Genomic DNA, 144,179 nt, shown 5'->3' with positions numbered 1-144,179 from the left:
TTCAGGCAAGCTTTATCTTCTTCTTCCTCCCGACTCTGGCTTGCCGTATTAAAGCTGGCTGCTCCTTTTATGTATTTCCAGCGTCTCGAGAGTGTGGCTTCCGAGTACTACTGGGTGAGGCTGAAGCCCCAAAAAGCAGGGCCCCTGTCGAGGTCACATGATGTGAGTCAATAACATTGTGCAAACCAATGAAACCAAAATGGCAGCAAACTGGGTGGCACGGTGGCGCAGAACTTTTCCAATAATCGTGCGGGGCAGGAGACGCCACTTTTTGTAGATGCGTTCATGTCATCGTGTGCCCATGAAGGGATGACATAGAACAATTTAATTGGTTGTCACGAGGGCACCAAACACAAAAGGGAATTACGGCATCTAGAGGGGGTCTTCTGGCTAGATCTCGCTAACAGTAAGGTACAGAATGAACTCCGCTTTTACGGCTTGAGCCTTGATTACTGTAAATATTTTTTTCTTTTATATATATTGCGGGCAGCACTGTGGCCTCGCACTTAGGAGACCCGGGTTCGCTTCCCGGGTCCTCCCTGCATGGAGCTTGCATGTTGTCTCCCACAGTCCAAAGACGTGCAGGTTAAGATGCATAAATTGTCCCTCGTGTGTGCGCTGCGGTGGGCTGGCACCCTGCTTGGGGTTTGTTTCCTGCCTTGCACCCGGTGTTGGCTGGGATTGGCTCCAGCAGAACCCCGTGACCCTGTAGTTAGAACATTCTAGACAAGATCAGGCCATTCAGCCCAACAAAGCTCGCCAGTCCTCTCCACTTATTTCTTCTAAGAAAATATCGAGTCGAGTTTTGAAAGTCCCTAACGTCTTACTGTCTACCACACTACTTGGTCGCTTATTCCAAGTGTCTATCGTTCTTGGTGTAAAGAGAAACTTCCTAATGTTTGTGCGAACTTAAAAAGTTTCCAACTGTGTCCCCGTGTTCTTGATGAACTCATTTTAAAATACAAGTCTCGATCCACTGTACTAATTCCCTTCATAATTTTAAACACTTCAATCCTGTCACCTCTTAATCTTCTTTTGCTTAAACTGTAAAGGCTCAGCTCTAAAATCAGCCAAGTCACTCTTCTCTGGACCTTCTCTAGTGCTGTTATGTCTTTTTTGTAGCCTGGAGACCAAAACTGCACCCAGGACTCCAGATGAGGCCTCACCAGTGTGTTATAAAGCTTGAGCAGAACCTCCTGTGACTTGTACTCCACATGTCAAGGCGCTATACAACCTGACATTCTGTTAGCCTTCTTAATGCCTTCTGAACACTGTTGGGCAGTCGATAGCTTAGAGTCCACTACGACTCCTAAATCCTTCTCATAAGGTGTACTCTTGATTTTCCGACCCCCCATTGTGTATTCAAACCTAACATTTTTACTTTCTATGTGTAATATTTTACATTTACTGACATTAAATTTCATCTGCCATAAATCTGCCCAATTCCGTCTGCTATCCAAGTCCTTCTGTGATGATATAACAAATTCCAAATTATCTGCTAATCCACCTATCTTGGTATCATCTTCAAACTTAACCAGCTTGTTACTTATATTCCTATCTAAATCATTTATATATATTAAAAATAACAGCGGCCCCAACACTGCCCCCTGCTGGTCACCACTCTTAACATCGGCCAGTTCTGATGAGGTTCCTCGCACCATCACCCTCTTCTTTCTGTGTCTGATCCAATTCTGCACTCATCTTCACGCAGCACCCTGAACTGCCACTTCTTTTAGTTTGATGCCCACCCTCTCATGTGGCACCTTATCAAATGCTTTTTGAAAGTCCAGATAAATCATCTCATCTGCTCCACTCTGGTCGTATCCTTTTGTTGCCTCCTCATAGAATTCCAGCCCGTTAGTAAAACACGACCTCCCTCTTCTGACCCCACTAAACTGACTGTTCCTCATATCTCCTGCCCTTGCCAGGTGTTGCTCAATCTTATCCTTAATAATTCCTTCCATTAATTTTCCTGTGATGCACGTTAAGCTTACTGGCCTATAGGATCTGCCCTGTCACCCTTTTTATATAATGGGATGATATTTGCCGTTTTCCAGTCCTTCGGAATCTCTCCAGAGCAGTGTCTTCCTAAAAAAATGTGTCAAGGGTTTATATCTGTACTTGCTGGCCTCCTTAAGAACTCGAGGATAAATATTATCTGGTCCTGGTTCCTAACTTTTTCCATTAGTTAGGTTATAGCGGGTTGGATAATGAATGGATGGCAGCAAAGTTCAAACCTCTCCAAAATAAATCGAAATGAAAGCTACGCAGCAGTTTGACTTGTTATGTGCTGCGTGTTTTCGACATTACGTGACTCAGATCACCTCTTATTCAAGTAGTTCAGGTCATGAGTTTTTGCTTTTTTTACCAGCTTCTAACCAGAATGGTGCTTTAAGAAGGGGAATTCCTAGAAGTTTGGATTCACGCAGCACAAGGCGGCATGTTAGCTTCTGTTTGGGGTCTTGTGAGAAGTCACCTCTTCTGCGTTTTGGCTCTGCTTGTTTATGATGGCACCGCGGACAAACATTCACTGTGTACCAACGGCAGTTGCTCATTAAACATCTAATTCCGAGAACCTGCGTTGCATTCCTATCAGGAGTAGCTATCGGATAGTTCTCTTCACACAGAGGACCACAGACACATGGATTAAGTGACCAGGTAATGTGGTAGACAGTAGGACTTAAGGGGCCTTCAGAACTCAACTCAATGTTATTTGGATTTAAGTGGATAGGACTGTCAAGCTTTCCTGGGCTGTGTGACTTACTTGCTCTCACCTAAATCTTTCTAAAGTGTAAAAGATGAAATAACCTTGAAACATGAAAGGAATCAGTAAAGTGCGATGCCACAGAATGTTCCCCGTGTTTTAAGACAGACGTTTTTAAACATTCTTTAGTGCTTTTCAAATGACAATGACAAGCGGCGCTCGACATTATTTGTGAATGCAGCAGCCAAGCAGTCCACTATTCCCAATGCAATGCTGCCCTCTGTTGGCTGTTTTATGACTTGTGCTTTGTAAAAAAAAAAAAACCTGCCTTAGAGTTATATGATTGGCCAGTCTGGCCCAATTGAAAGATGAAGTGCAAGTGTGGGACACACGAGGAAGAGGAGGAAAGGCGTAGGAAGCACGCTGTGAGTTGCCTTCTAAGACGGGAAGTATAAAAGCAGACACGAGGTGAGAAAGGCGTCTCGAAACACAATGATGGAGTCTGAGATGCTGGCTTTATAGGAAAGCAGTCGAGAAGGGGCGCCTGGTCACGATAGGTTTAGACGCACGCGGATATTGAGGAAAAGCGCTGGAGGCACAAGTTAAGGCAAGAGATAGCAAATGTTTTTAAATCATTCTTAAAAGTAGTAACCCATTTGTCTGTTAGCTAGTCAAATTATGCACTTTTTTTGCTAAAATATTATTAACTTTTCCTTCTGGAAATCCTAAATCGTACAATGCATTCCCACAAAGCTTGTGCTTTTGAATTGAAGGCAGGGCTCTTGACCAAAGAGTGAAGGAGAGAGGCGAGTCTTCCATGCAGATGCTAATTCACGCGCATGTGTGTGCGCACACGCTCTTCCCCTCCCGTTAGGTGTCACCACAGCGGATCGTCTTCTTCCATATCTTTCTGTTCCTCTCCATCTTGCTCTGTAACACCCATCACCTGCATGTCCTCTCTCACCACATCCATAAACCTTCTCTTAGGCCTTCCTCTTCTCCTCTTACATATCAGCTCTATCCTTAGCACCCTTCTCCCAGTATACCCAGCATCTCTCCTCCTCACGTGTCCAAACCAACGCAACGACTTTGTCTCCCAATTGTCCCACCTGAGCTGACCCTCTAATGTCCTCATTTCTAATCCTGTCCATCCTTGTCACATCCAATGCAAATCTTAGCGTCTTTAACTCTGCCACCTCCAGCTCTGTCTCCTGCTTTCTGGTCAGTGCCACCGTCTCCAGCACCATCAATCAATCTTGAGACTACGGTTGATTTTGTAAAGTCTAGTGTTGTTGATACCGCTATTCTTCTTCTTTGGGCTCCTCCCATTAAGGGTTGCCACAGCGGATCATCTTTTTCCATATCCTTATGTTCTCATTGTCTTGCTTTGTCACACCCATCACCTAAATGTCCTCTCTAACCACATCCATAAACCTTCCTTCCTCTTCTCCTCTTCCCTGGCTGTCCTGTCATTAGCATCCTTCTCCCAATATACCCAGCATCTCTCCTCTTCACATGTCCAAACCAACACAATCTCGTCTCTCTGACTTTGTCTTCCAACTGTCCATCCTGAGCAGGCCCTCTAATGTACACATTTCTAACGTTCTTTCCTTGTTAATCTATACTAATAAAAGGCAAAGCCCTCACTCACTGACTCACTCATCACTAATTCTCCAACTTCCCGTGTAGGTAGAAGGCTGAAATTTGTCAGGCTCATTCCTTACAGCTTACTTACAAAAGTTGGGCAGGTTTCATTTCGAAATGTAACAGTCGATAACGGTCAGCAACGTCCGCCATGTTGAACTTTTTTATTCATGGCCCCACGAAATTTGATAGGCGGCTTACCTGCGCTAACCGAAACCGATGTACGTACTTATTTCAGTGGTATGACGCCACTGTCAGCCGCCATATTGAACTTTTCAACGGTCTGTGGGTTCCCAACGCTAACTGAATCTGAAACTGCATGATAACGTGCAGTGTATCCACTTGACTTGTAGTTTTCCTCCTCTTTCTTTTTCTGTACGTTTGTCATTCGTTTGCTCAGAAGTTGATGCGCTTGATCCTTCCTGAGCAGCTCTTCTTCTCTCCACCATAGCAGCCCGCTTCTTCTCTTTTTCCGTCACCATCTTTTTGCATTAAAACTGATTAAATCCGTGTTTGTGTTGCAATTACTTATCTTAATTTTTCACTTAAGCTGGCACTTCAATCTGCCTCAGGAGTGATTTGAGATATGAAGAGGTAGGAGAAGTAATAGTGAAGATGGTAGGGAATGAGAATGGCACCCGTACGCAAGTGCCACACGGCCGCCCTGCTGCCGAGAGTTGATTCTATCAATCAACATTTATTTATATAGCACATATTCTACAGTACAATAAAATAAAAAGAGGAATAACCTTGGAGGTCAATCAATCATCACCCGAAAAGCGGATGGTAGACGTCACGTAGTACATGTGTACCAAATTTCAGGTCAATAGTTCAAACCGTTTGTGAGCTACTGGTCATTTAAAATCCTGGACAGACAAACGGGCAGCCATGGTAGCGTATTATATGCAGACCAGTATCGGCACACTGCACACGCTTGACTTGAGCGCTCCTAGTTGTCCTCCTCTTTCTTTCTCTGTACGTTTGTCATTCATTTGCTCAGAGGTCGATGCGCTTGATCCTTCCTGAGCAGCTCTTCTTTTCCCCACCCTAGAGGCCCGCTTCTTCTCTTCTTCTGTCGGCATCTTTTCACGTTAAAACTGATTAAGTCCGTGTTTGTTTTTCTTAATTTTTCACTTAAGCTGGCACTTATGTCTTCAATCTGCCTCAAGAATGATGTAAGATATGAAGAGGTAGGGGAAGTGACGGCGAAGGTGGTAGAGATGAGAACAGTGCCCGTGTGCATGCGCCGCACGGCCACCCTGCTGCCGAGAGTTGATTCTACAATAACGTAAAATAAAAATAAAAAGAGGAATAACCTTGGAGCTCAATGATCAGTAGTAGGCGTCACGTAGTACATGTGTACCAAATTCCAGGTCAATAAGTCAAACGGTTTGCGAGCTACAAGTGATTTAAATTCCTGGGCAGACAAATGGACAGCCACGGTAGCGTATTATATAAGAAGATCTTTTTTGTTCGTTTTCTGTTTTTTCGACGTTCACTATCAGCTCTTGGGCGGCATGGTGGCGCAGTGGTAGGAGACCAGAGTTCGCTTCCCGGGTCCTCCCTGCATGGAGTTTGCATGTTCTCCCCGTGTCTGCGTGGGTTTCCTCCCACAGTCCAAAGACATGCAGGTCAGGTGCATTGGCGATCCTAAATTGTCCCAAGTCTGTGCCCTGTGGTGGGCTGGCGCCCTGCCCGGTGTTTGTTTCCTGCCCTGTGCCCTGTGTTGGCTGGGATTGGCTCCAGCAGACCCCCCCGTGACCCTGTAGTTAGGATATAGCGGGTTGGATAATGGATGGATGGATTATCAGCTCTCGCAATGTAAAATCTGATGTTCTTGAATCGGCCGTTTGCTTTTCTGCCTTGACGTTATAACCGACTGCATAGAAAGGCGAGTCAGCAGCACTGAGAGTGTCACGGGGTGGGATGGAGAGAGGATGTGCGCAGTAAGAGTAACGATAGCACCATATTATACATTTACATGCAACTCACGGTGCTTTCTACAGATTACTCAATAAAAACAATTAAGATATACCATGGTGTGATAACCGGCCAGCAGCTCAATCCGGCCGGGACGTCCCTGAACTGAAAGAATGGAGGAAGGCAGAATTTTCAGGACACTGCCTCCCCCAGAATGCTAGGTGGCAGCTCCCCTGGACGGTAGCTGTACCCCGGATACCCTCAGGGCATCCTGGGACATGGAGTCAGTTTCCTCAGCCCGTGGGTGCTGCCAGGGGGAGCTCATAAAAGACCCGGGGACTCCTACTTTTCCTACAAGTACTTCGGAGTCAGGAGGATGGAAGCCCACAGTACTGCCGGGCTACTTAAGGAATGATGATTCACCGTTTCCGGGTCAAAGACTATATAAAGGACTGGTGGAGACCCAGCAGGAGAGCCGGAGTTGGGAGGGAGTGTGACGGAGCTGCTGGAAGGAAAGGATTGGATTATTGTGATTATTGATTATTGATATTTGTAAATTGTGGTGATTGTTGTACTTTGTGCACTTTATTTAAGGAAAGAATTAAAATTCTGCTTGGTGTTTTAAAACGTGTGTCCTGAACGTCTGTCTGTTGGGTTTCACGAGCGCCCTCTAGTGTCCACAATGGTTACTTGGATACCATCAGTAATTAAAATTACGGTAATTTCTAATAAATGTAAGTACACCAAGTAGAAGGACAATCTGGGCATTGTTAAACAAAATGTGAACACTAAAGTACAAAACAAACCTTCACTCTTATCACAAAAAGGTTCATAATGTTAAGCCTTATACATAAAGGTGGCAAGAGATTTGCATATACATAAAAATAAATATTTATACAGTATATCTCTACATTTGACTTACAAGACCGTTTTGCGGAAGCAGTTCATTTAAAAATATTTTGGCAAAAATACATATTTGGGTCATTGTGAGCAGGTGAATGGATGACTTTGAAATGTGGATTATGCAACACGAGTAATGTGAGATCTTTTGTTTTCTTCCGTGGACGTCTTCATGTTATTTGCTGTTGTCCTGTGTTGGTCCCCTACTGTGATTGTTGAATCAGAAACTTTCTTACCTCCTTACTTCCTGAAAACTTGAGATTAAAAATTATCTCTATTGTCACTTTAAAGCACTTAGGGGAAAGTAACATTTTTTGGGTGGGATATTCACTTCATGCCAAAGTGAAGACAGATCTCTGCAAATGAGAACACACCAGTGCATCGCAAGGTGAACACACTCACACTCACACTCACACTCACACACACACAAGGGGATGATTTAGCACTCCTAATCCACCTAAAACTGCAAGTCTTTGGGACAAAAATGGAGCAGCACCGGAGCAAACATGGGGGAGTCTGCATGTTCCTCCCCACACAGTCACAGGCCCTGACCTCCCTACTGTGAGGCAGCAGAGCTACCATTGTGCTGTGCCACCCAGGTCGACATTCGATCTAATAATCACAATCAGAATCATAAAATAAGTTATTAAGATAGCAATAGACGAGAAGAATTCATAATTAATCGTAGAATTATGGGATTTGAGGGTTCCTGTAGAGGGCCTCTTTCTCTCACACGATTTGGCTGAAAAACTAACCAACATATCATCAGCTCATAAGATATTTAAGTTTAAGATTGGTATCATTCTGTCCAACCATTTTAGCTCTAAACTGTCCTCAAGAAGCTTCCGGGTGCCCTGCAAAAGAAGCCAGCCACCATACTATAGGAGCCAGAGTTTGGAGAAGGGAGACTCTATCTATCTATCGCGCCTCTCATATCTATCTATCTATCTATTATAGAGCGCCTCTCATATCTATCTATCTATTATATAGCACCTTTCATATCTATCTGTCTGTCTTTCTAGCTATTATATAGTGCCTTTCCTTTCTATCTATCTATCTATCTATCTAGCACCTTTCTTATCAATCTGTCTATCTATCTATCTTTCTATCTATTATATAGCGCCTTTCATATCTATCTACAGTGGTGTGAAAAACTATTTGCCCCCTTCCTGATTTCTTATTCTTTTGCATGTTTGTCACACAAAATGTTTCTGATCATCAAACACATTTAACCATTAGTCAAATATAACACAAGTAAACACAAAATGCAGTTTTTAAATGATGGTTTTTATTATTTAGGGAGAAAAAGAAATCCAAACCTAAATGGCCCTGTGTGAAAAAGTAATTGCCCCCTGAACCTAATAACTGGTTGGGCCACCCTTAGCAGCAATAACTGCAATCAAGCGTTTGCGATAACTTGCAATGAGTCTTTTATGTCGCTCTGGAGGAATTTTGGCCCACTCATCTTTGCAGAATTGTTGTAATTCAGCTTTATTTGAGGGTTTTCTAGCATGAACCGCCTTTTAAAGGTCATGCCATAGCATCTCAATTGGATTCAGGTCAGGACTTTGACTAGGCCACTCCAAAGTCTTCATTTTGTTTTTCTTCAGCCATTCAGAGGTGGATTTGCTGGTGTGTTTTGGGTCATTGTCCTGTTGCAGCACCCAAGATCGCTTCAGCTTGAGTTGACAAACAGATGGCGGACATTCTCCTTCAGGATTTTTGGTAGACAGTAGAATTCATGGTTCCATCTATCACAGCAAGCCTTCCAGGTCCTGAAGCAGCAAAACAACCCCAGACCATCACACTACCACCACCATATTTTACTGTTGGTATGATGTTCTTTTTCTGAAATGCTGTGTTCCTTTTCGCCAGATGTAGCGGGACATTTGCCTTCCAAAAAGTTCAACTTTTGTCTCATCAGTCCACAAGGTATTTTCCCAAAAGTCTTGGCAATCATTGAGATGTTTCTTAGCAAAATTCAGACGAGCCCTAATGTTCTTTTTGCTTAACAGTGGTTTGCATCTTGGAAATCTGCCATGCAGGCCGTTTTTGCCCAGTCTCTGTCTTATTGTGGAGTCGTGAACACTGACCTTAATTGAGACAAGTGAGGCCTGCAGTTCTTTAGACGTTGTCCTGGGGTCTTTTGTGACCTCTCGGATGAGTCGTCTCTGCGCTCTTGGGGTCATTTTGGTCGGCCGGCCACTCCTGGGAAGGTTCACCACTGTTCCATGTTTTTGCCATTTGTGGATAATGGCTGTCCCTGTGGTTCGCTGGAGTCCCAAAGCTTTAGAATTGGCTTTATAACCTTTACCAGACTGATAGATCTTAATTACTTCTGCTCTCATTTGTTCCTGAATTTCTTTGGATCTTGGCATGATGTCTAGCTTTTGAGGTGCTTTTGGTCAACTTCTCTGTGTCAGGCAGCTCCTATTGAAGTGATTTCTTGATTGAAACAGGTGTGGCAGTAATCAGGCCTGGGGTGGCTACGCAAATTGAACTCAGGTGTGATACACCACAGGTAGGTTATTCTTGAACAAGGGGGCAATTACTTTTTCACACAGGGCCATGTAGGTTTGGATTTTTTTTCTCCCTAAATAATAAAAACCATCATTTAAAAACTGCATTTTGTGTTTACTTGTGTTATATTTGACTAATGGTTAAATGTGTTTGATGATCAGAAACATTTTGTGTGACAAACATGCAAAAGAATACGAAATCAGGAAGGGGGCAAATAGTTTTTCACACCACTGTATCTATCTATCTATCTAGCACCTTTCATATCTATCTGTCTATCTTTCTAGCTATTATATAGTGCCTTTCCTTTCTATCTATCTATCTATCTATCTATCTATTATTTAGCACCTTTCATATCTATCTTTCTATCTATTATATAGTGCCTTTCCTTTCTATCTATCTTTCTATCTATTATCTAGTGCCTTTCCTATCTATCTATCTATCTATCTATCTATCTATTATATAGCGACTTTCATATCTATCTATCTATCTATCTATTATATAGTGCCTTTCCTTTCTATCTATCTATCTATCTATTATATAGTGCCTTTCATATCTATCTATCTATTATTTAGCACCTTTCCTATCTATCTATCTATCAACGTTCCAGGAAGAGTGGAGACAGACAGAGAGCACAAGAAAGAAACAGAAGAAAATGTAAGAAGGAAATGGTGTAGTGGGCCTGTGTTTTAAGTGTGCTGTACAGTTCGGATTCGGGGGGACGGCGTGTGCAGAACTCGTGTTGTGCGTCAGTCTGTGTCAGGCTTGGGTGGCAGGAGCGCCCTCTGCAGGCCACAGTGTTTAGTCGCCATTAGTCTTTAGACACATACTAGTGGTGTGATGATTTTAACTGAAGGATCAGTGAACCAGCTGTCATTAGTTTATAAGGAATAAAGAGGTGGGGGGGGGGGCACCTGTTCTAATATGGTCTGAGAGGTGGGAGTCCACACAAATTTATTGTTTCTGTTTTATCAGAAAACCGTTTAGCGCAGGGACACAATGGTCTTAACAGCTGAACTGAAGTCAACAAACAGTAGTTTCTTTGCGTTAAATTAACAAAAGTAATTGACTTTAAATGAACTGTAGTTAGGATATAGCAAGTTGGATAATGAATGGATGAGCAATTAGGCAATTATTCAAAATGTTAAAAACTATGCAAAACAAAATATCAGAATAGAAGAAACTATCAAATATGGTGCCCAAATATTAAATGGGTTCTCGTAAATAATTTCCTGGTTAAAGACATAGGTGACTTTTATTTACAGCACAAAGTCAGTTTTGAGAGTTTTCCCCGCTGTGTTTTGTATGCACATTTTGATTTTTGTGAGCAACGCGGCAACGGGAGTGAGAAACACCTGTCCTCATTCTAGAATGCTATGTGAAATAAAAGGACGCAAGTAACAGGAAAAGAATGAGACACAAATGTTGGAGATGCTGATACACAGAATGTCTTTTTATTTTTTACAGTTTTGCAGTGAAAGGTTATTTCCCCTGGAGTGAGCTTTTAAAATTCCACAGTTTACAATTCAAAAGGATCAATGCTAAGACCTAAACAATGTCATTCTGCCTTCGTCGACCCTACTGTCTGTCATCAATATGTGAACTGGCTAGTCAAGGGGAACCAGAAACTGTGGGGCCTGGAAAGACGAAAAAATCAAAAAAACACACACTGTCTGCGTTTAACTCTTTAGGTGCTGAAACAATGGGCAGGAAACGACAAAGTTATCTAATATAGGGTAAGGGCAAGTGTCTTGTCATGGGGGTTTGCCTGAGGGACTCCACTTCTACTATTACATCCCTATTATATTTAATACTAGCTGTACTACCTGTCTAAGATGAGTTGAAATCTAAATAACCAACGTAGAACTCAGCATATTCAGTATTATTGTTTGTAGTACACCATTTGTTGAAAAGTATTTTGTAATTCGTGTAGTAGTAAAATGTATTGCATTTTTCATTCCAACAGATGGCACACCACAAACATTAGCACTGCTTTTACAAAATGTCATATAACAGAGACATAGCAAATGGACAGACAAACTAAAACACAGACACTTGTCCTTTTATTAAGGTTGATTAGTTATTTATTAATTGACTCTCTGTAAAAAGACAAAAAAGACATAAAGCTCTATCTATCTATCTATCTATCTATCTATCTATCCATTGTGAAGAACAGCCAGGGACCTAACCCGGCAAAAATGCCTTCTTAATGGAAGAACTGGGTGGGGGGAGTGCGCATAGGGCATTATCTCCCCTGGATTGTTAGGTGGCAGCCCCCTGGGTTCCTACAGCACCACAGCTTCCCACAGGACACAATGAGAATTGGAGTTTGCCGACTTAGCCCTTTTGGGTTCCATGGGTCCAACTGAGGTTGCTGCAGGGATTGGCGAGCCCTACTTCATTGGGTTTCTGTCTTATCGGGAAGTGCTAACAAGCTACTTGAAGTGCTCCCAGGTGCAGCATAAAAGAAACTACCTCACTTCATTCAGGGAGTCAGAGTTGAGAAGTAGAAGACAAAGCTTGCTGGAGTAAAGGAGGAGGCAGAGAGAGAGAGAGAAAGAAATATAAATGAAAGGGCTGTGTGCTGTAAATTATTATTGTTCTTTTATTTTACTTTGCCGTGGGAAATGCTTAAGGGAAGAGTTTCTCAGGACAAATAAAAGGCATGTGTTGTGCTGGAGAGCCTCCGTCAGGCCACACTATCTATCTATCTATCTATCTATCATAGACTGCCTTTCATATCTATCTATCCTGCCAACTACACTATCTATCTATCTATCTATTGTGGACGCGGCCCGGACACAGACAGGAGGACATGTTGTTCATCAAACCACCACATGTTTATTTACAACAATAGTTATGGTCACACAGACCCAGTTCAGTCCAAATAGTGCACAAACCCCAAACACAGCCCTGGCCACAATATGCCTCTTCTTCGGGCCGCCTCCACTCTCTTCTGCCTTGTCCTCCTTCCACCCGACTCTAGCACTGAATGAATGGAGACGGCCCCTTTTAAACAGTCCCTGGATGAGCCCCAGGTGTTCCCGGCATTCCTCCTCTGGCCACGCCCCAGCGTGGCAGAAGTGCTGGCTGTCCTCCCGGCAGCTCTCCGGGTGCCGCCCTAAATCTTCCCCCCAGCACTTCCTGGTGTGGCGGAAGTGCTGGGGTAACAGGTCCCCAAGTCATTGGGGCGCCTCCTGGCGGTGACCACGGGCCCCTACAGGGTGGAGCTTCCATGCCCTGTACCCGTGGCCCCCAGAGCAACCAGGAAGGCGGCCTCCACGTGATCCAGGGTGGGCTCTGACTCTCTTCCGGTCCCTCACGGCGTCCCGGCCGGGTCGTTGCCCCTGGCATCCCTGACGCTATCTATCATAGAGTGCCTTTCATATCTATCTATCTATCTATCTATCCTGCCAACTACGCTATCTATCTATCCTGCCAACTACACTATCTATCTATCTATCTATCATAAAGTGCCTTTCATATCTGTCTATCTATCCTGCCAACTATGCTATCTATCTATCTATCTATCTATCTATCCTGCTATCTATCTATTATATAGTGCCTCTCTTATCTATGTATCTATTATATAGTGCCTCTCTTATCTATCTATTATATAGTGCCTCTCATATCTATTTATCTATACTAATAAAAGGCAAAGCCCTCACTCACTCACTCACTGACTCACTCACTGACTCATCACTAATTCTCCAACTTCCCGTGTAGGTAGAAGGCTGAAATTTGGCAGGCTCATTCCTTACAGCTTACTTACAAAAGTTGGACAGGTTTCATTTCGAAATTCTACGCCTAATGGTCATAACTGGAAGGTATTTTTCTCCATTAACTGTAATGGAGTAGAGCTGCAAAGGCGTAGGGGGCGGAGTTTCGTGTGACATCATCACGCCTCCCACGTAATCCGTGAACTGACTGTCAACGCAGTGCGTAGAAAACCAGGAAGACCTCCAAAAAGCGCTTAAGAAAACATGCATTATATAATTGAGAAGGCAGCGAAACAATAAGAAGCGAGCGAGTGGCATATACTACCATATTCATGAGTGCTATTACCTCGGAAAGAAAGCAAGCTGTAAACCTAAACTTTAAATTAAGTTCATAGACAGGCTACCGCTGGCGTTTCACATGCCCACAGGTAATGCGGGATACAAGTTTAATGATAGGACGCAGGATATAAACGAGAGTTTTGATCACTTTGTAACTAAGTTAAAATTGTAGGTGAAGGGGTGTGCTTATGCAAATTCCGAGAGACTGTGTTTGTGGGGATTGACAGTTAAGGCGGGTGGGGGAGTCACGTCATCATCTCCCCTGCCATTTACCTCAAGTTAATACACGCTGTCTCTAGAGTTTCTCACACTGAATCCTCCAGGCACTACTTACAAAAGGTCACATTGACAAGCGTGTTACGCTATTTTTAAAATCTTTCCTTTTCTTAGCACAAGCACAGCTGAGAAGCTTCGATGCATGTGCTCCATAACGCGTTAAAAATGCATTTAATCACACTTTGCATTACAAGCAAAGGGAGCTTTTGTCAATGCATGATTTCCTGGTACACGATTACATTGATCAGCGCATCCCGATTCATTTTACCCTCGCACCACCTTAGTTTGAGAAGAAGTATGAAAAATATGAGGTTAACACAGAAAAACAGATCACCAATTCAAGCTTTATGAATAATCGATTCCCATCAATAATTGTTTTGGTAAAGCCATCCTCCTTCCATTTTATAATTTTTCCGCCACTAGCCATGATTAAATGAACGGTAAAAAAGTAAGAGCGAAGCAAGGGTGACTTATTTAGGCAGGAATATATATGACAGCAACACTCATGACAATGTCAATCATGTTACGTTATTATTAAAATGTTTCCTTTTCTTTTTCATTACTTCTTTAACACACTACTTCTCCGCTGCGGCGGGTATTTTGCTATATATATAATATATGAATTACCTCCAAAGAGCGCTGAGACTTTTGATATCATGAACGTGTGTACAAAAGGGGTCTCCTGCCCAGCAAAAGTCGAGCAGCTGGCGCGCGTGCATAGCTGTGCCGGCCTTTGAGACGCTGACTGCGCTTCTGCCTTAAGTCAAAGTGAGCACTTTTAATTTTTTTCATCCGCCCCCTGAGCTATAGCCCAGACAAGTGCAAACACGGGACCCCTTTTCTACACCACGCAAAATAATATTAAGGCGATTCACACTTTCTTTTGCACGTATCGATTATCAGGTCCTCAGCTCGGATTATGAACACACGCATACGAGTGGAGGACTCACAGTGCCATCACAGCCGATTAATGGCGGGGCGTCTCACCAGTCTACACAAGACCCACGCGACTGTCCCAAAAGGCGATCATAACGTCAGCGAACACATCTCTCTATACTATATAAAAGAAAAAGGCAACTTTCCTTTCTTTACACCTTTTTTCCTTTTATCCCAAACCAAAGCCTTTCTCTCTTAACACGGCAGAGGACACAAAAATAATTTTCTTTAATTGCCGGTAAGGCACATTACCAGAGGCACAAATTTGAACGTTCACATAGAAAATGTAATTTCTATACCACAGCCGTCGTGTAGCGCCTTTCAAAAGGGATCTACTACCGAGAGATGATCCATATATATTTTAGCTGCTGTTAGTTACTTACCTGTTGTGTTACACAGTCTTTAAAATGTAGTTTACCATAACCACTCCAGTAGTGCTCAATGTACCTGTACTTCTTAAAACGTTAATGTTTTACTGTTTAATAACTTATAGACTATATTTCATTATTTTTCCCTTGCACTCAGTGACCAAAGCTATACACACACATATAGACACATACAAACATACACACAAGTATATGTATGTGTATATATATGTATGTGTATATATATATATATTCACACACACACCCCTATCTAGATTATATACACACACACACACACACACACACACACACACACATACATATATACATATATATAATTTGTGTGTGTAGATATGTATATAGATATGTAGATATGTAGATATGAAGATATGTATGTGTATATATATATATGTATGTATGTGTGTGTGTGTGTGTGTGTGTGTGTGTGTGTGTGTGTATATATATGACAGCAGCAATACAAGCTGTGAGAAAACAGTAAAAGGAGGCGTGTCAGGCGTGGTGGTACATTTTCTGATGCAGCTACGAAAACAACTTTGTGACGCTGCCACCAAATACACAAAACAATTACTTTGACAATCATGTTACATTATTTTTAAAATGTTTCCTTTTCTTTTTCATAACTTCTTTAACACATGACATTGCTGCGAAGCGCGGGTATTTTGCTATATATATATATATATATCACAGCGACACTCATAACAGTGACAAAACAATTACATTGACAATCATGTTACATTATTTTCAAAATGTTTCCTTTTCTTTCTCTTACCTTCTTTAACACACTACTTCTCCGCTGCCAAGCGCGGGTATTTTGCTATATATATATATATATATATATATATATATATATATATATATATATATATATATATATATAGATAGATAGATAGATAGATAGAGGTATATATATATAGATAGATAGATATGAGAACAACATAGATAGATATGAGAACAACACTCATATCAATGACAAAACAATTACATTAACAATCATGTTACGTTATTTTTAAAATTTTTCCTTTTCTTTTTCGTACCTTCTTTAAAACACTACTTCTCCGCTGCGAAGCGCGGGTATTCTGCTAGTCTATTATATAGAGCCTCTCTTATCTATCTATTATATAGTGCCTCTCTTATCTATCTATCTATTATATAGTGCCTCTCTTATCTATGTATCTATTATATAGTGCCTCTCTTATCTATCTATCTATTATATAGTGCCTCTCTTATCTATGTATCTATTATATAGTGCCTCTCTTATCTATCTATCTATTATATAGTGCCTCTCATATCTATGCATCTATTATATAGTGCCTCTCTTATCTATCTATCCCTTTCACTGACGTCGATCACACACAGACCAGACCAGAGCTGATTGTCATTAACTCACTCAGAGATGGCTGGCAGAGTGTACAGCTGTCAAGTAGTTGAGTGTGATGCCCCGTCCACTGGCATCCTTGCACAGATTCACACAACGGGCATGTGAAGTCGTACCCAAATGACCAGCTGCTGAGGGGCTGCCACTCAGACAATATTGATGTTGTATAAATGGAGATTGTGGTTTTATCCCAGAAGTGCCAAATAAATTTGCAAAAACAATGTTTGGCAATTATTTATACAGTTCACTGCAAGCACAAGAAAAATAAAAATAAGCAACAATTAGTGCAGGTGTGACATACATTAATTACTGTGGCTCAAAATCAAATGGTGACTGAAAGAAAATATAAATAGAAAAGAATCTCCTTCCTCTTTCCACTGACACAATTCACAAAAGATGAACTAAAAAACAATTCAAATTTCAAAATGGAAAAATCAGTCATAAACATAACACAGAAAAAAAAAACCCACTCAAACTCCCAGATTACCTCTAATTCTCTAAACACAGAAACTCCTCCATAAGTTCAGCAGCTCCCAATGCGCCCACTACTCCAAAGACTGGTCAGAATGCGCCCTCTAGTGGCTCAGACTATGATTAGAAATGGCCAGCCTCTTCTTCTGAGCCAATCTTCTTCACTTGTGTCTTTCAGGAACTACGAATCACAGAAGATGCTGAGATGCCCACTGTGCTACACGTTCTCCATTTCTGCCCTACACGGCTCTGTCTCTCATCAGTTACTCATTTACTTTGATGGCGTGTAACTCTGTGAACTACTTTCACTTTATTATGACCTTTATCTGTGTTACATATGACTGCTTCTCAACTAAACATTCTTCATCTTCCTTTCCTCGGTGTCGGGCTGCTTTAAACCCAGAGGTGGGTGATAGATACCCATGGCTCATTGGTAGGCCTCCTAAAGACCTGTATGGGAGTGGGGAACCAAACGCCAGTGTAGCTTCAGCCCACCATGGCATTGTCCCTACTTGGGAGCACTAACACAGCATCTAAGTGTGCTTTCCCTCGATTACTATTTATATTTTTGTTAATCTATATACAGTATATAAAGTCAATGTATGTGTGTATGCATCTATGTTCCAGCATCACGTCCAAATGGCTGGAGCGATTTTCATGAAACTTGGTATGCATGATGCTCATTGGTCGACTAAAACTACTCTATGGTGAAATCAACCCTAACCCACCACCTTCTGGGTAGGGTGGGGGGTGATCTTGCAGTCTTGTATGCATGTTATTATTCAGTTGATACTTGGAACGACCACCAGAGGGCGAACTGGAGGTGACTGCCAGCATCCTGTATGTTTGAGTTCCATCGCGCCCACCTGTTGCTATACATCCATCCATCCATCCTCTTCTGCTTATCCGAGGTCGGGTCGCGGAGGCAGCAGCTTGAGCAGAGATGTCCAGACTTCCCTCTCCCCGGCCACTTCTTCTAACTCTTCTAGGGGAATCCCGAGGTGTTCCCAGGCCAGCCGAGAGACATAGTCCCTTCAGCGTGTCCTGGGTCAACCTCTCAGTTAGATGTGCCTGGAACACCTCACCAGGGAGGCGTCCAGGAGGCATCCTGATCAGATGCCCGAGCCACCTCATCTGACTCCTCTCGATGCGGAGGAGTAGCGGCTCTACTCTGAGCTCCTCACCTTATCTTTAAGGGAAAGCCCAGACACCCTGCGGAGGAAACTCATTTCAGCCGCTTGTATTCGCGATCTCGTTCTTTCGGTCACTACCCGTAGCTCATGACCATAGGTGAGGGTAGGAGCGTAGAACGACTGGTAAATTGAGAGCTTTGCCTTACGGCTCAGCTCCTTTTTCACCACGACAGACCGATGCAGAGCCCTCATCACTGTGGACGCCGCACCGATCCGCCTGTCGATCTCAAGCTCCATTCTTCCCTCACTCGTGAAGAAGACCCCGAGATACTTGAACTCCTCCACTTGGGGCAGGATCTCTCCCCCAACCCTGAGAGGGCACTCCACCCTTTTCCGGCTGAGGACCATGGTCTCGGATTTGGAGGTGCTGATTCCCATCCCAGCCGCTTCACACTCGGCTGCGAACCGACCCAGAGAGAGCTGAAGATCACGGCCTGATGAAGCAAACAGGACAACATCATCTGCAAAAAGCAGTGACCCAATCTTGAGTCCACCAAACCGGACCCCCTTAACGCCCTGGCTGTGCCTAGAAATTTTGTCCCTAAAAGTTATGAACAGAATCGGTGACCAAGGGCAGCCCTGGCGGAGTCCAACTCTCACTGGAAACGGGTTCGACTTACTGCCGGCAATGCGGACCAGGCTCTGACACCGGTTGTACAGGGACCGAACAGCCCTTATCAGGGGGTCCGGTACCCCATACTCCCAGAGCGCCCCCCACAGGATTCCCCGAGGGACACGGTCGAACGCCTTTTCCAATTCCACAAAACTCATGTAGACTGTAATGTACCCCAAATACAACCTGGATGGATAGCAGTGCTTCTTCTCGAAGGTCAGATGCCCACTGTGCCTGGCGCTAAGGTGGAAGGTCTTCATGCGTTACACAGAATTTCAGCTACAATGGCTGGGGGGGAACACCCACACCATCGATTTTCCCCTGGCATTCATTTCTTTTTCACACTTGCTTGTGGCATTTTCGGGCCAATGGGGTGTTGAAGAGTAGGGGCCTTCCAATGGTGGCCTCTGACTCATTGCCCAGTCCCGTCCAGGTCCTACAGTGCCTTTCTTCTCAAATCTACCATTACTTTAACATCTTTAATTCATGACAAGACTCTCACAGGACGTACTTTGTGCTTTTATACCCACTGACCTCAAACCCCAGCGGCACGATGGCACAGTGGGCAACGCTGCTGCCTTTGAGTAAGGAGTCCTGGGTTCGCTTCCTGGGTCCTCCCTGTGTGGAGTTTGCATGTTCTCCCCGTGTCTGTGTGGGTTTCCTCCCACAGTCCAAAGACATGCAGGTTAGGAGCATTGGCGATTCTAAATTGTGCCCTGTGGTGGGCTGGCGCCCTGCCTGGGGTTTGTTCCTGTGTTGGCTGGGATTGGCTCCAGCAGACCCCCGTAACCCTGTGTTAGGATATAACAGGTTGGAGAATGATGACTGACCTCAAACCCTCCTCTTTATCCTTTCAGCACATCTTATAATAGAGGAATTGCTAGACAAAATACAATTAACCCCAAACTTTTGTACATTTTTGTAGTACAAGTAGTCATTGACTTACGACAAATGGACGGTGTCTCCCGGGCAAACAGCAATTTTCACCACGCCAGCTCCAAATGCCGTGATTCATTCATCTCGATCTCCGTTTATTACCTGCGGTGGTTTCGACTGTGCAGGAAGCGAATGTGATCGCATGTGACTTTAGGTTATCCCACTGTAACCGGTGTTCACCCGACGTGCCGTACTGCTACTCTCTGGTTTTCAATCCCGTATGCCAGTATGGAGCATGTTTCCCTAAGTGGATGGGAGGCCAGCCCTATGCCACCACAAGGAGTAGGGCAAAGATGCCAATGCCAGAGTGGCTTACACTGGCACCCTTGGATAAAACCCAACCAGGATGACAGTATAATGAAAAAGACAAGAGGAGAAAACCTGGCTTCCCTGACACAATGGGGGACAACTCCCTAGGGCAATGTTACCTGTGCGGATACCACTCTGGATATTGTAGTTCCCTAAAACAGCCTTGTCGGGTTCTGCGGGGGCCACCTGGGGGTGCGACAGGTATTCTTCATCCCTGCTTTTGTGGGGTTTCCATGTGACCCAAAAGTTCTTCCATCTGGCTATGCCTTAGCACCGGAAGTAGCCCCGGGTCCAAGATAAAAGACGCTGCTTGACCTCATCTAGTCCGGTGGAAGTGGAAGTGGACAAAAGCTCGCCTGGGAAGGAAGGAGGAAAGTGAAGAGAACTGTGTTTGTTGCACTACTGGAACAGCTGTAGAAGAACAACAACAACGTTTATTTCTAGAGCACATCTTCATACAGATAATGGAGCTCAAAGTGCTTTACACGATGAAGAAAGAGAAAAAAGACAAAATAAATAAGAATTAAAATTAGGGAACACTAACATAGAATAAAAGTGAAGTCCGATGGCCAGGGAGGACAGAAAGAGCAAAAAAAAAATCCAGACGGCTGGAGAAAAAAAATAAAATCTGCAGGGGTACCAAAGCCACGAGACCACCCAGCCCCCTCTGGGCATTCTACCTCACATCAATGCCCTCAATCAGTCCTCATGGTCTTCAGGGTTCACGTGGAAGAACTTGATGATGACGGTCATGTGGATGTCTGGCCTTCAATCCATCAATGGAGGGACATCACGGTGCTTTGATCAGGTGGTTGTGGTGCAGATCACCAGCACAGATAAACAGAAAAAGAAGCAAGAGCATCTGGCTGCAGCCACTGTAAGGTGTTGAGCTCCACAGTAGACGGAAAAACGCCCTTCGCCTACTATCTGAAGCTTAGGCGTGCAATTTCACTGTTCGGAATTGGATCAATAGGAATGTTGATTGGGAAGGTCTTATATTAGTTAGTCCCGTTCAGTCTTTTTAATTTTATCCTGCCTTGTACGTCCGGTTGTTCGGGTTGGCTTTATTTAGTTAAAAGAAACCATTTTCATCGTAATCTTTTCTGGAAAGGTGTGCATCCATGTGCGTTTTTAGAAGGATTTTTTAGTTTACGGAAGAAACAGCTTTTTAAGTTGGATCCTGTCCTGCCTCGTGTTACTTGTTGTGCGGGATGGACATTTCCGCGAACGGTTATTTTATATGCTAAAAAAGGAATATGTGTCTCCCCCACGATCTTAAGCTTAGGCGTGCTATTTCACTATTGCTGCCTTCATACGCGTTTTTAAAGTTAGGGCTGGTGATTGGGAAGGTCGTAATTATGTTCATTCGCCTACTGTGGAGGTCCACACCTTACAGTGGCTGCAGCCAGAGCCTTCTCAAAAGAACAGAAGAGAAAGTAGGGGTTAGTACGGATTGTGGAGCCACCATGAATAGTAATGATAATTAATTGAATATACAGAGCATCAGGATTAAACTAAAATGAAGTTATGAGAAAGGCATGTTACAGTAATGTGTTGTTAGCAGTTTTTTATCAGCCTGGCGAATTTCTATCGGTCCGCTATTCCAGATTTCAGGTGCCTAACAGCAGAAGGCCGCCCGAACCACTTCTTTTAAGTTTAGCTCTTGGAATTCTAAGCAGACACTCATTTGAAGATCTAAGGTTACGATTTGGAGTGTAAGATGTCAGACATTCTGAAATATAAAATGGAGCAGATTATTGAAGGCTTTGTAAACCATAAGCAGTTTTTTAAAGTCAATTCTGAAAGACACAGGTAACCAGTGTATACCAATGTATAGAAGGTACAGTGGAACCTCGGTTCACGACCATAATTCGTTCCAGAACTTTGGTCGTAAACCGAGTTGGTCGTGAACCAAAGCAGTTTCCCCCATAGGATTGTATGTAAATACAATTAATCCGTTCCAGACCGTACAAACAGTATGTAAATATGTAAAAATATGTAAAGATTAAGCACAAATATAGTTAATTACACCATAGAATCCACAGTGTACCTCAGCTACAGGAGCAGGCTGGCTCACGCGCTCTCTCTCTGTGTAGCGCGAGCGCACACACACACACACACACACACACACCTATCCGTCCCCCCAATCCCTTCCCTGTCAGCTGCCCGCGCTCTCTAATCTCTCTGTAGCACGTGCTCGCGCAGCATTTTTTTAAAATGACTTTTAAGCACAGCAGAAAAAATCCGGCGCTTGCAAAAACCAACTCACAAGCAAACAAAAAAGTGAGATTGCAAGAGATCACGCTATTAAACCTAAAGCCTGATCGCTGTAAACAATGTTTTTAAAATATGAGTTTAAAGCACAGCAGAAAAAAAAACATCGCACAAATCCGAACTGCATTTAAAAACCAACTTGCAAGCAACCAAAAAAGTAACATTGCAACAAATCACACGATGAAGTCCTCCGTGTAAACAATTTTTAATGAGTTTTAAGCACAAGGAAAAAAGCGAAATGTAACATCGCACCTAATCGCGCTATGAAAAACTCCATCTGTAAACCTTTCATGAGTTTTAAGCACAAGGAAAAAAGCGAACATTTGAAAAAAGAGAAAAATAACATTGCAACAAATCGCATTATGAACTAAAAAATTTACTTTTGAAAACTCCGTAATACAAAAACCACCAAGAAAACTAACCTTGCATGAGTCGAGTTCTGGCATGAAGTATTTTCCTTCAGGTGATTTCTTGGGTTTCTGGTGCTTTTAGCTGTTTAGCTGGTGGGAGTGAAAGCCTCATGCAGCCATTCCAAAAAGAAAGTTCTTGTGACCCTCCACATTACTGGCAGTCTGGCTTTGTTTACATTGTGCTGCTTGAAAGCACCAGGGTTCTCCGATTGGTAAATGAGTAAACTGGTAAACAGTTTTTCCACCTTTTGTAATTTCTTTCTTTACTTCGATTTCAGTTTTCTTCAAAACTTTCTTCTGACCACTCTCCACTTGCTTAGAAGCCACAGTTAACTGCAAAAGCACACGAAATACTGTAGAGCACAAAGAGAGTGCACGTCTTATTGAAAACAATGCACAAGGAGCGGCTTTGCTTAAATGAAAAGGCATGGCAGCTCTCTTTCTCTCTCAGGCTGCCTGTGGTGGGGGGGACGGTTCGCTTGCACTACAACAGACTACAGATAGGCAGGCAAACACGGGCAGCAATCTCCTCCTCTTCCTCCCCCTTCCCAGCAGGCACGTGCTCGCTCGCTCTTGCTCTCTCGCTCTCTCAGCTCAGACAGTCAAGGGAAACTGGCTTGTTCGTATACCGAGTGTGTGGTTGCGAACCGAGGCAAAAGTTTGGCGATCTTTTTGGTCGTGAACCGAGTTGTACGTGAACCGGGACGTTCGTGAACCGAGTTGTACGTGAACCGGGACGTTCGTGAACCGAGGTTCCACTGAATTTGTATAAATAAAAATAAAAATTTGATTTGAACAAGACTTGTGTCTTTGAGGTTATTTCCGGGGTTGGGTGATCTCTGGTGCCCTCTACTGGCCACACTGGTTAACCTCCAAAGCTTCTGAGTTCTGACTCACGATGTGCTGCGAGTCCAACCACGCTGAACGTCCTTATCGGTAAATATGTATTATTACGTGGCTGAAATGTTAAACCAGGACACATACACCTGCACAGACTCTGCCGATACAATTCCACCCCTCGCATTTAACACAATGGGAGAAGCTCGCAATGATGACGTAACGTAACACAGACAAAGAAAAGATTTGTGAAGCTGTTAAAGGTTCGGCACCCATGTGAGCAACAGTATTAATTAAACAAAATAATACAATGAAAAAATAATTTACAAAAAAAAATGATAGAAAATCTACACAATGTGCTAAGAATGAGGATAGAAAAAGGATATAAAACAAACAATATGACTTAAGGGAGTCATTATACAGTATTATACATACAGCCAGGTGTCTATTGCAGAGCCTTTTGTTAAAATAAACATTTTATTTAGTAAAGATTTTTTAAGGGCCTTTTTTGTATCTAGTCGGGATTTTGATGGTATTTACAGTCATATGAAAAAGTTTGGGAGCCCCTCTCAGCCTGCGTAATAATTGACTCTCCTGTCAACAAACAAGATGACAGTGGCTTGTCTTTCATTTCCTAGGAGTACTGCGGTGTTTTCCGAACAAAGATTTTTAGTGACGCAGTATTTAGTTGAATGAAATTAAATCAAATGTGAAAAACTGGCTGTGCACAAATGTGTGTCCCCTTGTCATTGAGCTGATTTGAATGCCTGTCACTGCTCAATGCTGATTACTTGGTTGGATGAGCTCGTTAAGCCTTGAACTTCATAGACCGGAGTGTCCAATCATGAGTGGTCAAAGGTATTTAAGGTGGTCAGTTACAAGTTGTGCTAACCTTCCCTTTAACTCTCCTTTGAAGAGTGACAGACAGCATGGGATCCTCAAAGCAACTCTCAAAAGATCTGAACACAAAGATTGTTGAGTCTCCTGGTTTAGGGGAAGGCGACAAAAAGCCATCTCAGAGGTTTAAACTGTCAGGAATGGAATCAGGAAATGGAAAGCCACAGGCACAGTTGATGTTAAACCAACTCAGCAGGTCTGGCAGGCCAAGAAAAATAAAAGAGCGGCATATGAAGAGGCAGGATTGTGAGAATGGTGACAGACAACCACAGATCACCTCCAAAGACCTGCAGGAACATCTCGCTGCAGATGGTGTATCTGTACATCGTTCTACAATTCAGCACATCAGTATGGCAGGGTGATGTGAAAGAAGCCCTTTCTGCACTCACGCCACAAACAGAGTCGCTTGTTGTATGCCAATGCTCATTTAGACAAGCCAGATTCATTTTGGAACAAAGTGCTTTGGACTGATGAGACACAAATGGAGTTATTTGGCCAAAACAAAAAGCGCTTTACATGGCAGAAGAAGAACACGGCATTCCAAGAAAAACACCTGCTACCTCCTGTCAAATGTGGTGGAGGTCCCATCATGCTGTGGGCTGTGTGGCCAGTTCAGGGACTGGGGTCCTTGTTAAAGTCGAGGGTTGGATGAATTCAACTCAATATCAACAAATTCTTCAGGATAATGTTCAAGCATCAGTCACAAAGTTGAAGTTACGCAGGGGTTGGATATTCCAACAAGACGATGACCCAAAACACAGTTGGAAATCTACAAAGGCATTCATGCAGAGGGAGAAGTACAATGTTCTGGAATGGCCATCACAGTCCCCTGACTTGAATATCATCGACAATCTATGGGATGATTTGAAGCAGGCTGTCCATCAAATTGAACTGAACTGGAGAGATTTTGTATGAAGAACGGTCAACAATACCTCCATCCAGAAGCCAGACACTCATCAATGGCAATAGGAGGACAGCGTCTAGAGGCTCAAAGGAGGCTCAACTAAGTATTGATGTCATATCTCTGTTGGGTGCCCACATTTATGTACCTGTCTAATTTTGTTATGATGCATATTGCATATTTTCTGTTCATCCAATAAACTTAATGTCACTGCTGAAATCCTACTGTCTCCATAAGGCATGTCAGATATTAAAAGGAAGTTGCTACTTTACGAGCTCAGCCAATGAGAAACAAAAATCCAAAGAATTAAGAGGGGTTCCCAAACTTTTTTATATGACTGTACCCCGCTTAGAGCCATCCCTAGCAGCTCTGTCTGCAGAGTAGTGAAACAGGACAGTGAGGAGGGCCCCACCTGGCTCCCCACTCCTGACGTCACGCTTCCCCCTCCCCTTGGCCCGCAGCCTCTGTCTTAGATTAGCGTGAATAAATTGCTCCTGTAAGTGAACTATGATTCTTAGTGTATTGAGAGAAGTCACAAAATCAACCGGAATGTTCAAGCAAATTACAGAAAAAAAAAACCTGATCTAAATCCGTTAAGTAGTTCTCTTGTTTGCTAGCTAAGCGGAGGTAAGGAACCCCATGAAGCTGGTGCGTGAGTGAGGAAGGCTCCGCCCCCCTCCCCTTGGCCAACTATATGTCTCTCGGAGTCACACAAATAAATCGCTACTGCAAGTGAACTGTGATACATAGCACAATGACAGAAGTCGCAAAATCAACCGGAATGTTCAAGAAAATTCTAGAAAGAAAAAAAAAAAAACGATCTAAATCCATGAAGTAGTTCTCTAGTGAAAAGCAGACAAACATAGACAGACAGACAGACGGGAGGCTCTGTCCCCTGCTCGCTCGACAACCCCCGGGCAAGTGCTACATTCTAGAAACTTCACTGCTCTGCCACTCACATATGGGGAAGTGGATGTACAATTTAAACAGATTGTTATTTTCATGGCAATTGTTACATATGCATAATAGAACTAACTAGTTTACATCACAGAAAGTAATTAACCATAGTTAAAAATTGTAAAACATAATAAATTGAAAGAAAATTATCCTTCATGTTGCGTTAGAGGTATTCGTTGCGTTATACAATTTTGGCTTTAGTACACGGGTGTTGTACCGTGTTAGCCATTATGAATGTAGAGAAAAGCCAAGCAAAATGACACCTTTTATTGGCTAAATAAAAAGATTACCTTTTTACTTTAAAACAATATTTGGAATTAACTTTTTGTCAATATCGCTTTGAATTTTGATTCCGTGTTTGGACTTACATCACGACAACGCAACGTCTAGCTGCCGTGAGTGAATATCGTTTCTTTCTGTCTAATAAATAAACCGACTTTTTTGAATGTTTGTCCCTTTGATTTGTTAATTGTCATAGCAAAAGCTATTCTAATGGGAAACTGTAAACGTTTTAATACGAATGGCATATCAAGATCTCCTTTGGGGTTGCCGAGCGAAGCGAGCATGGGACGGAGCCCCCTATTAAGTAAGTATGTATATATACGGATGTATATAAGTAAGTATGCTTTCTCAGTTTTTTTTATATTTAATAAATTTTCAAAAACCTCAAGTAAACTTTTTTCACGTTGTCATTATGGGGTGTTGTGTGTAGAATTCCGAGGAAAAAAATGAATTTAATCCATTTTGGAATAAGGCTGTAACATAACAAAATGTGGAAAAAGAATGCACTGTAGATAAGTTTGGTATCACTTTTTTCAGAATTTATCAAACTTTCATGTAATGTTAGATTTTCAGATTCTTATTCCATTTTATATTATAAACTAAAATATCAAGAACTCCTGTTCCGTGAGATGAGACTTTGTGCCAACCGTGCCCTGGGCCAGAAATAAAAGACAAAGAGTAGATGACAAAGACAGCTGCTGTACAGGCTTTGAACTGTTTGAAGCGCCGTGTGAGATGCAGATCACGCGGCACAGCAGCAGCAGTAATCCAGCATCTGATCGAGCAAAGAGGAGGTAAAAAAAAAATGTTATTTGTTTCCCATCGTGTCACCGTTTAAGAGGGGGTTTTGGAGGAGCAACCGCGTCTCCTTGGGGTGCGTTCAGCCCTCCTCTTCACAACGCGAGTGGCGCAGGCAAGGGGGGGCTGGCGAGCGAAGTGAGCAGGCGGTAAGCCCCCTAGTAGTAAAATATTCATAATTTCATGAATGTTTCTTCCTGTAAAAATTAACTGCATTATGCATTTCAAGTCAAGCATCGTTAAATAGAGGTTAAGTTTGAAGTTTAGAAGATCTTCTTCTTCTTTTGTTTTATGGTATTTGGCAAACCAGCTTAAGGTGCATTACCGCCACAACCTGAACTGGAGTTTGATGCAGAAAAGTAAAAATAAACTATGACTATAAATATCATTTAAATGCTCTCGAATAACCGTATCGTTTTTAAATGACTGAATATAGATCTACATAGAATTTTAAACTCATTTTCATGCCTTAATAATTGTTGCATTCCCAGGGATTACAAATATTGAAATTGATGTAATTTATATGCCACACACTCTAATAAAATATACTGAACTGTCTCTAATTGATTACAAGATCTACAAACTCCAGACTGATGCTGTCCTCTCTTGACGAATATAAAATTTAACCACAGTGTGCCCAATTCTGAGACATGTTAATACAATTTCTTCCCTTCTCCTTTTGCCCCCTTTTCCCAAAGATCCAACTCTACCTTGTATTCCATCTGTCTTCCAATACAATCAGTGTCCCAGATTTTTACCCCATCTCATCAATTTTCAATTTTACCAGACTTTTAATTTCTGATTTACTAAATGTCACTTGTAAATCTTTTTAAGCCAAATCGTTAACTATTTAATTTTCTTTGGCCCCTTTATGTGCTGGAACCCATAACAAAGTAAGCAATAAACCCATATTGGGCAAGTCTTGATGCACTTCCAATAGCAAGTCTGGCCATGATGAAGAATTACTTGGTTTTAATACTCTGTAAGACAGCGAAGGGATCATAAGATTTAAAGTACTCTGTTTGGACAAAGTTCTTCAATCCATTGAAGACCCAAAATAACGGCTATCAGCTCACTTGTAAACAGTGACATATAATCGGTCTTTTTTTCATATAAACTTGTAATTCCGGGAGACTCACACAACCCGCTTCGTTGCTCTTTTCGCGGCGACTGTAATGCTAAAGCGCATGCGTCAGCACAATCCCGTCATCTACGCATGCGCAGGCGTCTCGGCCTGTTTTGTTTATACGGCGAGAATAGGTTTAGTAATGGCGGCAAGTAGGCCGTGATGAACGAGCGAAAATAGTCCGAATAGTACGCTGTCGGAGAAGGAAGGATTTGCAGGAAAAGAAAACCCGAAGCTTTGCAGACTTTAACTTGTTCGTAACAGCCAGATTGCTGAAACCATGCAGATCACGTTGAAAACGCTTCAGCAGCAGACCTTTAAAATCGAGATAGACGGGGAGGAGACGGTAAGTGAGCGAGTGCATAAAGAAAAAAAAAAAATAAAAGGCATAACCCGGAAAGGGGTTTGGTGGGGGGGGAGTAAAAGGCAATGAGCGAAAGTTGTAGGGAATATAAATAATAAAGCAAAATGTCACTTGTAGTTTAAGTGGCGTTAAGGGGATGTAAACGTGCTTTGTGGAACGCCCACATTTTTAAATTTGTCACGGAGAAACTCGTGCAGTTGAGGGACTAAAGTGGAAATCAACGTGTTGGATTGTTTAAGACAGCAAAAGTTCGTGTGTGCAAGTTAAAGAAAACGCTCTTAGTCGCCCACGCAATTTTCTTGGACAGTTTTGTGTTGTTTGGCTTTCCCTGCATGTATTTTATTATGGCCGGCCAGATGTCCGTTTTGAGTCGATTTGAATGTGTAAAGTGGATTTTGTTCCAGGACGCGGACAAACTAGTAAAGATTAGCGTTAGTTGAAGTCTCTGTTAAGTGACAGTGTGTGCGCATTATCGTAGAAAAGTGTGCGACTGTTTAACATCAACATAACCACGGCCAAAAGTGACTTGGCAGTAGAGAGCGCCTTTTAAATTTGTTCAAATATTTCAGGGCCTCGGATTTTAGCTTCGCACGCTCGGCACCTTCTTGTACATCGATGCTTACGCGAGGCCTTTACAACTTTCGACGGTAGCTGCTATTACACGAGGCAGAAAAAATAGCGAACAAGTAATCGGAAAATAGATTTCCGCCCACCGTAAGCCACTAAAAAAGATCCCGTCATCATAGTGGTCACCATCAATGTGGCCAGTTATAAAAATAAGTAAAGTCGTTTGCCTCAAACAGGGCCCTGTTGAATTTGAAATTAATGAGTCGTTCAGCCGTTGCCGTTTTCTGTTAGCGCTTGGACTGATAATCGACTTTTAGATAATCATTAGTACATCGTCTGCCATAAAAGTAAACACTGTGCCATTCATACGCGCCCATTTCCAAATATTAAAAGGGGAAATGGTTCGTTTTCACGTATCTGATCCTGCCTGTGTGGACGGTGTATTTTCTCTTTATGTTTACGTAGACTTTTCTCAGACGTTACAAAAATGTGAACGCCGGGCTTAGTGAAAAGGGTAGCCCTCATGTGGCTGATGCTGCCTGTGTGGACGTTAGTATGTTTTCTTTGTGTGGACGTGGAATTTCTCACACATTCCTTAAATGCCAATACCGCCTTAATTGGAAAGTATTTGTGAATTTCCCCTTGGGATTAATAAAGTATCTATAAAACTATGCTCATAAAACCAGGCTGAAGGTATTTGAATCAGATTTTTTTTTTTTTAAATCTAATTCTAACAATTTATAGCACTGGTCTCAAACTCCAGTCTTTGAGGGCTGCAGATAGATACTTTATTAATCCCAAGGGGAAATTCACATGCTCCAGCAGCAGCATACTGATAAAGAACAATATTAAATTAAAGAGTGACAACAATGCAGGTAAAAACAGACAATAACTTTGTATAATGTAAACGTTTACCCCCTCCGGGTGGAATTAAAGAGTCGCATAGTGTGGGGGTCTCCTCAGTCTGTCAGTGGAGCAGGACGGTGACAGCAGTCTGTCGCTGAAGATGATCCTGTTCAGTGGATGCCGTGGATTCTCCGTGATTCAGCGGCCGTCACTCTGCCACGGATGTCAAACTGTCCAGCTCTGTGCCTACAATAGAGCCTGCCTTCCTCACCAGTTTGTCCAGGTGTGAGGCGTCCCTCTTCTTTATGTTGCCTCCCAAGCACACCACCGCGTAGAAGAGGGCGCTCGCCACAACCGTCTGGTAGAACATCTGCAGCATCTTATTGCAGATGTTGAAGGACGCCAGCCTTCTAAGGAAGTATAGTCGGCTCTGTCCTCTCTTGCACAGAGCATCAGTATTGTTTTCATTCTAACCCTTTTCTTAATTGGTGACCAGTTTGTTCTGCTTATTAACTCTCATTTCCTTTCATTTTAGTGGACTTGTTTTTCAAGATGTGTTCGTCCCTGAATTTCTTTATCATTCCTCTGAATTGCTTCATTTCTTTCCTTAAATGGCACCCAAACAGAAATGAAATGTGAAGTGAGTCAACTAAAAGAAGGCCAACAAAGCCAGGACCTCAGACACCAACCCAGGGGTCCTCAATCACAGTCCTGGAGGGCCGCGTTGGCTACAGGTTTTCATTCCTGCCAGTTTCCCCAATTAGAACTCGGCCGTTGCTGATAATGAAACTTGGTATTTAACTTTAGGCCTTGTTAGCACAAGACTTGTTGATCAGAGGTCCTCGGTTGCAGTTCTGGAGGTCCGCAGTGACTGCAGGTGTTCACTTCAACCAATTTCTTAATTAGATCCCATTTATTTACTACTAAAGCAATACAGTTCTTGGGATTGTAGTCATCTGGCCTGTTACAAATCAAAAGCCTTAATTGCCTATTTTAGTTTTTAGCAGCTGCATTTAAGTTTTATTTGTTGCCTGTTTAATTAACCAGACATTACATAATAATGAAATGCAGATAACCAATAAACCAGCAGCACTCCACAGATAAAGGGCTCCTTTAAAACCTGTCTATGTGCACCATCAGGTATCTGTGTGTAAAAAAAAATAAATAAATGAGAGAGTAATTGCAAGGACTGTTCAGTTTAAATCTGTTATGGTTCACAAAACGAATGGGTAATGTTCCTAGAGAAAGAAACTCTCCAGTGCAATTCAAATTTCCCTTGGATGAATGAACGCACTAACAAGCCAAATAGTTACCAAGTTTCATTGTCAGCAAGGACCGTCGTCTAATTAGGAAACGGGCTGGAAGGAAAAGCTGCAGCCACTTTGGCCCTCCAGGACCGTGATTGAGGACCCCTACTCCAACCTGTTGCTTAATTAGGCTCTGATTATTGTTTGTTAATTAAACCCATTCTTTCATTCAATAGCCTGTCGCTGCTCTCATTGTGCAGTGGCATACCACTTCAAAATTGATGATTTTCTCCTTTCTAAGTGCACTGTTCAGATGTTTTGGCGACCTGAGCAGATCAGCATTCCTGAGACCTTCCATCTTTCTTTATTTTCAGATATTGTGTGAAGGACACAGTTTGCTGGTCATGGTTTTGGCTCATTTTGTATGTCAATATCGGCTTCTAATTAAGGAAAAAGAAACAATTAAGGGGTCTGCGTCTTCAAGAGCAGGTCAATTAAATGAATTCAGAAGGAGTTACTTAGCAGCAAAAACAGGTTACAAATTAAGAAGGGTCAGAATGAAAACCTTCAGCCACTGTGGCCCTCTGGGACTGGAGTTTGAGACCACTGTCTTAATGTAACACACATCTTGTGCTTTTGGGGCTGTGTGGACACAGTACTCCATCTTTTCAAATCTTGTTTGAGGTCTTAGATCAGATATGTATGCAATTCTTGGCCATTCAACCTGATTGAAAACGGTCCGATTGGAATTCATGTGTTTTCTTGCCTATATGAATAGGCTGAGCACTGCCATCATCAGCCAGCATTGGCAATGTGACATAACAACCATGGAGGAGAGAGACAGCTGTGACAACAGTCAGTCCTTCCTTTACTGGCTCCTTTCTTATACCCACACATCTTCTGGTGCAACAGTGCCAGCAAGAGCTGTGAAAAACGAAAAAGCTAGCTGTCTGGCATTTTTTTTCGTCTTCTCGACCTAATCACGTATACTTCACAAACTGCCGTCTTCTAGCTCAGTGTTTCCCAACCTTGGTCCTGGGGGCACACTGTGGCTGCAGGTTTTTGTTCCTACCAGCTTCTGTTTTTAATTGGACTCCTGGGCTAATTATGTGATGTGTTATTTCCCAAGTTGTGTGTTTTGGGAACAATATAGAAATTAGAAAACTTAAGTTTGGTTAAAATATATATATATATACAGGGGGTCCTCGGGTTATGACATAGTTCCGTTCCTACAATAGTGATGTAACCCGAATTTTGGTGTAAGTCGAAACACACCCTAATCTAAGTCACTAACTTATCTTTAACACATTTGCAAAATCGTAATCTAGAACATAAAAATACAACCAAGCCACAGAAAAAGGAAGAGGACATAAATATACTGTACTGTACGCTGTACTGTAGGAACCGAAAAAATGAGTGTAAAAAAAAAAATCCTTACCTTTATTCCTTCTCACGTCTCAAAATTTTTTTGGGAGTGAGCGTTGTAAACTCGAAATGTTGTATGTCGAGACGTTGTAACCCGAGGACCCTCTGTACACAGGTAGTCCCCAAGTTGCAGACATCTGACCTACGACTTACGACCGGGGCCGCGACGCATGCGCCTCAGTAACTGCCGCTCCGTCATCTTTGGCCTGGGGATGCTGCAAGCGGTGGCTGGAGGGGGGTGGTTTCGGCTGCTCATGCGGCAAGCAGTGACCCGTGGTCCATAGTCACCGGGGCTACAGCTATCACTCGTGTGCAGGACGGAGGCTTGATGGGACGGTTCGCTGCCTGCCCACCAAGCCGCTACTGCTCCTGACTGGACACAGGCTGGATGGAGAGGAGTGGGGCGTTTAACTGCCCGCCCACCACTCATGGCTGTCCCGTTCATTCTCGGTGGGCGGCTGGTAATGCTGCAAGCGGTGTCCTGGTTGGGGCTGAATGGAGGCCATTGAGGGTGAATGGGGCGGTGGGAAGGGTAGCATGGTAGTGTGCCTTGGGTGGCTGCCTGTTGAATGGGGGCGGTCAGTGGGCGATTCACTACCCGTGTTTGGCTGCACCATATTTGTTCTCGGTGGGTGGACGCAGCAGCAAACCTATTGTATGCAAGTGAAGGTGACTGTGGTGGGAAGTTGGTGTTTGGAAAAAATGCACATTTATTGTGGCAGCATTTGTTATTAAATTCTAAGCCCATGTTTGAATTTTAATGAAACTGACCTGAAACACAAGCAAATGTGATCATTTTCTCGTCTTTTATAAATCCATTTAGCCCTTCATGTGTCAAAAAAAAAAAAACATCCATCCACTTGTCAGTTATCACTGGTTAAAGTCCTATAAAATAAGTCCAAGAAATATGGCTTTATAACATGTATTGGTTAACCCTGTGTTGCAGAAATGTTTTTGTTTTCCTCAAGATATTCCCATTTTTAATGATATAATACCACCTTACACACTAGTGAACGTATTTAAAAGTTGTTTCATGAACACCAGGATGTACTCAAACACTTTTTCTGGCCTACTGAAACACCAGATCTAAACATTAAACACGTCTCCAACACCTCGCTCGCAAGCTACCGGTAGCTTGCAACTCCTTTCCAAGTAGTTCGCCAAAGGGTTATTGAATCCTACATAAATTTGAAAACTTGATTAGTCAAATTAGAGGTGGATGCTCTTTCCAAAAAGAGCATATCGCAATCCTTTTAACGCAAAATCACGATCCACAATCTGAATTGCAATTTGTTTTCAGTATGGCATACACTTAAGAGAATATCCAGACTCTATTTTAAATATCAAACAAAATTGAATTCAATTGTTCTCTGGTTCACTAGCTAAGTGGAGTTAAGGAACATGCTCCGAAGCTGGCTGGTGAGTGAGGAAGGCCCCTCCCCTCAGCCTGTTGTGTCTCTTTTGGATTTGCACAAAAATAAATCAGTACCGCAGGCGAACTATGATACATACTATGATACATAGCGAAATTAGAGAAGTCACAAAATCACCCAGAATGTTCATGCCGAACCCCTTCTCTGCCAACTAAATTACATGCATTTGCCGATGACCGGTATTTAAGCCGACCCCCTTCTCCAAGCAAAATTTTCTAAATTTCCTTAAAAGTGTCTCTTCGGGTATATTTATAATGTTTATCGGCGAGAATTTGAGACTGCTGACATTTTTGATGGAAACCAGGAAGTGACTGCGGAGAAGTTTGGTAAAATGAAACCTTTGTGTTGAAACTATATATAAATAAATACGGTACATCGGCGGTTGGATTTCCGGAGACTTGTTATAAATTTGATTAACTTATATACGCAATACAGTGGAACCTTGACTTACGAACTTAATTCGTTCGCAAAGGCTAACCCATAATGCGTTCCGAACCTCCCACTTCAACACTTACTTAACCTTTTCATAATAAAAAAGGGTTGCATAATTTACCAAAACACCAATAATTTTTCTAATGTACTAACCAAAAAGTTATAAAAAGTGCCTAGCCTACTTCAATTAAGCTAGGAGCATGGCGGCACGCATGGTTGCAGCGGCTCAGGGCTCTCCTTCTTAGTGCACTTTTGTGTTGTTTTTGTACTTTTTTTTTTTGTCCTTGTTTGTGCACGATCGGTTCGGCGAACATTCGCTACACCATTCAGAACCTTATAGACATCGGTGTCCAGAGCCAGACATCTGTTTCGAGTGTTTTTCATCACACGCACAACATCTCAGACAGCATAGTGAGACCAGTGGGCTCTCCGTGGATTGTTGTCGAGTCTAGGAGACGACACAGACGGAGGAGGGAAAGAAAGCTGAAGGGGGGCTGCAGATCCGGCGTTATGCTAAAGCTAAAAAACAACCATACAAGCCCTATATAGAACTTTTTTCTGCACTGAAGGAGCTGCTTTTAATCTCATTGTAGATGCGTATAGTGACAATAAAAGGCATTCTATTCTAGAAACAATTTCATACTGTACTCACCTTTTAATTTGACATCTTTGGGCTGCAGAAAGGGAGGAGATATTTCCACACAATGTCCATCTTCGCTTCTCTTCCTTCCTTAGCAATTATGTGTCTTGCTTGTATGGTCTTAATGAATATTATATATATATATATATATATATATATATATATAGGTAAATCACTGCTATGACGGAAATTACATCCACAAACACATGTATCTGAGCTCCGACTGACGCTACTAACGCTGTTGGTTGGTTGTTTGTTTACAATCGCACAAGCGGATACACGTGACCGCATCCGTTTCGTAACGCAAGTTGTTGGTTGTAAATCAAAACAAAAAATTTCATTTTAAACTTCCCGATAATTTATTATAAATTTTATTAATAAAATCAACAACTAAAACACTTTTTTGAATAAATTCTTTATTTAATTTAAAGTACCGGCATGCAAAGTTACTTCTTCATCTGAAAGATGGCTCTGTGGTTTCGTCATTATTTACTTCCGTATTCATCTGCAATCCCGGCATTGCGCTGGAAATCTTGAATGTGAAATGATACTCGTCGTATAAACCGACCCCCAAACTCCAAGCCAAAAATCTAGGATGAAATTCTCGGCTTATATAACGAGATCTACGGTATAGAAAAAAATCAGATCTAAATCCGTTAAGTAGTTCTCTCGTGAAAAGTGGACAGACATGAGTGCTGTCAAAACAAAACAATGCGATTCCAAATACGCCGATATTCCTTATTTGTCATTTTGTTCCATGTCATTGTTTCACTTCACAAGAGTATTCACATGTCCAGTTGTATGTGTGATATGTTTTTTAGTTAGTCAGATGACTCACAAGAGAGGTGTATGGTGGAGTGGAGCCACTTAGGGTTACTCTTATGGAGTCATTTAAATGTTCATCTGTCAGTCTTGTTCTGAACTTTGATTTCATGTCAGAAAAGGCCGACTCACAGAGGCATGGAGACCCAAACAAAGCAGACATCTTCAGAGCTGCTTGGTGAAGATTCTTCTAGTTATCTGGCTCTACTAAGCTCCAGAAATGCTGAGAATGCTGTTGAGACTTTAACTGCACATTATCTTGAAGGCTTACTAATATATAAAATATAAAATCCAATGTCTGTATGTCTCTCTGCTTTTCACGTGAGAACTACTTACCAGATTTAGATTGTGTTTTTTTTTTCTCCTTGAACATTCTGGTTGATTTTGCGACTTCTCATTTCACTATGTTTCATAGTTTGCTTGTGGTGCCGATTTTGTTTGCGCGAATCCAAGAAGTACGCAGCAGGCCAAGGGGAGGGGCCTTCCTCACTCACTTGCCAGACTCCGGGGCGTCTTCCTTTACTCTGCTTAGCTAGCGAACGAGAAAACAATTTAATTCAATTTCTGTTTGATATTTAAAATTAAAGTGCAACTTAGGTCTTGATGAGTTTGAGTCTGGATATTCTTTTAAGTGTATGCCACATTGAAAAGAGAGATTGAAATTCAGATTATGGATCGTGATATGATTTTTTGGAAAGATCGCCCACCCCTAATTTGACTAATCAAGTTTTCAAATTTATGTAGGATTCATTAACCCTTTGGCGAGCTACTTGGAAAGGGGTTGCGAGCTACCGGTAGCTTGCAAGTGAAGTGTTGGAGACCCCAGCTTTAATATTTGCCACTTAATATTTTCTTATTCATCCATGCATGTTAAAATATGTCATCCAACTACTTCTTTAGTTAGCCTGGAATAGTGTCTAGTTTATCATGTTTATTATCACAGCACTTTTTGGGCTGCTTCCAAGAAGTAATTAAAAGTTAGGTGGGGCCACTGTGTTGTATATATTATTATCATCATTATTATTATTATTTTTTTAAATCTCCAAAATAGGGATGGCCTTGCCTTGTCAGTAAATCAGTGTCTAATTTGAATTCAGGGTACTAAATGGTAGTATGAATATGTTTTAACTTTCTCCTAATTTTGCACTCCATTTGTCGCAGAAGGTTTTGAAAGAAACGGGGTACTGACAAGGGCTGCACTGTTTTTTAACAATTAGTGTAGCGATTTATTTTTTTCGATTTTTTGACTAATAAATAACTTGTAGCATCCACAGAGACATGTGTTAGTTTTAAATGTAAGGTTGATGGGATTAACTTCATATTATGGGATGGTACGTATATTAAGGCATATAGATGAAGGAAGTAAATGGCACACGTGTAACAAGCCATCCTGTGAGTCCTGTTAGTAGAATAATGTAACAGAACATATGGTGTCAGAGAAAAAAAACAAAATGCTTAAACAGATATGGATGTTGCCAGAGGCCGAGGCTAAGGATCTGCAGTGGTATCCAAATGGTTGCCGGTTTGAATCCCCATCACTGCCAAAAGGGATCCTACTCTACTGGGCCCTTGTGCAAGGCCCTTAGCTTACAATTGCTCCAGAGGTGCTGTGCAATGGCTGACCCTGCGCTCTGACCCCAAGAGGTATGCGAAAACTAACAATTTTTTAATATAAGAAATTTAAGAAGGAGAAATAAAGAACAAAAGTACAAAGAGTTTCTTCACCTTGGATATACTGCTATTCAGTCAATTTGCCAGACTCGTGGTGAAAGTTCCAGCACCATGTACATCTAATGTTCATGAGCCCACTTCAAGACAAATGGGGAAAAAGAAAAGTCTATTTACTTTTTAGATTTTTATTTATTTTAATTAGAAACAGATAACATTCTATACAGTAGAGTCAAATTTAACAAATTAAAGCAAAATGTGAACCCCACCCAAGAGAGAGAGAAGCCACTAACCAAAGATCCCCTATTAAAGGAGCAAGAAAAGAAGGGTGTCCTTATCCCCAAAATGGAAGCTTATTCTAAAATATTATTGATTAGATCCTGCCATATTTTAAAATTGTTTTAAACTGATCCTCTAAGTGAGACTTAGATTTTTTTTTTTCCAATTTCAAGTAGTATAGAACATCGGTTACCCACTGACTGAAGAGTGGTGGGGTGGGATTCTTCCAGTTGAGCAAGATAAGTCTTAGTGCTAATAGCATAGTAAATGAAATTGCAGTTTGTTTTTCCTTCTCCACTTTAAGGCCGTCTGCGAGTCCAAGAAACAAAGCTGTAGGAGTGATTGTGACACCAAGGCTATCTGATGGGCATGCTGAAATTTCTGTCCAAAATGTTGTTGATTTGGTGCACACCCAGAACACGTGGCCCAGTGAGGCTGGAGCTCATTTGCAATGCTCACAGGTTGAATCTTGCCCTGGAAACATTTTTGACAATTTCAAGCAAGATAATTGTGCTTGATAAAAGATTTTAAGTTAAATGACTGAATGCTTTGCCCATATGGAGCTCGAATGTATTCTGTGCATGGCTGCCTTCCACTCCTTTTCTGAAATATTAAGTGACAAATCCCTTCCCCATTGTACTCTGGGGTCTTTGAAGGGACTTTTAAAATCTCATATATAAATGTCTACATGTGGAAGTGTGTGTGTCTGTCTGGCTCACCTGGAAGTGCGAGGGTACAGCATGAAACTCAAAGAAATCGACTCTGTCACCAAAGAGACACTCACTTAGTCGCTAATACACGAGTGAGGCGAGCACGTCGGCAAAACGAAACTGCCAAGGAAAGAGAACCTCGCTTAGCCGCTAATGCACAACCAATGCGATTGATTGATTTATTGAAGTGACAGAGATCCATGGTTTCTAGGAGCCCGGGCTTTTTACAGCACAGGATTACACAGCAAGTATTTTTATAAAATGCAGAGATGCAATCTGAATCTTCAAGACTGATCACTCATTCTTCTGGAATGGAAAAAGGAGGAAGGTGAGGAAATCCAGACAGTTTCTAGCTTGAAAGTAGTGGAGGAATTGTGTTGATGAGTGGGCCCACGATTTACCACCGCAGGAAATGGTAAATTCCGGGGCATGTTTTTTTAAATTCCGCGGCGTGGCAAATGCTGTATCAGGACTCCATAAGACTAATTCGTAACCCAAGCAAAATAAATGCAATTTTTCTTTTTCTTAATCCCTAATAATAATCAATCAAAATTCGTAAAACTAATCAAATAGGTATATCAAAGCATTCACATCCGCACATTTTAATCCACAGATTTGTTTTAGGCAAATGATGCTGAAACATATGTAGGCATAATATTATTCTCAACAAATGATCGAATAATGATCGAACGCAATGTAAACTTTAGCAAGAGCTACTAAGCGAGACAGTCTGTCCTCTAAGACACGCCAAAAAGCAGGGATATCAGCTGGAATTCACGAGATGCTATGTCCAGATAAGCTTGCCATTCATCTGCTGCGGCCATCATTGTTGGCACTGATGGTGCATGATCAGCAAAATTCTTCGATAAGAGTGGTAGCCGTCGTGGATCAAATATTCTCACAGATCTGAATAGGTCTATTGCCGGCTGTTTGGTTCCCACAAAATATTCTTCAAGTTTAGCAGCAGCATTGTGCTTTTCATCTTCACAGCTGCTGGTTGCAATTGGAAATCCGGACAATTTCAGGCAAGGCAGTAAGTCAGACACTTTGTTGTAGACATCGACAGCCATGAATGAATGTGCCTCAAAAGAAGTCAGAGTGTTCATAATTGGCTGGCAGTGAACAGATACAAATTCAAGTTCAGCTCGTTAAGTTTAGCAGTACTTTGCAGCAACGCCGACAGCTTCTTTAACTGGACTGTAGCTCCACTGTGTTCGATTTCAGTAGCAACAAACAAGATATTAATGAGATGATGCAATAGGCTAAAGAAAGAACTTAAAGAAGTAATCAAAACTAATCATACTAATATCAATATGCCTCAAATAGTGAGATTTCATTCAGATTTGGTATTTTCTGCGGCATGGCGTTTTACCGCTGCAAAACCCTAAATTCCGCGGCGTAGCGTTAAATTCCGCGGGCCGCGGTAAATAGTGGGCTCTATTGATGAGATGTATTCGAAGCATGATTGTTCATAGGATACAAGGAAATTATCCATGTAAGTCTCTAAATGTGTTAATCCCGGACATTTTCCAGATATTCAATAGTGTATATGTTTGAGAGGGTGGAAAAAGGTGGCTGTTAATGTAGAGGTACAAGGTATAAAAGCTTTTCCTACATTGGTTCCATGATCAGAAAAGTCTAGTTACTTGCTGCTGTGGATTGGTAACAAAAGATGGAATATCTAACACAGACAACAGTAAGAAATTACAAACATATTATGACTGTTTTGTGGCTTATGTAATACCAAAAGCAAACCCAATATTCTGGTGCTACAAATGTAATGAAAAAGTGCACATATCTGGGGCCTCCTGTATAACAGCTTGCGTACAATTCACACTATAACATGGTGTAAGCACAAAGTGGAAATGTGCTTACGCCCAAAAAATCCAGATGTATAAATCTGTGTGTTCGCCAACTTCCACATTCTTCCACTCCATAAATTCTGGTCAGCGTGAAAAGAAACGCGCGTACACGCGCCTGCTGTCCTGCCTCGTCTCCTCCCAGAATTACGCCTCTTTGAATATGCAAATCAATATAAATAACCCTTGAGCGTTGTGTGAAAAGGCAATGGCAAAAGCACGAGGGGAAATAGAAGAAGTTCAGCTATTTGTTGGATTTAAACAGTGGTATAAACAACAAGAGGAAGTTGATCGAGTGACATAGAGTATCGGGAGAAACTCGAAAGCTCACGTTCACAAAGTTGCACAGTGCCCAAAATAAAGTTGTCAGATATCAAAGTCGCCATGAAAAGGCGAGTCATAGCCCACCATCTGAGTGTCATATAAAAGCTTCTTAGTGTACAGAGAAAAAAAAAATAGGCAAACAGTGGGGAAAAAAGCTTGAAATGTCAACTTTAATCTCGAAAATTTCCACTTTAATTGCGTAGTTTATTTTGTCATTAAAGTAGAACATCATAAACCATCTTAAAATTGTTTTAATTTACTAGTTTCTCAAATCCCATCGTTACTAAAGTAGCATGTTAAATGCTTTGTTTTGTATTTGATCTTCTATGTGCTCTATGTGTGTGAACCACTACGTGCTTCCGGGCTTTCTGTTCCTCTGACAGGACACAGAATCTTGAATAATTAAAATACTGAGATGTATACTTGATATCATTTTCATGATGATATGAGTTAAAACATGTTATTAAACATAAGAACATGGTGGCGCAGTGATTGTGCACAAACTTTGATGACATAATTTATTGCAGCAGTACTGTTTCTTTCAAACGTACTAACCCCCAATTCCTGTCCTTCCTTTACTTTCTCCAAATACCCAATTGCCACACAATCATTTCTGTAATAGACGTTAGCTCATCTGTAAGCTTAGAACACAGATTCTTCAAAACTTTTAAGGAACATTGAAATATCTTCGTAGTACATATTTAATTATTCTATCCTTCCAGTGTCACATCAGTCCCAGCAAGCATACAGCGTGAGGCAGGAACAATCCATGAATCCTCGCTAGCGCAGCGACACGGTGTCCTCGCATGTTTACTTTTTAACAATATAGATTATTTAAACGAAGTTAGTTTTAACTGTATAATATAATAAACATATTTTGCTGCATTTCATCTTAAAAATATCGTCATCATATGTAAATACGCGCTTTATAAAGTGGCTCGGGTTGTGCACTATTATAACTGTATCGCAAGTTTACAGTGAGGTGGCTGTGCTAATAAGTACAGACAGCACTACAAGGAGCACTTGATGGACTGATTGAGTGCGTTTAGAGTTCTTGGGATGAAACTGTTTCTGAACTGCGAGGTCCGTACGGGGAAGGTTTTGAAGCATTTGACGTGTGAGAGCAGTTCAAATAGGCAGCATGGCTGAGGCAGTGTTTGCTTGATGCTGTATACCGATAATTCTCTTTCTGATCAGCTGCTCCGAGTGGTGCAGTGAGCTTAATATGGAAAAAGAGGATTCACTGTGGCAACCCCTAACGGGAGCAGCTGAAAGAAGAAAAAGAAGGTGCAGTGAGAGTAACAACGCTAAAGCAGCTGTGGTATTTGGAATAGTTTGGCCATTCTGTGGACCATTATATTGTTACAGGTTATTTACAATCAGATGAATTAAACTAATAAACAATATACGGTTAATTTCAGACACAACACTTGAACAAAACTTGTCAATTTAAGTAACGCTTCAAATTATATAACTAAAACTTGGGCCAAAAGAAAAAATATATACAAAGGGAGAGTACAGGAATGTATCAAAAAACCTCACAAATATCTCTAGCTAACAATGTTATCCTGATTATTATACACTATTTGTGTCACGCTGCTGTACATTACTTTTAGATCACATCCTTTTTAAACTCTGTGTCGAGTGAGTAGTTGCTCATGGAGTCCTGAATGAGGCACATTACCTGCATTGTGAGGAAATGTCAGTTACGGCACTACAACCATGTGGCGCAGTTCTCCAAGGGTGATCCGACTCACAGGATCCTCATTGTTGAAGACCCGAGCATCTGACCCAGCCAAGGTGATGCTCGTGTCACACCTGGCAGTGGCAGATAGAGGGTCATTTCTGGAGGGTGGGACTGGACCGTGTGTCTGCCTGAGGATTTGCCAAATGGGATCCCAAGCTGTTTTGTTGTGTGATGGATGCTGCCCAGCCTGACCTGACCTAATGTGTTGCTTGGGTCTGGTTTACTGTGTCAACTAAAAATTTGGGAAGGCTATATCAGTATTGGAAATACTTACAGGGACACAAGTTAAATGTCCTTGGCTTGCAGTAAATACTCAACATATTTTGACCTATAATAATATTTCTAGTAATTCTGTGCACAAATTCCAAGTGCATAAACGACAACTAGTATTATCCAATGTAATTAAGTGTCACTGTCTTAAATTTTACACCTGTTGAAATATTTTGTTAAATTATTTATTTTGTTTTATCCTGAAGCCCCACATTTTACATCAAGGAAGTGGTACTCCTACATTGGAGTATCCATAGCAATATGGAAAGCACACACTTGCTTTCTCAAGGCAACATTTCTAATTAGGATAGAACCACTCTATGACTTATTCTTTTTATTTTATTATTATTACCACGCTTATTTTAACTTCACCTGTTTGTTGTCTGGTACAAATCTTGTAATCGATTTTTAACCCACTTCCTATTGTCCAAATGCCTTGAAATTTTTCACACATACTCCCTTCCGATGATTGATTAATTACTTCATGTTAATTAAGAAATGAAATTTTCATATGAAGAATAGTTCAAGATTTCACCAATAGATGGTGTTAGTAAAGAATAGAAATTTCAAAGAAAGCGTTAAAGTATTGATTACAAAATTATACTAAAACAAACCCAAGGCTAAAAATTGAAAATATATGTATAAAAAAATGCTTTTTAAAAACCATGATTATATTAAGTTAAAAAGTGTACTAAAAAGTAAAAAAAAACTCTTATACATCACTCGTAAAATAAGTGTGGGCACTTTTCATCAATCAACATTCAAAAACACTTCTTAAAATCTGTGCAGAAGCGGCCATGTTTTTATTTTACGAGTGATATGAGAGTTATTTTTTTACTTTTTAGCACACTTTTTAACTTAATATAAGCGTGGTTTTTAAAAAGTATTTTTTTTTTTAATTTATATATTTTTCTCTCTTTCCTTTACTAGGCAGCATTATATCAGATGTATTCCAGTGAAAACCTTGAACCAACAATTTTAAACTTGATTATTCAGGGCATTAGTACAAACTTAGCATTGTGTATTTCTGTTAAGAGTAGTAAATTTGTTTCTTCTGTTAATACTTTGTTTAAAACGTTTAAAGATGCAGTGTTATTCCTTATCTTGCACAATATTTTCTGTCAATCAGCAAAACTGTGTGTGTTGATGTACTTTGTATGTACAGTAATCCCTCCTCGATCACGGGGGTTGTGTTCCAGACTCCCCGCGAAGTAGAAACCGTATGTTTGTATGGTTATTTTTATATGTTTTAAGCCCTTATAAACTCTCCCACGCTGTTAACATTATTAGAGCCCTCTAGACATGAAATAACACCCTTTAGTCAAAAGTTTAAACTGTGCTCCATGACAAGACAGAGATGTCAGTTCCGTCTCACAATTAAAAGAATGCAAACATATCTTCCTGTTCAAAGAATGCGTGTCAGGAGCAGAGAATGTCAGAGAGAGAGAGAAAAGCAAACAATCAAAACGTGCTTTTGGGCTTTTTAAGTATGCCGAAGCACCACGATAAAGCGTCATTTTTTAGAGGAGCATCCGTATCCTCTAGGCAAACAGCCTCTGTGCAAACCGCCCCTCTGCTCACACTCCCTCTGTCAGGCAGAGAGAGTGAGAGAGACAGAGAAAAGCAAACAATCAAGCACCATGCGGGAAGCACATCGTATATCATTGAGGAGTTTTATTTAATACGTAATACATGCTCTGATTGGGTAGCTTCTAATCCATCCGCCAGTAGCGTCCCTTGTATGAAATCAATTGGGCAAACAAACTGAGGAAGCGTGTACCATAAATTAAAAGACCCATTGTTCGCAGAAATCCACGAACCAGCGAAAAATCCGTGATATACATTTAGATATGCTTACATTTAAAATCCGCGATGGAGTGAAGCTGCGAAAGTCGAAGCGCGATATAGCGAGGGATCACTGTAGTTGTAATTGTGTTATCACATGAACTACAGTAAGTTCAGTCATGTACTGACTTACAAGCCAACTGAGTTGATGCCATTCATAGTCAGGGCCTTGCTCCCCCGGGTCATTTCATTTTATGTATGAATTCTTAAACCCCTCTGCATTACACAAGCTTTCTCCGGTGAAGTATCGATCAATCTGCAAAAGCACCAATGAGTGAAAGCCACATTTTCCCTGTGATGCAATGAATGTTGCAAAGCACCAATATGTGCACGACAAGCTTGGTCCCCCATAGAGTTTTCAGGAGCACAACTTCATGACACTTTTTAACTGCTGCTCAGAAATCAGAGTGAGCGGCATGACAGCAGCTGAGTGGCAGTTCAAAAGTGCTGTGTGGTACCCTGGGGGGGAAAAGCTGCCAAGACCCTAATATCAGTCTGTGCTCCTCTGTACCAGCAGTTATACTGTAGGATGTGCACCAGTAATCCCCACAGCAGACCCACAGAGCCTCAATTGAAATGAGCTTGCAACATAGCGAGATTCATTTGGCAGTAACTGAGCTTGCTTTTAGTTATTTATTTTTAAATTTCTTAAAAGAGAAGTTGGATTTTTTTGTTGTTATTTTTAACCCCTTTCTTATAAATTCTCATTCACATCTGACTGTGTTCTGTTTTAGCTCACAAGAGTGTTTTCTGGAAGTGACATATTTTGCATTATTGAAGATATGCTGAACATACGAGTTGATGACTTCCCATGTGATTTATTCATGAGCGTTTTGATATTCTATGAGTGACCATTGAATGCATTAGAAACCTTTTAATCTTAACTGCGTTCACATTTCAGGCCTCTTCAGTTTGAATTTGCTCCTCTTGACGCTTCACGTTCATAAGTACACGTGACCCGTATCTAACTGTAATGTGAACGTGTCAGTCCTCAAACGGCACACATGTACACATTGGCACATTTGTGCACACGTTAACTGCATCACCAATAACAAAACTCTTTGTAATAATACTGTCAAAATGAACGCACTAGTAGCTAGTGTACGCATCACATTTTGCTCATTCCACTTTATTACACATACCTTTATTTACAGCCTTTAATGTTGTGAATTCTTTATATTTCTGGATTTCTTGAGTTAACACCAAAGTCTGGTGAGAATTACCTTTGAATAGCCTCAATGGCAATGTATTTACTTATAAAAATATCAACGTGTTCAATACTTGTCTCCCCCCACTATGCACAGGGTAACATATAATAAAATAATTTTTGGACAGAGTATTTCTTTAAGTTAAACTGTGTAGGAATTTTAAATAGGCGCAGTTTTTGCAGTCCTGCTCTTTCTGACCAGACTGTCTAAACGTTTTGCGCACCGTTGCCCTTTCCCTGCATCATTTGATTAATGATGATGGAGAATGTTTAAACTCTGAAATAAAAGTGCAAGTCCAGCTGAAGAAAAACTGTGTCCTGTGTTGTGTTTGGCTCTTAGTATTTTGGTTAAAAGTTGACAGTGCTATTCTTGGCTCAGAAACTGACACTACCACTTGTGACAATTCTGCTATTTTTGCTCTCCTTAACTTCAGTGTAAGCTGCAAGTCTTTAGGGTGTGGGTGGCAAGCAAGTGGGAGGAGAGCCTTAGAAAATCCCGTGGCAGGGCTGGAAAATACGAAAACTGCACACAGTCATTTGGAGCGTTGAGGCATCAACACTAAGCAATGTGTTGCAATAGCTAAAATGATCTGTAAACAAACCTATTCAGTAATGAAACTGTCCATTTGATCTAGCCGTAATCACTGTCATGTGTGATAAAGTAGGCTTATTTACCAGATACATTTAGCCTTTCTAGTTTAGAGGTACCAGTGAGTTCCAGCAGCAAAGTCCATTTGTAGTCTGTAGGAATTATTTTGCCTTTAACTTTCTTGTATACGAAGTATAGAGAAAGTATTGTAATCATCCAAAGATTCAGTTTCGAGATTTTGATGAATCTCAACATCTTAGACCGCCCTGACTTTTCTTATATACCAAGTCTAGGGAAAGTATTAGAATCCTCCAAAAATTCAATTTCAAGGTTTTGATGAATCTCAACATCTTAGACCTCCCTGAGTCCGAAAATACCATTTTTGAAATTCTGTGTGTATGTACGTTGTTAACACGATAACTTGAGTACGCTTTCAATATGGTTGTCAAAAAATTTCATGCAAGTTTTAGGTACAAAACGTAGATTCCTATCAACTTTTGGACTTTTTCCACTAACCGGAAGTGGTACTTTGCAGCTGCTTGAATAAAAGGTAGAGTCTGATTTATTCAACTTTACTTTTATAATTGTTTAGTATATTTATTTCATTTTTTTGTTGATGGGTCTTTAATGTACATAAAAATACAATTGTCTTGTGGTTTACTCCTCAAATATCCATCCCCATATCTAAGTATACGAGAGAGTCTAAGGCAGACCACTCCCGATTTTTCTACATGTATTCCATCATTTGCTGCTTGTTCTGAACCTTCAGTCCTTTTTATCTCCTTTCTTTCATCTATCATTGTTCTTCATCACAATATCTTGGTCCATTCATTTAATATTGTCTAATGAAGCCTGTGGTTGAGCGAGGAATGACCAGTCCAAGCAGTAAATGCTGCAGCTCCAGCCTGGTCATCTCTGTCTAATCAAAAGCACACTTAAAGTAACTCAGGCTGAAATCAAAATCAAATGAGGCAAAATAAAGAGCCATTAGGGTTGTTTGTAATGTTCCTTCTGCTAGTCGCAATACAGAAGCTCTGCTCCCAGAGGGACCCCTCCTTCTGGCGACCCCATGATGTATAGTTGAGGGACTGGAAGGGAGGGAATTGGTTGCCCTCATTGGGTGTCTTCTCAGCACTGTGGAGGGAATGGAAGAGGTCGTGATTAGCCCCAGTGCTCGCCACTCGTCCTGGAATGGTATTCTGTACCTCAGATGAGCCCGGAGGGTGATTTACTGATGTGAAGCATGACAAGAAAAATGTTTTATCATATTGATGCTATAACGTCCGGTTTAACAAAAAAAAAAACAAACCATAAGTTCTTATAAAAGTGTTTGTATACTGTAGCCTCTGAAGGCCGTGTGCATCAATCTACGCCAGTGATTCTCAATCACCATCCTGGGGGACCCACTGTGGCTGCGGCTGAGAAGTTTACTCTTCAAACCAATTTCTATTTTTAATTGGACTCCTATCCTAATTAAGTGAGCTGCTGTTTCCCAGTTTCTGTGTTGTGGTCAATGATGAAATTATAAAACTAAGCTTGTTATATTTTTGTCAGTGTATTAAGCAGTTCTCTGGGTGGAAATGTAGTTTTTCCTCATAAGATTTTTTATAGTATCTTCATCCTTTTTTTTTTTTTCTCATTCTGGTTTTAAAGACGTTCTGGTTATTTAATGCATTGTCTACTAATTAGTGGGTGTGACACAGTTTTTTAATTGTCAATGTTAAGATACAACAAAGGGACCAAACTATGCAGAAAAAGAACATAATAGGACAACAGCCAAAAGAGAAGTGAGCATTTTAATCTATAGCAAAGCAAATGTTTTTAAATATCTTATAAATGAAAAATCACAATGCTGTGCTATTAATGCAGAAAAAAAAGCATTTACCTAATTAAATGAGAGCAATTATCAGTTATCACTGATCATAAATCTGTGTGGAGCACAAACCTGCAGTCACAGTGGATCCCCGGGACTGAGTTTTTGACCCACTGATCAACTCCATTCATGGAACAAGCTACAAGTAACCATACCTCGAAAGGTGCAAAGGTTACCATCTACTTAAAAGTAGGTGATGTGAAAATGATAGCTGGACATCTCTAAGGGTTTTTTTTTTTGTTTGTTTTTTCTTCTTCTTCTATAATAACACTAGATGCACTTTTCTGGTAGATGTTCAATGTTAGCCCTCCATATATTTTCAAGTGCTGACCCAATGCTATACCATCCGGGGCTTTTTTGATCCAATTCTCTGACATTCCCCCAACACCCCAAACCTGACAGAAGAGACGTCAGATTTTTCACCCCGACCTGTTTTGGATTGATTGGCTGCTTTAATGACGATGATCATGAGTTTTAGAACAGATGACATTTAGGGTGTTTTTATGGAATATAAACGAAAGACACCCTAACTTAATTATAAAACCTACTGTGGTACGTACATATGTAGTAGGTAGCTAGGTAGTACTTTATTTGTCCCAAGAGGAAGTTTAGCTTTCAGATGCTCTAGAAATATGGCGCATCAAAATTGACCTATAGGACAGGGAGGTGTTTAAAATGTGCAGCAGCTGTACAGAAATACGACTTTTGTAAATTTCTTCTCTTTTTATACTGTTCAGGTCGTTTGTCAAACGTCTTAACACCTCTGAGCTAAAACTATTGCATTTGGATCTTTCTTGTGGATTGTGAGCAATCAGCCCTAAATGCAGTAGAAGGTCCATTAGAGTGTCGGCTGTCCTGAATGACATTGCTGTGTTCAAAATGTGTAGCAGCTCTTTTTTACTTTTTGTAAAGTCAGGGTGCTTTACTAGAAACTGTACAATTGTCAGCTGAAGAGATGAAATTTACAATATTTTTTTATGGGCTGTTTTCAAACTACCCTAAATGCAATGTAGGCTCTTTTAAAGTCAATGGTGGGTCGAGTTGTGTGCCATACATTGTGAAAAATGTGCTTCAAGTTCAGAAATACCAAATTTGCATTACATTTTCCACTCCTCACAATAAAGTTAAATACTGCATTTAGCAATTGCACAATGCTTTTTGTTGAATTCAGATGTAAGCAATGTGGAGAAAAGGATGGTCTGACTTATGTTTTATACTTTTTGGTTAGGTTGGTGTAATGTGGTTTTCTTTCTGCTTGAGAGTTTGTCTAGTGCTGTACAAGTCACTATATTTGGTAAAAGTGATACATTCCCAAAACTGATCATATTTAACAAAATGTTCTGTAAATAAAAAAAAAATCCTACTATTCCTAACCAAAATAAATACTGTCAAAATGGCTTACTTAGATTACAGATTAAAGAGTATTAAATGCTCAAATGATATCAGTAATGTTTCAAAAGCTAAGGTAAAAAGGCTGTATTCACCACATAGTAAATGGTACAAGTATAAATATTACCATAGCTGCCAACAAAAATTGATAGGACTCATAAGAAGTACTAAAGAAATTGTCAAAAATATGCAGCTATTCACACATAAATGTGGAAACAATGAAGTACATAAACATAAAATTGAATATGCATTCCTATTATCAATGGCATGTTGCACAGTACATAACCCAGTGTCAGCTAGTGTGTATGCCCTCGGGGGGCACAGGACTGGACATATCTGAACGTATGAGAAAGCAGAGGAACGTGGCTGTTGAAGAGCAGTTGAGTTTCTTTCTGAGCCCTAACAGTAAGGTGTATGTGAAGAACTCGCCACACAACACCGCTTATTCCAGTCTTCTGTGTCTGAGCTTGAGCTAAAGCATGGACACTATTGAAGTTTAAATATATTTTGAATCTGTCCATTGAGCCTTACTGTGCTGACTAATATTGTTCATCGGCAAAATAAAATGGGAGTTGAGTTCACTTTGCTCTGGAAATAATTACATTCCTTGAATGCCATATCTGCCGAAATAATAGCTTGTATGTGAGACGTGGTGCGTTTTCATACTTCACCTAAGAGGTAGTGACACTTAAGTTTTAAAGTAGCCCAAAGAAAAAGATCATGTATGAAAATGGTAATTTATGGGTAAAAATGCCTTTCATGAAGCGTTTAGATATTTAAAGCAGCATACATGTATTGTAGTGCTAAAAGTTGTTTGTGTTTGGAAATATTTTATTGCTTCAGCATTTTCAGATTTGATTTTTCATGATTCTGTGGTATACTGAAGAACAATTATCAACATGTCATAAGTTTTAAAGGCTTTTATTAGCAAATGCATCAAATATATGTAGAGATTCAATATTTGTAGTGTTGACCGTTCTTCATAACTTGTGCAGTTTTCTCTGGCATGCAGGATATCGGCTTCTGGGCCAAACCCTGATTGATTGGTGATCCATACTTGCCTTTTTAATGTTTGGAGTTGATCACTATCTGTGGGCTTCTGCTTGTCCACCCGCTTTTTGAGAACTGACCACATGTTCTCAATGGGATTAAGATCTAGGGAGTTTCCTGGCCACGGGTCTAAGACTTTCAGTGTTATGATCTCTGAGCCACTTTGTGATGACTTTTTCCTTTGTGACATGGTGGTCCATTATGCAGGAAAATACACAGATCATCATTAACAAATTGCACCTGGGTTGTTGGGAGAAGTTGCTCTCGGAGGACATTTTGATACCATTCTTTTTTTTATGGCAGAGTTTTTGTTAGTGGGCCCACTCCTTTGGATGAGAAGCAGCCCCACTCATGAATTGTCTCAGGATTCTTCACTGTTGGCAGGGCACAGGACTCATGGTAGCTGTCACCTTTTCATTCTCAGGGCAATCGATTTTCCAGATGTCCTAAACATCTGAAAGAATAACATTGCACCAGTCTTCCGCTGTCCAATACTTGTACTTCCTGCTGAATTTTAGTCTGTCCTTAATGTTTTTCTTAGAAAGAAGTGTCTTCTTCGCTGCCCTTCTTGACACAAGGCCGTTGTCCAAAAGTCTTCACCTCACTGTGCGTGCAGATGCTGTCACATTCTCCTGCTGCCAATATTGAGCAGCACCATTCTGTATCTGACTCCTCAGGAGGAGACGGTCCTGATGCTTGCTGGACACTTACTGGCTGATCATTTTGTGCCAGGGCCAAAAATAATTGAAAATGGGTTTTGTGATAAAGTTAACTTTTTATGTTGTTAAAGCTTTTTGCAGTGAATTAATATGCATCTGATCACTCTGCACAGTAATATAAAACCAATGCAAATTGCCACCACAAATTTTGCAAAACACATTTGTGTCACTGCCAAAACTTTTACCCACTACTGTACTTTGTTGGCATGGCAGTGCATTTGTAACACTGCTGTCTCACGGGAAAGAGACCCAGGGTTCATGTCCTGGGCTTTCCTTGCATGGAATTTGCACGTTCACCTCATCTCTTTGTAAGCCTCATCTTTGAATTTGTTTCCTCCCACAATCCAAAGACATTCAGGTTGAGCGAATCTGTGATGCTAAATTCCCTTTATGGATATACGTGTTCACTCTGCAGTGGGCTGGTGTACTGTTCGGGGATTGTTCCTGCCCTGCAGTCATTGTTTGCTGGCATAGATTCCAGCTTTCCCGTGACCTTGTTCTGGTCAAGCAGGTATAAAATGTGATGGGTAACTGTATTGTTATCTTTCTCAAGAAATAATGTTCAAATTATTGGCTGTTTTATACCTCAATTTGTTGAGTTGATGCCCAAAAATTAATAAGGTAAATGGAAACGAATAAAAATTAAACTTCCTGCAAAAGTGCGGTAAGATGTTGTTAATATATGTAACATGGAATCCTACCTAAAACATTTGGCTGAAGTTAAACAATTTAAAGGCAATGCTGCCAAATAATAACAGTGTGTGCAAACTTGAGACCCACTGGAATTATGATCTAGTCCGGGGGTCTCAAAGTCGGTCCTGGGGGCCCACTGTGACTTCAGGTTTTTACTTCAATCAGATTCATAATCGGTGACAACTGCAAACACTGATCTCAATTAGCTGGTATTTTTTCGCTTCTCTTATTCTACATTAAGAAAACACAAGAGGCATGATTTTTACATTTATAAGACAATTTAGAAATATTTCCATTTTTGCTATAGATTTAAATGCTTAACTGTTTTGTTGATTTCATTATATTTCGCTCTTTCTCTGTGCAGTTTGCTCCCTTCATTGTATCTTGATAGTGACAATTAAAAATAAGCAGAGCAGACACCCAGGCAAACGACACTGAATCATGAGAGGCTGCAACTACTTTAGCATTAGACCCTCTAATTAGAAAATACTGAATGAAACAATTGAGAACATCCAGAAAAATAGAAAGAAAATATTGTTAAAAAGAACATTAGTACATGCTTAGTACATTTTTATTTTATATATATATATATATAGATATCTATATATATATATATATATATATATATATATATATATATATATAGAGAGAGAGAGAGAGAGAGAGAGAGAGAGAGAGAGAGAGAGAGAGAGAGAGAGAGAGAGAGAGAGAGAGAGAGAGAGAGAGAGAGAGAGAGAGAGAGAGAGAGAGAGAGAGAGAGAGAGAGAGAGAGAGAGAGAGACAGACAGACAGACAGACAGACAGACAGACAGACAGACAGACAGACAGACAGACAGACAGACAGACATCTATCCATCTATCTCTGTCTCTCTCTCTGTTTTGTAATTTCTACATTGTTCCCACAACACAGAATCTGGGAAATAACAATTCACTTAATTAGCCCAGGAGTCCAATTAAAAAACAGAAGCTGGTTGGAACAAAAACCTGCAGCCACAGAGGGTCCCCAGGACTGACTTTGAGAAACCCCTGTTCTAGTCAATAAAAAGTTAAACACTCTGATGTCCGTGAACACTGTTGAAATCATTACTTCTACCCTGCACAAAGCAGATGTCTTACCACTAGAATTACCAGAGCCTACAGAAAACCTTGTAGATCCGTCCCACCTTAAATCACTTCGCACCTCTCTGTCAGCGTCTTTTGTCCTGTAAATATGTCGATAAGCAACAAGCAGCCAGCAGCCTACTATCGCATCCCCCCTCCGCCGCACAGTTTTCTCAGCTCAAGTGTGTTTACCTGCGTGTCAGTTGCTTAAGGTTGTAAAGAGTGAGAAGTGAAGCAAAATGACACCTTTTATAAATGCTATATTGTTATTTGGAACACGTATTTCAAGTGTGTTCCGTGTCTACAATGATCTATGTAAACACATTGTTAAAACAGAAACGTTTTTCATGTTTTAGTAAAAATAACAGCAGTGTTAAATGATATGCCAAATTTATAGTTTGTTAGTATAACATCTGTGGAGGGATTTTTGAGTCAGTTTTGAAAACAAATCACCCCAAGTGTATGTAAACTTATCAATGCATCTGTATGTGGCCACAGTAAATATTCTAAGCCTTGTATTTGTAGTTAACATTGTCCCCTTTGGAGTTCATTTTGTGCTGTGCACGTACAGGCAGCACAAATTCCACATCACGGAGAGGCTGAATGTCCTGAGAGCTTATTCTTTTTTCATCCCATGCATTTTAGAAAGCATTGAACATGTCCAGGGTTTCACCTGCCAGTCATTTACACTGTATTGTATCACAAATGCTTTGATAACATTAATATACTTTATTTAAAGGTGCCTTTCATTGCACTTGGGTGAAGATGGGTAAAAAGCAGGAGATTCTGACAGACCACCACCTTTATACTTTTTTGCAGAGATAACTGGAATAGTAGACAAAAGCAAAGCATACAGAATAATTGCCGTATATTTTTAAAATGTATTTGTCTTAGTTCTGTATAGAACATTAATGCTATAAATGGTGGCGTCAGATGTAGGGTATAACTGCTTTTCTGTTGGTTAATAGGTCAGCAGCAGAACTTACAGAGAAGATGGCAATACTTCAAAGGGAATGTTCTAACTAGTTAAAATCCTCATAGAGTCTGCGCTTATACTATTAATCCAGGGGTCCCCAACGTGGGGGTTAGAGATGGCTGTATGTCGATTGACCAAAATTGAGCAAGGTGCGTTGTACGACTTTATCATGGTGCAGTTGGTGTCTTGTACTGTGCCATCATTTGTAGGTTGTTTGTTAATTTGTTATATGATATGAAAAGGATCAAATCATTGCATGTGCAATTGTCCTCTGTGAATGATCCCCAGAAATGTGGTTTCCTTGCTATGGATGGAGTGTGAAGTTGAATAACTTTATTTAAGAGAATTGAATTTGAACATTACAGTGATCTATAGAAAAGGGCGAGGCCTGGTGTTGATTTCTTTGCAAACCCTGGTTGTGAAACATCCCTGATTTCAAGATTTGATTGACATTTTTGCTTGTGGGGACAAGGAGATTAAACACCTGTTGCTTACACTCTGCTCATCTCTCCTTCTGGTGGTCCTGGCAGTAGTGCATCTTAACTGATCAGTGCATCTATTTCTGAGCTACAGTGCAGGTGTTATGGGGGATTCAGGGGTTTAGGGGAAGCTTGTCGGCTGTGTTTTATTGCTTAGCGGTGCATTGGCACCTGTTGCTTCACATAGGGGTCTCCTGTCTCCTAAACCCCTAATTGGTGATCATGTGTCATATTTATGTGGTGCTTAATGTTTGGGATACCCCAACCCGTGGATCGTCACTCGAATGGGTAAGTCTCACAGGGGGTATATTTACAAGATTATTGAGATTTATAAAAGTAAATCGCTCGATTTACATTTAAATTTTATACACTGAGTTTTTTCTTTTATTTTTTTAGTTGTTTACCTGCTGTACTGTATGTGGTTCAATTTGTGGCTCAAAATGTAAAAATCTGACTTCATCTTCAGATGAGATTTCTTTTGTTGGGGATGAGAACATAAATATTTTCTATAGGTATTTGGCATCGGAAAGATTGAGAACCACTGCGTTAGTAGCACAGATTCTGTAAATATTTTAATCTTTCTGGTGATACCAAAATTGAAGGGTGAATAAATACTGAGGAGGTAGCAAAAGAGTTTAGAAAAGATGCAGCTATCACCTGGGAAGTACATTTTAAAATTAAGATAAGTGAAAAGTGCCTGAAACAGTCTCTCTAAAATATTTTATTTCATTTTTGTCCAGTAAATAAACTTTTATTAAAACATTAGATTGTTAAAAAAAAAAAAAGCTATTGTATATAAATGAATATTACGCCTTGGCTATAAAATGAGACCGAATCTTATGTATTGTCTGCAGTGCTTGTCCCCATCCTATAATTAAGATATAGCAGCACTAGAAGCTGTGCAGACAGGAAGAACTGAATATACCCTTAGACTAAAGTGAATGTCCTACTTTGACAGGCAAAGGGAAATACAGTGGTACCTCGGTATACAGGTACATCCTTAATCCATTCCAGATCCTTTGACTTATACCAAACAGGATGTATTCCAGCCAAATTTTTCCCATAAGAAATAAAGGGAAAATTATTAATCCGTTCCCATGAAAAAAAATCAGCCTATTGTTATTGGCATATTATACACTGATGGGGTTGTATAAAATAATTTAAACACTTCTTAATACTAAAATACATAAATACAAAAGCAATTAGATAAAATAAATGAAAATTTAACCTCACTTTACTTTTTAATAACGTCTTTGTTTTTTACAATAGTCGAAACCGTCGTTCTCGGCATACGGTATGCAGCAGCCAAGTCCCAGATACGCATGCCACCTTCATACTTCCATCCATTTTCCAACCCGCTGAATCCGAATACAGGGTCACGGGGGTCTGCTGGAGCCAATCCCAACCAACACAGGGCACAAGGCAGGAACCAATCCTGGGCAGGGTGCCAACCCACCGCAGACCTTCATACTTTTCAACAATCAATTCAAATTTACGCGAATAAACACAAAATCACATGAAAATTCACAGAGTTATAGCGCGGGTTGTTCACTGACTGCTAGCAACTGGCGTACTGACTGACGCTCGTGGGCAGTTGTTGCTTTGTCTCAAGAGAGGTAAACAAGGGTAGCGTGCGGTGTTCTAGCACGCGAGTCGTATTCCAAACAAAAGGTCGTATACCAAGCAAAGTGTTTCGCGTCCAAACAGGATGTATACCAAGCTGGACTTATTCCAAAGCGGACGTACTGTATACTGAGGTACCACTGCAATAGTCTTTAGTTTGGAGGAGGCTACACAGGGACCTAATCCAGGTCATTAAAATACTCAAACTCATTAAGAAAGATCCTGCAGTATTTCATTTGAATAGTCAATTCTGTACTCAAACATGCCACGGAAATTAAAAGGGACAGGCGCTTTCAATAGGAATAGGGAGTCTTCAAGCAAACAGATGAGGCACGTAGTAAAAGCAGAAGCTTTTGAATGAAATGTGAAAATCTCTTTTAAAACTTACAATTTTAAAAGTCCATGTGGGATTAGTGAAATTTGTCTAATCCAATTCTTCTAAACTTAGTTTTTTTTTGTATTACATATCTGCTGAAAACAAAACAAAAAAATTGATATTTGTTTTTTTTTTAATTTTCTCTCCTACCTTCTCAATTTTAGAAATTTTTAAATGTTTCTCTGTGTTTCTAGGAGAGGTCAAAATAAAAGCACTCGTGTTTTTTTGCTTTTATGTTCTGTCTTTGCTTTGATTCTTGTACATACATTTCATTTTTCAATGTAGAGCCTCATGAAGTGTGTGTTTGTGGTCCATATTTTTCTGATTTTTGGTTTTAGGTAAAAGCACTGAAAGAAAAAATCGAAACAGAAAAAGGAAAAGATGGCTTTCCTGTTGCAGGACTAAAATTGATATATGCAGGTATGTCCATATTTTTTATTTCCTCTCATTTACTACTTGCTAAAGTAAATAAGAAAAAATACAAGTATACTTGGCCAGACTGAGTTGGGAATTCCAGACTTGCCAGCTCTCAGAGGCCTTGTCTTTGTTCTGCAAATTCTTGGGCCATCACAGAAATAACATGAAAGCCTTTAAGAATAGTTTAACACGATTGGAGAGTCAGTGCAAAAAGAGAGAGAGGACAAGATACCATGTCTTGTGGTGTGTTTGTTTGTCAGTGGCTTGAGTGAGGGGAAAAATGTAATTTTTTAAGATTTAATGAGAATGGAGTACCTATTAATATTATCCATTTGTGTATTGGAGGGATGACAATCTTGTCAACAGATAAGAGGTGTACAAGTGTGCTCGATTAAATAGTAGTAATTTGTGATTTGTTAGACAAGGTTTGCCTCATAAGCTTATGCAAACACATTATACTGGTTTCCCATTTAATTCTGCCTTGTGCCTAGAGTCCTGCCTTTACTTAGAGGCAATGGCCTTTAATTGGGTTTAAGTAGTTTTAAAACCATTTTTCAACTGTTATGCATGTTTCTACTGCATTAAAGATATCGTGTATTCAAGGTGCTTCACTCAAACATGATGGTTCTAGTATAGGTTGCTTACAGCCCATTATATTTAATGATGGCCTAGGAAAATGTTTAATCTCAAATTTTAATGGAGTACAATGATCCCTCGCTATATCGCGCTTTGACTTTCGCGGCTTCACTCCATTGCGGATTTTAAATGTAAGCATATCTCTAAATATATATCACGGATTTTTCGCTGGTTCGCGGATTTCTGCGGACAATGGGTCTTTTAATTCAAAGTACATGCTTCCTCAGTTTGTTTGCCCAGTTGATTTCATACAAGGGACGCTATTGGCGGATGGCTTAGAAGCTACCCAATCAGAGCATGTGTTACGTATTAACTAAAACTCCTCAATGATATACGATGTGCTTCCCGAGCGGTGCTGGATTAAAATTATTTTTATTATTTTTTCTCCAGCCGTCTGGAGTTTTTTTGTTTTTTCTGTCCCCCCTGGCCAATGAACCTTACTCTTATTCGATGTTAATTAATGTTGATTTATTTTGTTTTATAATTGTGTCTTTCATTTTTCTATTCTTTAATATGTAAAGCACTTTGAGCTACTGTTTGTTTGAAAATGTGCTATAGAAATAAATGTTGTTGTTGTTGATTGTTTGCTTTTCTCGTTCTCTCTCTCTCCGACATGCTCTGCCTGGGGGTGTGAGCAGAGGGGCTGTTTGCACAGAGGCTGTTTGCACAGAGGCTGTTTGCCTAGAAGATACGGTGGTTACCCTAAAAAATGCTGAAAGATTACCTTCACATTGCTCTCTTCTTTGCGGCTGCTTTATCGCGGTACGCATACTTAACAGCCCGACAGCCCTATTGATTTTTTGATTGTTTGCTTTTATCTCGCTCTCTCTCACTGACATTCTCTGCTCCTGACGGCGCTCCTATGAAGAGAAGATATGTTTGCATTCTTTTAATTGTGAGAAAGAACTGTCATCTCTGTCTTGTCATGGAGCACAGTTTAAACTTTTGACTAAAGGGTGTTATTTCATGTCTAGAGGGCTCTAATAATGTTAACAGTGTGGGAGAGTTTATAAGGGCTTAAAATATATAAAAATAACCATACAAACATATGGTTTCTACTACGCGGATTTTCATCTATGGCGGGGGGATCTGGAACGCAACCCCCGCGATCGTGGAGGGATTACTGTGCAAAGATCACAAAAATGCCGATACATTCGGCACTGCTTTAACAGCGACAAACAACATCCAAGCGTCCCTATAAAATCTCTGATTGCTGTCTGTATGCTGACAATGTCCTAAACGCTTGTATTTTGGCTAAAATATTGTAAAAATAAATAGATTCTCGAAAATACTCTTGTTCATGAGAGATGTGCACATTCAGGCGGGGATCTAGCTTTTGGAATGAAGGCCGGGTACATCGGCACAGTGGCATAACATTACAAAGGTAAGCCTGTCCCAGCAATTTAAGGCAGAATGTGCAAAGTTAATTTTCTTCATAAAAGTCATGCATGATTCCCTACTTTGACTAGCGCATTATGCTGTTGACGTTAATATGTCCGTCGCTACAGGATCAATTTAGTATACGCATGCCTACCCAGAAAAGTTGATCCTGTGTGTTAACTCAAAGGTATTGCATTGTGTGTGCTGTGATTTACTCTCCATTGGTTTGGTACTTGGAGTTGCTGATTTACAATTCCTGTGTCTTGGGTTCAGCGTGCTGGTTTTTTTTGAATATTACAGTTGTCTGCCACATCCCAGCGAACACTGTGTATTATTCTAAATTCTGTCTGCAGATAGTTTGTATATTTGTGTTTTCTGATAGAATGTCATCCTGCAGTGGTCTAGCTCGTACCAAAAGCTTGTTCAGTTTGTATTTTACTTTCACAAAAAATAGTAACTGTGATCTTGCTTTTCTCCTTAAGCACGGCCTTCAGCATTTGCATGTAGTGAATGTGGAAATGCCACCATCTACTGGCAAAAAGACATTTTGAAATTGGTAAACTGAAGGCAGGATGCATTTTTGGTTAGCTGAGGGTGCCAGGTCACATTTGCATGAGCCCAACTGCATAGTAGTTGTTCTCCATTATTTCTGATGAGAGAGGAAAGCAGGTGCTTGTTGTTTGAAGGTTTTAGTTTATATTAAGCCATACATTTGTCACCTTAGCTATATAGCTTAGCTCATGCACCTCTTGTCTAAGGACAAACTATGATGACCTTCACAGCAAATGCAAAGGCGGCAAATGGTTCAGAAGCATATACAAATGGACCTTGGCTTACAAATGAGTCCTGTTCCTGCTGCTATTTGTAATCCAAGGAACCTGCACTGAATTTTATATTAATGCAAAAATAAGAAAGATGTGTAATGCTCTATTACTGATTTTACAGAAAAAACTTTTAATCTTTGTATTAAAATGATAGTCATGCAATCTTGCTGTACTTTAAATTGTTTTGAAATTTTAAATTTAAACAGAACCTCTGATACAGTACGTGCAGTAGTGATGCTGTACCTTATGGAACTGCAAAAATGCCTCCTGACAGCACAAAAAAAAAATCACTTTTACCATTGATCCTACCAGAGATTTCCTGCATTTATTATGGGATTGCTGAGAGAGTCATCTCCCCTTCCCCGAGATGACACGGCTTGGACACATACGAGGTGTGGCAGAAAAGTAACGAGACTGGCAAAACTGCAAGCGATCTGGCAACGCTGCGCTGTTGTCCTTGATAGAGCACGTGTATCAGTACCCTCCCATAGCTCAGTGCGAGTTTCAACTCCTTCCGTTAATTACATGATTTTTGTGACTGCTATTAGCGAAGTTGTGTTTTTGGTTGTGCGTCACGCAAAATGGAACAGTGGAATTTGGAGCAACGTTGTGCCATTACATTTTTTGTTAAGCTTGGAGAATCAGCAAGTGTGACGTTTGAAAAGTTAAAACAGGCCTATGGGGAACATTCTTTATCCCGAGCTCAAGTTTTCAGGGAGGCCTTCAACTTCGAAAACCAATGAAAATATCGAACGTGTGAACACTCTTGAGAGATCAGACCGTCATTTAACATTAAGAATGTTGAGTGAACAATTAAATTTGAACAGATTTACCGCTCATCAAATTTTGACTGAACATTTGCACATGTGAAAGGTCTGTGCCAAAATGGTGCCGAAAAACCTCACAATTGAGCAGAAGGACAATCGAAAAAACGCATTCCTGTGGTTCCCCAGCCCCCTTATTCACCTGACCTCAGTCCGTGTGACTTTTTCCTTTTTCCTAAACTGAAAAATGTCCTCAAAGGACGTCATTTCGGGACTTTAGAAAACATTCAAAAGAGTGTAACGGACATGCTGAAGACCATACCGGTTGAAGACTTCCAGCGCTGCTACCAACAGTGGGAACAACGTCTCCATCGGTGTGTAGCTGCCCAAGGGAACTACTTTGAAAGAGAACATTGATGTTTGAAAAAAAGAAAAACTTTGGTAAATAAAAAATCAGTCTCATTACTTTTCTGCCACACCTCGTACATAGGATACTGGGAATTGTAAGCAGCAGTTTCCACCATCCCACTGGACAGCCAGCTGCCAATCAAGCTGCTTACCAATAACAGAGCTTATTGCACATACTTGTATATACAAAATGACTTGATTATGTGGTTAGATTGGATTATATTGTGTATAAGTTTATTATGTTTTATATGAATTTTACCATTTCATTGGTTCATTTTGTAGTGATACCTGTTTCCACCTTTTCTTTGTTTTGCAGGTAAAATTCTTAATGATGACACTGCTCTCAAGGAATATAAAATTGATGAAAAAAACTTTGTGGTGGTTATGGTAACAAAGGTAAGGCTCAGTACAGAAATAACCCCAAACATTTTTCTTATGTGTTCAATTTAAAATTGTTTTATCGTAATGCAATGAAAGAAACGCGTTCCCTTTGTGTGGTCAGTACATTTGTATTCCTAAAGATGGCAGTGTATGTAATCAAATGTATTTAGTTATTTCTGTCTCCCAAGTATCTTTTGTTTTAGATTTCATAGTTGTATCTGCATCAAGTATTTCCATATGTGTAGTAGGGCTTCCACATTTATATCTAGACTTCAATTTAATTGTGCCGTACAGTTTGATTACACGAGTAGAAAATTTTATAACTCAATTTCTCAGGACGGTGTTTGGCATTATGGGATTTTTTGAGATGGCTATCTTGTTTTCGTAAATAATTTCTAACAGCTTATCTTAGGTTAGATGATTTTTTTATGATCACTGAAAAAAAAAATGGCTTTTGTAAATTGAGCGAGAGCGACCCATTCCAATTCAGATGCATATTTTTAAGTAGTGCCTTCCTTTTTGGTTGGTTGAAGCTGGTCAGTGTTGTGTGTGTCTCCAGTATATAAACATCTTCTGGTAAGTGCACGTGAAGGCTTGTTTATACCTTAGGTGACAGCAGGTTTCAGATTGTCCCTGTGCACAAGCTGATGTGATTCTAGAGAAAGTGGTAGTGTACTAAAGTATAGCACTATGGGAATATTGAGCAGGGCAAAAAAAAAAACAAAACCCTGGCAACATTACTTGTCGAACATGTTTCACACAGATGCTTCACCCTTGGTGCCAACAAAGACAGTAGTATCAAGTCCAGTTTCTTTGCTCATTATTGATCCTGCTTGAAGTAGATTGGGTCTTTAGGGTCATTAATCTGGCAACATTAAGCAATAAATATAACCTTGGGCGGAGAGGGAGCCAAAATAATTGCCAAACTGGGGTACGTATAAGTTTTTGTTGTTCAGTGCTAGTAATGGAATGTTTAGTCGTAGCGATCAGAGAATGGTTCATTATTATTAAGTAGCAGGTGCTTTCATCTAAAGACTCCTACAAAAAAATAACATACATAAAAGATAACTGAGTGATTAACTGAAACTTAGAAAAGTTAGCATACAGTGGAGCTGAAAATTTCATACTGGAGCCAAAAGCTTGGTGCTGTAGTTTCTTTCCAGTCGTAAAAAAAAAAACAAACTAGCAGTCTATCAAAACCATATGTTGGCTGACTGGGGCCAGTGCAGCTGTGCTCATGTGACTGCTTTATTAAATAAACCCATGTAATACTGGATAGGACCACTTCTTGCCTTCAGAACAGCTTGCATTGTTTGAGGCATGGACTCCTCAAGAAGCTAGAAACACTCCTTTGGGATTTTCATCCATGCTGGCTTATAAGCCTCATGTAGCTCCTGCGGTGTTGCCTGCTACTCCTTATTCCTGTGACCCTGTTTTGTCACTTCATCTGTGAGGACCATCTAAGCTGTTAAAGTAAACCGAGACTGGTGTGTGTTTTGTGTAATGGCACATTAATTCTGTGTGAAGTTTCTTATTTTTGTACCTTTTACACTTTGTTATATTGTCCCAAGTCAGAACAGAACCATAGCTCCATCCTTCTTTCACTCTACACTCTGCAAATCATGGCAGAAAATGAAATTCTTCAGGCTAAGTAGCATTTTTCCAGTCTTTAATTGTCTAATTTTGCTGATCACCTGTCCACTATCCCTTTGATTAGTGTACAGTAGTGAAACCTGGCTTTCTGCCTCTTTAGCCACTCTTCTTCAAGATCCAGTGTGCTGTGCTTTTATTAATACTCCTCTGCTTACCTTTGCTCTAAATTGATATTTGGGTATTTCTAGACATTCTGCAACTTGGATAAGTTTGGCTAATCTGACCCCTCTCATTGATGATGTTTTTAACCTACAAAATTGCTATTCAGTGGATGTTTTTGTTTTTTTTTTTCCCTTTTTTCTGTAAACTCAAGATGATATTGCATGAAAATCTGAAAAGAGCAGCAGTTTTTGATATGTTGGAACCACCATGTCTAGCAGTCAAACCACAGTTAAACTCTTAGATTATGCTTTTTGCCCATTGCAGTTTTTATTCAAGCAACAACTATTCTATAACTGTCTGTTCACTGCACATTCTGAGTTGCAGCCACATGATTGACTGTTTGTAGGAGCAGGTTATGTGTTAGCGGCCAGATATACCCAGTAGACATTGTGCTTGTGTGCCCAGAGTTAAGAGGCTTCTTTTTAAGGACCTCTTACTGTATTCGCACGAGATTTTAAAACAAGATTGTGCAAAATATAAATGCTTGCTGCTTTTCTAGTACTGTGTTTGACACTGCAAGAAGTATAAATGAGAAACGTTTTCAGTTTTGGAAAGCAGTTTTTAGTCTGTTTTGAGAGTTTAGTAAATAATTTATTCTGAAAATAGCAAAGTAAAGGTGGTGTTACTAACAGTATGTGCCTCATGTAGCAATGTACCTGAAGTCCCCAGAATTTTTAACCTATGTTAGAGATTCAAGTGGCACCCCAATTGTATGCCATTGTTTGCACATATACAAGAACCATGTTGACAAGCATAGGTATCTATGGCTTTCTGTGTAAAGACGTCTGTAACATTTGTACCTAACAGAGCTGTGCCATGTTTTTTAACTTTTAATCGGCTTCTATTTATGTTGTAATTGAAGAACTCATTTTAAAGGCCATGAGTATCTGCCGTACTGTCCCCAAACGATCTTCAACACTTTCGTCTTCACTTTCTTATTGATCTCTTTTTCCTTTAACTGAAAAGATTTAGCTGATTTTTACCTCATAGCAGCTGTGCTTTACTCCATAGCTGTGCCACTCCATAACATTACTCCATGTGGTTCTGGAGTAATTGTAGTACAATACAATACAATACAATACAGTTTATTTTTGTATAGCCCAAAATCACACAGGAATTGCCGCAATGGGCTTTAACAGGCCCTGCCTTTTGACAGCCCCCCAGCCTTGACTCTCTGAGAAGACAAGGAAAAACTCCCAATAAAAACCTTGTAGGGAAAAATGGAAGAAACCTCGGAAAGGCAGTTCAAAGAGAGACCCTTTCCAGGTAGGTTGGGTGTGCAGTGGGTGTCAAAAGTAGGGGGTCAATACAATACAATATACACAACAGAACAATTCCTTAAGACAGCATAATAATAAAAATTTTAGAATTACGGTTTAACAGTAGATGACATAATTGACATAATTAGGTTTGGATATTTTTAGAGTCCTGGAGACCTCATCCATCTAGCTGCCTCCCCATTTGGCCATGCCACGGCTGAAACGTTGCTCTGATGAAAGGACCCCTCTTTCCCATGATTCCTGTGATCCTCCATCAGGGATGACTTTACCATAGGCAGGCAAACAACTTGGCAGGTGGGCCGTGGCACCAATGGCCACATTTGGGTAGTCAGCCCAGACTTTCTGTTCTTCCCCTTCTTATGCTGATATTCCCATTTTAACGTGTGTGTTAGGGGGTGGGGTTGTGTCCCCCCCCCTTTTTTTTTTCTTTTTTTCTTTGAACTAGACTTTTGCAATAGAGGTTTTGGTGTGTTTTTTTTTTTTTTTGTTGTTTTTTTTTTATTGGCAGATATCCATCCTGATACCAGCCCTCCCATTTATCTGGGCTTGGGATCAGCTCCTAATGTCATAAAACCAAAACACCACACAGCATTGCAGAGTAAATCTTAACTTTTTTTTTGTATACTTCCCTGATTGGTATTTCACACATTGTGCTCTGTAACCCAGCATCCAATTAGCCTGTACACTCTCCTGTACTCAGTTGGCTAATCACTGTTCATATTCAGACAGAAACAACTAGGCCTAAATTTCGCACTTGTATTATGTAATCTATATTTATCCACACGATTTATTTATTTATTTTTTTTTTTAGCCAAAACCAGCACAACCAGCTCAGACTGCTCCTGCCACCAGCAGTACCAGTGTTTCAACGCCTGCCCCAGCTGCATCTGCTGACCCAGCACCTTCTGAGACAAAATCTAGTAGCACTGCAAAAGAGGAAAAAAGTACTGAGAAAGCGGAGGAGAAACCAGCTACCTCTACACCACCTTCATCAGTCAGGTATAGGCATGGGAAGATGCAGTTAACCCACATATGATACAGGACATATTGAAGTGTGGGCTTCAGCTGACACTGCACAAACAGCTTGTAACGGCTGACAAAATAATAAAGAACTAAAAATAAGTTAACATATATTTTTGAAATAAAATAAAATTTTAAAAACAAACACACACAATAGGTTATGAAAAATGCTGCACTTATCTGTAAATACTTGTGTTTTTTATCTGTTACCTCAAGTTACTCAAGTTGAACAATCTACATATCAATTAATTAGTCATATACTGCAACATTCAAAACACATGTATTTTTAACATATTGTTAAACGAATACAAGGAAGACCCACCTCCCCCTCTTTCATTGGTCAAGAGCCTCGTCTTCAATTTTAAAATGCCTCATTTTGAAAATGCTTCACTTTTTTGTAATTTTTGTATCATTTCTGCTTTAAAATGTGCAGTGTACTATTTATTTCTTTCTATGTTCTAAAGGTTCCAACTTCACGTACAATACACACTAGTTGACATGTCTGCATATGGAGTGATAATTAATCTCTATGATTATGCTTTATGAATAGATTAATTAATTTAGCTAACCTACATGACTAATGACTAAAATATTAAGATAAGAAATCGGGATGGAAACTAAATATCAGTGGTCCTCCGAGCATGCCCAAGAAACATCTCGGATTCACAAGCATGAATGAGGTGGCCATCTAGGTAACAGCTGTACCAGAAAAGAGTGACTTTTCCAATGTTTAGTTATGTCAATCTGTTTTATATGTGTATATTTATATCGCCCAGCATCTGTTCTACAAAATAAAGTTGTGCCCATAATGATCTACCACAAAAGAAGCACACTATCAGTTTGTTCCTAACTGTAGTGCTTCATTAATAATTTTTGCCAATAATGGAAGTTGGTATCTAATTAAGCAATTGGGCCTGAATTAAAATCTTGCCATCGCTGTGGCCCTCCAGGATTGAAGCTGGGGACCCCCTGTAGTGTAATACCTTTTACTTCAGTGCTGTACCTTCATGCTTCACTCCAGTTTTTATTGTAATTGCCCCCTTACTTTTCTCAAGACATTTTCAAACTTGAGAAACCAGCCATTAATCGGTCACAGTGCAGGTCTAGTCAAGTTGGGAGAGCATGCACTGGTACAGCATGTTGCCATACCCACCACACTGCAAAACCGCTCAGAATCCCGGTTGGCAACAACCCCCCCAGGCAGACACGCGGTCCAGACCCACCCTCCGGAAATGACCGTCTATCTGCCGCAGCCAGGTGTTACATGGGCGACCCCTTGGCCTGGTCCAGCCACTCAGGTCCTCAACATTGAGGATCCTACGAGCTGGATCACGCTTGGGGGAATTGTGCCACATGGCCGTAGTGCCATAACTGATGCTCCCTAACAATACAGGTAATGTGCCTCATTCTGCACTCCATGAGCAACACAAAGTCAAACCAGCGGTACCCAAGGATTTTCTGGGGCAACACAGTACCAAAGGAGTCCAGTCTTCTTCTCAGGTCACTGGTTAGCGTCCATGTCTCGCAACCATATAGCAAGACAGGAAGCACCAGGACTCTGAAGACTTGGACCTTCAACCTTTTAATGAGATATCGGGAGCGCCACACATCCCTTTCCAGCGACCTCATGACCCCCCCATGTTCTCCCAATCCATCTACTGACTTCACAGGAAGAGTCACCAGAGTCATGAATGTCATTGCTAAGGAAAGTAAACCTCTCGATGAGGTCGACACTCTCCGCAGACAGACACACTGCTGATGGCCGTGCCGAAGAGGTCATTAAAGGCCTGGCTCTTTGGTTTTAATCAGGACCCTCTCTCTCGAGAACCTCGATCAGAGCCTCTATTGACTCTACGAAGATCACAGCATCGTCGGCAAAGTCAAGATCAGTGAATCTCTCTTCACCAACAGATGCCCCACAGTTGCTGGAACCCATGACCCTGCCCAATACCCCGTCCATGCAAGCATTAAACAGAGTAGGAGCAGAACAGACCCCTGACAGACCCCACCGTCAACTGGGAAAAACACAGAGGCTCTACATCCACTCGCAGTGCAGGTCACTCTAATAAATTAAATTTGATATCAGACTGCAGAGTTCACCTGTGGATATTAAAATCATTTAATTACATGGAGCTGGTAAAATTCACTGTTGTCTACCTGTTGGTATAGTATGTTCATGGCCGTGGAGTTATATTGGAAATCTGGGACTTAAAAACACAGCTTAAGTGACAAAAAATTTAAGTTTTTGCATTTTTGATATAAATGTCTTTGGTAAAATGAATGTGGTAAATATAACATGAAATTACTCTCTCGGACTTCAACATGTTAGCTAACTGGTCTTTGATCTGAAACACCAAGTACATCTGTCAAGCATGAAATAGGTTTTCTTTTGATTGGTTCAATGTATTAAATTTTGCTTTAATTGGGTCAATTTTTAATACATAACAAAGGAAGTTGATCCTGTAGAGTCCATCATATTTAATTTATCTTCTACTATTGATGAGAGTAAATGAGTGCTTTTCACTATTCTGATAAAGTAAAATGTTTTGTATATTTTCTTTTTTATATAAAATGTCACTGGAGATAAAAATTGCCTATATTAAATTTTTTATACCGTTATACATGTATCAGGGTGTGAAAATTAGTTTTGGCCACCTTCAAACTGTACTCCTCATGTCTTTGTAATTCCCACAGTCTCCAATCTGGCAATTAATAAACTGAATATTATGAAGCAAGTGATGAATAATAACTAACACAATGTAGACAGCTTTTAGTAATGTCATTTTATATAATTTCTATTACAGTACATCAAGTCCTACAAATGTAAACATATTTGAAGAGGCTACATCTGCACTCGGTAAGTAAATTGACAGCCTTGAATACCTGTCATATATCAATTGATTATTTCGTTTTAGTATAAGTTTAAGTCCGCAAATACTCTGTAGTGGTATTCTCTTAACAGAACTAGTTATCTTAAGGCATAGTTTATCTATGGGTTATGACCCAAAATTGGTTACAGGGTTGCCACCTTTGGTTCGTGCTATTCCATGACTCGCCATTGTATTAAATGGGAAAAAGTCGCATACGGTTTGCGAAGTGTCTCACAGTGGGTCGCCACGGACAGCTTATGTAATCCACATTGCTCTGCTGTGATCATCAGCAACGATTCTGCAAGGGAAACCCCCCATCCACCCAATCCCACCCCAATCCCCGATCTGATGATTACCAAGGGCCTTGAAGGCACTAAGAAAGGCAAGTTTTGGCTGCAAGAAAAAAAGGTTAAGAAACACTGCCGTATAGTATTGTTCCAATGGTATAGTAAAATAACTTTTTTTACAGTTGATCTCGGTTTTACTTTATAAATAGTATTTTACTTGTTTTTGGAAACTTGGAAGGTCTGTGACTATATCACACTTGGTTCATTTAGATAACTTTGCTGCCATCTAGTGAATAAAAGTCAAACAATACTCTCAAAACTTTTGTCAATGTTTAACAATGCATTCAGCCTTCTATCCATTGATGTCAGCAACAGCCTTGAAAGTGTTAAGCTAGATATTAAAGCTAGTAACTAAATAATATTGCTTTTTATATTTACTTTTACATTTACTTTTTGGTAAATGTAGTTTTACACCGTACTTCTACTATTGATATGAAAGAGGGCCTTATACAAGAATGAAATCGATTTTATTTTCTAATAAAATGCTTATACACAAACATATTTTTAAAATCCCTGTTTAAATAATAACCAACTAACTGATTAGCCAAATAGTACTGTTAGTTGCTGCGCAGAATCAGTTTAAATAGAAATAAATTAGAAATAATTTTTTATTAAGTCTTATGATATAGCAGTGCTGAATCTTAAATTGTCCAATATTGCTGCACTGTCATTTTCTAACAGTAGCTATAGATATCTGTTTTTAAATTGAATACTTGAATGTGTCCTTTAATAAAGTATTGTTCATTAAATTTCCCGTGCTTAGAGATTTTGAAAGTATAATTGCAATTGACCAGTATGGTGAAAATATTCAGTTTTTTACTATCTTTGAGGAAGTTGTCACTGACAAATGTGACTTGGTTACAGTCTGAAAATTAGTGTATCAATGTATGCTCCCAACCTCTCCTCTGTCTTCTGCCCTATGTTTTCTTTCTTTTGGTTTAACATGACCATCTTTTCACCAGCTCTCCTTCTCTCGATTGCGTTCCCGCATAGCCTGATTCTCAGACTTTGTAATTACTTTTAAGGTGCCGTTCTCACATCCTGCCTGCTTTTATACCAATGGTCTTTGAAGGTGACTCTCCACCTGCCTCCCATTCTGTTTCTCCTCCTTGTTTGTCTCACAATCGCATTTCCTCTTTGGTTGCGTCACCAAAACCAAACTGACCAGTCAGATTGCTTAGGGGGCCTGGACACTCAGACTTGAGTGTTCTGTTTTATAGTAGATGTTCTAAATGTTCACTGTTTCAAAATTTAGGTGTATTGTTTTCTTGAACATTATTCAAGAGAGTTAAATTTAATTTCCAATGCTTTTTGAAAATATCATTGCAGTTGACCAGTATGGTGAAAAATATTCAGCTCTTTACTATCTTTGAGGAACTTGACTCTGACGAGTGACTTGGTTACAGTCAGTGGCATGAAACCAATACTATGTACATTTATTAAAATGTCCAGCATTAATTATATGATACAAAAATTACTTGGGACAGAAATTGCTATATCTAGATATTTGAATCACAATAAGAAAATGTATATTTAATTCAGTTTGCAAAATAAAAAAACTTACCATTTGCAACTATTGCAGCTGAGCCAAGAATTAGTGAATTTGAACAGCAACAATGTTCAAGCAAGCATTCAAAGAGTGATCTGCTTATATGAAGAACTTGAAAAATACACTCAAATGTTATTGCCACCAGACTACTTTGCAGTATTTGACAGAACTGATTCATTTGCTTTTATCTTTAACTCCGTCATCCCTTTGGCTGCCTGTAATACACCACAGCCTACAATGAGGTGCCAGTTTATTAGTTGTACAAATCTAGTATTGTGTACTGCCCCTGCTTTGACCTTTAGGACAGTATGTGTTTTACAACATGTTGTGAGAAGTGTTCAGAAATGTTGTATAATGCAGAAATGACAGCATTGCACTGTTTCTGCTGATTGGGTATTGGGAGCACTTATTAATGCTAGGACAGCATTCTCCACACCATCACAGTGCCAATACCAGCCTGTACTCTGGACACCAAATAGGATGGCTTCATAGACTCAAGTCATTTGTGCCAAATTCTGATAATGTTCTTGGCACAATAAAAATGGAGCCTGGATTCATCCGACCAAGCGTTTTTTTTTTTTTTTCCCCCTTTTCTATTTCACAGCAATCCAGTTTTAATGCCTCAGTACCCATGAGAGACGCTGCTTCTTATGGCTTGTAACATCCGTGCCCAAATCTGTAGCTGTAGTAGTGTATTTGAAACAAGGTTCTAAAAGTGTTGCATTGTGAGATAACATTCTGCATACCAGTAGTAAATTTAGATGTAGATCAACTGTTTGTTTTATGTCTCCTTGATTATACAATTTCACCATTCCCCTTTGATCCCACCGATCTATGAGCTGTGGGGCAGCTATCACTGATAGATTTATGTTTTTCCCACCAATCTTGATCAGGTTATGAGTGAAATGCCTCTGACCGCAGTTTGGGAGAAGTCTGAAGCACATTTCTCCATGTCCTCAAGTTAACAGCCTGCCTAAGACATACAGTGCATCTGGAAAGTATTCACAGCGCATCACTTTTTCCACATTTTATGTTACAGCCTTATTCCAAAATGGATTAAATTCATTTTTTTTTCTCAGAATTCTACACACAACACCCCATAATGACAATGTGAAAAACGTTTACTTGAGGTTTTTGCAAATTTATTAAAAATAAAAAAACTGAGAAATCACATATACAAAATATTCACAGCCTTTGCTCAATACTTTGTCGAGGCACCTTTGGCAACAATTACAGCCTCAAGTCTTTTTGAAAATGATGCCACAAGCTTGGCACACCTATTCTTGGCCAGTTTCGCCCATTCCTCTTTGCAGCACCTCTCATGCTCCATCAGGTTGGATGGGAAGCGTCTGTGCACAGCCATTTTAAGATCTCTCCAGAGATGTTCAATCGGATTCAAGTCTGGGCTCTGGCTGGGCCACTCAAGGACATTCACAGAGTTGTCCTGAAGCCACTCCTTTGATATCTTGGCTGAGTGCTTAGGGTCGTTGTCCTGCTGAAAGATGAACCGTCGCCCCAATCTGAGGTCAAGAGCGCTCTGGAGCAGGTTTTCATCCAGGATGTTTCTGTACATTGTTGCAGTCATCTTTCCCTTTATCCTGACTAGTCTCCCAGTTCCTGCCGCTGAAAAACATCCCCACAGCATGATGCTGCCACCTTCATGCTTCACTGTCGGGAAGGTATTGGCCTGGCGATGAGCGGTGCCTGGTTTCCTCCTAACGTGACGCCTGGCATTCACACCAAAGAGTTCAATCTTTGTCTCATCAGACCAGAGAATTTTGTTTCTCATGGTCCGAGAGTCCTTCAGGTGCCTTTTGGCAAACTCCAGATGGGCTGCTATGTGCCTTTTACTAACGAGTGGCTTCCGTCTGGCCACTCTACCATACAGGCCTGATTGGTGGATTACTGCAGACATGGTTGTCCTTCTGGAAGGTTCTCCTCTCTCCACAGAGGACCCCTGGAGCTCTGACAGAGTGACCATCGGGTTCTTGGTCACCTCTCTGACTAAGGCCCTTCTCCCCCGATCGCTCAGTTTAGATGGCCGGCCAGCTCTAGGAAGTGTCCTGGTGGTTTCGAACTTCTTCCACTTACGGATGATGGAGGCCACTGTGCTCATTGGGACCTTCAAAGCAGCAGAAATTTTTCTGTAACCTTCCCCAGATTTGTGCCTCGAGACAATCCTGTCTCAGAGGTCTACAGACAATTCCTTTGACTTCATCTTTGGTTTGTGCTCTGACATGAACTGTCAACTTTGGGACCTTCTATAGACAGGGGTGTGCCTTTCCAAATCCTGTCCAATCAACTGAATTTACCACAGGTGGACTCCAATGAAGCTGCAGAAACATCTCAAGGATGATCAGGGGATACAGGATGCACCTGAGCTCAATTTTGAGCTTCATGGCAAAGGCTGTGAATACTTATGTACATGTGCTTTCTCAATTTTTTTATTTTTAATAAATTTGCAAAAATCTCAAGTACACTTTTTCACGTTATCATTATGGGTTGTTGTGTGTAGAATTCTGAGGAAAAAAAAATTGAATTGAATCCATTTTGGAATAAGGCTATAACATAACAAAATGTGGAAAAAGTGATGCGCTGTGAATACTTTCCGAATGCACTGTATATATCTATCTATAGATCTATCTATATCATCTGTAGATATATAGAGATATCTCTCTATAAGTTAGGTCCATAAATATTTGGACAGTGACAACTTTTTTTTTCATTTTGGTTCTGTACATTACCACAATGAATTTTAAATGAAACAACTCCGATGCAGTTGAAGTGCAGACTTTCAGCTTTAATTCAGTGGTGTGAACAAAACGATTGAATAAAAATGTGAGGCAACTAAAGGATTTGTTTAACACAATCCCTTTATTTCAGGGGCTCAAAAGTAATTGGACAAATTAAATAACTGGAAATAAAATGTTTATTTCTAATTCTTGGTTGAAAGCTCTTTGCTGGCAATGCCAGCCTGAAGTCTTGAACTCATGGACATCACCAGATGCTGGGTTTCTTCCTTTTTAATGCTCTGCCAGGCCTTTACTGCAGTGGCTTTCAGTTGCTGTTTGTTTGTGGGCCTTTCCGTCTGAAGTTTAGTCTTCAGCAAGTGAAATGCTCGCTCAATTGGGTTAAGATTAGGTGACTGACTTGGCCATTCAAGAATTTTCCACTTCTTTGCTTTAATAAACTCCTGGGTTGCTTTGGCTATATGTTTTGGGTCATTGTCCATCTGTATCATGAAACGCCCGCCGCCCAATCAATTAGACTGCATTTAGCTGGATTTGAGCAGACAGTATGTCTCTGAACACCTCAGAATTCGTTCAGCTGCTTCTGTCCTGTGTCATATCATCAGTAAACACTCGTGTCCCAGTGCCACTGGCAGCCATCACACTGCCTGACTCCACCGTGTTTTACAGATGATGTGCTATGATTTGGATAATGAGCTGTTCCACGCCTTGTTCATACTTTTTTCTTGCCATCATTCTGGTAGAGGTTGATCTTGGTGTCATCTGTCCAAAGAATGTTTTTCCAGAACTGTGCAGGCTTTTTTAGATGTTCTTTCGCAAAGTCCAATCTAGCCTTTCTATTCTTGAGGCTTATGAGTGGCTTGCACCTTGCAGTGCACCCTCTGGATTTACTTTCATGCAGTCTTCTTTTTATGGTAGACTTGGATATCGATACGCCGACCAAGCCCTGGAGAGTGTTGTTCACTTGGCTGGCTGTTGTGAAGGGGTTTCTCTTTACCATGGAAATGATTCTGCGATCATTCACCACTGTTGTCTTCCGTGGACGTCCAGGTCTTTTCTTTCTCGGGATGTACCAAAATGTAGATTTTGCCACTCGTAATATTGTAGCAATTTCTCGGATGGGTTTTTTCTGTTTTCGCAGGTTAAGAATGGCATCTTTCAGCTGCATGGAGAGCTCCTTTGACCGCATGTTGTTTGTTCACAGGAAAATCTTCCACATGCAAGCACTACTCCTCAAATCAACTCCAGGCCTTTTATCTGCTTAATTGATAAGACATAATGACGGATGTGCCCACACCTGCCCATGAAATAACCTTTGAGTCAATTGTCCAATTACTTTTGAGCCCCTGAAATGAAGGGATTGTGTTAAACAAATGCTTTAGTTGCCTCACATTTTTATGCAATCTTTTTGTTCAACCCACTGAATTAAAGCTGAAAGTCTGCACTTCAACTGCATCCGAGTTGTTTCATTTAAAATTCATTGTGGTAATGTACAGAACCAAAGTGAGTGAAGTTGTCTCTGTCCAAATATTTATGGACCTAACTGTATCTACACTCACCTAAAGGATTATTAGGAACACCATACTAATACGGGGTTTGACCCCCTTTCGCCTTCAGAACTGCCTTAATTCTACGTGGCATTGATTCAACAAGGTGCTGAAAGCATTCTTTAGAAATGTTGGCCCATATTGATAGGATAGCATCTTGCAGTTGATGGAGATTTGTGGGATACACATCCAGGGCACGAAGCTCCCGTTCCACCACATCCCAAAGATGCTCTATTGGGTTGAGATCTGGTGACTGTGGGGGCCATTTTAGTACAGTGAACTCATTGTCATGTTCAAGAAACCAATTTGAAATGATTAGAGCTTTGTGACATGGTGCAATATCCTGCTGGAAGTAGCCATCAGAGGATGGGTACATGGTGGTCATGAAGGGATGGACATGGTCAGAAACAATGCTCAGGTAGCCCGTGGCATTTAAACGATGCCCAATTGGCACTAAGGGGACTAAAGTGTGCCAAGAAAACATCCCCCACACCATTACACCACCACTTGTAGTGGAGATGAGTGGTACCCGGTGGGGTCTTCTGCTGTTGTAGCCCATCCGCCTCAAGGTTGTGCGTGTTGTGGCTTCACAAATGCTTTGCTGCACACCTCGGTTGTAACGAGTGGTTATTTCAGTCAAAGTTGCTCTTCTATCAGCTTGAATCAATTGGCCCATTCTCCTCTGACCTCTAGCATCAACAAGGCATTTTCGCCCACAGGACTGCCGCATACTGGATGTTTTTCCCTTTTCACACCATTCTTTGTAAACCCTAGAAATGGTTGTTCATGAAAATCCCAGTAACTGAGCAGATTGTGAAATACTCAGACCGGCCCATCTGGCACCAACAACCATGCCACGCTCAAAATTGCTTAAATCACCTTTCTTTCCCATTCTGACATTCAGTTTGGAGTTCAGGAGATTGTCTTGACCAGGACCACACCCCTAAATGCATTGAAGCAACTGCCATGTGATTGGTTGATTAGATAATTGCATTAATGAGAAATTGAACAGGTGTTCCTAATAATCCTTTAGGTGAGTGTATATTGTGGTGTATGGCCGGCCGCTTATCCAGACCAATACCCCTAAGCCGCCAGGTGGAGCCCTCCCTGCAGTATGTAGGTTACCCGAAGACCAGCAGGGCATCATGGACATTGCAGTTTTTATACACAGCCCTGCTGGATGCCTTGGGGGCCACTAGGTGACGCTGCAGGGAGGAACAACGGTTATTTACCCTACGCCCCGGATGTACGTCCGAGTCACATGGATAAGGGGAATGATGTGCTTCCGGGGTGAAGAAAAGGACTTTTTATCTGACTCGGAAGTGATAAAGGATCACATGGACTGGGGATTGAAACACTTCCGGGTCAAGGACTATAAAAGGACTCTGGGAGCTCCCAGACGGCGAGCTGAGCTGTGTGGAAGGGTGGCAATGCGTCTGTGAGTGGTGGATTGATTTATTGTGTTTATTATTGTGATTTATGAGTATAATGGAGGAGTGGGTGCTTTGTGCACTGTGGAAGATTTGAAAGTCAACTATTGGACTTTTATCTGGTGTCTGGAGTCTTGGACAGGCATTCAAGGGAGCGACAGCGCCCCCTATCTCTCGCACTATATAGCTATGTAGTTATATAGTTATATATGCATAATAGAACTAACTATTTTACATTACAGCGAGTAATTAACAAGTCAAAAACAGTAAAACACAATAAATTGAAAGAAAATTGTTTCATGTTGCATTAGAGGTATTCGTTGTGTTATTCGTTTTCGCTCTATTTGGATTTGATAGTTTGCTGTTCCTTTTCATTTGCAGCAGGGGTGCAATTATTTATTTATTATTACTTTCCAAGTATTTATCTTAGCGCCTTTGATTTGCTTAGTTTACCTTGTAACTTAGAGCAAATCATTGTATTTGTTAATTAAACGTCTAGTAGAAATTATTCAATAAAATGCAAGTATATTCAAGCTTAGAAGTTACTGAGCACCAGTTTGTTTCCTATGTGTCTTGGTATTTTAAAGTTGCTTAAATACATTATATTGTGTCTTCATTATTTCTTACAGTGACAGGGCAGTCCTATGAAAATATGGTGACAGAGATCATGTCAATGGGATATGAAAGAGAGCAAGTTGTTGCAGCACTAAGAGCGAGCTTTAACAATCCTGACAGGGCAGTTGAATATCTCCTAACGGTAGGTTATTAAACTATTTTACTTAAATTTCTTTTTTGCCCCATAGCTATTTAAGGGTTACCTGTTAGGAAAATGTCTGTGAACTTTGTTACTGGTTTTAAACTAGTATCTAAACAAATGACCAAGATAATAGTTAGTTATTTTTAGTGTGTTTCCAGTCATTGTTCATTATAAATGCAAATATTTATGAAAATTTTCATGTTGCTTTAAAATGTGGCTGTTACAAGACTCAATATTTATTTCAAAAATTATTTTTTAAAGTAAAAACAAAATAAAACATTTCTACACCAAGAAAAAGGTTTTTACACGCCCTAAATGAAACATTCAGAGCATCAGATAAGTTCACTGTGGGTAAAAGGGGCACTCCTTTGAGAATACTTAAAGCTCGATTGATCAGAAGATCGAAATGTAAGGCCTGGTTTGAAGATATCCTCTCATCATATCACTTATCTTTTTAATTATGCAGTGAAGCAGCTTTGTTACTCATTTAATTTATGCTAAACAGCATATGTAGGATGCTTAAATATACAGTATAAATTAAGCTTACCTACCACACTCACATTTTCACAGAAAACCACTAGATTTTTTTTTAAATCAAAAAATAAGTAGTGCTCTATCATCTATTATTAGAAATTAGCGGTGTAATGCCACAGTTCTGAGTAAGTTTGTAAAAAAGAATATGTATATTTACTTTATCAGTAACCCTCATTAAAACACTACATAATGAAAGGTGGTATCGATCATTGAGAAAATGTTCTTCAATCATTACAATAATTTGGTAAAAAGTGAGACATTTTCTTATTCATTAATCAATACACTTTAGCAAATATGACATTGTCGATTTGAAAATGTGTGATTTTGGCTTTGATGGTTTTGTTTATTGTTTTGTTTTTCTTTTTCTTTTGATAGTACAAATTAATGCAGTTAATAAATAATGAAACCTGAATTAAATTTGCTTTTTCTCACTTTGCTTTGTGATAGACATAAAAAAATTTGTTTTCACCCAGGGTATTCCAGTCGAAAGAGAGAGTCATTCTGTAGCAGATCCTATTGCACAATCTGGTAGCACTCCAAGTGGTGCAAGTACAGGGTCTTTGTCATCCTCATCCACGGGATCTTCGCAGCCAGCTGCACCAGTATCCTCTACAGGTGGTGAGTATAAATACGAACAGCAAATATTTTAAAATTATTCTGTCTTTTGGGGGCAGAGTGATGGCACTGAGGTTAGGGATCTGCACCAGCAATCGGAAGTTGCCAGTTTGAATCCCGTAAATGCCAGAAGTGACTCTACTTCGTTGAGCAAGGCCCGTAACACACAATTGTTCAGTCGTGGATATGACGTTAATCTGCGTCTGGCCCTGCAAGCATGTACTTCAACTTGCAGGAAGAATTTGGAGGTTAGTGGCAGGATTGGCACTGCATCCACCTTGAAAAATGCACCGTTCCACTGTGTTCCTGAGGTGTCATCTGTTGCCCGGCTGGTCTCTGGTCCAGTATGTGGGTGATTCATTGTGTGGTGAGTGTGGCAATGTGCTGTATAAACACATGCTCCCAACCTCTCCTCTGTCTCTTACCCTATGCTTACTTTCTTTTAGACTAATGTGTTTGACCCTCATTTTACCAGCACTCCTTCTCTCGATTGCGTTCCCATATAGCCTGCTTCTCAGACTCTGTCATTACTTTTAAGATGGCTTTCTCACATCCTGTCTGCTTTTATATTTAAACGCCCTTTGAAGGTGACTCTCTGCCTGCCTCCCATGCTTTTTCTCCTCCTTGTGCTTCCTCTTTTGTTGTGTCACCAAAGCCAAATTGACCAATCCGATTGCTCAGAGGGACTTGACGCACAGACTTGAGTGTTCTGTGATATAGTAGATATTCTAAATATTCACTGTTGTTCATTAGTTGTACTTTTTTCTTGAATATTATTCTAGAGAGTTAGACCGTGTTGCAGAATTATCAGGTAATTTTTTGTCTGAATGCTTTAAAAAGTTGTCTGATATCTGCTGCTGTAAAATGTGTGTTAACTTTTTTTAAATAGTGTTAAACTTCTAGAATCTTCTCTTTCCGTTGTCCAGGGCTGTTACTGTCATATTTAATTTTCATTTTAAAATTAAATTTGAATAATGGTGATACAGCAATAATACATGCACATTCGTATATTTGTATATATTTGTAGTATTGAAGTCAAAAAACACAAAATTATATTAAGCAATTTCATACATGATTTTAGATCTTTTAAAATCTTAAAAACAAACACACACAACTGCTGAATGTGATTTTTCTTGTCCTAAAACTTCAAAGCATATAGATTTTGAAAGGAAATATTTTTACAGCTTTCTTATGAAATTAGTTTTACTGAGGCTAGAATTTGCATATTTGATTTTTGCTTGCATTTCAATATTGGTCTTGAATCCCAGATTTTGCCATTTCATTAAAGGCTAGTTTCTATATCTTATTGTTGTGCTTGATTATATACACTCACCTAAAGGATTATTTGGAACACCTGTTCAATTTCTCATTAATGCAATTATCTAATCAACCAATCACATGGCAGTTGCTTCAATGCATTTAGGGGTGTGGTCCTGGTCAAGACAATAATCTGAACTCCAAACTGAATGTCAGAATGGGAAAGAAAGGTGATTTAAGCAATTTTGAGCGTGGCATGGTTGTTGGTGCCAGGCGGGCCGGTCTGAGTATTTCACAATCTGCTCAGTTACTGGGATTTTCACACACAACCATTTCTAGGGTTTACAAAGAATGGTGTGAAAAGGGAAAAACATCCAGTATGCGGCAGGCCTGTGGGCGAAAATGCCTTGTTGATGCTAGAGGTCAGAGGAGAATGGGCCGACTGATTCAAGCTGATAGAAGAGCAACTTTGACTGAAATAGCCACTCGTTACAACCGAGGTATGCAGCAAAGCATTTGTGAAGCCACAACACGCACAACCTTGAGGCGGATGGGCTACAACAGCAGAAGACCCCACCGGGTACCACTCATCTCCACTACAAATAGGAAAAAGAGGCTACAATTTGTACGAGCTTACCAAAATTGGACAGTTGAAGACTGGAAAAATGTTGCCTGGTCTGATGAGTCTCGATTTCTGTTGAGACGTTCAAATGGTAGAGTCAGAATTTGGCGTAAACAGAATGAGAACATGGATCCATCATGCCTTGTTACCACTGTGCAGGCTGGTGGTGGTGGTGTAATGGTGTGGGGGATGTTTTGGCACACTTTAGGCCCCTTAGTGCCAATTGGGCATTGTTTAAATGCCACGGGCTACCTGAGCATTGTTTCTGACCATGTCCATCCCTCAATGACCACCATGTACCCATCCTCTGATGGCTACTTCCAGCAGGATAATGCGCCATGTCACAAAGCTCGAATCATTTCAAATTGGTTTCTTGAACATGACAATGAGTTCACTGTACTAAAATGGCGTCCACAGTCACCAGATCTCAACCCAATAGAGCATCTTTGGGATGTGGTGGAACGGGAGCTTCGTGCCCTGGATGTGCATCCCACAAATCTCCATCAACTGCAAGATGCTATCCTATCAATATGGGCCAACATTTCTAAAGAATGCTTTCAGCACCTTGTTGAATCAATGCCACGTAGAATTAAGGCAGTTCTGAAGGCGAAAGGGGGTCAAACCCCGTATTAGTATGGGGTTCCTAATAATCCTTTAGGTGAGTGTATTGTTAGTGTTCAAAAATCTCTATGGCAGTATGTATTGAATTAAACTCTTGGTGATACTGGAATCATTGCAGTATTGATTATTTTATCATTATTCTAAGATACAGCATAGCAGGTAGCGAAACTGTTTAGCCACATGGAACATATTGGAAGTGCCAGCTACCTTTCCCCTTCTTTGAGGAGTTAGTATTATGCCTTTTTGTTTCATCTTTTCTCCATAAAAAAAATACCGGCAACTAATAGAAATGTTAAGTGAAAAGCAGAAAGTACATTATTCCAGTTTCTAGAACAGAAGCTCACAATTGATGTTCCAATAACATTCTGATTTCCTATTAATTGTTTTTTTTTTTTGTTTTTTTTTTAATTTTATTGGGCTTTGTAAATCATTAGTAGTATTTTAAATGACACAGGTAACCAATGTAAGATGCTAAAACTGGTCAGATTTTTTTTTTTTCCCCAAGTTAAGGTTCTTGTTGCTGCATTCTGCACTAACTTTAAGTGATTGATGTCTCTCTTAGGTAGTCCTGTTAGTGCATTACCGTAATCTAGTCAACTGAAAAAATAAAGCGTGAACTAATTTTTTTTTACCGTCTTAACTATATGCTCTTTAAGTGAAAAAATAAAATCCTAGTACAGGGGGTCCTCGGGTTACAACACAGTTCCGTTCCTACAACAGTGATGTAACCCGAATTTTGGTGTAAGTCGAAACACACCCTAGCCTAAACTTACCTATCCTAACGCATTTACAAAATCATAATCTAGAGCATAGAAACACAACTAAGCCACAGAAAAAGGAAAATTACATAAATACACTGTACTGTGCTAACAGAAAAAATGATTGAAAAAAATAATACCTTTTATTCCTTCTCACGTCTCAATTTTTTTAAAGATTTTATGGGAGTGAGCGTTGTAAACTTGAAACGTTGTAACCTGAGGACCCCCTGTAATCTGATTAATATGTGGTTTAAAGTTTAGGTCAGGGTCAATAGTTACCCCTAAATTTTTTACCTCAGACTTGAATTTTATTCCTGAGGGATCATGTTATTTCTAATACCCTTACTATGTCCATTTTTGACAATATTTTAAGGTTTTTGTTTTCTCCTTATTTAGTTTGAGAAGGTTACCGCCTCATCCTTTAAGACATAAACGTGAGACACAGGATCAGAGAGCCAAGAGTGTCAGGATCATCTGGTGCTGTTGATCAGTACATCTGAGTGTCATCTGCATAGCTGTAATAGCTCACCTTGTGCTTTGAGATGATCTGACCTAATGGAAGCACATAGATGGAAAAGGGCAGCAGACCCAGAATAGGTCCTTGTGGTACACCATGTAAAATTTGATGGGTCTCCAAAGTATAATCATTACAACTAACAGAATTTTCTACCTGTTAAGGAAGACTGAAACTAATTTAATTTGTTGGGGGCTGGGCGGTCTCGTGGCCTCAATTTTTTTTTTTTTTTTCTCCAGCCCTTTGGAGGTTTTTTTTTTTTTTGTTTGTTCTGTCCTCCTGCCCATCAGACCTTAGTTTATTCTTTGATACTTAGTATTGCCTAATTTTATTTTTATATTCCTTTTTTCATCTTGTAAAGCAGTTTGAGCTACACTGTTTGTATGAAAATGTGCTATAGAAATAAATGTTGTTGTTGGAGAGCCCCACCCATTGACTAAGGCGATTTATATGAATCCTGTGATCAGTGGTGTCAAATGCTGCACTCTGTTCTGAGATAGAGCAAGAACAGATATACGGCCTCTGTCTGCATTAACCCGCAAGTTATTTACTACTTTAACCAGCACAGTTTCTGTACTGTGATTGTACTCTACTGTTCTAAAACCTGACTGAAACTTGTCAAGAATACAATGCTTATTTAAGTAATCATTTAGCTGTGTAATGACTGGCCTTTTTTGAAATTTACTTAAAAATGGTAGGTTAGATGATATTCTAAAATTGTCAAACAGATGATTATTTTTCTTGAGCAGGGGTATGACAACTGCAGTCTTAAGACAGTCGGGGAAGACCCTCGTATCTACCATGTCCTATATGTCTCTGTTGTGCCAATTGACAGCAATGTGGAATTTGTATGGCAATGGAGGGGGTTTAATGCACCTAGTAAACGGACATCTTTATATCATTGAGTGTAATCTTAATTCCGGTAAAACCTGTCCTTTACCATTCATATAATTAGATACAACTGGTGCAGTGATTCATCCCTCATCTTTACCCACTAATTCAGGGCAGGATCTTGGGGCAGTTGATGCTTTTGGAGAGTTATTGTGCATTCACCTTGGTCACCATTAATGGAGACTTGGCCAAAAAAATATACAGGATGTAACACAGGATTTTAGTTCAACAACGTTCTTTTCCAGTGAGATGAATATTGTTATAAAAATATATATCTATTATATAATAAAACACTAAGGTCTATATGTACAGTTTCTCCGAGTAATCTGATTGATCAGTTGGTTATGGTGTCACAATTAAACAATGAATTGCGAGTGTGAGACGCATACTAAGAGAGACACCTTCAATAATGACAAGCATAAAACCAGACAAGAGGTGAAAAAGACACCTCAAAAATAAACTGAGAAGCAGGGTTTACAGGAACACCCTCAAGAGTGAAGAGTGGTGAAGAGATGTCAGTAAAGGCAGAAGAGGCATGGAGAGAGAGTCTCTCCTTCAAAGATGGAAAGTATAAAACTGGATAGGAGGTGAGAAAGGCAGCTCAAAAATAATGACAGTCTGAAAAGCAGGCTTTACAGGAACACATTAAGAGAGGGGGAGCGCCGGTGGAGAGACGTTCAGATGCACGCAAATGCAGAGGAAGGGTGCTGAAAAAACACATAGGGCAAGAGATAGCAAATGTTTCTGTAAATTATTCTTTTACCATGTGTAATACCTTATCTGTGTGTGTGTGTATGTAGAGTGCATCCGGAAAGTATTCACAGCGCATCACGTTTTCCACATTTTGTTATGTTACAGCATAATTCCAAAATGGATTAAATTCATTTTTTTCCTCAGAATTCTACACACAACACCCCATAATGACAACGTGAAAAAAGTTTACTTGAGGTTTTTGCAAATTTATTCAAAATAAAAAAACTGAGAAATCACATGTACATAAGTATTCACAGCCTTTGCCATGAAGCTCAAAATTGAGCTCAGGTGCATCCTGTTTTCCCTGATCATCCTTGAGATGTTTCTGGAGCTTAATTGGAGTCCACCTGTGGGAAATTCAGTTGATTGGACATGATTTGGAAAGGCACACCCCTGTCTATATAAGGTCCCACAGTTGACAGTTCATGTCAGAGCACAAACCAAGCATGAAGTCAAAGGAATTCTGCTGCTTTGAAGGTCCCAATGAGCACAGTGGCCTCCATCATCCGTAAGTGGAAGAATTTCGAAACCACTAGGACTCTTCCTGGAGCTGGCCGGCCATCTAAACTGAGCGATCCGGGGAGTAGGGCCTTAGTCAGGGAGGTGACCAAGAACCCGATGGTCACTCTGTCAGAGCTCCAGAGGTCCTCTGTGGAGAGAGGAGAACCTTCCAGAAGGACAACCATCTCTGCAGCAATCCACCAATCAGGCCTGTATGGTAGAGTGGCCTGACGGACGCCACTCCTTAGTAAAAGGCACATTGCAGCCCGCCTGGAGTTTGCCAAAAGGCACCTGAAGGGCTCTCAGACCATGATAAACAAAATTCTCTGGTCTGATGAGACAAAGATTGAAGTCTTTGGTGTGAATGCTAGGCGTCACGTTTGGAGGAAACCAGGCACCGCTCATCACCAGGCCAATACCATCCCTACAGTGAAGCATGGTGGTGGCAGCATCATGTTGTGCGGATGTTTTTCAGCGGCAGGAACTGGGAGACTAGTCACGATAAAGGGAAAGATGACTGCAGCAATGTACAGACACATCCTGGATGAAAACCTGGTCCAGAGCGCTCTTGACCTCAGACTGGGGCGACGGTTCATCTTTCAGCAGGACAACGACCCTAAGCACACAGCCAAGATATCAAAGGAGTGGCTTCAGGACAACTCTGTGAATGTCCTTGAGTGGCCCACCAGAGCCCAGACTTGAATCCGATTGAACTTCTCTGGAGAGATCTTAAAATTGCTGTGTACCGACGCTTCCCATCCAACCTGATGGAGCTTGAGAGCTGCTGCAAAGAGGAATGGGCATAACTGGCCAAGGATAGGTGTGCCAAGCTTGTGGCATCATATTCAAAAAGACTTGAGGCTGTAATTGCTGCCAAAGGTGCATCGACAAAGTATTGAGCAAAGGCTGGGAATACTTATGTACATGTGATTTCTCAGTTTTTATATATATATATATATATATATATATATATATATATATAAAAATATAAATAAAATTCACTGAGGGCAAGCAAGACAGAGCCCCGACTGCCAACTCTAACCCTCCTACCGCGTCATGTGATACGCACGACAGAGCTATGCACGGCAACTGTAACCGTCCTCCCGAGTCCAGCGTCGCTCTCGAGGCACACAATAACTCACCAAACACAGCCTCGGTTGCTTTGGTCTGTGCAAAAGTCCACATGCACCTCTGAGCCACATTGACTTTACACCGCATGCAAGACAGAGAGGCACGATCGGCAACTCACAGAGCACGGCCTGAAAACTCTAACTAAGGGCAAGCAAGACAGAGAGCCCCGCCCACCAACACTAAGACCATGGGATACGCACGCATTTAGTGTATAAATGGATATAAATAATTTCATGTAAACGATTCGCCAAAATCTGTTGTATGTAAACGATACTGTTTTTAAAATGTTATTGTTTTTTTATCAGAAAACCCGTCTACCTGTATTGGTTTAAATGGCACTTTTACCACTTGCAATAAGGTTGACGCGTTGTGTTATTGTGTCGACTGGGCAACACAGTGAATGCGGCGTCTGTCTATATATGTCTGTGTTTTCTGTAGCCTGCTACAGGAAGGTACTCTCTCGACCATTGGCATTGGTTTCGCTCCTTGCTATTTTCGTTATAATGTGACAGTTGTTTCCTAAGCCTTTGTTATAATGAATTCCTTTCTCGCTGTTTTCCGTTCCTATTCTTACACCGCCGTATGCTACGGCGGCTTCGGCTAGTTTTTAATAAATTTGCAAAAACCTCAAACTTTTCACGTTGTCATTATGAGGTGTTGTGTGTAGAATTCTGAAGAAAAATATTAATCCATTTTGGAATAAGGCTGTAACATAATAGATTGGGAGAGCCTGGGGGGTCATGAGGTCGCTGGAAGGGGTGTGTGGCGTTCCCGATATCTCTGCAAAAGGATGAAAGTCCAAGTCTTTAGCGTCCTTGTGATTCCTGACTTTCTATATGTTTGTGAGACATAGACGCTATCCAATGACCTGAGAAGAAGACTGGACTCCTTTGGTACTGTGTCTTTCAGGAAAATCCTTGGGTACCATCGGTTTGACTTTGTGCCGAATGAGCGTTTGCTCATTGAGTCCTGAATAAGGCTCATTGCCTGCATTGTGAGGGAGTGTCAGTTACGGCACTACGGCAATGTGCCGCATTTTCCCGAGGGTGATCCAGCTCGTAACACCTGGCTGCAGCAGATAGAGGGTCATTTCCGGAGGGTTAGACTGAACAGAGTGTCTGCCTGGCGGTTTGCCAACCGGGATTCAGAGTTCCGTTGTCTAGTGGGTGCGACAGCGCACTGTACCAGTGCATGCTCCCCAACTTGACTTGAGATGTATATGTGTGTGTGGGTTTATAATTTCAGTTTATTTTTTTTTATTATGGTTACTGTTTCCTTTTTGAGTATAAAAGTGTGACTCTCAAATAAGAATTCCTCACCTTTTTCATTAACATCTAAAACAAAAGCTAAAAAATCTTTAAAGCGTTTTTATCTTTTTACTTTAATTTGGTAGAGAGTTGGTATGCACTTTCTGTTTAGTTGCTGGATTTGTTAAAATTTTTTAAACAGTATTTTAAATTAAATTGTTTCCTGTAAGTGCTCCATATGGGATGTAATTACTGTCACGAAAGCAGAGCAAATTGAAGTTTAAAAATAAATAAATAAATAAATCATTGCAACATTTAGTTACCCTCAGACAACTCCTTGTGTGTAGTCCTTGCATAAAAATACTTCCCTTTAATTAGTTTATGAACTATGATATGGAGAGATGTGATTTAACTGCACTCCTTCATGTGACTTTAATTGGTCATCAGGTCAGGAAACCAACATGCTGTTTGTGTGGTAATCAAAAAAAAGTGTTACTATTTATAGTCAGCATTGATGTATTCCTTTATAATTCAGCATTGTGCTATCGTTTTGACACTTTTGCCTTGTAGTGAATCCTTTGGAGTTCTTAAGGAATCAGCCTCAGTTCCAGCAAATGCGGCAAATCATTCAACAAAATCCATCTCTGCTTCCAGCCTTATTACAACAGATAGGCAGAGAAAATCCTCAGTTGTTGCAGGTAACTAGCTTAAAACATGCACTTCTTGCCTTGATGTTGGGATAATGTTTATTAATGCTCCTTGAAACAGAATCAAATTGTTTAACCCTTTAAACTCAGTCTTCTTTTTCTCTGTTGCTACTTTGGTTTAACAGTACTTCATTATCCTTCATTTAATTATTCATGTTCTACCCCACAAAATAAAGGGCAGAATTTTTACAGCTGGACAAACAGTTGTAGTTTAAACATGTATTACAGCAGAAATCAGTAATATTTTTACTAAAAATGCACTTTGAATGTTATTCTTATTTCCTTAGGTGTTGGAATGAACTTCTAATCACAATAAAGGTCTCAGGAACAGCCAGGAAAAAATATGTACAAAAAATGTATCTAGTTTTACAGATTTGAAGCAGTATTAAAAAAGCAGGATTCAGAATATACAGTTCAGTGAAGGAACCACGATGCAAGCATAAATTATTACACAAAAGACTACAACATGTAACAAAGCTTTTACCCAAAAGTGCATTTAGAATGTTAGTTACTCTTACTTTCATAAGGGTTGAAATACATTTTCAAACACCCCAACAGTAACCGTGTGTCCAAATAGTTAGGAATCGCAAACCAAAACAAAAAATGATCACATTTCTGCCATCAATATTTATTTTACAGTTTTGAAGTAGTTAAAAACAGATTTATTTTTCTGCACTTTTTACTGTTTTCAAATAAGTATCCATAGCATACATATCCATTATTGAAAACCCATGGGGCCCTTGTATCATTTTGAAGAGCAGATCTTGCTCTGTCAGAATGTATATACAGTAGTTGGAAAAGAAATTATTCCATGTATCCAAACTACAACAACAGTACTTGCTACATTCAAAAATGTCTTTACAAAAAAAAAATATATATATATATAACGGCATAATCAACTTGATTTGTAATGAGAGGTTTGATAACACTTGAAATGAAAAACTGATCTACACCATACTTCATGAAGAAAAAAACGTTTTGTTAATTTTTTTAACCTGGTTTTACACTTCCAAGCACAAACCTGATTATGAAAAGATATATATACTACATATAAAAAGAATTATGAAATTTTCATCTATTTACAATAACATTTTGTGGCACAAATCTTTTATCGATCGAGAGAAATGCTTTCTGTGTACTTGATTGCAGAATGGCACTTTGCAGCTTTCACTCAATCACTAATATATTACAGTGGCAGGTAGCACAACACAGGAAGAAAGCATTTTGCCCCACTGCCAGCCACCACTGTCACCAAATGATGCCCCCCTTACCAATTGCAATTACACTGGAAAAAATAACAAAACAAAATATGCAAAAATCATGTAAGAGCAGTACCCAATAATAAATGGTGGAAACATCTGGTAGATGTTTCCAGAAGAACCTCTGTCAACCCATGTTTAAGAAAGATGCTCCCGAAAAGAGGTGATTTTTGTGGTTGGTGTGTTCAGGTAAAAAAAAAAAAATCAACAGTTTTTAAATGGTTTAAATAATGGCACACATTGTGATGAAAATCTTCAGTACTAAGTGCAGAAAACATTGGCAGGTAGTGAAGCAGTTACTGAAGATATCAGGTCACTTTGATCTTAACAATTTTTAGAATCATTTTATTATCCTTCAGAAATACTGTTCTCTTTTGTCCTTTCCTTTTTCATACTGCACAGAGACTTCATAAAATATTCTTTGAACTCTTTTTATATTCTTAAGCAAATCAGCAGTCACCAAGAACAATTTATTCAGATGCTAAATGAGCCAGCTCAAGAAGCTGGAGGACAAGGTGCAGGAGCTTTAGAAGCTGGTGGTGGACAGATGAACTACATTCAAGTAACACCTCAGGAAAAAGAAGCAATTGAAAGGGTAAGCCTGTAGTTTTGATTGATGTTTTAGAAATAAAAATTTGCAGATTACCTTTCATGATTGATAGTCAACCCTCTTTGATTAATAACTATTAATCCTCAACAAGAAACACCTTGCTTAATAACAAACAGTATTGCAAAGATTTTTTTTTTTGTACAGTGTGAATGTATGTATTCATTTTAACATTGGGTCAGAATTGTCACAGACTTCTATTGAAGCATTTTATACTTTTTGTTTTAGGAATAGAAACTTACTGGCTTACTTTAGAGTTGCTGGGTTTTCCTGCCTTTTAACTGTCATGACTCCCACATATTTCTGTAAAGAAAAAGTACCTAAGCCTACCCATACACAAAACATAAATGGTTGTCCTTTCATATACAGTTTACATAAAAGCAGACACTCTAAAATGTAGACATGCTGACAGCTTTCTGGACAAGTATGGCCGTCCATAATTGTGTCAAAATGAGCCAAGGTTTTTTTCCATGACCCTGAGTGCAGTTCTGTTTACATGCAAAGAATGAAATGGCTTGTGCACTGGATCAAGGAGAGCAGCAGTTCAAGTGGTACCAGTGTTGTGGGAATGCTCAGGTAATTTCTTGCCATGGTTAGGATACATTTTAAGTTGGTCCTTATCTGTGACTTGAATTATGCAAGTGAAACAAGCTGCCAGGCCTTAGTTTAAGAGACTAGGTAATTAGCAGCCACAGTGATTCATGATTCAGATTGCAGGGGCATGTCTTTTGTTAAACCAGTCGAAACGGGCACATATAACTCCTCTTTTCAGGTTGCCACACTCGCTCACTGTAGCAGCACATAACCGTGTTAAGTTCAAATTTTTGATGCTTGTTAATAGAATATTCACCACTGAGGTCTGCTAGTAAATAGCATCAAATCTCAATGCTGATGCTCCATGTTCAACTCATAGCTAATGGAATAAGCTGGCCTCCTCCATCCAAACTGCTGACTCCCACACTTTGTTGCAGAAGCATCTGAAGACTTTCTGTGCATATCATTCAAATTGATTGTGGAAGGAAAATACGGTCAGTTTGGGTGTCTTCTACTACAATAGACTAATTCATCTACACTAAAGTAAAAGGCCAATTAAGCTTACCTAGTTTTGCATACTTTAATAACCTAGTATTTGATTTCAAGATTTATTTGTCACATACACAGAAATGTAAACCCTATTTGCTACTTGGCTTATATAAAATACAGCAAAAGATGAGAAACATAGAAAACCATAAAACTAGGTGTAAGACTAAATAAATCACCTTAAATTTGAAAATCCGCTCCATAACATACAGTTGCAAAATGATATTCACTACTGGTCAAAAGTTTTTCTTCAAATTTAATCAGTTGAAATGCAATGAGAGACCTAAAATGGTGAAAAGGTAAGCCGTAAACTGCCAGAGGTTTACATTTAAAGTTTAGGTTATCAAAAACATAAAAAAAGGAAATATCAGAATATTATTCAGGGAACAGCTAATAGGTTACAACCTTCAGATGTTCTGCTGCAGTTCAATTAAATGAAGTCTTGCATGTTAAGCAAACAGTTTGCACGGATGTCTCAACATTACTTAAAACCCCTTTCTCTGTCTTAAGAAGCACAGCTGGAACAGACTGCATTACTGCATCCTCTTAAGTACTACTTGGACAATATTCCAGTGATTATTGTCAAGAAAATGGCAATTCAAGTTCACAAAGTGAGACAGAGCATTATTACCCTTACAAGTGGAAGAAACTGATAGGAAAAGATCACGCAAATCCAAATCAGAAGACAAGTTTCTGACGGCCACCAACTTGCATGATCGTCGCCTTACAGCACAACATCTTCAAGAACAGCTTAATGGAGATTGAAAAAAGACAAGTTTCAATTTCCACTGGGATAGAGGAGACTTTGTGCAGTCTGCAGTAGTCCACAGGTGGCATTTCAACACCCTATTTTGTCCTTTAGGAAATGGCTTACTTGCCCAATCAAACCTGCAGCACAAAATCTCCTCTTCATGGTAGAATCTGAGACTTGATTTTTTTTTTTTTAAAAACACTATTGTTAAGCTGTTTTTGAAGCTGCTGTTGCTGTTGAGAATATACAAAGGGGAGTCAAGCTAAAGTTATAAAATGGGATTTATTAGAAAATGGAACAAACCACTACATGCTGAGGGGTACTACAGTCACTAGTGCGAGTTACAGTGACTTGCTGGAGACCAATGTGAAGCCTGCTATCCAAGCGGTGGGGACTGCTGTCCCAAGGAGTCCTTTTGCTTCAAAATAATGACACTGCTAAGAACACCAAGGCTTGTGTGAAGAAAATGAAGAAGTTTGAGGTATTGCCACATCTTCCTTATTTACCAGATTTGGCATCATGTGATTTGCTCCTTTTTGGACCGCTAAAATACAGCTGGATGACTGTTGTTTCAAGACAGATGATGACATGAAGAAAGCGGTGCACAAGTGGTTACGAGGACAAGACAAAACCTTTTACTCTGCTGGCACTTCCAGGCGGGTGGCACAAGTGCATTGAGAAGGATGGAAATGACGTTGAGAAATGACATTCAGTTTTGTTTAGGTTCATTCCATTTTCTGATAAGTCCCTTGTTCTGACTTTAGCTTGACTCCCCCTCGTATATTGTATGTGTCATATATTACAGTTACATTAAATTTAAGTATACCCCGTAGAAATTGTTAACTTTTTTAACATTTATGATCAGGCAAATATTCTGTCTTCATACGAACAGAGCATATAGATTAAGGTTTACTTGAATAAAGACATAAGGAAAATTTGCGTTTTTAATCATTTATTCTCCCACATCTATTGATGTTTTTAATAAGTACACCCATGGCCTCAGAGGCTGCTATTGCACCCTTGTAGACATTTTCTATAACCATCCACCAGTCTCTTACAATTTGGACCACTCCTCCATGCAATGTGAATTTCCCCTTGGGATTAATAAAGTATCTATCCATCTATGCAAAATTTCTTCATTTGCAAGATATTTGTTGTAATTGAGTGTACTGTCGGTTTCAAATTCCCCCAGCCAGCATTTCAGTGGGATTCATGTCAGGGCTTTGACCAGGCCAGTTTTAAACTTATTTTTGAGCCATTCCTTAGTGGATTTGCTTGTGTGCTTCAGATTATTATAGTGTTAAAAAGTCTATTTCTGGTTCATCTTCAACTTTTGGACAGATGGCCTCAAAATCTCAACCACACTTTGATATAATGTCAGATTCAAGCTGGCCAGACCCTCAAACCCGAAAAATTACCACCACCACGCTTCATAGTTGGTATGAGGTGGTCTGAAAATTACCCAAGTTCTGCAGCTTCGACTCACAAAATGGGATTCAACAAAAGCCTGATGCGCAGAAATGATTCCACAGATAAATATCTTTGTTTTTAAAAGTTTAGTTAAGTTTTAAAGTAAAACAGTTCACATAAAAAAAGGAAATTAAAATTGCAAAAAAAAAGAAAAATTAATGTTAAGAAAAGTTCAATTCTAAGCTTTCTCTTGTTACATCTCAAATCGTTATTATTTACTTAACATTTCTGAACCATTTCAAAACAGTCAGAAAACTGTATGCTTATCCCATCTCTGAGTATAAAATGGGTCTTTCAAGTCCTTCTTTACTGGGACCTGTTCTAAACCAACTGAGCTTATTATCGCACTGTTACTCAGTTATAGTAAGAAGGTTCTATCTCTTGCTAACTTATAGGGGGAAAACACTATACCATAAGTTATTTCTATGAATGACATTCATATTCTATTCAAATTAAGCAAACATTAATAGCAGTTTAACTCAAAACTTTAACTTTCTAAGATTGGCTCTTACATTTCCGGCCCCTAATTGGCTATGCAGGAGCGGAGACAATTACTATACTTCAGTATGAGCCAGTTACTTTTATATTAACTATTCTTTTCAAATCATTAACAATAAAACTGCAAACAAACATTTTAAAAATTTCATATTTCAAACATTGGCTGTTTCTTGAAGCAGGCACAGTTTATTCACAGGTCTGTCCAGTGTGCTGGTTTTGGTCTGCACATAAACTCTTCTGACTGCACCTTTGGCATCTGGCATTGTCTTGATGACTCGACCCATTACCCAGGAATTGTGAGGTGTAGCTTTATCTACAATTAGAACAATGTCCCCTGGTTCAAAATGTCTTTGGTGTGTGCAAATTATGTTAATTTTAATTTAATTTAATTATGTTAATTAAACTATGTTAATTAATGTTGACTTATGTTTATCTTTTATTGTGTCTTCTATTTTTCTGTTCATTTTGTAAAGCACTTTGAGCTACATTTTTTTGTATGAATATGTGCTATATAAATAAATGTTGATTGATTGATTGATTGCAAACCATTTCTAATGTTACTGTAGCTAAACATTTCCATTTTTGATTTATCTGTCCAGAGCATGTTTTCCCAGAATGCCTGGTCTTTGCCTAACTGTTCAGTAGCAATCTAATCTTGCTCAGATTTTTTTTTGGACATCCATCCATTATCCATCCCTCTATATCCTAACTACAGGGTCACGGGGGTCTGCTGGAGCCAATTCCAGCCAACACAGGGCGGGAAACAAACCCCGGGCAGGGCGCCAGCCCACTGCAAGGAGTATGCAAACACACACACACACACACACACACTAGGGACAATTTAGAATCGCCAATGCACCTAACCTGCAAGTCTTTGGACTGTGGGAGGAAACCGGCAGCAAAGGCTTTTTTCTGGCACACGTTGCATGCAGATCAGATGTGTGCCATCTCTTTCTGATGCACTTTGACACCTACTTTTTCAAGAGTTACCCTTCGGTCTTGCATTGAAATTTGGGGTTCTTGGAGGAGACTTTTAGTGTGAAACAGTCACTCCTTGACTTGAATTAGCTTGGCAGGCCAGCACTGCTGAAATTAGGAGGCATTTGAAATCTTTGCCTCTTGTAGATGATTTTCCTTGAAGTGGAATTAATAATTTCAAATAATTTGGCAATTTTTTTTTAATCCCTTGCCAGACTCCTAGGCATCCACAACCTTCTTTCTGAAGGTACATCACCAGGTGTAGAGGTACATCTCTGCTGATGCTCTGCCAAGCCTCAAGTGCATCCATCTTCAGCTCCTGCTTGTTTTAGAGGGCTTGTCCCCTTAAGTTGTCTTCTCAGCATATGGGAGGCGTGTTCAATTGGATTTAAATAGGGTGACTGGCTTGGCCTTTCAGGAATTTTCTGGGTTTTTTTATTTTTTTGGCTTTGCTGTGTTGCCTCTGCAAGTATGTTTGAGATCACCGTCTTGTTGTAGTATAAAGAGCCGTCCGATGGGTTGAGAGACATTTGCTGGAAATTGAGCAGATTTTTCTCTACGGCTTAGATTTATTGCGCCACTGCTGTCATCAGTTCCATCATCAATGAAGAGAAGTGTGGCAGGACCTGTGGCAGCCATACATGCCCAAGCCGTAACACCCCTACCATTATGTTTAATAGATGAGGTGGTCAGCTTTGGATCTTGGGCAGTTCCTTTTTGTCTCCAGACTTTGCTCTTGCCATCATTCTGATGCAGGTTCATTTTTGTCTCAGTTGTTCACAAGATCTTTTTTCATAATTCTGCAGGTGCTCAAGTCCTTTTTGCCATCTATAATCTGGCCATGCTGTTTTTGTGGCTAACTAGTGGTTTGCATCTTAAAGCGTGGTCTCCATAGTTCTTTTCATGAAGTCTTCTGTGGATTATAGTCTCTGACACATCCACATTTGCCTCCTGAAGACTGTTTCTGGTCTGTTGGACAGATGTTTGGGGCGTTTTTCTTTACCATAGTAAGGATTTTTCTGTCATAAGCAGTGCATTTCTTCCTGGGCCAACTAGTACTATTACTGAGCTCACCAGTGTTGTTCTTAATGATACCCAAGACAGTTTATTTTGGTCATCCTAAGGTTTAACCCGATGTCTCTAGTGGTGGTGTTCTTGTTTTTCAGACTCATAATGGCTCCTTTGACTTTCATTGGCACAGCTCTTGTCGTCCGTCTAATCCAGGGGCCCTCAATCACAGTCCTAGAGGGTTGGAGCAAAAACCTGCAGCCACTACTCCGGCCCTCCAGGACTGTGATAGAGGACCCCCGGTCTAATCAATAACAACTTCAGACCCAAAGATAGTCTGTAGGTAAAAGCAAGCTTTGGTATTTTATGGCTGCACTTATGAAGCCATGAAACACACCTGAGGAATTCACAAACGCCTGTCATGCTAATTGTCCCAAACATTCTGGTGCCCTGAAATGGGAGGACCATGTAGAAAACGTGTATACCGATCCCCTTAAAAAAAAAGTCTGCAATGGCACTTTAATCACAAGGTCTGAATTGTGTGATATGCAATTTTAAACTGTGGAGCAGAGGGGCAAATCAAGGAAAAATGTGTATTTGTGCCAAACCTTATGGAGGGCACTGTACATTATTTAAAATATGTGGATATCTGTCTAGTGCCTGGCATACTTTTACTCTAAAATACAAGAATTATTTTTTGACAGTGTTTCTTTTTGTTTTTTTTTTTTATAATAATGATTTGTGATATTCCCATCTCTGTTTTTCTCTTCCAGCTTAAAGCATTAGGATTCCCAGAAGGACTTGTTATTCAGGCTTACTTTGCCTGTGAGAAGAATGAAAACTTAGCAGCAAACTTCCTTTTACAGCAGAACTTTGATGATGATTAAATGAAGAAATAGTATTTGATCAACTTTTCTGATTTAACGTAATATTGGATATACATGCCTTTACTTTTCCTAGATTTAAAATATATCTTCGTGGTAACACTGGATGAACATTTATATGGCGGAGAGAGCGGTTTCTGAGCAGCTTTATAATTCAAGAGGTAATCAGTTTTTCTGCTGCAGAAACATAATTAGCCTGCAACCTGTTATTCAAATAGCTGACATTAAAATATTCTCTTCAAATGGAAATTTTTTTGCTGAAAGATCAATCACTGAATGTGTGCTGCCCAATTTTGGGATGGGGGGAGGTGGTGGAACGGAAGGGATGGTAAAATACGACGCCGACACACGCACACACACACACACACACACACACACACGCACACACACGCACACCCCGAGTCACATTCTTGTTTACATTTTCATTTGAATAGGGATTCCAATATTGTTTACTTTGATGTTTAATGACAGTAAAGATTTTAAAAGAAAATGTCTGGTGTCTCAATTTGTAAGTTAAATGTTTTAATATTTCTTTTTCTTGCAGTATTTGGGTATTGTCTGCTCTGTCCCAGTAGCGATTTTATTTAAAGGTCTTGAATAGAATACTTAGTTATTAGTAAATATTTGTGCAAGACAAGAGGGATGTTACTACTTTTATTTCATTTTTGAATATGCAAGGGAGGTTTGTTAATGTGACAGTATTTACGATAAAATGCCTTGATTGTTTCATCATAGTGTTTATTCCTACATATTGCAATTATTGTGCCTATTTGTGTTATCTGTTATCTTTTCTCTAAATGAAAAACGTTATGTGCATAAGAATATAAATTTCAGGTTTTCATCCTAAAATTGTGATTTTTATTAGAAATTGGAAGATGTTGGCTTATATATACTGACCGATATGCCAAGTCTGACATTTATACACTGTTAAGTATGTTTTAGTATCATTTTAAAATGTGAGGTTGGATTGATTGCACATGAGCACCGTACAGTAATATGCAAAAACTTTATTTTCAAGTAGCCCTGAAAGGAAAGATTATATACTGCTAATCAGTCCCAGAAATGTTAGGGAATATTGGGGTTTCTGTAGTAGAAGGTTTATGGGTTTGAGTAGTTTCACCATGACAGTTACTTTTATACATTTATAAGAACAACGTTTGCCTGTAAAGTCTTAAGTTTCAGGTATACAGTTGTGTTTAACTTGTATTGACAAAAAACAATGACAGAGGTTAAGGTTGTATAAAATGCCTTTTTAAACTTGGTGAAATCTGGTGACAGCTTTTATACTCTGGTCTTTTTAGCCTCCATGATGGCTTCCTTATGGTTTATATCAGAAAAAAAAAAAAAAAAATACAGGCTCCTTTGGTAACAACAAAAGTTTTGTGGTCATTTATTCTGAGCAAAATCATTCTCAGTTCTTGACTTTGACATCAGCATGCCCTCCGCAGTAAACGTTCACTTTGAATCTTCCCGCTAAATAAGACCCGAGCTCGTCCTTTCTCTGATTTTTACTTTCCAGCTGGGTGTTGAGTAACCAGAGATGAAATGACATACAGTACTTAAAAAGAATAATCCAACAAAAATTACCTTTTTTTTTTTTATGCTATTGTCGGACGTTTGAGGACATTTGTCCTTCACACCTGTATGAGCTTATTTGATATCCCATTTTATGAGGTTGGCTCCTCAGTGCGACTGCAACCCCCTCCACTTTCCTGGGAAGGCTTTGGTGGTCTGTCTGTGGAAAGTTGTGCCCTTACAGCCAAAAGAGCACGTGTGAGGTCAGGTACTGATGTTGGACGAGAAGTCGTGGCTCTCCGAGCCATCCCAAAGATGTTCAGTAGAGTTGAGCTCAGGGCTTTGTGCAGGCCACTCGAGTTCCTGTATGCGGCTTTGTGCACGGGGGCACAAAGGGCCTTCACAAAGCTGCGAGCTCACAGATGTCTACAATGTCTTTTGTCTGCTGTAGCATTAACAGTACCCTTTAGTGGAACCAAAAGGCCAAATCCAAACCCTCCTCCAGCAAACTTTACAGTAGGCTCGTCTCCCGTTGTTACTTTTATATTCACAGCATTGAGGCACATCAGGGGTACCTCAAGATTATATGGCGTCTGTCTGAAACTACATGGGTGACGTGTCTCAGATATCCACGAGGAGGATTCTCTTCCTGATGATGCATCCGCTCGCTTCTTTTTAACTTCTTATCTTCAGCTTTCCATGTCTCTCACCACACACGTCACAGTAGGTCCGGTGGCCTTTTCTTTGAAAGATGATGCTTTTTTTTTTTTTTTGTTTTCTTCCTTCTGTGGACATCAAGCTGATACGACTGGCCAGAAAGTGCCAGTGTCGCCTCATCTGTCAAAGCATTGCGGCTTGTCAGTATGCACTGCAGTCAGTTCCAGTTTGGCCTTTTTTCTTGGTGTCCCCTTGGTGGTTCTTCCATTGAGCCCCACTGTCTCTCAAAAAGTGAGATGGTGCGATGTGAAGACAGATGGACGTCGACCTTGGAGTTCAGCGTGTATCTCTCTGGAGGTTGTCCTTGGCTTTTTGTTCATCGTTCTCATTGTCCTTCTGCCCATCCTGGGGTGATTTTTTTTTTTTCTTTCTTGTGGCTGCGTCCAGGGAGGTTGGCTATAGTCCGATGGACCTTCAACTTCATCCTAATATTTGTTGCCACAGGAACATCAAGCTGCTTGGAGATGATGGTCTTCTAGAGTTTATTTTTATCTTGCTGGTCTATCATTTTCTGTCTGATCAACTCAGTCAAATCTCTCCTTTGCTTTCTCTGGTCCACAGTCAGTTTGGGACACCAGCGTGACCACTTTTCTCCCATTCCGCCGAATAACAAATTGCACGACTGGAGATGTGTGATTCAAATTCAAGAATACAGCGCGTTTGAAAAATCACTGTAGGGTGGTCCTGATCTAATTATGCAGTGTTCATTACACTATATCTTAAGTTTATTACACAGAAAATCAACTGGACCATCAAAGTGTACGAACTGACGACATGAAGAATCGTCCTGGAATCGCCTCCGCATAAATCAAAGTCATCCAGACGATCTGGATCTGCATAATTAGATCTGAGCCACCCTGTATTTTCCAGGGGTCCCAACAAATGTGTCCGGCCCATTTCAGAATCTCTTTGTAAAATAAGCAACACTTGATTTCTTGCCACCCTTGGCTTTGCTTTTCTCCAAGATGTATCAATGTCATGCAGGTGCACGGGGAACAATTACTTTTCCTTTTGTCACTTTTCAGGAGGTAGACGGCACTTTTACAGTGAGCTGTAAGGGGACCAGGACATTTGTACATATCATACAATGTGATTCCCTCAATCTGTCTCTCACAGTGGGAATGCACCTACAATGTGAATTTCAGACCCCTCCATGATTTCTAAGTGGGAGAACTTGCAAAATCGCAGGGTGTTCAAATGCTCATGTTCCTCACTGTATGTATATATATATAAATTTGTATTTGTGGGGGTGTGTGTGTGGAAAAATGGCCTGGTTCCCTTACATATACAGTGGTGTGAAAAACTATTTGCCCCCTTCCTGATTTCTTATTCTTTTGCATGTTTCTGATCATCAAACACATTTAACCATTAGTCAAATATAACACAACTAAACACAAAATGCAGTTTTTAAATGATGGTTTTTATTATTTTGGGAGAAAAAAAAAACTCCAAACCTACATGGCCCTGTGTGAAAAAGTAATTGCCCCCTGAACCTAATAACTGGTTGGGCCACCCTTAGCAGCAATAACTGCAATCAAGCGTTTGCGATAACTTGCAATGAGTCTTTTACTGCGCTCTGGAGGAATTCTGGCCCACTCATCTTTGCAGAATTGTTGTAATTCAGCTTTATTTGAGGGTTTTCTAGCATGAACCGCCTTTTTAAGGTCATGCCATAGCATCTCAATTGGATTCAGGTCAGGACTTTGACTAGGCCACTCCAAAGTCTTCATTTTGTTTTTCTTCAGCCATTCAGAGGTGGATTTGCTGGTGTGTTTTGGGTCATTGTCCTGTTGCAGCACCCAAGATCGCTTCAGCTTGAGTTGACGAACAGATGGCCGGACATTCTCCTTCAGGATTTTTTGGAGATCTCTTTTCTTCTAACACACTGGTCATCCCGCACGCACGATCAAACACACAAGCTACTGCAAAACGCTGGATGTGATATATCAACTAAAGAATTGTTTGGGGAGTGTGTGGGCTGGATGTGGAATTGGAAGAGGATTTTTTTTTCTCTCACAAAGTCACAATCGAAGTGCGTTTGTCTGATCTGTCAATCTATCATTGCTATTCCAAAGAAGGAAAATGTGGAAAGGCACTTTCGAACTGTTCATAAAAACTACCAAACCGACTTCCTTCTGAAAAGCGATCTGAGAAAGAGAAATGAGAGGGAACTAAAATCGCAGTTAATCGGACAGCCGTCATTTGTCACTCAGCTGAATTCAAAAGTTCCTTGACTGCATTATTCTGCTCTACTTGTTTATCCGAGTCAGCCTTTTCCCACAATCCAAATACTGTAGTAACCATAAATGTATGAAATTGTTATTGTGCCATAAAGGTTATTCAGTTATGTAAGGTATGACAACAATTTTATGTGTAAAGTACACTCAGTGTGCGTGTGTGTATATGTATATCACTTTTAATGTAGGTAGATCATTTCGACCTGGTCATTTTAAAAGTAGCTCACACGCTGAAAAAGTGTGGGCACCCCTGATATAGGTAATCGCACAGTCAAGACAGGGTAAGGAAGGACACCTAGAGTGATACCCAAATGTGTCAGTCCACCTACAGCTCACTGAAAACTCTGTGTGCCTCCTGAAAAGTAGGCCTCTGATAGGACTATCCATCAGGACTACATCTCCCAGGATGCCTTGCTGCATTACAAATGAGAGGTCCAACAAAGAGATACTGACCCCTCGAGTCAGTCCTTTAATTGAACCTTCTCTACCAGGAACCAACCTGGCTGGCACACCTGTCCATGAAAATCCTTCCATAATGACCTTCTATCTGGTTAAGGAAACTCACTCCCTTCTGGTCACGATGCCAGTTCATCCACACTGACACCTACCATGCATCCATGCAGTGGTGTGAAAAACTATTTGCCCCCTTCCTGATTTCTTATTCTTTTGCATGTTTGTCACACAAAATGTTTCTGATCATCAAACACATTTAACCATTAGTCAAATATAACACAAGGAAACACAAAATGCAGTTTTTAAATGATGGTTTTTATTATTTAGGGAGAAAAAAAATCCAAACCTACATGGCCCTGTGTGAAAAAGTAATTGCCCCCTTGTTAAAAATCACCTAACTGTGGTGTATCACACCTGAGTTCAATTTCCGTAGCCACCCCCAGGCCTGATTACTGCCACACCTGTTTCAATCAAGAAATCACTTAAACAGGAGCTGCCTGACACAGAGAAGTAGACCAAAAGCACCTCAAAAGCTAGACATCATGCCAAGATCCAAAGAAATTCAGGAACAAATGAGAACAGAAGTCATTGAGATCTACCAGTCTGGTAAAGGTTATAAAGCCATTTCTAAAGCTTTGGGACTCCAGCGAACCACAGTGAGAGCCATTATCCACAAATGGCAAAAACATGGAACAGTGGTGAACCTTCCCAGGAGTGGCCGGCCGACCAAAATTACCAGAGACGACTCATCCGAGAGGTCACAAAAGACCCCAGGACAACGTCTAAAGAACTGCAGGCCTCACTTGCCTCAATTAAGGTCAGTGTTCACGACTCCACCATAAGAAAGAGACTGGCCTGCAAAAACGGCCGGCATGGCAGATTTCCAAGACGCAAACCACTGTTAAGCAAAAAGAACATTAGGGCTCGTCTCAGATTTGCTAAGAAACATCTCAATGATTGCCAAGACTTTTGGGAAAATACCTTGTGGACTGATGAGACAAAAGTTGAACTTTTTGGAAGGCAAATGTCCCGTTACATCTGGCGTAAAAGGAACACAGCATTTGAGAAAAAGAACATCATACCAACAGTAAAATATGGTGGTGGTAGTGTGATGGTCTGGGGTTGTTTTGCTGCTTCAGGACCTGGAAGGCTTGCTGTGATAGATGGAACCATGAATTCTACTGTCTACCAAAAAATGCTGAAGGAGAATGTCCGGCCATCTGTTCGTCAACTCAAGCTGAAGCGATCTTGGGTGCTGCAACAGGACAATGACCCAAAACACACCAGCAAATCCACCTCTGAATGGCTGAAGAAAACCAAAATGAAGACTTTGGAGTGGCCTAGTCAAAGTCCTGACCTGAATCCAATTGAGATACTATGGCATGACCTTAAAAAGGCGGTTCATGCTAAAAAACCCTCAAATAAAGCTGAATTACAACAATTCTGCAAAGATGAGTGGGCCAGAATTCCTCCAGAGCTGTAAAAGACTCATTGCAAGTTATCACAAACGCTTGATTGCAGTTATTGCTGCTAAGGGTGGCCCAACCAGTTATTAGGTTCAGGGGGCAATTACTTTTCACACAGGGCCATGTAGGTTTGGATTATTTTTCTCCCTAAATAATAAAAGCCATCATTTAAAAACTGCATTTTGTGTTTACTTGTGTTATATTTGACTAATGGTTAAATGTGTTTGATGATCAGAAACATTTTGTGTGACAAACATGCAAAAGAATAAAAAATCAGGAAGGGGGCAAATAGTTTTTCACACCACTGTATATAGGAAGTTATAAAAAAAAAAAAATATTGTGGAATAACAATTACTGTGTAATACGGTGCAGCACTATAAGTACTCGATTGTAAGTACAAGGTAACAACCCCAGCATGTCATTACACAGTTTTACGTGTTACAGGAGTACTAAGGTGTTGTACCGTGTTAGCCATTATGAACGTAGAGAAAAGCCAAGTAAAATGACGCCTGCTATTGGCTAACTAAATAGACTCCAATATGCGAGCTTTTGAGGCAACTCGGGCACCTTCTTCAGATGAGACGTCGTCTCGAGTTCCTAATTAGTTGTGATGAGAGCAGGCCAGTCTGCCCTACAAACTCGTCCATCCTGTTCCCAACCCCGAGATCCTCAAGAATATCAAGTTGACGTCTGAAGTTCCCTAAAGTTAAACATTCAAACATTTGTGTGAATTTTCCCCTTCACAAGTTTCCTTTTGAACTCATTTTAAAGTCACCGTCTCGATCCACTGGACTGATTTCCTTCACTTCAACGACGTCCCCTCTTAAAGCTCCGTTTGTTTAAACTGAGGGGGTTCCTCTTGGTTCATTCTGTCCTCGTAGCTCACACCGCTTAGTCCTGAATGCGCCCAGTCGCTCCTTTCTGGACTTTCTCATAATCAAGTAGCCTTCAAATGGTGAATGTCAAAGAGAGAGCCACTGTGAAAAACACTTCTAGAATTTTCCAGAAGACGTGGGAAACTTTGGAGTCAGCAGGAAAACGGGTCTGTAGTCTGAACAGAGTCCAAAATGGAGCTTTTCAACCATTAAGACTAGATGCCATGTTTGAACACAGCACACCATCTCCACCGTGAAGCATGGAAGTGGCCACATCAGGCTATGGAGATGCTTCTCTGCAGCTGGACCTGAAAAAGCTTGTGAGGGTAAACAAAGGGGACATCCTGGAGGAAAACCTGATGGCAATTCTGCTAGAAGCCTGCACCTTGGCAGAAGGTTTCAGAAGAACTCAAAAGTTTGAGCCAAACCTACATGGGAGTGAATCTCCAGGAGTAACCGGGTGAGAGTCCAGGACCACCTTCTCCTACTCCTAGGACTTGCATTTAAACCCTCACGAGGATAAGAACGTGTCCTAATTCAGAGATACGCAGAGTTCCATCTGAAGTGGGAAGATGGAATTTTCAACTGGAATGCCCCTTAGAGTCTTGGGCGTCGGTCAGTTGGGCTGAGCTAAATGATTGAGAGGCAGCAGGCTTGGTGGGGCTTGATCATTGAGTGGCAGCCAATTGGGTGGAGTTAGGGGCATGAACGAACTACTGACCATGGAGTTGAAACAGAAACCTGGAGAACCCTTAAGGAGTTTCTGGAGGAGATGTAGGGACAGCTAAGCAATTCGCTAAACAAAAGGGGGACAAATGGCTTAAATGGTCTCCTCTCGTTTGTTTAAATTTCTTGTTTTTATGTTCTTGAGTAGTAGCAGGTGGGCACTACTAGATACTTGGGAAGGGTCTGTGTGATCGAGAGGCGGGGGGCTTGGTGGGGCTAAAAACTTTCACTGTCAGATGTTTGGATGGAGCAATAATTGAGGGTCAGCAGGTTTGGCAGGTGTTAGACACTTGATTGGCAGCTGAGGGGGCGGGGCTATGTGATTGAAATGCAGCAGACTTGGCAGGGCTACACACTTAATTGGCAGCTGAGTGGGCGTTGCTAAAAGTTTGTCTCAGATGATTGGGGGGAGCTATTTGATTGAGAGGCAGCAGGGTTAGACACTTGAGTGGCAGCTGAGTGGGTGGGGCTAAGCACATGAGTGACAGAAGAGTGGGCGGTGCTAGGTGTTTGAAAAAAGTACCGAGTCCTGGAGTTGAAGCAGAAGCCTTCACAACCTTTAAGAAGTTTCTGGAGGAGATGTGGTGACAGCTTGGCTATTAGCTAAACAAATGAGCTCGATGGACTGAATGGCCTCCTCTCGTGTTTAATTCTGTGACTGGCAGCGCCAGTGATGAGGAGGTGAGTACTTCTGATGTAAATTTGTAAGGATGTGTTGCGTCTTTTTCTTTTCTGCATATCTGATATTGTGTGCTCCTGTCAAGCGACATTTCTGTCGATCACCTTCTCTAATACGGTGCCATTGTATTTCCCAGCAGCGTCGTTTTTTTGCTGTCTGTGCCGCAATGTGCAGCCAGACAGTGAAGGACCACAATGGGTTAAACCTCCCGACTCAGACGTCTCGGGCCGAGCGGTGAAGACGGATGGACGGCCCTTCTGGTTGGATGAGGAGCTGCTTGTCCTGTCAGCAACTTTAACAGGCAGTGCGGCTCCAAGTAAATGGAGGAGAACTGCAGATTCGTAACGCATGAGAGAAATGGACACCCTGGAGGACTCCGTCTCGAGTCGGCGTGAAGAAGAGGCTGACAGGTAACGATGCCGGCTCCCTCTGTGCCCCCTCCCTGATCTCGGGTGGGACCTGCTCGCACCACGGTTCACGTTTGTGATCCCCCCATTTGAGGGGAGGGATCCGTTGCCCAATTCCCATTCACTTGTGATTCTGTCTTATTTTAATTGTACATCTGAAGTGCGTCCTCATGCTTTGTGCGCAGAAAAGGGACAATGACATCTGAATTATCATGTTAAACATACAGTATAATGATAATTAATCGTAAATGTATAGATGATGAATTAAATATAAATTAACAAACAGCGATTATTTATTAATATGCACGGCTATGTACTTGTATATGATATGAATATATGAATTATTAAGTTACATATTTGTGATGTGATCAGAAAGTAGGAACTGCAGTATAAAGTGAGCCTTCAAAATGAACCCAAAGAATCGATTCACTTAAGTGGGGGTCTCAAAAGATTGGATTGAGTGCATTGAATTGAATTGCCCCTCACTATGTAAGAATCACCCGATACGGGAATTACGGGATTACCACACTTCACCCCCCGATATTTGAAGGATAAAATAGCATTAAGATATTTGGTCCTCAGCCCCTCTTGTCCCCTGTGAGTGCCCTTAAATAACTGGCGAAAAATCAGAAGGAAGTGGGACTGGAAAATAAAGTCCTAGGAAAAAGTCTGGGAACCCCTCGTAATTCTTTGGATTTTTGTTTCTCAATGGCTGAACTTCCTTTTAATATCTGACATGCCTTATGAAGACAGTAGGATTTCAGCAGTGACGTTAAGTTTATTGGATTAACAGAAAATATGAAATATGCATCATAACAAAATTAGACAGGGGGATAAATGTGGGCACCCAACAGAGATATGACATCAATACTTAGCTGAGCCTCCTTTTGGCCTCTCGACGCTGTCCTCCTGTAGCCTGTGATGAGTGTCTGGACTCTGGATGGAGGTATTGTTGTCCATTCTTCATACAAAATCTCTCCAGTTCAGTTCAATTTGATGGACAGCCTGCTTCAAATCATCCTATAGATTGTCGATGATATTCAAGTCAGTGGACTGTGACGGCCATTCCAGAACATTGGACTTCTCCCTCTGCATGAATGTCTTTGTAGATTTCCAACTGTGTTTTGGGTCATTGTCTTGTTGGAATATCCAACCCCTACGTAACTTCAACTTTGTGACTGATGCTTGAACATTATCATGAAGAATTTGTGGATATTGAGTTGAATTCATCTGACCCTCGACTTTAACAAGGGCCCCCCAGTCCCTGAACTGGCCACACAGCCCCACAGCATGATGGGACCTCCACCAAATTTGACAGGAGGTAGCAGGTGTTTTTCTTGGAATGCGGTGTTCTTCTCCTGCCATGCAAAGCTCTTTTTGTTCTGACCAAATAACTCCATTTGTGTCTCATCAGTCCAAAGCACTTTGTTCCAAAATGAATCTGGCTTGTCTAAATGAGCATTGGCATACAACAAGCGACTCTGTTTGTGGCGTGAGTGCAGAAAGGGCTTCTTTCTCATCACCCTGCCATACTGATGTTCTGAATTGTAGAACGATGTACAGATACACCATCTGCAGCGAGATGTTCCTGCAGGTGTTTGGAGGTGATCTGTGGTTGTCTGTCCCCATTCTCACAATCCTGCCTCTTCATATGTTGCTCCTGTATTTTTCTTGGCCTGCCAGACCTGCTGGGTTGGTTTAACAGCAACTGTGCCTGTGGCCTTCCATTTCCTGATTCCATTCCTTACACTTGAAACTGACAGTTTAAACCTCTGAGATGGCTTTTTGTAGCCTTCCCCTAAACCAGGAGACTCAACAATCTTTGTTTTCAGATCTTTGGAGAGTTGCTTTGAGGATCCCATGCTGTCTGTCACTCTTCAGAGGAGAGTCAAAGGGAAGGAAGCACAACTTGTAATTGACCACCTTAAATACCTTTGACCACTCATGATTGGACACTCCTGTCTATGAAGGCTTAACGCGCTCATCCAGCCAAGTGATCAGCATTGAGCAGTGACAGGCATTCAAATCAGCACAATGACAAGGGGACCCACATTTTTGCACAGCCAGTTTTTCACATTTGATTTCATTTCATACAACTAAATACTGCGTCACTAAAAATCTTTGTTCATAAAACACCGCGGTACTCCTAGGAAATGAAAGACATGCAGTGGAACCTCAGTTCACGAACGTCTCGGTTCACGAGCACACACTCGGTCTGCGGTCAGTCCGTTTCCCTTTCAGTTTGTTTGTGTCCAGTCTCTTCCTGTGCAGCGAGCGAGCGAGCGAGAGAGAGAGAGGGGGGGCTGGACTCATAAGGTACAAAAGGCCTGTTTCAGTTTTCACTTCTGTGTCCAGCGATCAGCTCTTAGTGTGCATTGTTGCAATGTTACTTTTCTTGCTGGTTTATTAAATTATGGATTTTTGAAATGTTCATTTTTTTCCTTGTGCTTAAAACTCATTAAAAAAAAAAAAGTGTTTTTAGCGATTGCTAGCACTATAGCGTGAACTATTGCTGTGTTAGTTTTCTCTGTTGCTCAAGGTTTTTACATTTCGTTTACTATTACTCTGTGCATTCTATGGTATAATCTACTGTATATATAATTCACTAAGGCAAGACACCCATGGAAAGCACGCCGGAAGGGGCATGGATTCACTAAGCCGCCGACAAGTGAGACACCTATGGTGCACGCAGGAAGGTGCCACGCCCACCAACTCCAAGACCATTGGATACGACGACAACTCGCAGGGCCACACCCACCAACTCGGACGCAACGACACAGAAAAAATGGCGTCATTTATGTTCGTCTGTCGTAGAGGCCACATGCAGTGCAGGTCAGCTTAATGTCATGTACCTCTGAGCCACGTTGACTGTTCATAGAGGCGTGTTTCTCGCGGAGGTGAATCGCCATATGCAGTGTGTGAAACGGTTTGCGTGGGGTATCCCATGGGATCTTTAAAACAATCCTTTAAAACTGAGGTTAAAGCACAATGAAGTAAGCAGTCTTTAAAAACCAATAAGACCTGTGCCTCTGTTTCATTACCGTCTCACCTGCTTCACCAATGCAGGCCCTGCAACAGTCGAGACGCTCTGTCAGCAGCTGACCTTCTCTGTGCCTGACCGGTTCACACAGAGGCAGCGCCAGAGACAGACAGAGGCACACACACAGGCAGCTGGTGGGCGGCTCTCCGTGAGTTTCTCTTGCGAGCGGACACATGACCAGGCGGTGTGTATGCTTCGAGTGCGAGGCTGGACGCGACAGCACAATCCAAGAAGAGTCATATTTGTCGCGGCTGTGAATCGCTGTATGCGGCGTGTAAAACGCTGAATTGTATGTTCCGCCCTCCAGAGTTCCATCTTTTCATTCACTCACAGTCGTATCCTCAAAACCAACCCCATTTGGCCAACTGTGTCTTTCAGGAAGTGTTCACCCATCAATACATAATTATGTGGCGTATGCTACGCCGCGGGTTGGCTAGTTAACTATATTTGTGCTTAAAAACTAAAAAAATATATACAGTGGAACCTCGGTTTACGAGTAACTTGGTTTACGAGTGTTTTGCAAGACGAGCAAAAATTTTAATACATTTTGACTTGATAAATGAGCGACGTCTTGCAATACGAGCAGTATGGATACACTTTGTCTGCTGAGCGTCATGTGATCACAACTGAGCTGATGGTTCTTCTCTCTCTCTCCTTATCTCGCTCGCCCGTCTCTCTCTCTCTCTCTCTCTCCTTATCTCGCTCGCCTGCTCTCTCTCTCTCTCCTTATCTCGCCGCCTCTCTCTCTCTCTCTCCTTATCTCGCTCGCTGCCCAGCTGCTCTCTCTCTCTCTCTTATCTCCTGCGCCCGTCTCTCTCTCTCTGGCAATCGTCTCCTATTCTCCGTCTGAGTCTCTGTGCCTCACTCATATAGTCAACATCCCAACAAGCGTATATACTGTTTACGACAGCATTGTGACTGTGTGTGTGTGTGCGCTGTGAAGTGCGAGTCCCCATCTTGCTCCCCAAAATACGAAGCTGAGTCTCAGTACTTTAACACTAGCTTTATTCAGCTTGAAACAGCAACAGCGCTGTTATTTATTGCAGCGGGATCTTTATAATGGTCCTTGTATGACCCATCGACGACAGGCGCTTATAGCATGTCTGCGATCTTTTTGGATGCGCTTATACGGCGAACTGCTACAGCGCTGGGAGACTGCGATTTGCTTTGGGACGCTCTTCACGTGTGTCATCCCGTTGGGTGGAATCTCACATGAGTTTAGAAACTCACACCAGCCATGATTCTTTATAAAGGTAAAGTGCAGGTTAATTTGTATTATGTATTTTACTTTATATTTTGTATTAATTCTTTTTAATATTAATAATTTCGGGTTGTGGAACGAATCATCTGAGTTTCCATTATTTCTTATGGGGAAATTCGCTTTGATATACGAGTGCTTTGGATTGCCAGCGCGTTTCCGGAACTAATTATGCTCGCAAACCGAGGTTCCACCGTATTTGCATACAGTTCATACGGTCTGGAACGGATTAATTGTATTTACATACAAACCTATGGAGGAAATTACTTTGGGTCGCGACCAAATCGGGTTACAGTTTTTTGGAATGAATTCCAGTCGTGACCCGAGGTCCCACTCTACCACTGCTATCTTTGAGTCAATTATTATGCAGCCTGAGTGGTTCCCACACTTTTTCCTGTGACTGTACGTTGAATTCCACTGATTCCATTTACTTGCCCGGTGCCCGAGTGCTCATTTGTGAAGCCCATACCTCAGACGCCCTCCCCAGTTTGACACAAACATCGTGAGAAATAAAAAAACAGCTGATCTCAGAGAAAACCAAAAGAAAGATCTAACGTCGCCCATAAACACGGCGAAGAAACCTGCAGTTCAGTTCCTACTGTAGGATGGAGTGAGGAAAACACAGACGGCTTCCCGGCTGGCGATCCCGAAGAAACTCAATCACGAGAGCGGGAGCACCCAGAGCACACCAGCCCCTGGCCTCTTCTCGGGGATTCGTCCCACTGATTCTGCTTCAGGGTGGCCACCCACAAACAGTTGACGTCCTTGGGTGACGTCTGATCCTGACGATTCTTAAAGCGCAGATAGTCGCCTCCTTGCCTTCTGCCTTTTCCTTTGTTCCTCCTCTCCTCGATCCACCATTCCCTCTTAAAAAGAACCTCCTTTCCCAGCTTGGTTGTTATAGTAACATGACGCCACCAACTGGCAGCTGGAATACTTACTGGGCGGGATCCTCCCAGCACTCAGTCGTCCACAAAAGGGCCTGAAGGGCTTTTCATTGACAGCCTCCCAGCCACGTTATAAAGTGACGGACAGTCCAGGAGGCCAACCCGCATGGGAAAGGCGCTATATAAATAAAATGTAGTATTATTATTATTATTATGATAGCCAAGGATCAAATGGTGGAAGTTGAAAAAGGACGACTGCAAGGTTGAGTTTAGGGAGGAGGAGAGACGGGCACTGGGTGGCAGTGAAGAGTCACCAGACAGCTGGGCAACTACAGCAGATATATTAAGGGTGACAGCAAGAACGGTGCTTGGTGTGACATCTGGAAAAAGGAAGGAGGAAAAGGAAACCTGGTGGTGAAATGAGGACATACAGGAGAGTATACAGAGGAAGAGGATGGCAAAGAAGAAGTGGGATTGTCAGAGAGATGCAGAAAGTAGACAAGAGTACAAGGAGATAAGGCGCAAGGTGAAGAGAAAGGTGGCGAAGGCTAAAGAAAAGGCGTATGATGAGTTGTATGAGAGGTTGGACATTAAGGAGGGAGAAAAGGACCGGTGGGATACAGAGAGGGACTGAGCTGGGAAAGATGTGCAGCAGGTTGGGATGATCAACAATAAAGATGGGAACGTACTCACAAGCGAGGAGAGGGTGTTGAGCAGATGGAAAGAGTACTTTGAGAGGCTGATGAGTGAAGAGAATGAGAGAGAGAAGAGGTTGGATGATGTGGAGATAACAGATTAGCAAGGAGGAAGTAAAGACAGCTATGAAGAGGATAAAGAATGGAAAGGCCGTCGGGCCAGATGACATACCTGTGGAAGCATGGAGGTGTTTAGAAGAGATGGCAATGGAGTTTCTAACCAGATTGTTTAATGGAATCTTGGAAAGTGAGAGTATGCCTGAGGAGTGGAGAAGAAGTGGACTGGAGCCGATATTTAAGAATAAGGGGGATGTGCAGAGCTGTAGGAACTACAGGGGGACAAAATTGATGAGCCACAGCATGAAGTTATGGGAAAGAGTAGTGGAAGCTCAGTTAAGAAGTGAGGTGATGATTAGTGAGGAGCAGGGTGGTTTCATGCCAAGAAAAAGCACCACAGATGCAATGTTTGCTCTGAGGATGTCGGTGGAGAAGTTTAGAGAAGGTCAGAAGGAGTTGCATTGTGTCTTTGTGGACCTGGAGAAAGCATATGACAGGGTGAGGAGAGAGAAGCTGTGGTATTGTATGAGGAAGTCGGGAGTGGCAGAGAAGTATGTGAGAGTAGTACAGGATATATATGAGGGGAGTGTGACCGTGGTGAGGTCTGCGGTAGGAGTGACGGAGGTGGGATTACATCAGGGATCGGCTCTGAGCTCTTTCTTAATTGCAGTGGTGATGGACAAGTTGACAGACGAGATTAGACAGGAGTCCCCATGGACTGTGATGTTTGCTGATGACATTGTGATCTGTAGTGAGAGTAGGGAGCAGGTTGAGGAGACCCTGGAGAGGTGGAGATATGAAAGGAGAGGAGAAGAATGAAGATCAGTAGGACCACCAAGACAGAATACATGTGTGTGAATGAGAGGGAGGTCAGTGGAATGGTGAGGATGAGGAGAGTAGAGTTGGTGAAGGTGGAGGAGTTTAAATACTTGGGATCAACAGTACAGAGTAACGGGGATTGTGGAAGAGAAGTGAGGAAGAGAGTGCAGACAGGGTGGAGAAGAGTGTCAGGAGTGATTTGTGACAGATGGGTATCAGCAAGAGTGAAAGGGAAGATCTACAGGATGGTAGTGAGACCAGCTGTGTTATATGAGTTTGAGACGGTGGCACAGGAGACAGAGCTGGAGGTGGCAGAGTTAAAGATGCTAAGATTTACATTGGGTGTGACAAGGATGGAAAAGAGGACATTAGACGGTCAGCTCAGGTTGGACGATTGGGAGACAAAGTCAGATAGGCGAGATTGCGTTGGTTTGGACATGTGCAGAGGAGATAGAAGGGTGCTAGGGATAGAGGTGCCAGGTAAGAAGAGAAGAGGAAGGCCTAAGAGAAGGTTTATAGATGTGGTGAGAGCGGACATGCAGGTGGTGGGTGTGACAGAGCAAGATGACAAGGACAGAAAGATATGGAAGAAGATGATCCGCTGTGACAACCCCTAACGGGAGCAGCCGAAAGAAGAAGAAGAAGAAGATTATTCTAGCCTTTCTACAACAAATGACAGCACCTGTGTCTTCATTTCAAAGCCGTGGCTGTGTTCTGTGAGTTTTGTGGGTGGTTCCCCCAAGGGGGTGTGGACACCTGCCAATCACTACCAGGAACTGCCCTCTTCCCCATAAATGGGAGGGTCCTGGAGGCTCATTTGAATGCAAGGGGGATTGGAGAGTCCTGTGTTTACATTGACATTTATTGATTTGGCTGGCTGGTGCCTTCATCCAAAGTGACTTACATCGTTTGAGATACAGTTGGTGACATTTGTTTTTGTTTTTCCGATTGGAGCACAGGCAGGTCATGTGACTTGCTCAGGGTCACCCAGTGGTGGCAGTAGTGGGATTTGAACAAAGACGTTATTAGAAAGTAAAGCGAGGTTAAATTTTCATTTATTTCATCTAACTGCTTTTGTATTTATGTAGTTTAGTATTAAGCAGTGTTTAAATTATTTTATACAACCCCATCAATGTATAATATGCCAATAACAATAGGATTTTTTTTCCATGGGAACGGATTAATCATTTTCCCTTTACTTCTTATGGGAAAAAATTTATTTGGTATATGTCCTGTTTGGTATAAGTCAGAGGAACCGGAAAGGATTAAGGACGTATACCGAGGTACCACTGTGTGTGTGTGTGTGTGTGTATATATTGTCGGAGATGGCTGGGGTGGCGACCCAGCCAGGATGCCCAGGAGGACCGGAGGAGGGCTTGCACCTTCCCCAGACCACGAAGGGGTGACCCCCTTGGTTACTTTGGGGACCACGGATAGAGAGCTTGGAAGCTCAACCCTGTAGGGGCCTGTGGTCACCGCCAGGGGGCGCCCCAATGCCTAGAGAGCCCTGGACCTCAGTACTTCCACCACACCCGGTAGTGCTGGGGGTTCTTGGGGAGAGTTTCGGGGTCACCCGGGGTGCTTCTGGGTACACAGGGGCGTGTTGGTGGAAGGTTACTGGAGGACACCTGGAGCACATCTGGGTGACTATAAAAGGGGCCACCTCCCTTCATTTGATGGCAGGAATCGGGTGGAGGCGGAGCAGAGCTCAGAGGAGAGGAGAGGAGGCGGAGCAGAGCTCAGAGGAGAGGAGTGGAGGCGGAGCAGAGCTCAGAGAAAGGCATTGTTGGAAGGCCTGGACTTGAGGGGTGATTGATTGGTGCTGCGGCACTGGGTTTGTGCTCTTGAACTTGTAAATAATAAGAGTGTGGTGAAAAACATCACGTCTACCTGTCTGTACCCCACTATATATAGAATATATATATATATATATAATTTATATTAAAATGTACCAAGCAGTTATATGGGAATAATGTCTTTTTTTCTTTTGAACAATATTCCCATCTTGATTTTCATTCTATTTTTCTAGGTGTTCTAATTGTTTAATTAATCCTTTATTTACTGGTTAGTGGGTCTGATGCTAAAGTACTTGCAGCCTTTGATGATTCCGTGTTGTTTGCCAGCGTGTCTGCTCTGCTCATTTTTAATTGTCATTAATAAGATACAACAAAGGAGAAAAACTGCACAGAGAAAAGGGCAAAATAGAATAAAAATCAACAGAAGAGTGTTAAGCATTTAAATCTTAAACAAAAAATGTTTTATAAATGTAAAAATCCTGCTGCTGTGCTTTTCTGAATGTCGAACAAAAGAAAAATAATCCCAGCTAATGAAATGAGATCCGTGCTATAAGGTGTTGTCACTGATTAGGAATCGGGTTGGAACAAAAACCTGTGAGCGGCACGGTGGCGCAGTGGGTAGCGCTGCTGCCTCGCAGTAAGGAGACCCGACTGGGTTCGCTTCCCGGGGTCCTCCCTGCGTGGAGTCTGCATGTTCTCCCCGTGTCTTCTCCGGTTTCCTCCCACAGGTTAGGTGCGTTGGTGGTCCTAAATTGTCCCTGCAGTGGGCTGGCGGCCTGTGATTGGCTCCCCTGTGACCCTGACTGACTGCCCAAAGCCTGTGGCCACATGGGGTCCCCCAGGACCGAGGTTGGCAAACCCAGAGTTAAACTGTAACAGGGTGGTCCGTTACTCCCAGTAACAACTTTTGCATTTTGAACAAAAAAACAACTCACTTGGAAAATGTCTTTCAGGCCCGAGGCCCTCATCAATCTTTTATTATTTCCAAGTTTTCTTAAAAAGTACGTGAAAGTAGCACCATAAGCTCTCGTCGCAAAATGATTACACAAAAAAAAATCAGTAATTTGGAAATACTGTTATTTTATAACTTTATTAACAAGTTAAAAAAACAAACAAATTACATTATTTACAGAGTATCGAGGAGAAAAAAAAAACTGGAATAAAAGCGTAAACAAGCATTCTAAGTAACGGTCACAGATCCACCTCGAGGATTTTTTTTTATTTTTATTTTTTTTTTTTCGTTTCTTCACAGGAAAAGGCAATCAATCCAGTATGTTGAAGCTAAACTGAGCTATGGTCGAGTCCAATATAAAAAACAAACAATATATATATACTGTATACACAAGTTTCCAGTGTCTTGTCAACGGACACATCAGCTCAACACCACCCGTTCCTAAAAGCTTATCGTCTTTTTGTGTTTTGTTTTTAAACGTTTTCTCATCCTAAAAATCACATCGGCCGGTTACACGGTGACTACTGTTGGAATTGTTCAGGGAGTGAATGCATCCTATTTATTACGAAAGCCCCGGACAAAAAAAAACAAACAAAATGGAAACAAAATGAACGCAAACCTGGGGACATGAATTCCAAACAAAGATCAGACGCGCTCAAGTGAACAGTATCATATAAAGCATTCAGCATCAAAGTCGTTTAATGTTTGACATTTCTAGTGTTTATAGTGTATGCTTAAAAAAGAGAGAGAAAAAGAAAATCAAATTACAGAAAGAAAAAAAGTGAAGTACTGCCGAGGGTATTCAAGATAGCAGCATCGGTATGGGAATCAAAAAGCTGGCGGCGTCTCCTGACCTACAGGAGTCCAAGGGAACGAAAAGAAACAAAAAAGAAGGACAAGAATAAAATATACACTGGCATCCAATGCACATTTTGTTTTGTTGTTTTTAATGGTACTCACAAACCAAAAAAGAAAAGAAAAGAAAAGAAAAGATGCCATTTCCTAAACTGTCATCTAAAAATAAGGCTTTAGGGCTTAAAGTCGCGACTGACCTTCTCCTCCTTAAGTTTCAATGCAGATACTCTTATCATTCCCATAAAGAACTGGAAGCAAAACAGCAACCACACTCAAGTATTTCCACTAGTAAAGAATTTGAATACAAAATAAAAAATATATAAAAAAAATTCACAAAACTTTTTTTTTTTTTTTCTTCTGTTTTCAGATAGCAAAGTGTTAAACGTTGTGATAGTTTTGACCCAACAAAAGTTACTTTGCAGTACAACCGTACGACCATCCAGTGCAAAACCTCTCTAACGGCAATTTGTTTTTTGTTAAAAATGTGTGTTTAAAAACGTCTCGTTTTGTCACTCCTGTAAAACGCGGAGTTTGATCAGGCATTCTATCGGATTCACTTCTAGGGACTCGGTAAACATACAGAAAGAACACTAAATTAGAACGTAATCGTTACATTTTGTTAGTTCTGAGGTACTATGAGAGAGAAAGGTTATCATAAGCTTCAAAGATTAGCTGTAGGAAATCGGCTACCTTTGTATTTCCTCTAACAATTAATTACACTTAACAGACAACAAGGAACAAACTAAGTGGTTTAAACAGCTGCGAGCGACTGTTCGTATTCGGACCAAGGCGCCACACATGGAGCTATCCCTTTGAATGAGAGAGAGAGAGAGAGAGAAGAAAATAAAAACAAACAAACAAAACAGGAAAATTATTATTATTATTATTATTATTATTATTCTAGACATGAATTTTTAAATTGCTGCTTGGGACACAACATCCCATCAGTGATAAGGCATCGTTTGCCTTTTAAGTACAATAATACACGACAGTACACTGAAGAACAAAAAAAGCTTGGAGACATATTCCTGGATTAACGTAGCAATTTGCTACAATATTTTGGGACATTGCTAATAATTAAAAAAAAAAAAAATGAACACCAAAACCCGAAAACAAAAACAAAAAAAATTCCAAAGCTAACCTGCTCTGTAGAAAATGAACACTGAAGTACTCAATGCGTATAAAATCAAATGAAAAAAAAATAAAAATAAAATCGACAAATTCTTCATCGTTAAGGTCAAATCTGTGCAGCCGCCAACTGTTTGAAGTAGGAAAGTCCCCCAAGTATGACATTCAAGTGTCATTTGGTTGAAGAATATTTAACATTCTTACAAAATAAAAAAGAAGGAAAAACAAAAAACCAAACAAAAAGTAAAGAACGGCTCCCAGCATGCACGTGGTGTCTGGCCGGTGAACATATGGACTGTACCGGCCCCCCACTGGCCAGTCGGGCCAGTTCACACACAGAGAAGAGAGGATCTGAAATATTCCTAAGAAGCGACGTCTCGCACACATTGTGTTCACATCCTCGCACTCCAACGGCGTAATTATTACAAAAAGGTAAACGAAGGATTTGACCTTAATGACGACATTTCAGTACCATTCACTATTGGTTACCAATATATTAGCATATGTCCTATGGACCAAGTCTCTTATTTCAAAGTTCAGAGTTTAGAAAATATGATACAAGTACACACAGGATGTTATACATTTAAAACCGGACCCCCTCATCTATGCCCCCTCCCCACCAAAAAAACAAACAAAACGTTATTATATCTAACAGTGCTCCGAAGGTTTAAAAGGTTAACGTAAAGCAGCCTTGGTTGGTTTTGTTTCTCGTTTTAAATTTTTCAAGTACGTGTCCAAGCTACACTGTTTCTGCTGAAGTATCATTTTTTGGTCTCTGATATCTCAGTCTCCATGCTGATTAGTGGGCTGTCGCCAGAATCCTCATGGCAGTTGACTTCCGTGGGTTCGTCCGAGTTTTCCTCGATTTTATCTTCCAGTGTTGGTGCGTTCGGTGCTCGGCTCACCTGGTTCAGAAAGTCTTCTGCTTGTTCAACACGAATGTCATCCAGCTTATTGCTGCTCAGAATCCTGGAGGAGAGAGCACAGTAGACAACCAGTCAGACAGCCTGAGTGACAAGACAGTGAAGCCGACACAATGGTGGGTTACCTGTAGTGCACGTTAAGTACAGGGCATGAAGTGGGTTTACTTTTTGTAACATATTTGGACGTATCAAGACTAAATTTTCATTTTAAATCGTATCGGTACATAAAAGTGGTATACAAAACATCGTGCCGCACTTATACCTTGTAGTCCATTATATCATTTAATTAAACATTCACACAAGGAAAATGTTACGTACGCCTCTGCTGTGCCCACCATAAATGGCTTTAAATTAGAGGGGGGCTCTTGTACATGGAGATTCGCTTTAAAGAGGCCCCAAATATTCTGTAATAACTCTCGCTAGGACGAATCAATGTGCAATGTGCTTCTCGGTATGTGGAGCTTCCAACAAGCCAGGATGCCCCTGCGTCGGAGCGATGAGGTAGGAGCCAGACAGCCGTCATGACGTTTAACCTCCATTTGCAATTTCTGGGTGCGTACCGCCCGTACCCCTTCACTACGTCACTCGACTTCTCATCAGGACAGTGGTGTACAGAATTGAGCAGCGCGTCTTCATGGTGCAAACCTACTGGGGTCACCAATTCGATTAAGTGATGTCAGAATCAACTGGATGATTGTGACCTGACGGAAGGTGACTTCCAGCAAGATGGAGCAACGTGTCACACATCAGCAGAAATGGAGTCTTTCTTCAGCAACAGGGTCATTTCAAAGGGGCTTTGGCCACCATGGTCACCGGATCTGACACCACCAGATTTCTTCCTTTGGGGTCTGCTCAAAGGAGAAGTCTAATCAGAACAAGCCTTGCACTGTGGAAGATCTGAAGGAAAACATCCAACGTGAAATTGCTGCTATTCCCCCCGAGATGCTTGCCAATACTACGTTCAGGAACACGGAGCGCAACGTCGAAATGTGTCTTGAAGAAAACGGAAACTACTTCCAGCAGCGCATGTCCTGCAATCGATTACACAGACATCAAGGAGTATAGAGCGGATTTATTTGGTTCAGATTGCTTCATCCTAACAGAATACTGGGGGCCTCTTTCACTTGAATCTCCCGATATTAACCCGTCTCATTTAAACCCCCAGACATTTAGTTGAAGTGCGTGTCATCACTATGCAGAAATCGCAAGATCCCTCTGAGGCCTTCAAATAGAAGGTTAGAGATGCCTAGGAGTCTGGCAAAAGATTGAAAAAAAAAATCAAATCATTCCACTGTCCAGAAGGCCATCTACAAGTAGACCAGATGTCAAGCAACTGCCAGCTTGTCCGGGTCAGGCCAACTCAGCAAGTTGAGCCCACACAGAGGAATGCAAGAGGCTGGCAGAAGTCTCCTAAAATCTGGCCTGCAATCGCATTGCGCTTAACGTTCATGGCCCGGGCACACTCTCATCATGACCACGCGACTTCGTGTAAAGCCAAAACAAGATCCGGACTGACAGCATGCATGTCTTGAAAGAAACCAAAAAAAAAATGGAGGGTTCTGGAATGGCCAAGTCAAAGCCCGGATCAGAATCCCATCCAGATGCTGTTGGGTAGGGGGATTTGAAACAGGCTGTGCATGCAAGATACCCCCTCAGACATGCTACATGGAAAAGGGGGTGAAGGCTTTCTGTCGGCTGACATCAAAAACTAACTAGACAGTTAGGGGGCAATGCCAGCTATTAGACGGGGAAATGGCTTATCATTAAATAAATTATTGCAGTTACATTTTCACTTTTTTAAAAATGATATCTCCTGCGCCTAAAGATAATGTTTAAATCAAGACTCGGGGTGCACTCCCACTAGACCCGTTTGTTCTGTACCATGCCAGAGCACGATTGTTAACCCTCCCTACTGCACCCCGCTGGCCTGCACTGACACTGTGCTTAACGTTCTGGGCCCGGGCACGTTTTCGTCATGACCATGTGACTTTGTGTAAAGCCAAAACAAGATCTGAAAACGGAGTGACGGCATGCATGTCAGAATGATTTCATTTTGTGGTTGTTCTGGAGTCGTGTAGAGCAGGATGACGCTCTCCCCTCTTACAGATTTACTGAGTGTGCAGCACAGTGTTTTGCTGTTAATCGTGCTGCACGTCCGAGAAGATTTTTACAGTAACAAATGATGTTAAGGGATTAATTTGCACGTTCATGTGTAAGGTGAGAACAAAAACCTGTTATGAAACTCAAAAGATATTGAACGAAACGAGAATTGTGCTATCTGACTTATCGTATTATTGACGTCAGTTGCCCGGGAGCCCCATGCTAATCTATGTATGTTGTGACTGGCTGAGTGGTTGTGTGGGTAGGGGCACCAGTGCACTGCTTTGCCCAGGGGCCTATAATGCTGTTAAGATGGCCCTAAAAATAGTTTGATACAATGCGAGTCAATGGTGATCAACAATGCCAAAATGTCCATGAAAAAAAAAAAAAAATCACATATTCCATATGTGACATCACCGAGTTGTACGCTCACATCGTCCCAAATGCATGTATTTTAACTTTATAAATAATAATTAAGTCACTTAACTTATAAATAAGTCATTTAACTCAGATGTAAACATTTGAAGTGAAGACCTGCCATGCCTCAGTAGTACAATTTATTCTTTTGAAACAGGACAACATTAACATCAATGCCAGTCAAAGACTTAGTACTCGGTCTTGTATCAAAATCGTAGCAACTAACTTGAAGCCCAACGTAGACTACAATGTCAAACTGGGGTCTAAGCAACCAGTTGGCATTAGTCCTGTAGACCTAGAATTGGCTTTAGTGACCGTGGCAGCCAGGGGTTTATCTTCTCACTCCGCTTGAATTTTTCTTCTCTTTTCCACTGTCACACTTTAAACAGATACTTGCACTTTATTATTGCTGGCTTGCGTCATATACATGGTAATGGGGTGCTTGAGAAGCAAACTTTAAAGAAAAACAAACCCTCTCACCCAGAGGAGACGACAATGCGTACCAACTACTGACACAGCTCTACTAAAGAGAAAACGTTCAAGTAATAACCGACTTACATGCCATGTCTTAGCACGTGGCGCTCCCATTCTGAGCAGTGTGCAAATATGCGGCCACAGAACTCACAAGGAAATCTCTTGTCATTATTGATGGATGCTCTGCTTCCTGGAGAACCTGGGATATCTGAGAAAGAAATCCAGATTTAGGTACAAAGGAAAATATGATTGATGCCACGCACTGTGATTCATTGCACGGCTAATGCCACATTAGTTATAACAACCAACATGAAATACAGTGGATACAGAAAATATTCAGACTCCTTCAGAATTTTATAATAATGTAGCCATATGCTAAAATCATTTAAATTAATTTTTTCCTTCTTCAAGCAATACTCAATACCCCCAGAATAACAAAGCAAAAACAGTTCATTCACGCAGGTGGCGCAGTGGTAGTGGCTTGATGCTTTGCAGGAAGGAGATTGTGGGTTTGCTTCCCGGGTCCTCCCTGCATGGACAGCACTTTGAGTATTGAGAAAAGTGCTATATAAATGTATTATAAATTATAATTATAATGTACTAAAAATAAAAACAGAAATATCAGACTGACACAAGTATTCAGATCCTTTTGCTAGGACTCTTGAATTTGCTTCAGGCGCCCTCCATTCCATTCTATTGGTCCTCGTCAGATGTTTCTATACCGTGTTTGGATTGAACCAAGCGGTCAATTCAATTAACTGAACGTGATTAGGACAGGCACAGCCCTGCCTATATAAGGTCCCAACAGATGTCAAATGTGTAAATCAGAGCAAAAACGAAGCTATGAGTTCTAAGGCTGAACTTACAGCAGGGGTCTCAAACTCCGGTCCTGCAATGTTTTCATTCTCACCCTTTTCTTAATTAGTGGCCTGTTTTTGCTGCTAATTAACTTCTTTTGAATTCATTTTAATTGACCTGCTCTTGAAGACTCGGACCCCTTCATTGTTTCTTATTCCTTAATTAGCTGCCAAACAATAATGAGATACAAAATGAGCCAAAACAACTGGTGTCCATCATACAATCAATATCTGAAAATAAAGAAATTGTGATGGTGTCAGGAAAGTTAATCTGCTCAGAACTCCAAAACATTTCAACGGTGCTCTTAGAAAGGACAAAAATCAACAAATCTGGAAATGTCTGACATTACACAATGAGAGCAGCAACAAGCCATAGAATTAAAGAATGGGTTAATTAACAACAAGACTCTGTACCTAATTAAGCAACTGGTTGGAGTGAAATTGGTTGGAGTTTGAGGCCCTGACTTAGCTGGTCTTCTGTTGGCTCACTCAGTTCACATTTCATTTCCATTTGGGTGCCATTTAAGGAAAGAAATGAAGCAACTGAGAGCAGCAAATCCTAAAAAAACAAGTTGTTTAAAATGAACGGAAAATGAGTTAATTAGCAACAAAAACTGGTCACCAATTAAGAAAAAGATTAGAATGAAAATCTGCAGCAACTGTTGCCCCTCTAGGACCGGAGTTTGAGACCACTGACTTTCAGGCAGGATGGTGTTGAGGCTCAGATCTACCCAAAACAAATTCTACAGCATTACATTTTCCCAAGAGCACAGTAGACTCATTCATTCTTAAATATCTGAAGTTTAGAACCACCATAACTCTTCCTGCAGGTGGCCACCCAGCAAAAAAAAAAATAAAATCACCAATCATGCGAGGGGGCCAAGAGAGGTGACCAAGAACCTGCAGAGAACCTGTGTGGAGATAAGAGAAACTTTCAGGACAACAATAACTTTAACACTGTAACACTCCACCAATCTGGGCTGACAGAGCAGAGTGGCCAGACACATGGAAGCCTACTTTGGGGGTCTAAAAAAAAGGCATCTAAAGGACTCTCAGACCGTGACAAACAAGATTCTCTGCTCTGATGAAATCAAGAGGAATCATGTCAAGAGGAAGCCAAGCAATGCACTTCGCCTGTGCAAAACCATGCCAATGGTGAATGATGGTGGTGGCAGCATGCTGCTGTGGGAGAATATTCAGGGTTGAATGAAAGATGCATGGAGCAAGTCACCGTCCTGCTCCACTGACAGACTGAGGAGACCCCACACTATGTGACTCTTCAGTTCCCCCCAGGGGGGTTAAACATTAACATTATACAAAGTTATTGTCTGTTTTTATCTGAATTTGTATCACTCTTTAATTTAATATTGTTTTTTATCAGTATGCTGCTGCTGAAGTATGTGAATTTCCCCTTGGGATTAATAAAGTATCTATCATCATCATCATCATCAAGTACAAAGACATCTTTAATGAAAACCTCCGGACCTCCGACTGGTTCACCTTTCTACAGGACAATAACCCCATGCACAGGAGTATCTTTGGGTCAATTCTGGTAATGTTCTTGAGCAGCCCAGGCTTGAACTCAATCTTAGCAAATCTTGAGGGACCTAAATATTGCTTTCCACCGATTGGTCCTCATCCAACGTGACATGAGCCTGAGAGGATCTGAATAGAAGGGCAGAAAATCCACACATCAAGGTGAGCAAAGCATGTCACATCAAACCCACGAAGACTCCAGGCCGGAATGTCTGCCCAAGTACAGGGTAAAGGGTCTGAATACTTGTGCCAATGTGATATTCAGATTTTTATCTTTAATAAATTTGTAAAAATGTATTAAATCCTGTTTGCATTTGTCATTCTGGAGTATTAAATGTTGGCTGATGAGGGAAAAAATGCATAAGGCTGCAACAGAACAAAATGTGTAAAAGTGAAGGGGTCTGAGAAGTAGTCGCTGCCGAATAGCTACTCTTACCAATGGAAGAACCCGCTCAAGAAGGATAACACATTTAATTTCATAGAATGTCTTCCTATCGGGATTGGTGAATAATAATAAAAAAAAAAAACTATAAAAAACAAATCTTTGACAAAATGCAGACCATCTACTATTAGTACTGCTGTTACTACTGAGGATTTAATGATTCGCAGACAGAAATCAGAAAACAGAACAAACTAAAAGAACAGAGAGAAGAATGATGAGGTGAAAGTGTGGAGCGTCATGGAGTGAGAGGAATATATATGGAATGAGGATGGAGGTGCTGTTGGGATGATATGAGCAAAATGTGCCTCACCACAAAGGATGCCCAGGACTGCAGGGAAAAAAAAAGTTGGGAAGCAACTGGCTAATCAGAATAAATCCAGAAAAAAATGCTCGTTTAGCCGATGGTGGTGATGATGATGATGATAATAATAAACAGCTCACATTATAAATTAACCAAATTCTACTTGTTTTCTCTCTGTTATATTAAAGAAGTTTTCTGTCGTGTCCGCATTATTCAGCCTTGACCACACCTACAGTTGCCAGACGTCCCTTATATATGTCCTAAATGTAAAGAATTATAGTTATTATTATTATATTTGATCATTTTGCCCCCTGTCCCGTACTGACCTATCAGGCACACCCAAATGTCCTGTATTTAGTTCATTTTCAAATTTTGTAATTAAAATATATTTTTGCTACCTGCTTATGGTACTTAGTTGTAACTTTATAAGTAATTATACTTTCTTTTCTCAGATTCTCTTGATGAAAATAACCCAAATATAATAAGGGAACAAGTGTTTGCTGCCTGTTTGCAGCTTGCTCAGTTGCTCTGGTTGGCTGAAGACAGCGACTCTGTTAACCGTTTTGCTCTCCAGCCGCGCTGCTGTGCAGTTCTGGATCAGCATTGCAACATACGGCGTCAACAGCGTGTGTTGTTACTACTTGCCACGGCCCAATTTTTTTCTAACTGCCTGTATTAAATAATAATAATATTTCTCTGTTGTCTGTATTAAATAAACATTTACAAATGATTTCACTTTTACAGAATTTTTTTTTAGCTTGTATTAAATAATTTGCAAATGATTTTGCTTTTATTTTCCTCATAACCCATTAAAATTCTTGCTTTATGTTTTTAACTTATGTCTCTACTTTTATATAATATATTGGTCTGGGTGTGTAGGGGGCATGTATTAATTTATATATATAGTAATGTAGAGAGAGATTTTAAGAATGTCCCGTATTTCTAATTTTCTAATCTGGCAACCCTAACCACACCCCTCCACTCCGCTCGCCCAATCATTACTCCTACTGTGCCCATCCTCTCTCAGTGCTGCTAACTCGCCCTTCAATGCAGTCGGTTATAATGGCAAGGCAGAAAAGCAAACTATCTATTCAAGAACGCTGACTGTTAGATTGCGATAGAAAAAGAGCAGCAAGAGCTGATAATCAACGTCGAAAAACAAAAAATGAACAAAAAAGATCTGCATATAATAAAAATCAAGAACAAAGAGAATCATCCAATAAATAAAAAGGAGAAAATTATTCCGACAATATTCAGGATGTAAGTTAGAGGATAAGTAGTTCATCATATTGTTTCAGACAAAGCGTTCATTGTTTTTTATTACATTTTACTTTTATACTTTTACCTTTTATTATGTTTTATTATTCATTGGTATTTTAAAATTGACAGTTGTAGTGAAATACTCAAGTAACTGATTTTCTATCTATAAGAAGTAAGCATCACACCATCTTTCTCCTGCACCCCACATGCTCTTCTGTATACCATCTCTTTAATTACAATCGCTTTCTCTTAACGGTGGGGCGCCCCAAACCCTTTGAGCAGCTGAGCCACGCTATAGCAAGTGTCCAGTGTGCCCGCCATCGGTAAAGCAAGCAGGGTGCAGAACCCCCGAGTTGTTTAAAAAATAAATAAATTTTAAATCAGATTTAAGTATAAATAGTCTAACTTAAAATCTCATTCCTTAAGCCATGCTACCCAAACTAGCAGAATCATAATCTAATTTGAACCTCTCACCTCTGTCAATTGTATATAAAAGATATGATAACCCGATCAGTCAGAAATCACCTTCATGTAGTTTACTGTGAGGTATTTGAAACTATGTGACATTTACAGGGGTGCTTGAAAGTTAATGAACCCTTCAGAAGTTTCAATATCCCTCCATAAATACGACTTAAAACATCATCAGTGTTTCACACAAGTCCTAAAGTAGATATGAAGAATCCAGCTAAACAAATGAGACACAAATATCATACTTGGTCATTTATTAATTGAGGAAAATCCCCCAGTATTACGTGAACCTTTAGTTCTAGTGTTTAGTGGGACCCCTTTTTACAGCAATAAATGAAACTACACATTTACAAATAAGTCTTTTCAGGATGTGAAAACCTATCAGGACTACTGGTTCCCTCGACACACTAGATGGCAGCCTCCCTGGGTTACGATTCCCACAGGGACACCTGCAGGGCATGCTGGGACCTGTAGTCCTGTGGGTCAGCATGTTGGGTTCTGTGGGGGCTGCCAGGGGTAATCATCCCTACTTTATAGGGCTTCTGTTTGACCCAGAAGAGCTTCCATCAAGCTACAGTATGTCCTAGCACCGAAAGTACTCCCCAGTCCAAGTTAAAGTGAGCCACTCAACCTCATCCGAGTAAGTTGGAGTCGGACAGAAGAGGACAAAGCTTGCCTGGGAGGTGTGGAGAAAGACAGAAATCAGTATTCTATTACTGTGCCTTTGCTGAAGCCATTTTATGGTGTTTTGTATAATAAATGTGTGTTTGGACCCGGGACTTCTGTTTGTGCAGTTATGCTTGGGGTGCTGCAATGCCCCCTACTGGTTACAATATATATACACAAAAAGATCCAAATGTTTAGCTTTATTTCACTCACAAGATGAAAATAAAATCCAATGACACTTCTCATCTTTTTCTTTTAATCACTGACCTTTTGCTTCATTTTTCTGTTCCGGCTCCTCATCATCTTCCAGTTCAACTTCCTCTTCTGCCACCTCATCCTCATCTACTTCTGCCGTTTCCTCTTCTTCTTCCTCCTCTTCTAGATATTCTTCCTCTTCTTCATCTCTCTCCTCAGCATTTAAGGTCTCCACCTTTTCTCTCAGAGCCTCCAGCTGGTCAAGGCTCACTCGGCCTACAAGTTCAAAATTGCGGGCCACCTGAGGAAAAGAGAAGCAGAATGATAAGCAACCCGATAATGTCGATCAAGCCCACTTGCCTACACACATTTCTAACTTCTAAATAAACAAAATGGATTCAACTGGTATTAGCTTTAAGAGACTTTTTAAGATGCGCCTGGAGTTGGGAAGGGTGGAAGGGAAAAAGTCTGAGGGGGAAAGTGTTGGCGAGATCGAAAACGGCCCTCAGTCAGCCCTTACAGGTCGTGATCATTTAGGCACACATCTGGCTTGATGCTCAACTTCATTCCTTGTTCTTTGATTTTCCCTCCACATGGAATTTAGTTTTATCTTAATTTTTGTTTTTTTGTTAAATGTACATTGATGCAAGACCATTTTATTCCTGTTTTTTTTGTGATGTCATGGTATAAATTTTACTCTACTACTGCTTGCTGGGCTATGTGAACACAAATAAAATAACAACTCAGCACCGCCTTGTCCTTCTTGGCTCTCCCCTTCTTTCCCTTGCCGTCTCCACCATGGCCTTTCATTCTCCTGCTCCTCCAAACTACTCTTCATTTTTGTTCAAACCCAACCAACTTCCTCCTCTGTTTGAGGCCCATGTGTCTTACAGTGGTGCTTGAAGCTCCTATAAGGATTGGCCTCCCACCCTGAAACACCACCTTGCTCCACAGGTTGGCATGTGGCCGCATAATTAAATGAGATGAGATATAATTCATGTTGGCTTCATAGTTCAAGAAAGAGTTATACCCTTACAGCTAAAATGTTTGGGAACCTAGTGTTTCTATAGTGTTCTTTAATGGCTCTACTGGAAAATGTTACCTTGTGCTCATCGCGCAGGTGATCCTCCAGCTCCTCCCGCTCTTTGCTGTCAAAGTAGCAGAGCTGACACTTGTAGGGCTTCAGTTCGTTGTGCTTCTCGATATGCTGCTGGAGGCTTTCATCACTGGAGCAGGTAAAAGTGCATCGGTCACAGCGGAAAACAATTCCTTGCAAATGCTTGGACAGCTTCGAGCGACACACTTCAATTGGGACCACACGTTCCTCTGTAGAATGCAAAGGTGATGAAGAATTAGACTGCGACTTTAATGAATTAACTACATGAGTCTCAGTGTGTGTGAAGAGGAAAACAAAATGATGCAAATGTTCAGAGTGTTAAGTCAGTACAGGCAAGTGAACACGCCGCAAAACACAGCTGGAAACTTGTGAAGGTAAATTTCGCACAAACATTAGGAAGTTTTTCTTTACACAAAGAACGATAGACACTTGGAATAAGTGACTAAGTGGTATGGTGGACAGTAAGACGTTAGGGACTTTTAAAACTCAACAATGTTTTTTTGGAAAAAATAAGTGGAGAAGACTGGCGAGCTTTGTTGGGCTGAATGGCCTACAGAGTGTTCTAATGTTCTAAAACTGAAATGACTGGCGGATATAAAAAAGCTCATCTATACTTGCTAAACAAGTGTAGTATACTCAGCATATTTGTAAAACTAAGAGTAAAGAAAAGACTAACAGGAAAACAGCATTTTGTGTAGATCACAAGTTAAGGGAGGTTATGCGTACGCTATACAAAAGTGAGGCCTCACCTGGAGTACCGAGTTCAGTTTTGGTATCCATGTTATGAAAAATAAAGACATGGCAGCAGTAGGGAAATCCAGAAAGTAGCAAAAAGGATTTTCAGACTGAGAGGTAGAAGGTATGAGGTGAGACAGAAGGAACTGAAGCTTTTCAGTTTAAGCAAATGAAGATCAAGAGGTCTTTTCCGGTTTCGAAATCATGAAAGGAAATCAGTCCAATGGATCCCTGCTATTACTTCTAGAAAAACACTTTGCTGTAAACTTGTTACGGATAAAAATCATACAAAAAAAAGTAGCATTTGCCAAGCTGTAACTGACCAGATCCATTCTATCTGAGGACGACAACACAAATCAATGACCTACAGGGAATGCTTTGTGAAATTAAATGTGTTCTTTTTGTTCCAGCAAGAAACAGAAATACTCTGGTTTATTCATCTCAGGCACCCCATGTCTCAAACTTCAGACCTGGGGGGGCCGCAGAGGCTGCAGGTTTTCATTCTCACCCTTTTCTTATTGAGTGACCTGTTTTTGCTGCTATTTAACTTTTTTGAATTCATTTTAATTGACTTGTTTTTTAAGATTTGTTCCCCGGATTCAGGAAATGGGAGGATGAGAATTCAAAGCTGATCACTTTCTTGAAAAATTCAAACCTATGCTTAATAAATAAATAGTATTTTGGCCCCATTATGTCTTGATGTCCAAAAAGGCAGGAGTAGCAAAAATGTTACTTGGATTTTTGGGCAACCTGCCACACATCACCACTGTCTGGGACCATAAGAAGAACGCAAGAACGCATAAAAGTAGTTAGATATGAAAGGCACTGATAGATAGATACAGACAGACACACAGACAAGAGTAAAATCACCATATGAGACAGACAGACATATTTTAGCGTAGTTGGCAGGATTAGATAGATGGATGGATGAAAGGCAGTATATAATAGAAAGACAGACTGACAGATAAATAAGAGTGAGTAAAAGCACTATATGATTGACAGACAGACAGACAGAAGGACAAGTGAATAATTGTCTGCATCTTTGTCTGAGTTGGCTCTACAGCTTTCTCAAAGCACATATGTAAACATGGTACGTCAACAGCCACAGTTTTTTCCCTTTGCTCAGTCAGTTTCTCTTGCTGTTTTCCAGGGCTACTCCATTCTCTAATTACACCAAAGAAGTGCAGTCAGCAGTGATTCACTTTGTATGGGCTGAAGGTGTACCAGGAGCAAAAACCTGTGGAGGGCTTTCTGCACAACAGGAAGTCAGTGCTGTGCCATGGCGGACTGTATACAGATGGATTAAGAATTTCAAAAAACGGTCAGACAACTGTTAAGCATGTGCCCACGTCTAAATTGAACAAGTCCACAATTCAGACAAACAAAGAATTCAGCCCATATACAATTTTAGCCCATAAAAAGTGGATCACTGCTTGCTGCTCTAATGTAAAGTTAGGCAGCCTTGTTTACTCTAAGAAAACAACAAGAGAAACTGACTCATCAAAGTCAAAACTTTCCCACTGTGACTACAGACACATTACGTGTCCACGTGTGTGGAGGGGAAAGCTGTACAGTCAACTCAGAAACAAAATTATCACAAAAGTTCAGATAATTTATTGACCTACCGTCATAAACAAAGAAATATAGGACAGGTGCCACGGAAATATAGGACTGGTCAAATGAGGAAGACCAGGAAATGGCTTAAAGTATACAGGAAGTTTTGAGAAAAGGAGAGACTTTAAAAATCAGAGGATCACAGTGAATGCATTGGAGTGGAGGAGCTGTTTCTGTGCCAGCAGTAATGCAGCCTACAAGGACAGAGTATCCGGAAGTATAGAATCGCTTACTCTGTTCGTGTCAAACTAAAAAGGAATATCTAGAAGAGGCTTTGTGAGAGGCGGTTGGAGACAAACTGCATTTTCAATTATATCTTATTAATTGTGCGTCATCAGTTTACATTTTAAGAATTCATTTGGCCATAATCAACATACTTATAGTTTTCAATATAATTGATAATTTGACTGATATTATAAGTATAGTATTCTGTTATTATTGGCAAAGATCCTCTATTTGTAATATTTCTACTGCACTACTGTATTGTATTGAGGAGTACTTGTGTTCTGTTCTGTGTATTGTGTTGCATTTACCCCCTTTATTTGACACTCACTGCACGCCCAACTTAACTGGAAAGGGGTCTCTCTTTAAACCGCCTTTCCCAAGGTTTCTTCCATTTTTTTTCCTGGTCTTCTTAGCAAGTCAAGGCTGGGGGGCTGTCAAAAGGCAGGGCCTGTTAAAAGCCCATTGCGGCACTTCTTGTGTGATTTTGGGCGATACAAAAATAAATTGTATTGTAAAGAGGAAAGAGCAGAGCAGTATTTCATAGGGCCCTCATTATTATATGAAAACAGCGATGGCAGCAGAACTGATCCATCCAGTTTCGCAGCTTAGTTTAGGAATCGATACAATGGAAGGCAAAGAAGAAAAAAAAAACATCCCTGTACTCCCCAACACTGAAAGTTTAAAGAGAGGAAGTCATTCACCCTCATCACTCCATCATTTATGAACCCTCTAACCACAGCTGGTTTGAAGGGCTAATAATGTAGAGGAGGGAAACCCAACCACTAAACCGAATAGAAAGCCAGTTGTCTGAGTAGATGGAAAACAAAGGCTTTTAAGAGAATCTGTACCTTTATTGCAGATACCCATCTGGCAATATGCAGCCTTCAATTTCAGAAATTACTGATACATAAACAGTAATATGATGGAATGGTTAGACTTTGCAATTGTAAATCATTTAAAATGAAATGACCCTGTGTAAATCCAAATTCCCCAGAGGTGGAAAACTTGTTTCAGCCAACAGGCTTAACCTATCCTTCTGCTACTAAGATGTTCTGAATTTTTATTCAGCTCTTCAGTAAAGTAATGCCTTCGTATCGACAGTAAAGGGCAATATTTGAAACTCAAAATTTTTCATTACAATGCTGCAGTGCGAGTTAGATGAATATTTTATGTAAGGAATATAGGAACAACTGGGAGTGTAATAAAATAGCAATGAGTCACTCAACATTTTTAAAATGTTGGCATGAGGGTAGGCTGTTGGTATGTCAGTGTAAAGGCAGTTTTTGAGAATCTGAGATCCCCCAACACACAAAAGATTAAACTATGCAAATATCACCAAGGTATCCATCCATCCATCCATTTTTGAATTCCACATATCCAGCACAGGGTCGTGGAGGAGCTTGTACCTCTCCAAGTAATCATCAGGGCACACATCAGGAACAAGCCTTGAATATTGTGCTAGAATGTCATATAAAATATAAATTTAAACAATATTTTGGTATTTGTCTGATAAAAGCATTGAGAGACGGCCAAACAAAATTCCCCTCGCTAGTTAAGCCTTGCATTGTCTTACCATCCTGTAACATTTGTACCTTCTGTCTGCCAAATAACTTCTCAGCCCTCACAATCCCCCCCAAAGTCAACCTCATGGACCCTCTGTTAATGGGACTGCTCTAAAGGAGATGCCATAAAAAGCTCTAGCCACATTGTCTAGCAGGCTATGCTGTCATCGTGAGAAGAGTAATGCAAGATCTTATTTTATACAGTATAAAAAGCAAAGTTTGTATAGGAAATTTATAAAATATATTTCCTACTTATGCACATTTGATTCACAGGTTAGTGTGAACTGGTGCAGACGGCAGATCTCCCATCCAGTGTTATGTTTCTGCTTCCATCTCTCCATGACTGGACTAAGAGAATTCTAGAAATTAATGACATTTCCTTTGTAAAGGATTCCCAAGAGCTGTGGGACTTCCAAAGTGCATCCTCAAGAAGTCACCATTGAAGCTATACTAGCATCACCTGCCAGCCAAATCATACCCTTGTAGGCCAGGCAATTGAGGAGTTTCCTGGGGACACCATTGGAAGTACAGGATGTTAGAGGCCTAGGAAAGCAGACATGGCACTGTAGTACTCCACTCTGAAATGTAATGAAAGACATCTGGCAAGGGCTACATTTCCTGCATGTAAAGACTTCCTCTGTTCAGTTCCTCACCTATGTACTTATGTATGGGTTTCCCACTCAGATCCAAAATTGTTCAGGCTGGTACTTTTAAACTGGCCCAATAATGAGTGACTGGTACCCTATTCAGACTTTGTTTTTGTCTTATGTTTCATGCTTACCAGAACAGGTTGTGCCCCCATTGAAATTACAAATTGGGTGCAAAAATTGATAGGAAATGCTATTTTCACACCATCCAAGGCTACTGCTTTTTTAAACGAAAACAATCTCTTGCCCATACTCCAACCACTCTGCATTGATATTAAGGAGTCTTTTTTGATTATCAGTGTCAACAATGCCCTGTGATTCATTGTCATAACAATAAAATATGAAAACTTCCAAGGTGTGAATATTTTTAAAGGCACTGTACCATAATAACCACTGCCTTTTTCCCAGTTGATTCTGGGGTTTGTCAGGGGTGTTCTGCTTCTACTTCATTCAATGCTTGCATGGACTGGGTGGAGGGTGGGGTCCAGCAGCTGTGGGGCATCTGTTGGTGAAGAGAGATTCACTGATCTTGACTTTGCTGAAGATGCTTTGATGTTCACGGAGTCAATAAAGGCTCTGATGGGGGCTCTCGAGAGACTGAGTGAGGAGCCCGAGTGTCTGAGCTTGCGAGGGTCCTGATAAAAACCAAAGAGCCAGGCCTTTAATGACCTCTTGGGCACAGCCATCAGCAGCAGTGTGTCTTGTCTGCGGAGAGAGTGTTGACCTCGTCGAGAGGTTTACTTACCTGGGCAGTGACATTCATGACTCTGGTGACTCTTCTTATGAAATCAGAAGACGGATTGGGAGATCATGGGGTTCAGGAGGTCACTGGAAAAGGGTGTGTGGTGTTGCCTATATCTCTGCTAAAGGATGAAGGTCCAAGTCTTTAGAGTCCTGGTGCTTCCTTTTTTGCTACATGGCTGCGAGACATGGATGCTATCCAGTGACCTGAGACGAAGACTTGACTCCTTCAGTACTGTGTCTCTTTGGAGAATGCTTGGGTACTGCTGGTTTGACTTTGTGTCGAACGAGTGGTTGCTCACGGAGTCCAAAATGAGGCACATGACCTTCATTGTGAGGGAGCGTCAGTGACGGCACTATGGCCAAGGTGATCCGGCTCACAGGACCCTCATTGTTGAAGACTCGAGTGGCTGGACCAGGCCAAGGAGACACCCACATAATACCTGCTTGGGCCTTGTGTCTGCCTGGGGGGGTTGCCAACCAGGAACCTGAGCGGTTTTGTCGTGTGGTGGGTGCAGTAATACACTATACCAGTGCATGCTCCCCAACCTGGCCTGGCCTGTCCTGTACCATAATAATTTACTTACAAATTAATAGAAAATGTTATGTGTACTTGCACAGGACAAAGTAGAAACATAGCTGGTGTCTATTAGGGATGGACCAGTCTGGACTAAAGTCCAAGGCAAATTTTTGATCCCAGTCATTCCCTGGCTCTCTCCCTGACTACAGAAGTGACTTTGGGGCTTGGGTTGGAAATGACACAAGGATGGGATTTAAAAGCAGCTCTAGGCAGGACATATCTGAGTATATATTTAAGTCCACATAGTATAGGAGACTGGAACAGAAGGATAGACTGGTGCAGAGATGTATGGGAATTGAAAAGGAAAATACTATGAGATGCTTATTACTATGTGGGAAAGTGGAAAAGCTATCTTGGTTGTTATTTTCTTCATACAATAGGTGGGCCAAACCTGATGTGACTTCACAAATGTATTACACTGCATAAGATTAACGTTTCTTTGCTTGTATTCCATTCAGAGTGGGTGCCATATAATCCACCATTTTTAATCACATCTGTAGAAACCTAATGCATTATCAGGACTGTTAAGTCATACTTTCACTTGCCAGCCTCTGCCACATTTCTATCTTCTGTTTATGGCTTTATGTATTTTCTATTGAACATCACACTTGAACATCTGACACATAACTGCCTTTCTGTGATATTAGATCCTTAACATGTTTGGTAGATCCAACAGAAGATCCCAGATCCCTTTCTTTTTAGGAGTAGGGACGTTAAATAGAGTCACTACCAAACCAGATATAAAACTACAACATGACACACAAGTCACACCAGTAATTGTTTTCTCAGTTCATATCCTTGTCTTTGTTGTTTGACTCCTTCAAAGAAAAGATCTTTCTGAGAGGCCAAGCCCCTCACACTTTGTTGTGCATGCCACCATCTTTTATAGAGCAGTCGTGCCAGTATTACACACATCACAGAAAGCACAATGAAAAAATATTTCCCTAACTGACTTGCTTTCCTCTATTGTTGCCTGAAAATGAAGCCTCTCAAGTTTTATTCTGCTGCTCATTTTCTCTTTCTCAGGGGTGGGGGTTGATTTGTGTTCAATCCTATTTTTGTAAAATTGATCTATTTGTATGAAATGTTGTGTGATTTCAATAAAATGAAAAAAAAAAAAGAAAAAGAAAATGAAGTCTCTCACAAAGGTCCACTGACAATCATCTACCATATAAAAAAACTGAACACAATTTTGCCGTTTCTCCCTGAACAGCTCACCTTTATGGAGGACAATGTGATCAATCATATTGCTCTTGTATTTGGTATGGTAGAGGCAGAGTGGGCAACGTAGATCTTTGGGGCCTTCTTCAGGAGCAGCCGTATGGCCAGCTTCCACATGCATTGTGAACGCGGATCTGAATGAGAGACAAACATAAAGCACATGAAAAGAGATTCTGCAGCTTTCTCAGTCTATATCACGTCTATGAAACAGAATATAATAGAAATGGACAAAGCAAAAGACAAAAATGTTTATCATAAAGTCAAGAATCCATTTAAATGAAAAGTCACATCACTTTCCCTTGAGCTGAAGGGGAAACTGAGATGACCCCTGGCAGCAACATGCAGTAGTCGCCCCAGGCGGTCCTTAACAACCCTATCTATATTTAATTATATTATTTTCAATTAAAGCCGTCCATGTTTGCAGGCCAGGATAATTTTTGAGAAAGTTCAATATGGGGTAAACATCCCCCACTTAGAAGTTAACACACATGAATTCTGCTTCATTTTAAATCAAATCCAAACTGAAATGCCTTTTGAAGGGTCTATGACAAAGTGACAGCTCAAAGCTGCTATGGTATTAAAATTAATAAAGACGATTCTAGGGATGTGGACACATTAGGAGAGGAGTACCAAATGTGGGAGAAGTAGCAAATGAGTCGGGGCAAGGTAGTGTCTTAGATGCCATGATAACAAAGAGGCTCTGCTCTGTCTGATCTCTTCACCATGAAATTCTATTTCTTCCCTAGAGCAGGGGTCCCCAACTCCGGTTCTGGAGGGCGACAGGTTTTTATTCTAACTCTTTTCTTAATAAGTGACCTGTTTTTGCTAGCAATTAACACCTTTTTTTAAATTAACTTTAATTGACTTTCTCTTCAAGACTCAGACCCCTTGTTTCTTTTTCCTTAATTAGCACCAAAAAATAATGAGATACAAATTGAGCCAAAACATGACCTGCAAACTGTGTCCCCATCATAACATATCTGAAAATAAACAAAGATGAATGTCTCAGGAGTGCTGATCTGGTCAGGTCCCCAAAACATTTTACCAGTGCTCAAATGAAAAAGAAAATCAACAATTTCGGAAATGTCTCCCATTGCACAATGACAGCAGCAACAAGCCATGGAATTAAAGAATGGGTTTAATTAACGACAAGACTCGCTGCCTCATTAAGCAACTGGTTGAGGTGAAATTGGTTGGAGTTTGAGGCCCTAGCTTAACTTGGTCATCTGTTGGCTCACTCACTTCAAATTTCATTTCTGTTTGGGTGCCATTTAAGGAATTAAATGAAGCAATTGAGAGGAACAATGTAGAAATTCAGGGGAAAAAATCGTAAGAAAACAAGTCATTTAAAATTATTTCAAAAGAAGTTCATTAGCAGCAAAAACAGGTCACTAATTAAGAAAAGGGTGAGAATGAACACCTGCAGCCACTGTGGTCCTGCAGGACCGGAGTTGGGGACCCCTGATCTAGAGTACCACTCTATTTATTCTTTGCCCTGACAGCCTATGGAGACGTTCCTCTCATGAAGTCCACCTCAGGTATTCTGAAATCATCAAGTTTCATTTGAATCAGGAACAAAAAAGACAGTCATTCGTCTTCAGCCAACCAGATCTAAGGTTAACTTTTGACATTTTAAATTAGGGGCTGTAAAAAAAGTCTCATATGATACAAGCCAATGGTGGCCAATGCTATACAGTGGCAAACGATGTGAAAAATGTCCATGGAAAGAGGGAAAAAAAAAATCACATAGTTTACATGTCAGTTATCCAGTCGTATGCCGAGAATGTGTAAAACACATGCAATTTTTGCTAAAATATTGTTAAACTGATTCTTTCTAAAAAATCAATGCACAACAGGAAACAGTAAACCAAAGTCATGTGGGATTGTCTTTTTGAATTGAAGATCAACTTCTCCTTCTCATTCATTGGAGTCTTATCTTCAATTCAAAAATCATTTTTAGCTTCTTGCATCAATTTCTCCTCTTTATCATCTCTTTAAAAGGTTTATTTAGTTGGAATTGGGATGTGTAGGGCAATGTGACATCAGCACAGTGCTTCTTTTTCTCTCTATGCTTACTTCTCCTCTCAGTTATCGATGTACATTGTCAGGTGGGGTGTCGGCAGTTGAAGGACTTTTCTTTTTCTGCCTTTTCATGTACGAGAATTTCCTAATTTGCTTGGGCCCCCCTTGTTTTCCTCTTTTTTAAAATAAAAAAAAAAAGTTTAGCCTACTCATTATTAAACAGAAGAATCTTCAAGTAAAGAACATAGATAGATTGATAGATAGACAGATACTTTATTAATCATCAAGGGTTCAAAACCAATTTAGCAAATATTGGTAATCACAGTTGGAAATAATGACCGTCTGTCTTACTTGTAGCAAGTGAAGAAGGAGCAGTCTTTGCACTTAAATAACTTCTTTCCTCCATGTCTGTCCCGGTAGTGGCGGGAGACTTTGTATGTAGCCAGAACTGAACTCACAAAACTCGCAGGTCAAGAGGCTCTCTGGCTTGCCTTCCGGGATAGTGCTGGTCAGAGGAGTGGGGCTGGCACTTGCATTGTTGCGCGCTGCCAACTGGTAGTGATTGAGCTGCTGTTGTACGTCTACGGGCTCAGAATAGGAGGAATCTAAAGACAGACAAAGAGGAACAACCCATTAGAAAGGATCAAAGCCTTTTGCTAGGCACCCAATCACATTCATCTGAAATAACCAATGAAAATTTCTCAAAATTGTGTTTTTCTTATAGAGGTGTGCTATCTGAACAATAAATGTCATATATTGTTGTATATTTTGTTTTCTTATTTATTAGCTCCTATTTTGTATTTTACATTATTCATGCCAATGCTTACCGTACGTACATCAAGTAAATGGATGTATGATGTATAAAAATAAATCAAATGTTTAATGCTTTAATTGCTTGACTCAAACTCGAATGCATTTTAACAAATCTGTATAAATATCTACTTATGCGGAATTGTAAATGGATGTGTGTGAAACAAGAATTAATTTAAGTGAATTTCTGGGTGTTTTCAGCAAAAGAAATACATTACCTAGGATCTGTTCACTAAGTAACAGCAAAATAATTGAGCAAATTCACAATTATAATGGACTACATGGGCATAGAATGATTATATTCTTCAGGGATCTTCAATCTTTACTACTCTAAACTTTTCTCTGCTGTCTTTTCCAGTTCCTCTGTGGTGGCATTTGTCAACGTCTCCACCACCTGATCAAGGCACCATGCAACCAGCTGGGATGGTAGAACAAAGGCGAGCAACCCCAGTTGTCCATGAGACTGACTTCATTTTATGTCCTGTCTCATGAAGCCTGAAACAAAGAGGAATGAATTAAGAATATTTATGTTAGGTAGAATGCCCACTGGGGGCTGGGTGGTCTTTCGGCCTTGGAACCCCTGCAGATTTTGTTTTTTTTCCTCCATCTTTAATAGATTAATTTTTGTTTTTTATGTCCTCTCGGCCATCTGACCATATCACTGGACTTGTATATAGGAGTATATAAGCATGTTACTCTTCTACTAGATATTTATCTGCTTTTAAGATTGTTAACATGATGAAGGGTATAATATTTTCACTATACAAAAGAAAATAATGATTGTAAATCTGGGTTTCCCAAAATTTAACTGGAATGTAGGAAGCATTTCTGTCTGATACGTGGAGATACAGTTGTGCTTGAAAGTTTGTGAACCCTTTAGAATTTTCTATATTTCTCCATAAATATGACCTAAAACATCATCACATTTTCACCCAAGTCCTAAAATTAGATAAAGAGAAACCAGTTAAACAAATGAGACAAAAATATTATACTTGGTCATTTATTTATTAAGGAAAATGATTGAATATTACATATTTGTGAGTGGCAAAAGTATGTGAACCTTTGCTTTCAGTATCTGGTGTGACCCCCAAATAACTACAACTAAACGTTTCTGGTAACTTTTGATCATTACTGCACACCAGCTTGGAAGAATTTGAGCCCATTCCTCCGTACAGAACAGCTTCAACTCTGGGATGTTGGTGGGTTTCGTCACATGAACTGCTCGCTTCAGGTCCTTCCACAACATTTCGATTTGATTAAGGTCAGGACTTTGACTTGGCCATTCTAAAACATGAACTTTATTCTTCTTTAACCATTCTTTGGTAGAATGGGTTCATCGACAACTGGGACCTCTTTTGGGAAAGGCCGCGTTTCTTCAAGCGAGATGACCTGCATCCGAATAGATTCGGCGCCCGGGTCCTCTCTGAAAACATCGCTAAGGTAATTCGTCTATCTTGACTGTCCATTTCTACTTTAAACCCCTTCTGTAATGCTACTGCCTTACTAGGACATGAAAATGGCTTAAATAAGTCTTCCGTAAAAGTGCACAACATTAATACTCTAATTACCAATCTTAATACAAGTAAAAAATCTAGGCAGTGTGGTATAAACACCAATAATTTAATTGCAATTACTACTTTAGATGAACAATGCATTAAAGCTATAAAAACAGATTATAGATTACATAAAAAATACACACAGAGCGGCAATAACAAAAATAACCTAGTTTCTGTCTCAAATATCAATAACGCGCACAGAATTCAGCCCTGCCCCTCCGAAACATTAAATATGGCTCTATTAAATGTTAGAGCTTTAACTAACAAGACGTTTTTATCAACGATCTTATTAGTGATAGAAAAATTGATTTATTGCACTAAATGAAACGTGGCTTAGCTCAGATGGCGCGGCTGTTTTAATCGAATGCGCCTCCGGATTACAGTTTTACTCATGCAGATCACCAGGGGAAAAAAGGGGGGCGGCTTGGCAAACATCTATTTCTGCCGGTTAAAGTGTAAAGATGTCAGTTTTGGTAAATTCAAATCCTTTGAGTATCTCGCCGTTGTTATTCATGGAGATTCTCACTTTCTAGTTTTATCCGTGTATATAACTCCTAAATTTAACGCGTCTTCTTTGAGGAATTTTCAGACTTAATGTCAATTTTAATTACGAACTATAACACACTCTTAATAGTCAGCGACTTTAACTTTCATATCGATAATCAGTGTGACCTAAAAGTAAAGGAATTCATGAACCTTCTGGACTCTTTTAATTTGAGACAGCTCGTTAATCAACCTACACATAAAGCAGGTCATACGTTAGACTTAGTAATTACCAAAGGACTACAAGTTGATGTAAAGCAGATCATTGATATTGGTCTATCAGACATTTTCTTCTACTATTTAATATAGAAATAATGATAGAAAACATTCATGAGAAGGATATTGTTAAAAAATGCTTCTTTGACTCATCAGCAGCTTTAAAACTTACAAACATTCTAAGCAATCAGTCCGTTTATAGTGCCAACTATAATAGTGAGGGATAATGTAAATAGTAAGGTGGAAAAATTTAATTCTAAAGTGAGAGCTGCTGTTGACATAGTTGCACCTGAAAAGACAGTTAAATCTTCTAGCATTGTTATTCCATGGAAGACCCAAAGAGTGTCTGATTTAAAGAGAACATGCCGTAGAGCTGAGCATAAATGGAGGAAAACTAAGCTAACTATCCACTATGAGATATTGAAGGTTAAAATAACAGAATACAATAACACTGTCCATCTTGAGAGGCGCAGAGTCTTATTCTCGATGATTGATCGTCTGCTAAACCCAGGTAACACAAAGGAATGCCTCTAAAATACTTCCAGTGAAACCTGTGAGGCTATTACTGTACTTTTCAATCAAAAAATTTATGATATTAGAAATAACATAGTACATCTCCCCAACACTGCGGATCCTCCTAAGCCCCAGTACTCCGTTATAAACAAATGAAATTCTTTCACCAGGATAGATTTACCTGATTTACATAGAATAATCTCTCAACTGAAACCCTCCATCTGTGTCCTTAACCCAGTATCAACAAGTTTTTTCAAAGAAGTATCAGACATGCTAATTGATAATATTCTAGACATAGTAAATTTGTCATTAAATACAGGGGTCGTCCCAGACGGTCTTAAGACTGCTGTAGTTAAACCCCTACTCAAGAAAAATAATCTTGACCCCTCTGCTTTTGAAAATTTTTGACCCATCTCTAACCTGCCCTTCTAAAGTAAAATTCTAGAGAAGGCAGTCATTATGCAGTTAAATGACCACCTCAAAAAACCTGCTATTCTTGATAAATTTCAGTCGGGTTTTAGAACAAATCACAGCACAGAAACTGCACTCATTAAAGTAGTAAATGACTTGCGGGTAAATGCAGACAGAGGCCATTTATCTGTTCTCATCCTCCTCGATCGGAGTGTCGCATTTGACAACATTGATCACAATATTCTTAGAAATCGCCTTAGTCAGTGGGTGGGCCTCTCTTGCAGTGTCTTAAATTGGTTTGAATCCTACCTGGCAGGGAGAAAATTCTTTGTTAGTTGTGGGAATTACAACTTAAAGACACATGATATTCTATATGGTGGTCCACAAGGCTCTATCCTGGGTCAGCTGCTCTTCTCAATCTACATGCTTCCGTTAGGTCAGATTATCTCGAGGCACGACGCGAGTTACCACAGTTATGATGATGACACACAACTGTACTTATCAATAGCACCTGATGACACCGACTCTCTCGATTCACTAACACAATGTCTGACTTGTATTTCTGAATGGATAAATAGTAATTTTCTCAAGCTAAATAAAGAGAAAACTGAAATTTTAGTAATTGGCAATAATGAATATAATGAGGTTATTAGAAATAAACATGATGTATTAGGATTAAAAGTCAAGATGGAAGTAAAAAAACCTAGGGGTAACTATTGACTGTAACCTGAATTTTAAATCGCATATTCATCAGACCACTAGGACAGCATTTTTTAACTTAAGAAACATAGCAAAAGTTAGACCTCTTATATATCATTGAAAGATGCGGAGAAATTAGTTCACGCGTTTGTTTTCAGTCGACTAGATTGTAGCGGTGCCACATAGTGTTTAAATGTCAGTGCTGTGTGTGTCTCGTTTTCATTGTCCCATTGACTGCGTTGTGTGTATCAGTTAATGTTGTCCCCGTAAAGGAGGACGGATGATGGGAGGAGTTCACAATCACTTACCTGGAAAACACCTGTATATCAATTAATCAATTACTGCCGTCACGGATTATTTAAGGAGAAGAGGAGGAGACGAAAGAGGAGACCAGCACGAGGAGAGAGAAGGAGAACAACCAATAACGCATTCACGATTACAACCTGCCTGCCGTTTCATTCCATTGCGCTATCATCCAGTTTGTATTTCATTCATCCGGACTGCCTTTCAACCTGCTTACCGCTGAAGACCCCGGGGTCGAATCATCATTCGCCGCCGCCGAGGAATCACGGTGAGGTTATTCCAAACGCCGGAAATACAACATTACTATCGCCATTAATCAGTACCGTATTCAGGACATTTATTTCACGTGCGGACTCAAGTTCATGATCATTCCGTTTGCCAGCCATTTGTCGTTTGTGTGGTGTGTGTCATATGTAACGTGGACAAGGGAGGGGATTTATATATATATATATTGTCGGGTTTGCTGTGGGATTGTTGGGGTGGAGGAATATTTGAGTGTACATTTGTCTTGTGGCGTGTCTTGTCCCATTTAATACATTTATTCTTGTTTCCTTTTACATTCTGCTTATTGTCTTTGCTTTTCAAACCGTCGATTGTGGGGAAAGTTAATCTGTGTAGGAGTACGGCTTGACAGGAAAAGGTTTCTCAGTCAATTATCCAGGCCACAGGTCTTGGAGGTGTAGCTGCCGGCTGGGAATAAGGGGTCGGCCGTTACATAAGTGGTGCCCTCTCTGAGGAATCTTTATTTAATTCGATCACTGTCTGCCTTTAAATTTTCCCCAAAAATATCATGTCTTTAGGGCGTGCGAGCAGGGCGACACCATTGCTTCGCCTCGGTGTGATGATGGAGTAGCGGGCGCGCACGCCACGGTCAGAGCGTGTTCAGCGGTGCGAGAGGTGGTGGATTCTTTGCAGTCGCTGTACCTCGAAGATCACCGTGGACCTGAAGAGGAAGGCCTGGAGGACGTCTCGCCTCTGTGGGAGGATCTGGCGCAACAAATAACCCGGCTGGAGGAGAAGATCCGCGAGGTTGCCGAAAGTACGCTGGGCGCGAAGCAGCCTTGCGGGCTCGCATCAGCAGCTCCCAGGAGGAAATGAAAGAATACATCAACGAGCAAGTTCAACTCCTGGGCGGAAATGTGTTGTGCCTCCAGAGGCGGGATCGACGCTGGCAAGATTCTCTTCAGGGGGAAGTCCAAAGGTGTCTCCAGAAGATAAGACCGTCGCCCCGTCATTCAACGCCGTGCGTATCTCGGGAGGGCGCATGCCTCAATCGGCCATTTGTTCCTGGGTGCGCCTGTCTTTTCCCAAGTTAGGGGCTCCATATAATGTCGATGATGTCCTGAACTTTGTGGAGGACGGGAGGCGTACCTGGCCGTTAACCCTCTAACCCCGGAAGAGCTAATTGGGGTGATAGGGACATCCCTCTCGGGACCGTGCGGAGCTGGTGGCTGACGGCCAAGAAGACCATTTTCGACTGGGGATCCTTTCGTCGATCTTTCCTCGCGCTTTTCTTCCGAAGACTACGAGACCGAACTGGAGGACAAGCTGCGGTCCATGGTGCAACTACCTTCACAAACCATCCGGGACTTAGCCTATGAATACCGGGCTTTGTGTTTGAAGTGGCGGCGGCTATGGCTGAAGAAGAGGTGGTCCGCGCGTCCTTAATGCCTGTAACCCGCGGTTAGCTGGGAGTCTCAGGGGGGTGGTGGGATCGGTGGAGGACTTGGTGAGGGTAGGCTCCCAAGTGGAACGGGACTGGGGAAACTCAAGACGTACTGGCACAAAGTTCAGGCCAGTACACGAGAAACCCAGCCCCTAAAACCACAACGAGCCAAACCTTGCCGGTCGGAAGCCGATCTCGCCATTATGCAAGCGAGCACGCCCCTTCTGATCGTCCCAGTGATGCTGCGGGGTGGCAGATGGATGCGGTGGTGGATACCGGGAGCCACCATACTTTAATCCGCTCAAGCCAGTGGGAGAAGATTAGCCGACCGACAGACCAATTAACATCTGCCCGTCCGTCCGATTTGTATTGGCGGATGGGAGTGAACACAAGGCCCTGGGCAGAGTCCCCTTGAGGTACAGTGTACTCGCCACCACCTGGGATATGAATACGTATGTCCTGGAGGACCAGCACCTGTCAGTTCCGTTACTCCTTGGGCTGGATTCTCTAGCCACCATGAGGATGACCATCCATCTCAGTCCCAGGGGGTATACGGTACCGGGGGAAGGGATATGCGAATTCATTTACAAATCCAAAGAAGATCTGGGCTCGGAATTTATCGGGTTTTACGCAGCAGAGAGGAGCGGCGCAAGCACCTCGGCG

At 40.7% G+C, this 144,179-nt stretch overlaps 2 protein-coding genes across 2 annotated transcripts in view; one reads left to right on the top strand and one right to left on the bottom strand.

Moving 5' to 3' along the window:
- The first annotated feature begins 28,818 nt into the window (after positions 1-28,818).
- Positions 28,819-97,485, top strand: rad23b (RAD23 homolog B, nucleotide excision repair protein). The gene is made up of 10 exons (XM_039759719.1): positions 28,819-29,066; positions 57,612-57,693; positions 62,019-62,098; positions 65,990-66,177; positions 69,003-69,055; positions 77,321-77,448; positions 78,456-78,600; positions 87,463-87,590; positions 89,304-89,453; positions 96,024-97,485. Exons 1-10 carry the CDS (start codon positions 29,001-29,003, stop codon positions 96,135-96,137), a joined length of 1,134 nt encoding a protein of 377 aa, XP_039615653.1. The 5' UTR covers positions 28,819-29,000; the 3' UTR covers positions 96,138-97,485.
- Positions 97,486-117,323: 19,838 nt separating this feature from the next.
- Positions 117,324-144,179, bottom strand: part of znf462 (zinc finger protein 462) — a 146,881-nt gene continuing 120,025 nt past the window's right edge. The window contains 7 exon segments of the mRNA XM_039759718.1: positions 117,324-117,665; positions 120,695-120,818; positions 126,408-126,636; positions 127,438-127,661; positions 134,775-134,911; positions 137,151-137,225; positions 137,227-137,404. Coding sequence (XP_039615652.1) covers positions 117,458-117,665; positions 120,695-120,818; positions 126,408-126,636; positions 127,438-127,661; positions 134,775-134,911; positions 137,151-137,225; positions 137,227-137,404 — 1,175 coding nt within the window. The 3' untranslated portion in view covers positions 117,324-117,457.

This window comes from Polypterus senegalus, chromosome 7 (assembly GCF_016835505.1).
Source record: "Polypterus senegalus isolate Bchr_013 chromosome 7, ASM1683550v1, whole genome shotgun sequence".
Taxonomy (NCBI): Eukaryota; Metazoa; Chordata; class Cladistia; order Polypteriformes; family Polypteridae; genus Polypterus; species Polypterus senegalus.
Note: the sequence above shows the minus strand (reverse complement) of the source record. Positions and strands in the feature narration are given on the sequence as shown.

What these genes read in the sequence shown, in the direction of transcription:
- rad23b (XM_039759719.1), top strand. Translation starts at nt 29,001, where the DNA reads ATGCAGATCACGTTGAAAACGCTTCAGCAGCAGACCTTTAAAATCGAG. An exon ending in AGAGGCTACATCTGCACTCG is followed by an intron (nt 69,056 to 77,320) that starts GTAAGTAAATTG and finishes TATTTCTTACAG; the next exon opens with TGACAGGGCAGTCCTATGAA. An exon ending in AAAAAGAAGCAATTGAAAGG is followed by an intron (nt 89,454 to 96,023) that starts GTAAGCCTGTAG and finishes TTTCTCTTCCAG; the next exon opens with CTTAAAGCATTAGGATTCCC.